General features: G+C 40.5%; 8 protein-coding genes across 9 annotated transcripts; 3 read left to right on the forward strand and 5 right to left on the reverse strand.

The window, feature by feature from the left end:
- Positions 1-12,279: 12,279 nt before the first annotated feature.
- LOC122667583 (monoacylglycerol lipase) lies at positions 12,280-18,189 on the forward strand. Its single transcript, XM_043863915.1, has 7 exons — positions 12,280-12,700; positions 15,609-15,647; positions 15,951-16,021; positions 16,976-17,040; positions 17,293-17,382; positions 17,457-17,549; positions 17,775-18,189. Exons 1-7 carry the CDS (start codon positions 12,336-12,338, stop codon positions 18,183-18,185), a joined length of 1,134 nt encoding a protein of 377 aa, XP_043719850.1. The 5' UTR covers positions 12,280-12,335; the 3' UTR covers positions 18,186-18,189.
- A 6,862-nt stretch (positions 18,190-25,051) lies between these two features.
- On the reverse strand, positions 25,052-25,671 carry LOC122667586 (lachrymatory-factor synthase-like). The gene has a single exon (XM_043863919.1). It carries the CDS (start codon positions 25,609-25,611, stop codon positions 25,057-25,059), a length of 555 nt encoding a protein of 184 aa, XP_043719854.1. The 5' UTR covers positions 25,612-25,671; the 3' UTR covers positions 25,052-25,056.
- Positions 25,672-31,671: 6,000 nt separating this feature from the next.
- Positions 31,672-43,465, reverse strand: LOC122668722 (dentin sialophosphoprotein-like). The gene is made up of 3 exons (XM_043865258.1): positions 43,363-43,465; positions 40,570-42,071; positions 31,672-31,691 (listed from the first exon to the last, which is right to left on the reverse strand). The coding sequence occupies exon 2, from the start codon at positions 42,057-42,059 to the stop codon at positions 40,572-40,574; it is 1,488 nt and encodes a 495-aa protein (XP_043721193.1). The 5' UTR covers positions 42,060-42,071; positions 43,363-43,465; the 3' UTR covers positions 31,672-31,691; positions 40,570-40,571.
- Positions 32,093-32,668, reverse strand: LOC122667587 (lachrymatory-factor synthase-like). The gene has a single exon (XM_043863920.1). The coding sequence runs from the start codon at positions 32,655-32,657 to the stop codon at positions 32,145-32,147; it is 513 nt and encodes a 170-aa protein (XP_043719855.1). The 5' UTR covers positions 32,658-32,668; the 3' UTR covers positions 32,093-32,144.
- Positions 43,466-45,667: 2,202 nt separating the features above from the next.
- Positions 45,668-65,752, forward strand: LOC122667585. 2 transcript variants are annotated; one of them, XM_043863917.1, is made up of 3 exons: positions 45,668-45,683; positions 61,237-61,908; positions 65,742-65,752. In XM_043863917.1, the coding sequence occupies exon 2, from the start codon at positions 61,248-61,250 to the stop codon at positions 61,893-61,895; it is 648 nt and encodes a 215-aa protein (XP_043719852.1). In that variant the 5' UTR covers positions 45,668-45,683; positions 61,237-61,247; the 3' UTR covers positions 61,896-61,908; positions 65,742-65,752. The 2 variants fall into 2 exon arrangements, with proteins under 2 accessions (XP_043719852.1, XP_043719853.1); XM_043863918.1 differs by lacking the exon at positions 45,668-45,683 and adding an exon at positions 61,176-61,184 and having other exon boundaries at positions 61,244-61,908.
- On the reverse strand, positions 47,332-50,854 carry LOC122667584 (methylecgonone reductase-like). The gene is made up of 4 exons (XM_043863916.1): positions 50,553-50,854; positions 50,209-50,449; positions 49,951-50,130; positions 47,332-47,608 (listed from the first exon to the last, which is right to left on the reverse strand). Exons 1-4 carry the CDS (start codon positions 50,852-50,854, stop codon positions 47,393-47,395), a joined length of 939 nt encoding a protein of 312 aa, XP_043719851.1. The 3' UTR covers positions 47,332-47,392.
- Positions 65,753-84,328: 18,576 nt separating the features above from the next.
- Positions 84,329-92,343, forward strand: LOC122668825 (glycine-rich RNA-binding protein blt801-like). The gene is made up of 6 exons (XM_043865365.1): positions 84,329-84,441; positions 85,069-85,213; positions 85,296-85,364; positions 89,524-89,630; positions 91,626-91,932; positions 92,065-92,343. Exons 2-6 carry the CDS (start codon positions 85,078-85,080, stop codon positions 92,301-92,303), a joined length of 858 nt encoding a protein of 285 aa, XP_043721300.1. The 5' UTR covers positions 84,329-84,441; positions 85,069-85,077; the 3' UTR covers positions 92,304-92,343.
- A 3,287-nt stretch (positions 92,344-95,630) lies between these two features.
- Positions 95,631-97,126, reverse strand: LOC122668826 (aquaporin TIP2-1). The gene is made up of 3 exons (XM_043865366.1): positions 96,936-97,126; positions 96,502-96,752; positions 95,631-96,149 (listed from the first exon to the last, which is right to left on the reverse strand). Exons 1-3 carry the CDS (start codon positions 97,060-97,062, stop codon positions 95,781-95,783), a joined length of 747 nt encoding a protein of 248 aa, XP_043721301.1. The 5' UTR covers positions 97,063-97,126; the 3' UTR covers positions 95,631-95,780.
- Between the last annotated feature and the right edge of the window lie 6,713 nt (positions 97,127-103,839).

Consider the following 103,839-nt stretch of genomic DNA (forward strand, 5'->3'; position numbering starts at 1 on the left):
TTGACGACACACAAATCTGATTTATTGCTGAAAAGTCATTCAATTCGTTCAAAATAGCCTTCACCACTAAAGCTGGACTTCGATGCACATTATCAAAATATCGTCGATTCCTCTCCATCCAGATTTGATATGGTACTAGAATAACCATAGCAATTCACAACTTTTTAAGAGGGATCACATTTGCTTTTCTCCTCCACCAAGAAAATAATTCTTGGATAGAAGGAAAACCGTATCAACGCTGATCAAAAAGCCTCAACACATGGACTAGATCTTTCCAGCATACTCACAATGAAGAAAAATGTGATTTAGCGATTCAACAGCTTTTAAAACAAAGATTGCATTGAGATACCAAGGGGACCGACCTTTTCATCCTCACTTTATCATCAGTAGGAAGACTTTCATGAGCCAATATCAAACCAAAGTTAGAAGATCTAGGATGGAGCCCTTTCAACCACACCATGCGAACCCACCCTTGAACTGAGTTTTTCTCCCACAGCCTTTCCCAAGTAGAGGAAATAAAAAAATTTCTTGACTCCATGAGGGACCAGATCCTTCTGTCTTTCCCGTTAACTGATGGAAGTTGGATGGCTAGAATTTTATTACCAACATCCTCCTGCACCATTGAGTTCATCACTGGAAGAACCCATTTCCCCTCATCAATAAAGTCAGCGACATTGGCCTTCAACTTATGAGTATCTGGAAAGTCATCTGGTAAAAAAGCTGAAATTTTTTAACCATTAAGCCAACAATCATGCTAGAAGCTAGTTGAAGATCCATCTCCGACAACCCATCTTTTAGAGACACATACAAAATCCCAAACTTTTCTTAAGCTTGGGAGGATGGAGGATGGAGGATGTTTTTGAGTTCACCTTGAGAGAACCATCCGTTGCCACAAAGCGACCAAGCAAGAAAGAGGCAAAAACTGATTGCTCATTTTTCATGAACCAATAGAATTTTGCCAAAAGAACCGGATTTAACTTCTTCAGACGTCAGATGCCTAGACAACCTTCTAGCTTTGGTATGCATAGAGAGCTCCATTTTACTGTGATAGCCTTCATGGAATTTGCACTCCAAATAAAGTTCCTGATCCATTTTTCCATTATCGCTACAGCGGAAGAAGGCCATAAATAAACGAAGAAATTGTGAAGCGGGATACTACACATGATCGTCTTCACCAGCTCCACCCTACTGGTCATGGACAAAAGACGCCCCTTCCATCCTGCAAGCCTAGCCTTGAACTTATCCATAAGAGGTAAGATATGTTCTTTTCTAACTCTTCCTCTAAAAGGTCCACCCCCAAGTATCTTGTAGGGAGAACACATTCTGGAATGCCCAATACTTCTTTAATTCTTCTTCGTTTAGCCTTGAACCATTGCACGAAATTCAGCCTCGGTGCTTGATCTAACCACCACATTTTGCTTCTTGCTGCTCCATGTGACTAGGTTGTCACCAACAAAAGTACAATACCCTGTAATAGACTTGCGATCAGAAGAGCCAGCCCAATCAAAATCCATATAGGCTTCAACTCGAAAGTGATCATGAGGAGATAGGAGAATTCACTTTCCTGGTGTTGACTTCAAGTATCAAAGAATGCAAAGAACAACCTCCATATGAGTAGAATAGAGATCATGCATGAACTGGTTTACTAGGCTCATAACAAAGGCAGTGTCTGATCGTGTGTGAGATAGGTAGATCAGCTTACCCACCAACCTTTGATAACGACCTTTGTCAACTGGTTCTCCATCACATTCCTTCAGCCTAGTGTTAGCCTCTAAAGGGGTTTCACTAGGATGACAACCCAGCAACCCTGTCTCTGATAAAAGGTCCAGGGTGTATTTTCTCTGGGAAAGATATATGCCTTTTGATGATCTGGCAACTTCAATCCCAAGAAAATACCTTAGCTGTCCTAGATCCTTGATATCAAACTCATGTCCGAGAAGCTCCTTGAGATGATTCATCTCTTCCCTATCATTTTCAGTCAAAACTATATCATCAACATATACAATAAGAATTGTAATCTTATTGCCATGGTGCTTGATGAATAAAGTATGATCATCATTGCTCTGTTTGAACCCCGTAGAGGTCATAGCCTTATGAAATCTGTCAAACCAAGTTCTAGGAGACTGTTTGAGACCATATAGAGCACGCTTCAACTTACATACTTTGCCACTGGTTGTGTCAGATGAGAACCCACGAGGAACCTCCATGTACATTTCTTCATCAAGCTCTCAATTAAGGAAAATATTCTTCACATCAAGTTGTTGTAGATCCCACCCTAGATTCACAACACAAGACAACAGAACTCTCATTGTATTTAGCTTGGCAACTTAGGCAAAGGTTTCCTGGTAATCAATCCCATAGGTTTGAGTGAACCTTTTAGCACAAGTCTTGCCTTATATCTGTCTATACTACCATCAACTTTCTGTTTGACCACAAACACCAACTTGCACCCAACTGGTTTCTTTCCTGGAGCAAGAACTACAATATCCCATGTGTTAATTTTCTTTAAAGCCTTCATTTCTTCTACCATGGATGCTTTCCACTTTGCATATGCAATAACCTACTGCCAGTTGTGTGGAATGCAAATAGAGGAAAGAGAAGAAACAAAGGTACGATAAGAAGTAGATAATACATCATAAGAAAAAACATGAGGATATGGGGTGTTGAGTGCAAGATCTAGTTACCTTACAGTGAGCAATAGGTAAATCAAGATCAAGAGAAGATTGAGGAGAAGAGGGATTACCAGTGGAGCTCGAATCTGGCTCAGGGGACTCCAACTGAACAAGTTAAGGTGCTGTTGTGGTGGAGATCTCAACTTCCTTTTTCTTTGACTACTTTCTATGAAAGACTTTGAGGTTGGGAACATCAATCAGCCTCAGCCTTTTAACCTGAGAAGTAGGTTCCCCCTGTCTTGAAATATCAGTGTCCACAACATTGTCACTGTGGATAGGCAAGGGTGAAGGAACACAAATAGGGAGAAAAGGTTCCTACACAGCCACATCTTCACTATTGCACTCCCCTTGAAGAGGTGGCGAGGAATAATAGGGGACTGATTCATGAAAGATAACATCCATACTCATCACAGTACAACGAACAGGAGGAAAGTAACACTTATAACCCTTCTGTGTGGAAGAATACCCAAGAAATACACACCATAAACCACGAGGTTCGAATTTTCCAGGGGAATATGTGTCACAAACATAACACACAAGTAGGAGATAGGAGATCGAGGCACCCAAAAAACGAGTAGGCATGCGGTTTATCAGATAAGTAGCAGTGAGGACAGCATTACTCTAGTAATGTGAAGGAACATGACGAGCAAACATGAGTGCACAAGCAACCTCCAAAAGATGGCGGTTCTTTCTTTCGGCCACCCCATTTTGGGCATGAGTATCAACAAACTGGTTTAGTGAATGATTCCATGATCAACTAGATACTGGCCCTCAGTGTATTCAGTACCATTATCATTCCTAAGAATTTTAATGGTAGCTTGATACTGGGTCTAAACCATTTTATGAAATAGTTGGACACAACGGAATACTTCACTCTTATGTTGCGTTGCATCATATAAACCCAAGTAATACGAGAATGGCAATCTATGAAAATAACAAACCAACGGTGACCAGAAATGGAAGTACGACGAGAGGGACCCCACACATTAGTATGAACTAAATGAAAAACAACACTGCTTATTTGATTAACTGGAGAATAAGTAGACCGAGTTTGTTTGGCCATAACACATGCCTGACAAAAAAACTCAGTTCAATTACATTCTTTAACAAGTTTAAGAAATAAAAGAGACAAGATCCCTAGCGGGGGATGGCCCTAGCGGCAATGCCATTGATACAAAGTAGCAGAAGAAGCTAAAGGAAGCTGAAGAGTAACTAAATGAAGCTGAGAAGGCAAGGTTGTTGATGTAGAAGCGCCCTCAAGCAAGTAGAGACCACCATGCACCCTACCCAATCCAATCGTCCTCCCATGCTCCAGATCCTGAAAAATACAATGATCAAGGAAAAAGGTTACTTTACAATTCAAATCTCGAGTTAGACTACTAATGGAGAGAAGATTAGTAGTAAAATTAGGAATATGCAGTACAAAAGAAAATGTAAGAGAAGGAGAGAAGCTTATGGAACCCTTCCCAGATATAGAGGAGAGAGATCCATCTGCTATTCAAACTTTGTGTTTTCCAAATGAAGAGGTATACTTGTGAAATAAGTTGGAAGAACCAGTCAATCAGTCATGTGCTCAATGGCACCGGAGTCAATGATCCACGGATTGGAAACAACCGATGCACAATGAATAAGTGGCCAATCTCCTAGTCGTGCACATCTGTCAAGGTTCCAGGTTTTGGTTCATGCATGGTTTCGACCAGGCTTGAAACCGAAATGTTTCGACCAGGCTCGAAACCAAAATGTTTTGACCAGTCTCGAAACGAAGATGTTTCAACTGAAACCTATATATTTTTTTCTACAAGTTTTGATGGTTGGTTTTGAGGGCCAATTAGATCCTGAAACTTCTAGGACACCCTATTTTAGGCCCTCTAAACATAGTGGAAACCTTAGATTTTAAAAACTCACACCCACTTAGGATCCTAGGTTGATAGTGTACATTTTATATATTCTACATGGCCTGCGCGCGTTACACAGCCTTGTCAACCCACCCAAATCAACATTGGACCATGTCATATAGGGGTAACCATATCTTCCAATAATGACATAATAATGCTAAAATCAGAATTATATTCCATGCCATGTACTAACTTGACTCTCATATTCAAAAACATAAATAAGAATATCTCATATCATGTTCATGTTTAAATTTCCAACACACATATGCATAGAGAAATCGAAACCAATTCAAGAATTATATCCATGCAATCATATGTATATCTCATAAAATCTTACATCTATCAATCATCATGCATCCCATAAAATCATACATCTCCAATCATTATACATCTCATAAAATGAAGTTATACATATATATAAGGGTAAAGTACACGTACCCCTTTAGAATGCACCCAATATTCCTCGTACCCCCCTAAGCAGCTCAATATTCCACGTACCACCCCTCAATATTCTGCATACCACCCCTGCTTTACCCCCTAATGCCATTTAAGTCCATACCATATGTTAAATGCTAAAAAATGACCAAACTACCCTTTCTTCTATCTTTTCTAAAATTTTGAAAAGACCTAATTGCCCTGACCTATTTGCTAAAATTTGAAAAAGACCAAAATACCCTCATCTTCCCCAAATCATAGTCTTCTTTTACAATTTAGATACCCAATATCACCACCACCACCACCCACCATCCACCATTAACACCATCACCACCGTACCCTACAAGAGATACAGGGAGATTGTTTCCAAACTTCCCACAACAGAACGTGGGTTCTTCCATGGCCACAAATGCACACCACGCAGCCTAAAGTGACCTAGAAGATGGCGTCAGGATGAGGGGTTCTGGGCAATAACTCGGCCAATAAGGGGAAATCTCCACTCATCTGCTAGGTTTTCTGTGTGTTCCTTTCAGACGTCTCCCTGTGATTCTTCTTCAAAATCGAAAACAAGTGAGGGCTGCAGGATGCAAGAAAACGAGAACCTAGAATGGAAATCTTTCTTGGATCTATTCCTAGATCTGAGAATGGGAATGTAAAACAAACAAACGTTTTTTTTTTACATATATTTCAGAATTTATTGACCCATTTCAAAAAACCCCCCAAAAAAACAGAAAAATCTCATAGAATCAAGACGTTTTGTCCATCTTCTCAACCTTTCTTCTTACTTCCGGTATAATTCCTAGAATGAAAATCAATAAACAGAGCTAACAAAGAAGCATTAAACACAGCATTAAAACACCAACCCCAAATCCCAGAACACCCAAACCCATTAAAATGGAACCAAAGCATCACCATTGAAACCCCAAAACTGAACACGAATTGAAAGATCTGAAAATCTGTTACCAATCTCTTCCATCTCGGTCGTCTCCCAAGTGAACGGAGCATATAATAACCATACATCACTGTATAGCTTGCTTCCAAGCTTGTAAGGCATAGTAAGCGTTCTTGAGTCTGGGATTCTCAAAGACTAGCCAAGGATCGACGGTGAGATTCTCTCCTTTGTCACCGAACTCGTCCCAGTAGTACAAAAGCTGCCTCTACCTCTACAAAAAATTGAAGAGAACTATGCTTCGGTACGATGGTGATGGTGTTAATGATGGGTGGTGGTGGTGATGGTGATGGTGTTGGTGGTGGTTGGTGGGGCTTCACGGTGGTGGTGGTGGTGGTGGGTATGTAAAATTAGATGATGATTTTGGGAAGATGAGGGCATTTTAGTCTTTTCAAATTTTAGCAAATAGGTTAGGGCAATTAGGTCTTTTCAAATTTTAGAAAAGATAGAAGAAAGGGTAGATTGGTCATTTTATAGCATTTAATACCTGGTGTAGACTTAAATGGCATTTGGGGTGTAAAACAGGGGTGGTACGTGGAATATTGAACCGTTTAGGGGGCTACGAGGAATGTTGGGTGCATTCTAGGGGAGTACGTGTACTTTACCCTATATATAATCATGTGAAAATGCCTTATCTTATCATAGAATAACTTAAGATCTATGTATCAAACTTAAAGATATTAAGAGGGAATTTCACTACCTATAATGCCAATTTCTCCTATATCACGTACCATGGTATTCCCAAATGTGAGAGGATGTAAGAATATAACCTATTCCACAGAATGTTTAGTACTAGGGCACAAATAATTCAAGTAAAACAACCTAAATATGCATTAGGAATCAATAGTCATTAAATTGTAAACCATATCATAAATCATGGATCATACATGGTTTGTTACTAAGAATCATAATATAGTGGAATCAACAATACAAGTAACAAGTCACCCCTATACCTATCCTAGAGTCCTAGTACTAAAACAAGTTCTCGTCGAGATCGAAACCACTAGAATTTTGTTACCGCTGCTGAATAAAGTGATATACCTCCAACTTTGAATCTTGCACAAATCTTTCAAAAACACAATAGTTCGTCACTTCCATTGTGGTCCTCTACTGCCCAAGTACTTGTTCCAACCTTCTACAACAACCATTTATCCAAGAAAGCACAAAAATTGGGGTTTTCAATCTCCTATGCCAAAACCATACAAAATGAGCGAAACAGGTCAAAATTTTGACCCATTTCACTAGAAGTGTGGAATTTATACTAAAGACGTTTGAATAGTTTCGACTGAAATATAGGTGAAACAAAACAAATGATCGAAATTTCGGTCGACACATTGCAATCCTTCAATATCGCAGGATTTTTCATTTCGACAGCCTGCGAAACCGAAATATTTCTGTTGATTTTGTAAATTTCGTAGAAATCTTGTACTAGCCATCTGTAATATCAAGTTTCTAAGATTGGGTTCAACAGTAGTGACAGGCCACAAAGCCCAACCAATGCAAATGGGCTGAACAAATAAAAGGATAATTCAGACAAGACCACAAACTCAGTCCCAATGCAACAACAAATGGGCTCAACATCAAAGGGTGATAAAATGCAAATGGGCTCTACAGACCCACAAACCCACTCCCACTCAACATCAATGGAGGGTTCCACTTATGCCACCGCTATCTTACCCAAAAAAAACCCAAAAGACTTATGCCACCATTACCCGAAAAAAAGAATAAACAGAATCATTCCTTCCACTCCCAACAGATCTAGAGTTCCCCCACTCATCCCGCCCGAACGAAGAAGAGATGGGTTCCTGTTGGTGGGCCAAGGCTGTCGCAGTCACCAGATTCCTCTCCTCTAGTTCTCTGTGGATTCAGATTCTTTATGGTGCGTTGTCAGTAGCAGACTGAGTTGCGTGCACAAAGATCGTCTTATCCCTGCCCAAACGTTTTGCCTAAGCAAAAGTAAAACGATCATTGCACACACGACCCAGTCTACACCGCACAGGCTGCTACGGGCAGCTGCAGCGTAGACGATCTGAATTGATCCTCTGTCACAGTGGCGACTTGAGCGCTCAAGGGTTTCACTCCCACACGTCTTCGACTTTCTCTCCTGCAATCCTCTTCTTTCTTTCATTTATTATTTTTTATTTATTCGTTATACACATGCATGATCCCATGCATGTCGCTGTATGTAAACAAAATACACCACCAAATGACTACATTAGAAAAAAGTATGAATTTTACATAAAAAATAAAAAATAAAGCCAATGAGGGATGTGACCACCCAGCTCTTGAAAACTTGACCTGTCAGCTTTGGCGGGGTCTTGACAACTATGAATAAATGGAACCCACGAAAATAAAGTATTAATTTCATACAGCCCTTAAAACCTCTACTTTTGGTTTTATATTCAGCTCACTACAATAATAAAACCCAAAAACTAAGGTCCAACTCAAATTATTACAAAAACCTGGTCCAAATTTAAACCAGGCCTGCATTTTTGTAAAACTCTGACTTTGTGATATAGGGAAAGATAGAACGGAAGATAACAAGGCTAAGAATCCACCTAAGCTCCACTTGGAATCCACGCGGTACACCACTGAATTCACAATAGCTTCTATAAGAGTTACACTTGCGACTCTAAGGTAATCATGAATTTTGTTTTTGAAATTGTTTCTTCTCTACTCTTGATCATGAACTATAAGTATTGACCCAATCCAAACTTTGCTACACATCTCGTTTATTTCAACACAAGCTTCAAAGTTGGATCAGCCTATCTGCATTTTTTGCACCACTTGGGTTAGGTCTCATTAAAATACATAGAGGAGCATATCAATGAGGTGCAATGGAATGATTCCTACATAGTAGAGCAATAAGGTAACTTCATCTGAATATGAGAGAGAGGAAGGGTGTTAGTGTACCCTCTCCTAGCAGCGTAGATAATGTTTTCCTTGAAAAAAATGTAAGGAGATTGCTGCCAGGTTGCGTGACTCCTGTACCAGCACAAGGGCCAATGAGAACGTGCAAGGAATTCAACACGGATAAGATTTTTCAGTTTACTAGGGTTGGGGTGCTCATATCACATTTTCTGTGTCTAGATGCAGCCGCGTAGGTGCCACGTAGCCTAACAATGTTCTTTTTTACTAAATAAATAAGAGAAAGAGATTGTCACAATGCTGGTGTGCAAATTGGATCGTAGTGATCTCTTTCCCAATAAAAAAAAAATAAATAAGAGTAATAAAAAATTATGATAATGGTGTTGTAAGAAATAGAAACTCTTTTTTTTTTTTTTTTTTTTTTTTCTTGGCACTTGGTACAGTGTGTAGTGTTAAAGCGCTTTTTTCCCCCTTCATTTCTATACAGAGAGAGACAGTCAAGTTTGAAAAAGTCTAAATTGTGAGCAAACATGAATTCCTGAATGGTTTAAATTTCTGTTAGGAAGACTAATTCTACCTGGAATCACGGTTAGAAGTAACTTGTCGTGGAGCAGTTGAAAACTTTGGTTGCTTCTTGTCACAGGTTGCTTGGCTCTCATACGATTTTGGCGTTGAAGCGATTCGGATTCATGGCTGTTCTCATTGATTTTTTCCGTCAAAATACAAGACTGTGTCTTACTTAAAGGGATTGTTCAATTAAAAGCACACGGGAATAGTGAGACTTTTTAACCTCTCTTGGCGGATTTACGAGTAGGCTTAGTTGGTTTGTGCCATTTTTTGTAGGCATACAGCAGGCGAAGGACATGAATGTAGAGAAATTTTTGGTGGAATGTGACCCACGGTCAGTGGTGTACTGCATTAGGAATGTTTCTATCCTTTGGTTATTTCAACAGAAATGGAGATCTCTCAAGAAGTATTTGGATGATTCCACGTCGTTTATAACTCATTGTTACCGTGAAGTTAATAATGTGGCAAATCAATTGGCCAAATACGCAGCGAAGTCTATGACATCAACAAGTTGGGATGGAGCGCCGAATTCTGTAACTTCAGATATTTTATGGGATGCTGAAATGAGGCCTAGATATATATTTTCATAGTGCTTTTTTGTTTGTCATTGGTTGAATTGTTGTTCTGCTAATGGCCATGTCGAAGGTGGAATGGTAATTTCAACAGATTGTATCCTCTCATTCTTTATTTTATTTTAATACTATTCATTTGCTGACCTTTAGCCAAAAAAAAAAAAGCTAAGATCAAACCCTTATTTTTAATCTTTCAATTTGATTGGTACCATTTGTCTCATATGCTATTGTACCAACGATTTTGATTGTTAGTTTAAAGGTCCATTTGGGAATGCTAACTTAGGAACATACCTTAAAATAATCTTAAGTTAAGAGGGTGGTGATGTTCATACTTATTATTTGAACACAAAACAAGAGGTAATATGAACTAGTTCCATGATTTGAGAAGGAAAAAAATGATAATGGGATGCAGATCTCATGTGAATGAAATTAATATCTTATTATTTTTTGGTAATGTAGTAGTATCTTATTATAATATTATTGATTACATGTAGCATGTGTTAGGGAATTTTATTTTTTGGTACTGCTTGGAACCGTTTAGGAATCGGAACCAACTCACCCATTAGTTAATGATCTTGGATCTCAGAATTGGAATCAATTAGCTTATTGATCTAGTTCTAGTCCTGACCCCTTATGGCCAGAACTGTTAAAGAACCAGGCCAATTGACACCCCTAATTATGACCATTGAATCTCATCCCTGTGAGTGAAGAGAACTTTCTCCAAGAAAATAAAATTTAGACGGAAATATACATATATATTTTTTTTCATTATTACTTTCCCTATATGCATGTCCAAAATGTGTTTCCCATTATTGCAGGAATTTCATTCAATCATCAAATTGTTATAAGATGCTATTATCACTGCACTCCCATGCATGGATTTAGTTCACAGCATCGGCGATGAAATTTGTCCTTGTCGAAATCAATACATATTGGCCGTGTTTGATCAAATCGGACTGTTATAGGATCAAAAACTTATTTTTCGTAAAACAACAACCAGATCTCTATGGTATCAATATCAATCATGAGCAAAACTAATACAAAATCTAATATTGATTCGTAAGACCATGCTCCCATGTGACATTGCCTTGAGTAATGGTTTTAAGAATCGAGAATCGTATCGATGAGTCGGCCATATCGAAATTGGTCATGATCGATCTCGATTTTGACCAATCAAATACAATCAATTCACACCCAAAATCTTAGAAATTTCTCTATTTTTGGATCTATGGACCGATTTTAGGGTTCGTGAAGATCTATTCAACATTTAAAACTATTGCGGCAGGAAAGTCTTCTGATGACGTGTACGACTTGCAAGGGGAGAAAAGACAAAGAAGAAGCCCGGAGCGGACTCCAAGGGGGGACTCTCCGATGCTAAAGTCAGTCCGGTGCACAGATGATTTGTTAGAGAAAGGGTACAGAGAGAGCAGTAAGTTGGTAAAAAATGAGCGTATTCTACCTGGGTCCCCTCCTCTTTTTATACTTGACATGATTATCGAGGTGGTTGGTGGCCTCCCTGTGTCCCACCTTCTGACACGTGCCATAGTGGGTTTGGTTACTTGCCTCAATGAGGGGGAGAAGTCTCCTAGTGGGAAACGAGACTCCATCCCAAGTGCTGTTAGAGGGAACGGTTTTCTGATTCGTGTTCTGTGCGGTTGCTTGACCCTCAAGCCAAGTTTGATTACACGTGTCGCACGATCTCTCTTGTTTATTATCGATTAGGATCTTACCACATGTCGACCGTTGAGTGGTCGGATGTTTTTTGGTGTATCAAAAACCTTGGATCATGGATGGTACTTTGTAGGAATATCCAGGTACTCTTTCTTTTTTCTTTTTTTCTTTTTGAAGTTTTTCTAAATCTTGGCCAACTTAGTATTAGACGACCTCAAATCGTATATGTCATCTGTGACGTATAACATTCGAAAGTCTGAAAAGCATCTGGATAGAACAGTTCCATTATCATCCAATCATCTACGCAAATTAACGAAAGAATCCTTCTTCTGAAATTAAATAGATTTTTTTTTAAGTATTATCTATTAAAATCACCCTTCATGCTGTCACATAATGCCACTTTAATTGGATTTCCCTATCCTTTAATGGTTTTTTTTTTTATGGCAACGCGTTGTGTGTTAATTGGTTGTTAGACATGAGAATGGATTGTTGCGTCAAAACGGACCACCAATCCCACCATTGACTTTACCCAAATAAATAAATGAATAAAAAACCCTCAGGTCCTCCACCGCAGTTTCTTCTTTGTAGCGGTTTTTAAAAAACTTCCTTTATTCCTCTTTCCTCCATTCACTATAAATACCTCGTGAAACTCGGGATTTCAGATTCTCTGGTTCTCTCTCTATCTCTCTCTCTTCCCTCAACGACGATGGAAGCGGTGCGGATGGAGGAACTGACCTCAGGTGCTAGTGGTCGTATAATTCCAGTTTTCAATTCTCTGAAGCGTGCCTTCATCTTCATTCAATCTACATTAGTTTGGTTTCTTCTTCTGTTGCCTCGGAACCTCTTGTGGGTCTACTCGTCACCCTCCCTTTCCTCTCCCGAGCGGATTGCGGTTTTCAAGAGGAGAGATGAAGAAGATGCATTGAGACGGAGAGTTTTGGCTGAGGGTCTGGAGATGATCTCCGGAACAGATGAGGGGAATGTTTGCCGCTGGAGTACGTCAATATTTTTCGGAGTCAGGAAGAACGCTTTGTTCTGTCGTTCTTGGATTCCCATCTCTGGAGAAATGAAGTAAGGTCAACAACATATCCGCCTCGCTTAATTTTCCCTGCGCTCTCTCTGTTTCTTTTGCTCTTCGTGCCTAAATTTTATCGTGTGTGGATGCTTTTCTTTTCCCGTCTCTTTTTTTATTTCCTTATTTTAGGGTTGTGGGTAGTTCTTCGTGATAAGAAAAGTTAAAGAATTGGGTTTCCAGTATAATGAGTTCGAGAAGAAAATTGGTTCTCTTTCTAATTTTAATTCGGTTTTAGCTGACTATGTCTTTATGAATTCTATTTAAGAATCATCTGTGTATACACAAGCTGAATGTTTTTTTACATTATCTTTTAGAGCTTGAGCTTCCTTTTTAGCATCGTTGGGTTGTTATAATATGATGGGAGCGGGGGCTAGTCACGCCCTCTCTCGGAAATAGAATTGCTCGTCCTCCAATAACTTCCATGTGGCAGTTCAGGTGAGGCTGAAATTATGTGTACAAGTGAACATTCACCTGTTAAGTTTCAGTCCAATCTGAGTTTGCCCAGTTTTACTTCATTCTGAGTTTACCAATTGGCAAAACAAGGTATTGATAAAATCAAGAACTACTAGCTGACTACAGTTGCTACATGTACATATATGGAAGGATGCATATAATAACAATCTAAAATTTTACATGAAGTGGTCAATTCATATCATTTCTAAACATCCAATGGTTAGAATTTCCGGATGACCTTCCACTTGGCAAAAAACACAGGGTGTGTTGATCTAGTTTTGGTCGAGGGCGTGCTGGAATCTTTTTGCCTATTGTTATTTTTCCTTTTTCAGCTGCTATTTACTGGAATGAATTACTCAATTTGGGTTGTACAGTGTCGTTATAGCACTATCATGCATCGTTTCTCTCTCGCTTTATTAGACTACAGTTCTGCATCTTGGTCAGAATTGTCCTAAGATTAATTTGTAGTACCAGGATTGCAATCCGGACACTATTCTAATGCCATTCAAACACTTAATTTTAAGGTCGCTTGCTCATATATAGGTACTAACTAGGTAACGGAGTTAAAGGTGCTCTGTCCTCAACTGAGGGAAAGTGGATAATATCCTATTTTGAGTGTATTAATGGCGGTGGATGGCTAATTGAGCTTCGGTGGTATTCTCTTTAGATGAATTTAACATTTACAGTGGTAGTTTGGAAAAACTGATTAGGTACAAATTTTGTGGGCAGCCGGGGGGGGGGGTGATTTCTACTAGTAAATGCTATATCTTGTTAATGATAATATGCATGGATATTGTCTCACTCCATATTCAGATGTTAGTCCCTCTACCATATTATCTTTTGTAGCTGGAGGTCTGTGTGGTGACATGTGAACCAAACAAATATGAGACGTTTTATCTATCCCTTTGAGTGTTTAAACTGTACTTGTTTTTTTCATTGCATCAATCCTCAAATTTTCTTCTCCAAGTGGTAGCCTTTCCTTGAGCCTACAAAGTCTTATGTTTTCTTACATGGGAATTAATCGTCCCATGGTGAACGTTGTATGCAAATTATCTACTTTTCGATTAACAAGACAGAAGATGAGATAAGGGCCAAATCGAGGCTATCCAGAGATGTTTATTACCAACTGTTTTAATATTATCTAACGTAAGAGGGATTATTTGATGGGGGGTTATCAGCAATGGCAAATTTTCTTTTTTTATTTATTTATTGGAAATAGAGTATATTTTTTTATTGGAGACAGGAAAAAGATTGATAACCAAGAGAAACTAAAGATTGTCATTTTTCTTTGGATCTTGTTCTATCATTGATAAGGAGGAACAATAAATGTGTTATATAGAATTAGAGTTTGGTTGGATGATGTGGAGAGGCACTGCTAGGGTATTATGTGGTCAATGCATGACATTAAAATTAATGGGGAAATGTCCTAAGATGACTATTGGATCAAGCTCTGTATTTCACAAGTCTGAATTTTTGCATCATATCATATATATTTATCAACCAAGATAAAAAAGAAAAAAAATTTATTTTCTTACCATCTTGATTCAGAATGAAGCTGAATCAGTAATCTTTTATAGACGCCCTATTTTTGTTGAATTCTTTGGTTTTTAGTGAAAGAAAGTTATCTATGCTATGAATGAGTAAAGTAGGTACTTTATATTTGCATCTGTTGCACTAGCCTTTCTTCAAGCCCTGCATTTTGTTCACAATTTTTTGCATCAGTTTTGGGTTGCTCTTGTGCATTTGCTTTCTCCTTTTGGACAATTTCTTTACATGCAATTAAGGGTACTTGTCAATATACTTGTTTCCCAAGGTGTCCTTGGAAGTACAGTTGACTTGCACTGTATCATTCTGTTGAAGTTTGATTATTATACAAGTGACCTGTTCCTTCTTGTCCCCCCCTCCCTTTGGATACATAAAGAACTTACTAAGTTTGAATGCATATAAAGCAAACAGCCACCCCTTTCTGAGGGGGCCAAGGAATGCTGCTACCCCACCAGCCCACCAATACTCATATCATTTCATTACCATGAAAAGGCCCGTTAATTTTGTTTATTCTGTATTCATCACAGCCTTCATATTTCTGATTATTCTGTATTTTTTCTTTTAATTCAAGTTCAGATACATAAAAATTTCAAAACGAAATTAGTGACCTCACTAGAATTTCTTTTTTTCTTTATTTTTTTTTTTGGCTTGGGAGGGGGGGAGGGTTGGGGGCTGTTTAATGGGTTGCTGTTTTAGCTTCCTTCTTGTCTTAGGATAAATTTACTTTCCTAGTAAAGTTATGGCACAACATGATTGACATTAGGACAAAAAGGGGTTTAGTCACTGGTTTGCCTCTGGAATCTCATGATCTCAAATTGTTAGTATGTATGGATCTAAATTTTGAGCTGTTACTTTGTTTAATGTTCCCCATATTTTTTTGCTAAGAATATTCTCTTTGTATTTCAGGGGCATCATAATCATTATTCATGGACTTAATGAACACAGGTAATGCTATGGTATTTCAACTTTATTGCCTACTTTGCTGAGCCTCTTTCCTCTTACTTGCTTCTTTTATCTTTCCTTTTCTTTTTATATTCCATCTTTTATTTGTCATTTCCAGTTTTTCACTTCTCATCTCTTTGCCCCATCTCTTCATTCCTCTTTTTCTGTGTTTAGACCTCAGTTTTTACTACTTTGTTTTGTTTGGATCCATGTAGCCGACCCCAGTAAGTTGGGACAAGGCTGAGTTTGTTGCTGGACAATTTATGATTAACAGCTTTCTGCTTCTTTTGTGATGTCTGTCTACAGTGGAAGATATGCTCATTTTGCTAGGCAACTAACCTCATGCAGTTTTGGGGTTTATGCAATGGACTGGGTAGGTGAGTGTCTTCAATCCTTGTGATTACTTTCTTTTAGTCTTAGTGTCTTCAAAGTTGTGGTATACTATGCATCAGACATAAGCACTAGGGCCTATTAACTAGGATCTTGTATATAACTCAAAAATGAGGGTGGACCTTGTGCAACGGTAAGGTTGGTCCATTGTTACCAAGTGGTCACGTGTTCAAGTCTGGAACAGCCTCTCTACAAAAGCAGGGGTAAGGCTGCGTACATTATGACCCTCCTCAGACACCACTGTGACAGGAGCCTCGTGCACTGGGTATGCCCTTTTTTCTGTATATAATTCAAAATGGAAGAATAGCGTAGAAAGCAAAAAAATTATTCAGAATTTGGAAAAGAATTAATAAAGTTAAAAAATTACTATCTCTTTCATGCAAACTAAATGTGCAAGATCTTAGCTATTCTGAAATGTGATATTGGGAAAGGATGACACATCTAATGTCATCAGATGGCTATAGAGGGGGGGGGGGGGTTGTTCTGTTGGAGGTTCTTCCATCTGATGGGCAAGTCATCTTGCTTCTTTCATAGACACTTTATTGCAATACAATCTGGTTCCACTTATGAGTTTGCAGATTGAATTGGCTAAACATGGAGATGAGAACCATATTTGTTCTGGGTTCAATTTGCCCGTTGTAGTATTACTGACATATTAGATTAAATGTTTGTTTTCTGATGTCTAGGTCTTGTATGGCCTATAAAAACTTGCAATGAGAACATATTTCTCATCATCAGATTTATTTTATTCTGGGAATTTGTTTTTTTCCTGCTTTTGTCAGACTTGCAGTTGAATACCTATTATGAGCTGTATATCTCAAAACATTTCCTTCCCACAGGAATTTATAATTTGTCTTAGTGCTTACCAATCATGGCAGTTTACTGGTTTGCCTTTTTGGGATCATCCTCTCCATTCGTTAACCTTTTGTAGTTCTTTATAGGTCACGGCGGGAGTGATGGATTGCATGGATATGTACCTTCACTTGATCATGTTGTTGCAGATGCTGTAAGTTTGTCCTCAATGTTCAATTTATTGTTCATACAACAATCCTAAACATTTACATAGAGATTGATGAAATCAGTTAGTTTAATGAGCAGCCACTGTTCTGGTAGTCTGTCCAGGCTGAGGCTGAGGATGTAGCTTATTTTTCAAGTCTATTCATACCTTATGGGGTATTCCATATGACCCTGTAAAATGGATATGTTATGTTCCTCAATTTCTTTTACCCTGAAGAGCTGTGTATTATATGTTCTCCAGGGAGCTTTCTTGGAGAAAGTTAAACTGGAGAATCCAGAAATTCCATGCTTTCTCTTTGGTCATTCTACGGGTGGTGCTGTGGTGTTGAAGGTAAGAAATTTACCTGTTCGAAGTTTTGGTGGATTTCTACTGTGTTTCTCATTGGTTAACCATGGTATTTCTAGGCTGCTTCTTATCCTCGCATCAAATGCATGCTGGAGGGAATAGTACTAACGTCACCGGCTTTGCGTGTTAAACCAGCACACCCAATCGTTGGGGTAATTTTCTTTCTATCTCACTTGTGATGACAAGTATAAATTAAAGCTAAGCCAAATATATTTTTTTTCATCTTTGGAGGGCAGGGCGGGGGGAGGGAGGGGGATTGGTATTCATGTTATTGTGTGGCCACTCAACAAGGATGAATTAAACCCAGTTATATTGACTTTACGCTATCCAATTCCTCGCATTTTTCTAAGATCCTTTTCTCAATTTCTTTAATGCAGGCTGTGGCACCTCTATTCTCTCTTGTTGCTCCCAGATTCCAATTCAAAGGTGCGAATAGGAGGGGAATTCCAGTGTCTAGGGATCCTGCTGCTATGGTGGCCAAGTACACAGACCCACTGGTATATACTGGACCCATAAGGGTCCGAACGGGTCATGAGATTCTCCGCATATCCTCGTACTTGCTGCGAAACATGAAGTCTGTCACTGTCCCATTCCTGGTACTCCATGGGACTGCTGACAGGGTCACTGATCCTCTCGCCTCGCAGGAACTCTACAATGTAGCAGCCTCAGAGTTCAAAGACATAATACTCTATGAAGGCTTCTTGCATGACCTACTTTTTGAACCTGAGCGCGAAGGGATAGCAGGTGACATAATCAACTGGATGGAGAAGCGATTACATTCCCGGTGAACATGCAAAGGGCAATAATGAATCACCGGTTAATTATTTTTACTGATTATAATATTTGCCTGAAAGGTTAATTCCAATTGGCAAAATCTGTTTGCAGGATTAGATTCCTGTTGTGTGTGTGTAGGAGTGAAAGTTTTGTACATACCATTGCAAAATGTTTAATGAAAGTGAAGCTACAAAATGTTTAATGATAGTGAATCGACATATCCTGTTGTGTGTACAACTGTCTATTGTCCTTGGTTGGAAAGAAACCATGGTTATTATAATGAATTTGAACAACTGTCTATTCACATTCTCATTTTCAGGAACATCAGTCATGAAACTTCCATTTACATTCTCATTTTCAAGATTATTATTATAAGATTTTTATTGTCATGAGAAGGAACATTCAGTTCCCATTCCATACTTAGATTTGTTCTATGTCCTATTCATATTCTAGGCATTTAGTTTTGATTCTACTTAGGTTGCTTCAAGTCCTATTAAATTCACATGTTTAATGTAAGCTTCCGCAGAAACTGCCTTTTTGATGAGATCAACTACTATACCACTCGTAGGTGTATAGGTTACTTCAATTTCACTATTTTCTTTTATATCTTGTATATAGTAAAACTGTATTTCTATATCTTTTCACTTTGAGCCGTTTGTACCATCGTGTATCAAGCTTATTGGTGCCTGATTATCACAGAAAAATTCCACTGGATCATTTACAAGATCTAGCCCAAATTCCATTAAGTGTCTTATCTAGAATGCATTAGTACCTTCTGTACTACAAGCAATGTACATAGCTCCATGTGTATGCCTCAAAACACACCCTTGTTTCTTACTACCCCAAGAAACAGCTGCATTTCTAAATATAAACACATGCTTAGAGGTGGACTTACAACCATTTCTGTCACCTCCGAAGTCAACGTCAGTAGCCATTTCTTACAACCCCAAGAAACAACTGCATCTCTAAATATAAACACATGCTTAGAGGTGGACTTACAACCATTTTTGCTAGCTCCAATTTCAATAGTTGAGCAAGTACCTCCCTTGAGCCCGCATGTTTATTTCCTGATGTAATATATACATAAGAAAATCATGAAGGTTACTTTAATTACAACTAAAAAGAGTATGATATGATTTACTCAAATACAAAATTAAACCCCCTGTAGAATTCCAGTAGTACAAAGTTATAGAATAGTATGACAAGAATGTACTTTAATAAAAATAAGGTGAAAAGAACACCACCTGGTCGAGTGGCCCACATGGCTCCAGTGCATAAACACTGAAGCTCACAAAAGTATTGTGTTGCCCCATAGAAAGGCAGAAACACCGCCTAGGACGATGTGTTCACATGCTCCTTGTTGCTGCCGAGATCCTCTTGCGGTACGGTTTAGGCCTGTACACAAGAGAACTAGAACCAATAGACAGAGCAGATGAGTTGCCCAAAGCTAACTCCATGAGGGGACTCTCCGATGCCTAAGTCAGATCTCTGGAATAAATAGTAGTTATCGGGGTCGGAGATGAAAAATAAGTAACAGAGCTCTGAAGCCAGCCTCCGATGGACAAAGAAGTTAAGATGGAGCAATGGAGCTCAAGGTTGGAGATGAGTTTAGTTCTGTTTCATTTCCTTATGTATGAGTCTGGTTTCCCTATTTATATGGCGTAGTTGGAAATGTCCTTCTTGTCCTTTGAATCACGTATTCCTTAGGTAGGCGGGAGATCAGAGCAGGAACCGTTAACCGAATTTGTTAGTAGCTGAGCTAGTGTTGTCAGTGATCGTTCTCTTTGTAGGCCACGTGTAAAGTTCCTTGCGCATGATTCTGGTATGAGGCTAGGGTTGGAGGTTCGATTGGGCCATGATTTGTACTTCATGAGTCGTGTTCTAACTTGGTTCATTACACATGTCATAGTGTTGTTGGAGGTCATATTCCATGTATATCATAAGCCCCCACTCCATCGAGTCTCATAGAGAGTCGATGGAGTAAAGTAGAAGTTTGACAAAATGGGGTGCCTCGAGGTATGTCGCTTTCTATCGACATATTATAAGACCCTCATTCCTTCAAGTCTCGTAGAGGGTCGAGGGAGTATAGCATAGAGGCGTAAATGACGTTGGTGATTTCTGGGTCATCGGTGTAGGTCAGATCCGAATCTTGTACCTGGCATGGAGTTGTTACTTTGTTGTCATTCACTAAGCATGGGTCTGACAAGGTCTTTCAGGAATCGATCAATTGCAATTCTGTGATCTCTATTGGGTTTGAGTTATGGAGTTTGGTGCTATCAAAAGGTCCTTCATTGCATTAACTAGTTGCGCTTTTGATTAGGTAGTTGTTTGGAAGCATCTGGTTTTGTTAGTAGTTAATGAAGGCATCTATTGGAGTCCCGAAGTGGGGCGCGTGGCACTCGTATGTTGGATTAGTCAATGGGTCAGAGCATCGATAATCATCATCGTTCGTTATGATGAACTTCGAGTTGGATCTCGCGGGAAGGATTCTTGATGAAACGTATATAAGCATGTCTTCTTCTTCTATGGGATTGTTTCTTCGATCGTATGTTACCTCTGTTAGTTTTCCATTCTGGTTTTTGAGTCTCTGTTCTTTTATGGAGCTATCTGAAGGATCTTTGTTTGTTTCACTGTGACTTGTGTAGTTTCTTCAAGAGATGGTGAGGAAGATTGTTTTGAGGGAGAGGCTTGCTAGAGGGGGTGATGTTGCGCCTGGTGGGTCGGATCAAGTATCTACCGGTGATAGGGGCTCTAGCAATTCTTTTAACCAAACGACTCTAGTAGAGCCGAGATTGACGCTGCAAAGTCCTGACAAAGGAGGCCCAAATCGACCAAGGGGCGGTCACACAATAAAGGTTAGGGATTTCTGTTGTAGGCTTAATGAAGAGGATTTGAAGATCATCAGGACTAAATATCACATTCTGTCATCTACCCGAACATCTTTGCCCAAAGCACATGAGCCGACTCTTTCGAGGAGGCATTGGGCCACTTTGTTTTTTGAAGACATGTACTCTTTTAGTTTGCGCTTTCGTATTCACAATTTCATAGTTGGGATTTTCTGCCGCAATGGGATTGCACTGGTTCAGTTGTCCCCCAATGCTTGGAAGTGCATAATTGGATTTGTTGTTACCAGTAAGCGAAGTGGGGTGGATTTATCCATCCCTGTGTTCTCCCATTCTTTCATGCTGAAGTCGACGGGAGAGGTGCTCAACTGGTATCATTTCGTCCATTCCAAGAAAGATGTGAAGATAGTCAATCTCCCTAATAGGGCATCTGATGGCTGGCAGAGCAAGTTCTTTTAAGTGGAAGATTGTTCTGGGTTCTCTTTGCCTCTTTGGAGTGGGGGAAGGGAATTTCGTTGAATTAGATGAATAGGGCCGATAACTTGATCAAAAGGATGAGAAAGCTTTAAAGGCCATTGTAAGTGTGGAGGTGACACCCCATGCTTCCTTGGCTGATGAGATGATGAAACTTTGTTCGAGGTTAGGATTTTCCAGGGTAAGTTCTTTATTTCTGTTATTCTCCTCTTTTTTCTTCAAGTCATGAATTTCGCGGAACCAGTACCAGCCTTTCCAAAGATTGCATCTTTTCGAGGACAACACACAGCCATGGTAGAGTCCGAGTTCACGTAAAAATCTGAAAACCCCATCTCAGTGCAAATTGTTGTTGTTCTGAGAAAATAGTTTCCTTCCTATGACTAAAGGAACAATGGAAAGTCTTTTTGATGCTGCACGAGGTTGGACTGTACTGAAAATGGTATCATTCATATGGGAGGACATTCAAAGTAAAGAAAAAAAAAGGGTAAATTACACATTACCCCCTGATTTTCAAACGAAACTCAAATCACCCCCTGGTTTTTAAAAAAACTCAAATCACCCCTTGGTTTAGACCCCAATATGACAAATTAGTCCCTACCGTTAGTTTTATGCTGTTAAGTGATGATGTCAGCCAGTTAAATAAATTTAAATCCCTAAACTACCCTTGACCAATGTTGAAGATGAAGGAAGGGTAGTATTGTAAATTTAATTCTGATGTTTAGTACAAGGATAAAATAGTCCTTTCACATCAATAACTAACAGTAGACTAACACCGTTACTGTAGAGGGGGTGATTTGAGTTTTTTCAAAAACCAGGAGGTGATCTAAGTTTCGTTTGAAAATCAGGGGGTGATGTGTAATTTACCCAAAAAATAATAATAATAAGAAAGATTCCATGTGTGAAGAAAAATGTACTCTTTCATGGAAAAGTGTTTCCCGTCAAAGGAGAGGTTCCCCCACTACGTGGCTCTAAAGAATCTCTCATGCTACACCAAGAGTGGCGCAAAGAATGAATATCCACATGGGCTCATCATACGATACAGACTACGAGAAAATAATAAAAGGGAGTGGTTTCCTATAGAAGAATCTGCACATTAAAACCAACCATAGGTTGGAAAATGCTATCATCCATATGGGCCTACATGCAACCGACATGGTTAGAATAGAAGAAAAAACATAACTAAATGGATTCCACTAAGGGGCGGTGCAGTCATTTCAGCCTTGTGTGTGAGCATAGTGGGGTGTGGGGTGTTGGCAGCACAGATCTTCTACGGGCACGCTGCCCTGTCCTGCCTGTGCTACGCAGACACAAGGTTGTGCGCAATGACCGCCTTATCCCCACTCTGACAAGGTGCTCGGGCAGGGGTAAGGCGGTCAATGCACGCCACCTTGTGTCTGTGTAGCACGGCAGGATAGGTAGCCTACATCGTAGAAGATCTGGATCGGTGTTGGTGGGGGGGAGCTTGACTGGGCAGCATTCTTTTCGTCTTACAAATATCCATATGAGAGGGTGGCGATACAATGACATTGCGGGCCGGGTAACTCTCTCTCGGACTTGGCTCCTGTCTAGCACCCTGCTCGGGCTGCACATGCAGTGTCGAGCAGGGGTGAGGCGGTCTTTCCACGCCTCACTCTGTCCGGCGTTGCACATGCAGCCCGAGCAGGGTGCTAGACAAGATCTTTTTGGCTCTCTCTCTCCCTAAAACGTACAAAACGTAATGAAACAAAAGTGCATCAGCAACATTAAGATGTTCTTGACGAGTCCGTCAAATTGTGTAAAGCTTATGGAATATGACAAACGCTCTGATGATTCCCAAGTTCTGAGCGAGAGTGTAGGTAAAATCATGCTGCTCCCTCTTCATCTTGCAAGTTGATAGAGAGAGACGATGGGTTTCCGTTGGGATGGAACCATCAACCATTAATAAGTCTAAATCATGGACCACAATCGCTGGGGCTCTGAATTCTTTATTTTTCTTTTTTGGTCTTAAAATCTGTTGAAAAGACCAGTGCATTGTTTAAGTTCACACTATCGGACCAGTATAGATCACCTTGGAAACCGGTACAATATCAATATGGATCGATCTGAATCGAAGATCGATCGATCGAACAGTTTTGCCTTTACTTTCTCTTAAAAATCAGGTTATTTGACAAGCTTACTCCTGGTCTACACTGTTTCAAAGATAGGGATCTACTAGATATCGAGATCAACCTGTGTGAATACCGATCTTTATCCCCTCCAGTTTCCTATCCGGCCCAATTCCCCAGTGCCCCTAACAAGGGGGTGCAATGACCAACCTACCCCTGTCCAAACAATCTGCCAGGGTGGGTTCCATCCCCCCCTATTAGAGGGATTGGGGATCGGCCCAGGCAGGGAATTGGAGGAGATAATTTTCCTTGTCAATACCGATAGATAAGGGTGTCAATTTTGGACCGGACCGAAACTATCCCGCTAGGAACTGGAACCGATCCACCCAATAGTTTATTGGTGTGGATTTGGTCTTAGTGACAGGTTATTGGTCCAGATCTGGTCTAGTCCCCAGAACCGTTAAGGAGCCGTTGGAACTGAAAGAAATGCATACACTTAAACTTGTTTTGCACCATTTTTTCTGTTTTAAAATGTTAAAAGATGATCTTTGCTATTTTAACATACAGTTAAAGTGACTTTTATTATACAGTTGTTGTGCAGTTGTTATTAGAACATGACCCAAGACTAAGCAAGACATTTGGCCCCTCAAATTCTAGTATTCTACCCCTCTCTTGCACATAGAGGACACACACCAATAGTTAATGAATTGTTTTTGAAAGATTCTAGTTTGCTTGAGATTTCGGATCATTGTCCGCTGCTGTACTCATTGTGCGGTGTTGCAGGTGCCATGTGTGCACAGCAAGCCCCACATGGCACACATGGCACCTGCAACGCCGCATGATGAGTACAGCAGCGGATAAAAATCCTGAGATTTCTAGTTCCAATGGGAAAAATGCTTTAAATTTAGCTATTCAACAAGGGCATGTTTGGACCCGATTAGGAACCAGAACTGGACCACCCATTAGTTAATGGTCCTGGATCTCAGATTTGAAACCGGTGACTTATTGGTCCGGATCTAGTCTTGACACCTTAGAGCTAGAACCGCTAGAGAACCAGACTGATAACCCAGAACCAGACCATTTGACACCCCTACCGATAGGGATCGCCCAATTCCAACCTTCAGTGTCGGACACCTCAAATTACCATCACCAATGCCCCGCCACTACACAACGCCTTAACTTCCCCAAAAATACTGATGAGAGAAACGACCCAAAGATAAGATCTTAAAGTCTCCACTTCATCACCACCACAAATTTTCACTGCAACTAACAGTTTTTAACACTCTTAGGGCATCTGAGCCTCCAAACTTTAATTTTATAGAAGATCTGAAAAACTTATAAACCATCATGCACACATGTGATAAACATTAGCAGCAGCATCAATCCATACATGAACCCACCTACACTATGATCCTGAATTGCTACTTTATTTACTGCAAATTGTATCAAAAACACACAAAATCAAGCTTGAGTTGAACTTATGCTCAGAGAGAGGTTGGAGTAGGGCAGAGAGCTTCTTCCATTCTCTGGGCCATGCCTTGGAGGATGGATTCGAAATTGGAGAGGAACCCCTCAAAAGTCAAGCTTTCAACAGGATCAGCAACGAATGACCACTCGATCTGACAACCTTCTTCTTTGGCCGACTTCGAGAGTTGAAGAACCTTCATGGTGGCCATGTAAGACTTCATCCCAATATTGTTTTCAGTGACCTCGTAACTCAACCAACGTTCTACAGGGTCGATGGCTACGAGTCTCTCCTTCGCCCACATCGTCGTCTCCATCTTCTTCTCTTCCGACTCCGACGCAGGGGCTGATGTTGTTGATATTGTTTTGGCGCAGTAGCGGATGCAGCCCGACTGCCCAGAGACACCCTCCAACGCCTTACAAGTGTCGATGCCAGGGAACCACTTGTGGAGGTTGAAGAAGTCCTCTAACAGAGGCCAAACTTGGTCTGCGGTTGCACCTTTTATCTCTGCGCAAAGCTTGCCTTCCCACTTCGACTGTTCTGATTGCGATGATTCCTCTGTTGCCATCGCCATATGTGATTGTGATCTATACACTGACAGAGGAACAGAGAGAGAGAGAGACCCCAAATACCGCCTAACTGGATTGAACTTGAAAACACAAGGTCACTGAATATATTCCATTTATAAAAAAAAGGGTGAAAGTCATCTATGGGCCACACTCTCATGAGTTTTTTTCTCTTCCCCATATGAAAAGATACTTCTGCCTATTGGTTTTAGGAGGAGAGAGCTAGACACATGGGAGTCCTGGAATAAGCCACACTCCCGGACAGAAAATTACTTTTCTTAAAAAAAATGTGAGAGAGGCTGCCTAGGTTTCTAGAGTCTGCACGAGTACTGTGTCCAATGGGAGTGCATGCTCAAGCATTGACTTAGGTTGAATTTCTAACTTTTCATGGGAGCAGAATGGTACTGTATCTACGCGCACAGCCAAACCAGTCATGCAACCCACTCTTTTTACATAAAAAAAATTTAGTAGTAAATACCTACTCCTATTAATTAAAATTGGGAGAGATTTTATGTGGGGATCCTACATATACAACGATGCAATAAGAGTGCATGCAAAAGCATCTAGGGGATGGGATTTCTATCTTTCATAGGAGTTGGGGTAGTCATTTTATCTTTCACTATATTTGGGGTGTAGCGATACGAATCCAGATCCTTTATGGTGGGCTACCCGTAGCGGCCTAAGCAGCATAGACTGAGCCGCACACGCAAAGACTGTCTTATCTCTGCCCAAATGCCTTGCTCGAATAGTAGGGTAAGACGATCATTATACCCTACGCAGCCCAGTCTCCACTAAAAATTTTAAAGTCAAATAAAAAAGAAATAAAGTGATAGGTCACTTTTCTAAGTATAAAATAAAGAGAAACATTGAGTCAAAACATCATATCATCTAAAGTAATGGTTGACGTTTACTTGTTATTTTTTAAGTCTTTCTTATTTAGAAAGGCAAGCACTATAGAACATAGAAACGCATCAATTCCTTCATAGAAAAATAGTAAATCAGGTACCATAAAAAAAAAAGGAGAATGTTCTGTATATCACTGAGCAGGCTGCGCCTAGGCACATGGGCAGCCTGTGCAAGGGGGCAGGGTGTTCATTGCACCCACCCCCATGTACTTGGGCACAACTTGCGTTACGGCATAGAGAACAATGCCCAAAAAAAATTTGTAAATTTGGAGGATTTTCTTTCCGTTTCCTTTTAGAAAGGAGTTTTTCTACCATAATAATTGGGAGAGGATGTCCCGGACGGCCAACATAGAAATACTTTTCTATGGTATAGAGAATGATGGTGGCAAAAATGGTGCTACTTCCGTTTCACTATTTCCACGTGGCTCGATTCCGTCAACGGGTTATGACACTAAATGTTGATAACTCCTTTGGAGGGTTACATATTTGAATTGGGAGAGAATGTCCTAGACGGCCAACATAGAATTACTTTTCTATGGTGTTGAGAACGATGGTGGCCAAAATGGTGCTACTCCGTTTCACTATTTCTACGTGGCTTGATTCCTTCAACCGGTTATTACACTAAATGCTCATAACTCCTTTGGAGGGGTTACATATTTGAATTCCAATCAAACCATGCATGCAACCAACAGTTGAAATATCTTTATTCTATTAACTCCTTTATGACACTAAATGCTCATAACTCCTTCGCAATGTTAAAATCGTGGGTACGATTCAGCGGAAGCGAATTGGAATCGTTGCAACCGATGAGAGAAACCATTCAAAACTTAAAACGAAATTTAGGATTTCGATCGTTACCTAAAACTCACAAGTGCAAAGCCTCCATGCGATCTTAGCCCTTTCACAATGAGTCTCACGCAGCCGTACAATATTGTATTCCCTTGAATGCAAACTCTTCCACAATCAATTTGGTTTTTGCCAAAACCCTAATGATAGACTGGTAAAGAAGAAAACTAGAGAAGAAGGAAAACCTCAGTAATATTATGAGTGTGTACCAAGGTTTTTTCTACCAAAAAAAAAGTGTACCAAGGTTTTCACATCATATCTATATATAATGCAAAACCCTAATACTAAGTGATGGGGTAATTATCAAATTACCCCATGTTTTTTCTAGTCGAAATCGAAATTCAATTCATAATCGAATTTCTCTTCCAACAATCTCCTCCATCCTAATATGAGATCTTATCTCGTATAAGGATCCATCACAAAAAGAATTTATGATTCAAGTGTTGTACATAAGAGTTGGACTTAAAGGAATGGATTAGGATCTCATTGGGATTCCACCTAGTATGCCATGTGCCTTAACTGAACTATATTCCAAACACAGGATTAACCAACACAAACGCTGCCAAGTAGGTGTAACAACTAATACCCAAAGAAAATAGTAAATACACGCATCAGTCCCCCATTCATCAGTATCGCATGGTTCAATATAGGGCATGTGTAACATACTATCAAATCACAAGAAAATGCCACCGGATCTGGGTTTGCGTCCAATCTGTCATAGACTATCTCTTTTTTTGATATTCTCCCAAGAGAATGGGCATGGATTCCTTGTTGGGCATCTCTTTCGACCACAACCAAACACTATGAATTCAGTGTACCGATATATAGTCAAACAACCATCAACCTTTGGTACACCAAAACGCATAGTGGGTGACTGCATCGATAAGGACCTCTCAGGTTCAAGGACTAATCGTGAACTACACAAGAGAATTTCATTTTTCCTTTTAAATTGACAGTATCACTACATGTGAAATTCTCAAGTGATCTAGTTCAATGTACACACTGTATATACACTCACACTTGCGCTTTGGAATCAACATTCTTAAGAACACACAGTGTGACCACCATATAAGACAAGGTGTCCAATCTCATCTCTAGTGGGGAACAATTTTAGATAACAAACCTATGGACAAATTGAGCTCAATATATGATCATGCTAATCAATATAAATTAAATACTTTAATTTGAGTAATCAAGTTTGTACATCAAAGCCAATCTCCTGTAAACCTAATGCCCATGTTCTTAACATGTTTCTCAAATACAATAGGTGATAAACCCTTTGTCAAGGGATCAAAAATATTATTTGTGAAGTCAACCTTAGCTATGGCTATATCACCACGTTGTATGATCTCACGAATCAAGTGATACTTCTGCTCCACGTGTTTGTTCTTCTGATGAGATCTAGGTTCCTTTGCTTGTGCTATAGCTCCCTTGTTATCACATAACAATGCAATGAGACACTTGAGTAGCTCAGGAACCACTCCTAGGTAGGTCAAGAATTTCTTGACCTAAACACATTCATTGGCTACTTCATTAGCTACAAGGTATTCAACTTTAGTTGTGGAGTCATTTGTTGACTTCTTCTATTTGGCACTCCTCCAAGGGATCATAAATATTATATGCAGAGTCAACCTTAGCTATGGCTATATCACCACGTTGTATGATCGCACGAATCAAATGATACTTCCGCTCTACGCGCTTGTTCCTCTGATGAGATCTAGGTTCCTTTGCTTATGCTATAGCTCCCCTGTTATCACATAATAATGCAATGGGACACTTGACTAGCTCAGGAATCACTCTTAGGTAGGTCAAGAATTTCTTGACCCAAACACCTTCTTTGGCTGCCTCACTAGCTGCAAAGTATTCAACTTCAATTGTGGAGTTGGCTGTTGACTTCTTCTATTTGGCACTCCTCCAAATTATGGCTCCACTACCCATCATAATATACTTCCTGTCATCTTTGTCAGTTGGAAATTTGAGTCTATATAACCTATAACTGACAGTTGATCACAACCATAAACTAGAAAGTAATTCTTGGTCCTTTTTAGATACTTGAGGACCCCTTTGACAACAGTCCAATGTTCTTGTGCTGGATTGGATTGATAGCGGCTCACAATCCCTATCACGTGACAAATGTCTGGCCTGGTGCACAACATGACATACATGAGACACCCTACAACAGAAGCATAAGGGATTTTGTTTATAGCCTCACTATCCTCATTAGATTGAGGACATTGTGGCTTAGAAAGACCGATTCCATGTCTGAGAAGAACGTTTCCTCTCTTGAAATCTTACATGTTGAACCTATTCAGCATTTTGTCAATATAAGTAGACTATGATAAGCCTAACATCCTATTCTTGCAATCTCTGACAAGCTTTATTCCTGTCATGTGATTGGACTAAACGTATCTGGGCATCTGGACCTCTCGGATTTAGAATCGAGCATCTATCCAGCCCTTCATTAGCACATCTGTGTGCCTCTATCCGTTGCTCAAAAAGATTTGATAAACAATCCTTTGGTTTTTTTTCGGTCTTTATTATTACATGCTACTTCATTTGGTCTATAAGAAACAAAGTTGTTAAGGGATTGGCCAAGGCTGGTTTTAAGAGATGTTTTTCGATGGCTTGATGAGTTACATATTCAACCCCCATCTCATACTATACATGCATCCTCACCATGCACACACTCATCTCATGAATTGAACCAAGATTCTAACTTTGAATTGCAATTTCTTGGCTTAATTTGTGTAGGCATCTATGACCCTGATCTAAGATAAATCAGCTGGGCTTGTTCAATTCTGATAGATGGTCAGGATGGTTTAACATCTGCTGGCAGACTAGCAACCACTGATGAGAAGGAGGCAGAACTTTACGGACTCTTGCAAAGGTGGAAACAAGCTGTGACGGCGAATATCCAACTCAAAGAAGTTTGGTGCTACAACAAAGATCTCTGTTCTTTATTTTATCCAAGTGATAAAATGTGTTTACCCTGGAACTTACTTAAACACTACTTTAGTGTAGCTGAGGCAACTGCAAACTTTTCTACCATTAGTTTTAAATGGTGTAGTAACAAAACCTTCTATAAATCAGTGTTGGGTTTGGCTAGGTCTAGGGTCAATAATAGTTGTACTCTTCCAAATTCCAATGATGTACAAAAAAAAAAAAAAAACTTAATAAAATAAGACATAGAGGATAACAAATGGCTAACAAGGTCGCACCAAGAATGATCAAACCTCAAGAATTAAAAAATTGCTCTAATAAAACCCCACTCAAGATGATTATAAGCTTTGGACATATCCAATATAATAGTCACATAAGTACATAACAAATCATGCTTTTATTATGAGTTAGAAATAAAAAATTTCTTGGGATAATGATATTATCAGAAATTTGTTGGCCTAGTATAAAATTAGCTTTAAACAGGGAAATAAAAGAATATAAAAGACCTTTCAACCTATAATCTAAGATTTTAGCAATAATCATATAAGAATAATTACATAAATTTAGGGATAAGACAGAGCATGGTGTGGTTAACCCCAAATGAACCTCATCCTTTTGGGGGATAAGACAGCATGGTGTGGTTAACCCCAAATGGAACACACTGAGTAGAGAAAAGATCGCCAACAAATCTACGACATCTCCCGACAACATTCCAAAACTTTTTGATACAAAATTTATCCGGAAACCGTCAATAGCTGGAGCCTTAAAAGGGCCCAGCGAGAGGACCACTCTCTTAATTTCTTCAATAGAAGGGGTTGAACACAAAGCTTGTGAAGATGCATGGTCATCAAGAATAGAGGAAAAAAGACATTCAACAAAAAAACAGAAAAAAAAAAAAGTCAAGAGGATTAGACCTTGTAAAGATACGGCTAAGATACATAGCCATGAAAAATTTAAACCATGACGTGGAACGGTTTTTAAGGATACATTTTGAATTGGGTAAATTATAGGTCACCCTCTGATTTTTAATCGAAACTCAGATCACCTCCTGATTTTTGAACAAAGTCAAATCACTTTCTGGTTTAGATCTTAAAATGACAAATTAGTCCTTAACGTTAGTTTTGTGCTGTTAAATGATGATGTCAATCAGTTAAATAAATTTAAATCCCTAAACTACCCTTGACCAATGTTGAAGATGAAGGAAGGATAGTATTGTAAATTTAATTCTAATGTTTTAGTACAAGGATAAAATAGTCCTTTTACACTAATAACTAACAGAAGACTAACACCATTACTGTAGAGGGGAGAATATTTGAGTTTTTTCAAAAACCAAGGGGTGATCTAAGTTTCGATTGAAAACCCAGGGGGTGACCTGAAATTTATCCTTTTGAATTTGATAAAAATATAAGAGAGTGGAGTTCTGGCTGTTCTGCCAAGCCTGGATTGGAATTCATCTTGTCATGGGTAAGGTGGTCTATTCACGCCTTATTGTGTCTGACACTGCACGTACAACCCGGGCAAGATGCTACAGAGGAGCCGAGTCCTTCTCATGGTTAAAGAAAATTTTAAGAAGTCTAAGAAATACTCTCAAAGAACCTTGCACAAATCAAGGGAAAAAACCCATATTTGGTAAACTATATTGAAGATATATTATTAAATTTGAGAAGTAGCTATTTTTCAAACCAACCCTCAACCTAATCAATGGTCAGCCGTCAGCGTACCAAGTCACAGGTGCACATGGCTGAAACGCACAAATCATGACAAGGGAGAGGGAGAAGGGAGGGGAGGAACAGGGGAGACAAACAAGAGAGTTTCTTCATTCTCAAGCTTTATTCAAACTGGTGTGCGCTTTATGCAAGAGTTTCCTCAACCTTCTTAGCCATCCTCTGAAGACCCAACTCGTATTTCGAAATCAGATCTTCCAGTTTCCATCCTTCCACTGGATCAAGAACGAACGACCACTCGATTTTTGTAGAACCATTTTCTTCATTCCCAGGCAAGACTCTGATCGTCGACACGTACGAGTTGAACCCGATGTTGCTGTCGACCATCTCGTAGCTCATTGTCCGTTTTGATGGATCGATGGCCACTAACTTCTCCTTGGACCAACTGTGAGTGACAGCACTGTTGCCGTTGTGGCCAGTGGATGGGATAGAAAAGCCCGCACAGTAACGAATGCAGCCTGGTTGTCCAGAGACGCCTTCGATTCCGTAGCAAATGGTGAGGCTTGGGAAGACTTTGTGGAGGTTAAAGAAGTCCTCTAAGAGTGGCCATACTTGTTCTGCTGTTGGCCCCTTTAACCCTGCACTTACCTTGCCTTCCCACTTTGGCTTTGCTTCCTGCGACTGCTCTTCATCTCCCATTGGAAACAGGGAGAGCGCCCGGGGATGAAAGCTGGAAGGACAGAGCCGGAGAGATGAGAACTACTTTAACTTTAAAAAGGGCCGAGTCTCAGTCACCCACTTTCACAAAGCACTCCAGAGATTTTTAATTAATTTATAGAGGGAGGTAAAGTCGGAAAAAATTTTGCTGCTACGCCCCTAACAGGAATGTTCCTGCTCCAAGGCTAGCAGCCAAGGAAATGGAATAATTCACTTCCCCCTTTGGGATCATAAATATTTTCTTAGGTTTTGATGTTTTCTAAAATACCCTTTAAGATTCCATTTCTTTGACTGTCACCATTGTTGCAGCAACATTCCTGCCACTAGTATAGCAGCAAAATTTCGCTCGGCAAAGGCAGTGTAAAGATAAGATTGACATGTATTACCACTTTTTAACTTTTTCGATTTCCCATTTGTAACGGTACAACTAAACCACATCTTTTTACCTCTCTCCGCTTTCCATTTATAAATTTACAAATAAACCGTCTCTTTTTCGGAAAAAATTTTGCTACTACACTTATTTCTGTTACAAGATTGGCAGCCAAGAAAATGGAATAATTCATTTTCCCTCTAGGTTCATAAATACCCTCTTAGGATTTAGTATTTTTTAAAATACCCTTTAAGATCCCATTTCCTTGGCTGCTAGCCTTATAGCAGGAACATTGTTGCTACTAGTGTAACGGCAAAATTTCGTCCCTCTTTTTACCTACTCTCTCAAGCTTTCCCATTTATTAAGGAAAAGGAAGACCAAAAAAGTAAACAAATAAAAGATAAGTTATATTATTATAGGCAGAATAAAGTGAAAAGTAACGATATGTAATTTTGGTAACAAATAATAAACGTGACAGAATGGTTTTGGGATGGGATTCTATCGGTAGCAATACACAATGGGTCTAAATTGGTTTGGGTTTAAGCCATGCGTTACCCTTAATCATTTATTTGGAAAAATGAAAGAGAAAAATACAAGTTATATTATTATGACCACAATAAATGGGAAGAATATTGAGATCTAATTTTGACAACAAATAATAAATTAGAACAAAATTGAGATCTAATTTAGCAACAAATAATAAATATGATGAGATAGTTTTGGGACTACCAACTCTCTCTATCTCACATATGAATGATGAATCTTTTCTTCTCACATGTATCTAATGATTCTAATCCTAAAATCTCTCCCCCTCTCTCATATGAATGATGAATCCCTTCTCTATCTCATACATATGAATGATCAGTCTCTTCACGTATCTAATCCTATTGTACCAAAAAGAAAAGACATATGTAATCCTAAAATCTCTCCCCATTCCACCAAGTCTCCTATTTCTTTATGGGTTTTCAGTTTACAAAATTGTTTACTCAATCTTTCATTTAACCAAATTGTCCAAAATAAATATGGGTATTATAAAAGGATCTGGATTGTCTATTGCACGGCTGCCCCAACTGCTTTGCTGTGCAGACACAGCAAGGTGTGAAATGACTGCCTTACCCCCACTTAGGCAAGGTGCTCGGGTAGGGGTAAGGTAGTCATTGCGTGCCTTGCTGTGTCTGCGTAGCAGGGCAGTTGGGCCAGCCGCACACAGCAGGAGACCCCAATCCATTATAAAACTACCCAAAAATAGTGTTTATACCAAGAGTCCAGGACACCTTAGGAATTGGACAATTTGTCCCGAGTCTCTCAAAACACTCTCTGCACTTTCCTCAACCTCCGCTTCCATTCTCTCCTCCTACTTCTTCAAATCCTTCTCCAGTGACCACCACCTCCGTCCAATTTCCTCCCTTAGTTGGTCTCTGCAAGGCAGGATTTTTCCCAATTCCTTTCTTCTCAAACTGAAACCCTCTCCCGATCATAAATCTATCCTATCATCCGAGTTTTCCTCATTCCGATAAAATTGACCTCACACCATGATTCTGCAGGCGATGGGAAACCTCATTGACCTGCAATCTTTTCATAAAATAAAAAAAGTAATTGATCGACAAGACAAAATTACAGATTTAAGCAATCTGCATAAAAAATCTATCTTAGAACAACATCCAACTTGCTTTATGTAACGGATAATTCAAATTTGAATTTAAAAGTTCAAAGTTTGAACATGTAAATAAATCACCACCTGTTAGGGTGTTACCTGAACAGAGATGGGAACGCAGCGGAAGAGGATCTCATACGGGTTTGGTTACTAACTTCATGAACTCGAATATTCTCCTTCATGATCTTCGAGTATCTTGTTAGGTTTCTCCACAGAGAACTTCTCACCTCAAATCCTTGGGAAGAGATGGAATCCCATAGAGAACACAAGTACTTGGAGAGTAAAGAGAGAGGGAAATTTTGGTTTCCAGTATGTTGGCCTTAGGATTAGAGGTCCTCTATATATAACCAAAACCCTAAGGTCCCCTCCCCTTTTTTAGGCTCACACTAGGAATCAAACACAAGAGGGGGGGAGAGATTCAGCCCCTTGTGGGCGCGCATGGACCGGGCCTAAGGCCAAAATCCGTTTTACATCTCCCACTTGCCCACAAGATCAACTATACATTCAAGTTTCTCTCAATTTGTATAACTCTTCATACAAGAAATGGGGTGTGCAACCTAATGAGATAATACGGGGTAGGAGTACTATGTCAAGCTTCCATCTAACCAACATAGCACATCACTCACAAATAATCTCGAAATACTCCACACGATCCAATTACACCAAACTCAGCACTCTCTATCCCTCATGATGAGCAGTGTTGGCTCTTTGTATTTTGTTGCGGGGTGTAAGGAATAGTCAGTTGCCCGGTGATACCTTTTTCATCACACAGTTCTTTAAACTAGCTAGACAAGTATTCATGTCCTTGATTAGTTCACAAAGTTTTAAGCTCTTGCCTTGTTGATTCTCAAACTCTGCTACAAAGCGTTTGAAGTAATCTAATGCCTCGTAGCGGTGAGTGATCAAATAAACATAACCGTTTCATGAATAATCATCAATCAAGGTGAGGAAGTAAGAAGCACCATGGCATGCCTTCACATTCATTGGTCCCCAGATGTTCGAATGGACAAGCTCTAGGGCCTGCGTTGCTCGAATTATCTTTCTAAAAGGCTTCTGATGAGCCTTACCGAAAAATAAGGCTCACATGTGGACAGGTTGACTTTAGCGAGTGGGCCAAAAAGACCCTCTCTGGCTAGTCTGATCATCCTATCACGACCTATGTGCCCTAGTTTAGCATGTCAACAGACTCTGAATCTTTATCACTATCAATAATAAGAAATGAAGAAGAAACAACATGATTTACTAACTATAATTTAATTAAACCATTATCAAACAAACATTGTCCAAATAAACCATCATTTAAGTGTAACTGCATCAAAACACCATAAAAAATAGATGAATATCCTAAAGATAAAAGTGTTGTCACCAAAAATAGATTATGCTGGACTTCTGGTACATATAACACATCATGAAGAAGTTAGGTGTGCCCAGTGCGCAAACTGATATGAACCAACTCCACAAACTGCTTCACTTGTGTCATTTTACATGTAGATATTTTTGGTGCCATCCAAAACTTTCCTGTAATCTATAAATCCTCCTTGATCATGAGCTATGTGTCTTGTTACTACTGTATCCAGAATCCAGTCAAATTGGGTGTGGGCAACCAAAACATGTGTACTTACAAAAGTACAAAGAGAGTGGGATAGAAATGGTACCTGTTTTGGCTCAATGCAATCATGAGCGAAGTGCCCCATCTTCTGGCAGTTATAGCATTTAACCTTGAACAAATCTCTATTGCCGCCACGCTTGCCTCGTTTGTGCTTGGTGGCCTTGTCTCCACTTGGTGCATTGTTCCAAGCTTGTCTCTGATTTTCAGTTTTCCTTTGTCTCTTGTGATTAGATCCAGAAGTCTTACACTGCCCCGCTTGGGCAACAAAGGCTTGTGTTTGGGTCATCTCTAGGCCCTCCACCTCTAGTTCCACATTAGCGGCAATGTCATTGAAAGTTTTGACACTGTCGTTGTGTGTGAGAACTATTTTCATTTGGGCCCAGGAATCAGGTAACGTCCTAATAATGGCTTCACTTATTGTTCATCGGTAAGGTTTACCCCAACATCATCTAATTTTTTATCATGTCCTTCACAACCTTAAAGTGTTCAGTCATGGTGTGCTTAGGGTCTTTTCGGTACATCTCAAACTTCAGTGTCATGGCCCTCAACCTTGTAGTTGATGTACCCCCACAATCTAACTTGACATGGTCCCACATGGACTTGGCAGTCTCACATTTCTCATATGTGCCTATGAGATCGCTATGCATGCAGCTTAGAATAATAAAGCATGCACTACAATCCCTTTTAAATCAAGCATCATAGGCCTCTTTTTCTTGACGGTGTCAGGCAGTGGTACCCTCATCGGGTTTTGTCATTTTAGTATCCAGGTATTCAAGGCATTCTTGGTCATTTAGCAAGAATTTAATCTTGCGATGCCACATGTCATAGTTGGTGCCATCTAACTTATTGCCTTTATTAAGGTCAACAACAACGGTCTTGGTGGCCATCACTACATATCAGAATGTGCAAGGTGGACATTTAGTACACATTTAAAAAATTTGTTCTAGAATCCCTGATTAAAATTAATGGTTTCCTACTCCACATGGTAAGACCAAAAATTTCGCTAACCTCATAATCAAATCTCATAGGTGTGTGGATTTCGAGACGTATGATTTTAATTGATTTCGAACAAATAAATAAGGAGAAATTGACATTTCCAAATCATATAAAATTATGCCATACACCCAGTGCACAAGGATTACACTAAAGGAACCCAATTTGGTACTTAAAGTGACACATCGAGTTAGTATAAGAATATGATATGTAGTGTGGTGGCAATCCCTTTACATGGCTTCTCAAAATATAATTTAAATTACATTCCTTTCAATTACATCACATAAAAATCCTACTCCACTACTAGGGTGCGCCACACTTTGTATCATGTTCGAATACTAACTCTAACGCGCATCCATAAAAAATGTGTCCCTTACATAAGTACCAAAATTTTTCATTCCATTGAATATAAAAAAACATAGGTTACATAGGATGGGGTTTGACCTCTTACCTATATGGTACGAGTCAAACAAAGTCAATACCGCCATAGGAGGGTAAAATTGTTAATTTAAATTTGCAAACACATTAAAACAAATTTAAAAATAGGAGGCCCCTCTCTTTGAAAGTAATCTGGGTTTCTACCTCCAAATCTCATTTTTCGAGCACTTTCTGTATCAGTGTTATCTCAATACCCCAACCTCACCTCTTTATGTGGATAGTCCCTTGATAAGTCCCCTAATGTCTCAAATCCGCAAAAGTGAGAATTTTCCCAAACTTAGTTTAGAAGTGTGTGCGTGACCCACTTCTAAACCCAACCCTTCTTAGGAGGTATAGTCCTTCAAGAGCGATAAATAATAGTCCTTCCCCCTCCACCTAAGACGGGGTTCTGCCTGAATTTCGTCGAGAAAATGCTCCCAATAATCCGAAGCTCTGAGGGAATTTCAACAAAGTTCTCTCAATGCACCGAGGGTCTACCCGAATTTCGTCAACAAAAGTTCATTTGATAAAATGAGGCTCTGCCCAAATTTCATCGACAAAGATCGTCTAATAGAGACGATACTCCGCCAGAATTTCAACGCAAAAGTTCTTCCCTTTCCGACCCTTATTGAAAGTCGTATCTAGGTACGTTCACCTCCTCACATCATTTTTGAATTTAGCATAATGTAAGCCATTAAAGTAGCCTCCTTATTGCACAAATTAACATTTTTAAGGTGTTTTATGAAGTTTCCATGAATATATGTCCATCATGCATCATAACTGCACATAGAATGTCATTTCTGTCCTTAGAGGGCATTTTTTGTAATTTATCAATTACAGGCCTTTAACATCATTCTAGTAATACTATTTGGTATGTTTTGTCATCTTAAGTTGATTAACATTACTTTTGATGCCTGAAACACCCCTGAGTGTCTGTTTTGATACTTTTTACCATTTTGCCCTTGGGGGCATTTCAACCATTTAGCGGCAAAAATTGGTTTAGGACCCCGGAGGGACTCCTACCACTTATGCTACATGTTTAACATTAATAAATATGCTTTTAGGCATAATATAGCATTTTCACGCATTTTCTACATTTCTGCCCCTAGGGGCATTTTGATAATTTTCTATTATTTTATGCTTGTTTGCATTTTAGATATTTATAATATCTTGCATGCATGTTTTTAAGTATTTAGTCATGTTTTAATCAATGGTGATGTTTAAATATGACTTTGTTTCTGTATTTTTGTTCTCTAGGGGCATTTTGGTAATTTTTCCATTTTATGATTGTTTATATTTTAGATAGTTTTGATATCTTGCATACATTTTATTAACTTTTTAGTCATGTTTTAATCAGTGGTGATGTTTGAATGTGACTTTATGTATTTACTTTGACCCCCAATCAATCTAGGTCGTTAAAGTAACTTCTTGTAATGTGTTTGCATTTAACTGATGTAGGACTTGTATCATGATGGTATATTAACCTCGCATGTTGTTACAGGAAACTTTATTTGAGAGCATCTAGCACAAAGACCGGTTCATCCAGGCGACGAGGGATGCATAAAACATTCCCTTCTCCGTAACATGAACTCTTAACTATACTCTAGCTAGATCAAACGGAATCAATCGTAGCCCTATCCATTAACCAGGATTTGAGCTACCTTTTCAGGGTTTTAGGCCCTTCACAATCGAGGTGGTGACTCCCTTCCTTTTATTTTAAATCGTGCATCCCCAGCACCCCAGATAGACATGACACAATCACTGTCACAACGTCAACCATTGAGTCGCAAATAGGGAACGATGTCCAAAGAGAGGGGACACCCGCAAGGTGTTGCCCCATCACGGCCGCACATGGTACCTACAACATCACTTCCGGTGGACACCCTAGCATAAGGTAAAAAATATAAAATTATAAGATCCATGCGAAAGGGTCAGAAAAATATCTCCTGCGATTCCTTGACCTGTATAGTTCCCCTAATGCCTCTAATAAGAGGGGGGTAGACCCCACCGGGGCAAAGTGTTCGGTCAGGGGTGGAATGGTCATTGCGGCCCCCTTGTTAGGGAACTGCAGGAACTGTACCGGGCAGGGAATTGCAGGGGATAAAGATCCGAAAGGGTCTAGCTAAAGTTTTTACAATGCTGGTTGCTTATGTGATGCACCAATCCTCCTGCTTTATAAATATAAATGTGAAAATTGGGCTTAGTCCAGACCTGAATCCGAGGCCCCAAACCTAACCCAGCATGGCCCAAACCTAGGTTGGAATTTCTCAAGTCTAATCCCTATCTTGGACTCAAGACGGCGCAGCCCAAGTTGGAACTTTTGGTGACTCTCTCTCTCTCTCTCCTAATTATTTCAATCTCCATGTCTCCATCTTTATGCCTGTTAGTAATTATTTATTTTTTCAAAAATAAAAATTTTGTTTACCAATTCGATCCCTATCCTTAAATCCCTTACATTAGTACCACCAAAAAAAAGAAAAAATCTTTGCTATATTACCTGAAACCAACACATGACTAGAAGGTGAAGGGGCCAACAAGAACACAGAGCTAGTCCAAGTGCTAACAATTATTGTTAAATAGCAGAAATAGCCAATGCTGTGGAAATGTCCTTCCACACAGTTGGTATGGGTTCCCTGCCTTAATCTAATTTACAATATAAGTTTAAGAAGGCATTAGTTGGGCATCAGGTAATTTACTGAGTAAAACAGAAATTCTAATCCCTTGATTAGGAATAAATATGCTACTTGGAGAATTAAACAAAAAGGAAAATACGAAAGAATGGCAATACTACACTTCTCATAGGACGAATAGAAGATGGACATATAGCATTTAGTACAAGGGATGAATAGAACATTATTCCTTTCTGTCCGCTGCATTTTCAGCTTGTGGAAGAGTCTTTATAATTGTAGCTACTTCATTTTCTGGTTGAGAAAAACTAGGACTTTCTGAACTAATGCTAGCATCCTGAGTGCTTTCTGATGACCCCTTGATGCTTGATACATCAGAGTTATCACCAGATTGAGAACTGTTTTTGACATTAACATTAGACTCGGTTTTGCTACCTTCAAGTGTCTTGTTACTTACAGTTTCCACCTCAGCAAAAGTGCTGCTTTCTTGAGATTTAACTTCGCCTTGTTTGGTAACCAAGTTGTCAGTTGACATCCCTCTGTCAGTCTGCTCATCAGCTTGAGATGAATTGGAAGATTCATCAGCTGTCTTGATTGTGATTTCCTCAAGTTGGGTCTGATTCTCCAAACTTGAAATGGTTTCATGATCCCGATTTGTAGCCTTTGCCTGTTCATCACTTGTAGTTCCATTACCATGGGTGTTTAGAAGATCATGGCCATCTTGTGGAATCCCATTTTCATCATGAAAGCCTTGGAGCCCATCTCCCATCTCGCTTTGACCAGGAACAGTAATGTTCTCAATTTCACTATGTTGCAGAGCAATATCCTCTGCATTTCCTTTAAAGTCCTTACCTTCATCATTATTCTTAGCTGAACCCACTGCTTCAGCTCTTTCTATTACCGCAGTATCAGGATTTTCTTTCTCACTGTTCTCTGGTTCCTCATTTTGTCTTTCTAGCTTTTCTCTGTCCTCTTGCTCTACATGGCCTGTGAAGCTTTCTTTTGAATCTTCATGCCCCTTGTTCAGTTGTTCTTCTGCCCCCTTATCTGAACCCACAGCTTCATCTCTGTCTATTACTTCAGTATCAGGATTACCTTTCTCACCGTTCTTTGATTCCTCATTTTGCCGTTCTAGCTTTTCTCTGTCCTCTTGTTCTACATTGTTTATGAAACCTTCCTTTGAATCTTCATGTCCCTTGTTCAGGGGTTCTTTCCCATTATCTGAACTCACTGCTTCATCCCCATCTCTTACCTGAGTAGCTAGATTATTATCCTCACTTCTAAGCGATTCCCTATCTTGAGTTCCTAGTTCCTTCACATTGACTTTCTCATCGTTGGTAATTTTCTCTTGCAAATCTTCATGCCCATTGACGAAGGACTCTTCTTGGACCTTCTCTTCAAGATTCCTATCTAACTCATCATCTCCACCACCTCCATCTTCTTTTCTTTCACCTTCTCCTACAGGATTCACTTCACCAGAGTCTGTGTCAACCCCTTCACTAGATCCTGCATCCCCTTTACGTCCCAAAACCATGCTTCCATGCTCACTGCTGACCTTCTTCTGCTCACCACCATATTCCTTCGGTTTATTGTGTGTGTGTGTTAACTGGTAGAGTAACCAGAGAGAAACTGCTAAAAGTAAAATGACCTGAAATGTCTGCTTAACCTTAAACCCTTTGGGTCTCTGGTTCCGGCCACTGGATTGGTAAAACATCACTTTGTACCACTGCTCAGCCAAAACAATAGAGAAAATTAGAGCACACACTGGAAAATGGAAAGGTGGGAAACGACATCAAAGCACATTCAAACTCTAGATCATAGAGTTCTAACATTGTCAATCCACCACAAAAATGCAAATGAAAATGTCAAATAATAATGATGACGAAAACTAACTACTACTACAATATGACTATCATTCTTTTCATTCTCAAACAACAGAGAAGGGATGGGATCCAGTGAAGTATCTCCCTGTGCTGCGACCTGTACCAGTCAGGAGAGAGCATAAAATAGCAGAAGACCACCATCCATTGGTTGTCACATACGCGCAATACTGAGTAACACTACAGAGTATTAGTTCCTGACAGACAGAGGGAAGGGAGCAGAAAAATCACCTTTTAAGATCTTCTTATGGTTGCTTAAATGTTCCACAGAGACAGAAGTAGGGATGATGAGGACAGCCACACATATGTTTTAAACAATAAGCTTTCAATGATTGAAAATGAAAATTATACATGGAAAATGCAATGACACTGGTTACTCTTAAGGATGAAGTGACATGATTCCAGCTACATTACAAAATGTAATAAGTCATGAGTTAACTAGCAAAGAAAGAAGTGAATCAGCACCATAATTGAGGTTTATCGGCAGGCTAGTTGAAGAAGGGATACCCTATAATAAAGTTTAAAAATTTCACTTCACAGTTACTACAGATTTGAATATTCCAACAAATAACTCAGCAAGTTGAGAATGAAGCAATCAGGAATGTATTTTAGGTTTATCAGCAAGTTAATTGAAAGAAGAGAGATCCTTGAATAAAATTTTGGCTAAAGTTCTTCAAGAATCTAGTATCACTAGTTCTCTTATGACAGTTCCTTTTAATTGGAAGAAATAGCCAAAAAAAAAAACAAATCTAGCTCCTCGCAGACATTGTTCTCTTTCATTATTTTCCTTTCTAAACTCCATCATAGAAACAGATCCTGAAGCTTTGGTTTGGTTACAAGAAACAATAAAAAGGAATCACAATCAATGATCTCTAACATAAATGAAACGAATCCCCGCAAGATAGCCAAAGGTTTTCAGGATAAACAATGAGATAACCAAAGAACTTAGAAAGAAAACATAAATTGAACATGAGTAGATGAGACTCGCATGAAAGGGAATCCTGCATTGCGAGTTAAAAGTCACAAAAAAGATAATCAATCAAGAGGGGGTAATCAGTAATCTCAGAGTTTCCTTCCAACAAATAACGAAATCCAATTTGAGAATACGAAATCAGAAGAAGAGAAACCCTAGATTACCTTTCTGTTGAACGATTCCGAAGGGAGCGGTCAAGGGAGGAGGTAAAAGAGAACTTCAGAGTTCAGATCGTGCGAGCAAGATTGGAAGTGAGTATTGACAGGTGGAGAATGGAGAAGCAGATGGATTTATCGTGTATTATTTTGAATTATAAAAGTCTTCAGCTCTGAATTTATTTTTTCGAAAGCCATAGTCGCCTTTCTTTGCCGAAGAAGCAAAATGTTAGCGTTCGGAAGGGGGATATAGTTGGGAAACACAAAAGAGGCAGTTATTTTTCAATTTCTAATTCCCAAAGTAACCCTGCTCTTCCCAACAAATTTCCTTCTTTTTGGGCTAACCGATTTAGTTTGACCTACGCGAGAGCGTGACGAACCACGCTCTACTAGATCGAGCGGTCCAGCCTCACATAAGCACATCCTCCGTGGCCCCCCTCCTCAGTATTCCACTTAAAAAGTCAACGTAGATATGCATGCACAGCTAGATCCCCCTCGCTGGACGGTGGATCTGCATCTTTTCATTGGTGGGCCCTACCTTATGGTATGTTATTAAGGAAAAGGATATCATGAACATAGTTATCATACGATGGTTAAAAAAACCACTGATCGTAAAAGAGAAATAGGTGTTACGAGTTTTAAACGTGTAGATTTCAAATAAATGGGATAAAAAAAACCGACAATATATGCTCATACAAATTAAAGATTATTACATGAATACATGCATTTAACGTTCAAAATAACTATACTATTCAACATGCTCTTGAAGTGATGCCTTTTTAGTTGGAGTTTGGAGTCATCGCTTTAAAACCTTTTCAGTAGATGCATCAATTTGTAACTCAATTTTTGGGTCCATGCATTGAACCTAAGTTAACGGTGATATCATGAGAAATATAATCATTCGAGTCAACTTTATGTGGGCGAAGGAATTAGGTGGATTAGAATTCATGAGAGATAGATATGGTTAGTTAAGTAAGTCATTATATTTGATAAATCGAAGGTCTTAAAAAATAGCGAAAAAGTGAACATGTTTTAAACGCGTTTAAGACATTATTCCTATATTATTGAGAAATAAATGTCAAAATGCATTTAAAAAGGTAGGAAATGGGAACATCATTTTAAACATGTTTATGTTAACAGGGATCATGAACCTGCAATGGCAAGAAATCTTTGTGGAAACTGTAATGAAATGATTTTGGGGTATAAAGATTGGAAAGAAACACTTTAGTTTCTTTTTACCAATAGTGAAGAGAGAATCTCTTCATCTGCATGTGTGATCTCTTCAAATCCACCTTATCTTATGGAGATTAACATGTCTGATCTTTTGATTGGAGAGGAGAAGAGCATTTCCAAACCATGAATAATAAGAGGTGAGTGATAATGATGAAATCAAAGTCCAATCATCACATCACCATTGATAAAGAGATTTTTCCACCCTAATGAAGAAAATTTAATCCATAAAAATTGCACCCTACACTTTTCATCATGTTCGCTTTGATGAGACATTTTTCCCTTTTCTGTCTTCCTTGCAAACTACCACCCCCTTCCTGCCCTCTCATTCCTTGGGCAGCAACTCCTCTTTAGGTTCCTGCCCCACCTCCTCCCTTACCAAGATCACCCCTCCCTACTAGTGTGCCATCATCCGGACTTCACCCTGAGAGTCCCACTATTACTACCCCACCCTCCCCAATTCCTCTTGACTAGCAACTTAACCCAACATCCACTCCCTCTCCCCCTAACCGAACCCAAGCTCTTATTGTTCTTTATAATAACCCTCTTCCTTCCTAGGCCGTGGTTCTCCCTACCCCCCATCCCATGCAGCTTCACCTACGCAAACCACCCCATGCCCTCACCATCACGGCTGCTCCTATGACCAAACCCACTTGCATCTCTCAAGCCCACAAAATTCAAGAGTGGAGATTTGCAATGACTGATGAGTTCAATGCATTGATTAGGAATGGTACATGGTCTCTTGTTCCCCGTCTTACTCACATGAATTTGGTTGGTTGTAAGTGGGTTTATCGGATAAAACGTAAGGTCAATGGTTCACTTGAGCGCTACAAGGCTCGCCTAGTGGCTAAAGGTTTCCATCAGTAGAAAGGGATTGACTTCATAGAGACGTTCAGTCCAGTTGTTAACAGCAATTCGCACCATACTCGCCCTTGCAATTAGTCAGGGTTGGCCCGTTCGGCAATTTGACGTGCATAATGCCTTTCTTCATGGGCATCTTTATGAGGTGGTATTCATGGTTCAGCCACCTGGCATTGAAGATCGTCAGCATCCCTACCCATGTCTGTCGTCTCCACCGTTCTCTCTACGGTCTCAGACAAGTACCACGGGCTTGGTTCCACCGTCTGTCTTAGTTTCTATTCAGCTATGGTTTTCAGGCTTCCGAAACCTATCTCTCTTTATTCATCTATCGGTCGAGTATGCACCTTATTTATGTGTTTGTATATGTTGATGATATTCTGGTTACTAGTTCTGACAGTTCTCAGGTGACCCGTCTCCTGCACCACCTTGCAACTGAGTTCTCCATCAAAGACTTGGGACCTTTACATTTTTTTCTTGGCATTGAAGCGTTCCCACACTCTCAGGGTCTTCTTTTATCACAATCTCGGTACATTGAGGATCTCCTATCCCGTACTGGTATGAGTAATTGCAAGCCAATTCAAACTCCGATGGTTACCACTCTCAAATACACGGCTGCAGGGGGTGCCCCAGCTTCGGATCCGACCTAGTACCACTCCATCGTTGGCACCCTTCAGTATGTTACACTTACGCGCCCCGATGTTGCCTTTGCCGTCAACCGTGCTTGTCAACACATGCACTCTCCCATAGAGGATCGTTGGTCCATGGTGAAATGCAATTTGCGTTACCTTAAAAGCACTGTCTCTGATGGTCTTCTACTGAGTAAGAATTCGGGTACCACTATTCAGGCTTTCACTGACGTCGATTAGGCTGGTAGTGGCAATGATCAAAAGTCCACTGGTGGCTATGCAATTTTTCTTGGCAATAGTCTCATCTCTTGGTCTTCTCGCAACCAAAAGACAGTTGTTCTACAGAGTCTGAATACAAAGCTCTTGCGAATGCTACTGCTGAATTGATCTGGTTAGAGTCTCTCTTCCAAGAACTTACATTCCCGCTCCATACTTCGCCCATTCTTTGGTGTGACAACATCGTCACCACTTACCTTTCTGCCAATCCGGTCTTCCACGCTCACATAAAGCATGTTGAGATAGACTTTCACTTTGTTCGTGACCGGGTTGCGAAGCAAAAGCTTCATGTTCAGTTCATCTCCAATAATGATCAGATCGCCGATGTCCATATTAAAGCTCTCCCTATGACCCGTTATTAGTTTATGCATGACAAGTTGAAGCTTCGGTGTCCCAACCCTTCAACTTGAGGGGGTGTATTGACACATATAGCCTTTATCCTTCACACTTGCCGTTATCACATGTAACTAGGACTCTCAACACTTACCGATATCACACGTGAGTCTTTTAGACTCTCTATACTTCTGTAAGACATTGAGATCCTCTCTAACACTTGTAACCGACCCACTAGGGTTCTGTATCTTATATATACTCAAGATAATACAAACATCATTAAGGTTGAATGAATAATAGAACATTGAACAACAACAAGCTAAAACGAATATTTCTTTAAGTTTAATGACTTAGTTTATGATCGATGATTGATCATATTATTGCTACACGTGAAAATTGATTACAGTTTGGTCTAACTGAAATGAACTAAAATGAAGCACACAACATGTAACTATAATCTGATCGGACAGGATCCTGAACTAGATCGGCCAGCATTTGAACGCTTCTTTCACTGCCCGCCTCAGCTCTGCTATTACATTCTATACCTGCAAAAGTTAAAAAAAAAAACAAAAAAAAACATTTAGCTAAAAGGGTATTAAAGAAGTTATAGTCATTGAGAAAAGCTGTGTTTTTTAGAGAAAGTGGATTGTTCTGTGACTGTAAAACTGAATAGGCAGTAGAAATCTTACTTAGAGGGAGGGGGGTTAGACCTCCTAATCCCAAAGTTCCTCCAATGACTTGTAAGGCCCGTTTGGCGAAACAAACATCTCTCCTGCAGATCCTCTTTTCTGTGGAATCTGGCTTATCTTATCTAGTTCTTCCTGGGTAAGTTCCCAATCAAAGATTTGGAGATTTTCTTTCATTCTCTCCTCGTTGAAGCTCTTCACAATTGGAGTTGCTCCTTGCTGATTTATCCACCTCAGTGAAACCTGTCAAAATAACTAATTAATGCCATTTTATAAAATAGCACATCTTTCAATACCTGTTTAAGCCTCATTCCTTTCATAACATACGCATTTGCAATTGTCTAGTTTAAGATTTGTGCGCTTGTTTTCCCTTTAACCTTGGCAATTTCTTTGAGCAACTTTGGTGTTGGGATTTCTAGGCTCATGTGGTCAGGAGAGGATGGCCAAACCTAGGTTGAGGCCTTGAGTTGAGCTTGGCCTGGCCTAGCCGGACCATGTCATATATGCAAGATTAGAGCATTTATTAAATATAAAAATTTACATTTAGGGAAGAAGATCGCTTCCAGGCCATGTGGTCCTTGTACAAGCACGGAGGTCAATGAGCAAACGTAGGGGCATCACTGAGGGTGGGATTTTTCATTTCTAGGTTTGGGTTTGTCATTTCGTGTGGTCCTGTGTCTAGAGGCAGACTGTAAGGGACTTTTTCCCTTACAGTTATTTAATATTCATAAATGATTTAAGGGTAAGAGATCGTAGCTTGGTCGTGTCGCCCCTACACCAACGAGAGGGCAAATGAGAGTGTACACAGGGCACCAACATGGATGGGATTTTTTATTTCACAATAGGAAGGGCGGTAAATTCAGGTGCTCTTGTGTCTGAGCGCAGAAACCACACGACCAAGCAACATTAAAAAGGACATACCCAGTGCACAAGGCTCCCGCGTTTAGCAAGGCCTGGGGAAGGTCAAATGTATGCAACCTTAACCTTGTTTCTAGAGAGGTTGTTTCCAAGACTTTTTTTTTTGGATTAAGAGCTTGTATAATAGGTGGGAAATTAGGGGATGGGGATAGGCCCCAAGGTGGTTTGAACTCATGACCTCTTATTTGAGGAGTTGGTCTTTTGCCAACTGAGCTGACCTCTTGGGGTGCTGTTTCCAAGACTTGAACCTGTGATCAAGCATTCAGCAAGTGAGCACTTGACCAACAACCAAGCAACATTCTTTTTCTTTAATATATTAAATATGGGAACAACTTCTTGTCACCAAAGTGGTGAACTAAGAAGTTCTAACCTTCTTTTAATTTTTTTAATGCCTACTAACTCTCTTATAATTGCCTCATGTCTTATTCCCAAAAGAAAATTAATGTAGTATTTAATGCATGTTTTAAAAAGAATTCTCAATATGCATCCCAGCTAGGTTACAACATCAAGAAAATCTGGTGCTCGAACATGGAAATCCCTCCTTTGCTTCAAGACCCAACTTCAGTGGTACGGCCATGGAGATTACTTCCCCTTTTGTCTCAAGCAGACGATGGAACCAGAGGCATTCCAATCAATTGTCCTTAGAACATATGTATATTTCTAGTTGTGCAAAATTTTTGACGAAATATGTAGCGGTCCACGAAGAACAAGTTGTTCTTCAACACAATATTGTACAGGCTCTCTTATCTTTCCAGTTATATATTTTTTTCTCATCATTAAAAAAAAAAAAAGAATACTCAATAAGTTGAAAGTTATTTAATAAAGATTTTCTGTGTAATGAAAAGATTAACTCTCATTTGAAAACAAAAAAAGTGTTATTACTTTTTTTTTTGTTTTAGTGAAAATAAAAAATTGTTATACTAGGAGTTAGGTTAAAATCTTGTTGTAACCAAGATTGGTTACAACAAGATTTTTCCATTTTATTATTTTTGGTAGAAACTAGGAACATTTCCATTAAATATATACATATTTGGTTTAAAATTTATTTGTTTAACTAGGTAAAAACTAACATGAAAATTAAAAAAACAGGACCAAGCTTAACAGGCCCTAAGCCTAGCAGGACCGGGCATAGACTGAGATATCCCAATCCAACCTTCGACCGAGCTGGGCTTGGGATGAGCCTAGGAACCCAAGCTTGGGCCTTGCTTTCCAGAAACATGACCCAGCCCAAGCCAGCCCATTTGTGCTTTTAATCTTAAGAAACTTCCTCTGTATATTTTGGGATGAACATTACTAATCACCAGGGTATAGGATAGGCAATTTGGATCCTCAACTGCCGAGCTGCCCGGCAGGTCCGTGCTGTCAAGACACGGCGATGTGCGCAATGACCGCCTTACCCCTACTCGAGCAGGGGTAAGGCAGTCATTGCGGGCCTCACCGTGTCTTGGCAGCACAGTCCTGCCGGGCAGCTAGGCAGTCACCCCAGAGTTTTCCTTAATTTTAACAATTTGGATCGTCTATGGCACAGCTGCGCGTCCTGCCTGTGCTGCGCAGACACAGGGCCGCACTCAAAGACCGCCTTACACCTGCCCAAACGCCTTGCCTGAGTGGGGGTAAGGCAGGATGGGCAGCTGTGCTGTAGTCGATCTGGATCCTAATTTTAATACCTGGGCAACGCTCTTCCCCTTGGTCACTGCGATTTCTTCAAGGATTGGATTCTTCATGACTGCGAAAGAGCCCCAATGAGCTCCATTTGCCCCCAAAGGAGACCAAGCACTTACATGAATCCCGTTTTCATCGCATAACTTCTTCAGCTTTTTCTGCTGCCATGTAGGATTCATTTCCACCTGATCTTAACAATTTCAGTTTTAGAGGTTCTTATTTATCAAAAAATAAAAAAAAAATCTCTTTAATGGATTTCATACCTGATTCACGGCTGGAGGGATGGTGGAATTAGTTAGAAGAAGTGAGAGGTTCTTGCACGAGAAGTTGCTGACACCAATGGACTTAGCTAGGCCAAGCCTACAACACTCTTCCATGGCTTCCCATGTCCCTTTTATATCAATGGGAAGGATATCCTCCTTAGGGAAAGGCTTCACAGCTCCTTGTTTCAACCTCACAGGGCAGTGTATGAGATATAGATCCACATAATCTAGACCAAGTTTCCTGTGGCATTCAACATTAAACAAATCCTGATAATTTAGAAAATAGAGAGAGATAATAACTTGTGTGTTCTAAAATGAAAAAAAATATCTGTAGAGATAATAACTTGAGTGTTTCTTTGAGTGCTGGGAGGACAAGATCATGGTCTGCATCTGAGCACCATAGCTTCGAAGTAACGAAAACATCGCTACGATCATCGATCAACCCTCTTTCCAGTGCTTGGGTTATGGCTTGGCCGACGAACTCTTCGGTCTTGTAGATGGAAGCAGTATCGAAATGCCGGTAACCAAGCTCAATAGCATTGACTATAGTAGAAGTGAGATTTGCAGGGATAGGGTCACAGCCTGTTCCGAAGCCTATCAATGGCATTCTATGGCCAGAGTTCAGGACCACCTCTGGGATCATCATTTCCTTTCTGTTTTTTTTTTTTTTTTTTTTTTAATAGAGTATGAGAGTTATTTTAAGGCTCAGAGCTTTTTCTTCTGGACATAAATGTTACCGTTTATATATATATATATATATAACAAGATATAAAGTCAAAGTCGTCGAGGATTTTTGAATTTGAAGCCTCCAGTTATGGGAAGATGAGGTTTTTGAATTTGAATTCTCCTCCACTTACGTTGAGGTTTTGTAAACTTTCCTTATGTACAATTAATATGTTCAATAAACCTTAAATCAAAAAGAGATTTACAAGTACATGGATTCAATTACAAAGAAGAGAGTGTTATCTTTGTAACAAACTTTGAATGGAAAAAAGAGAGATAATAAGGTTTGACTTAGTCTCTTCCTTTTCTCTATTTCAAATTTGAAATGCATGCACTTGCGGTAATATCTAAGAAAGAGTTTTACATTCCAGGTATAGGAAGGTTACCTAGTTCCTAGATGGCAAGGATTGACTAAAGGAAGATGGTTTGACCAAGGTTAGATGCTCAACTATGGTTATTTGGGTAAATATTTTAAGGGTAATTTATACATACCACCCCTGAGGTGTAATAAAAGTATAATTATACCCCCAGTTTTGGATAAATCTGCGTATCCCTCGAGGTTCACAAACGTTAACATATACACTTATTCCATCAGTTTATGACTATCAACGTTAAAATATTACGTGAATTGATAAATTTGCCTTAGCAAAAAAAAAAAAAACCATTTATAGGGTTTATTGAGATTCCATGATTGAAACCCAAATCACCCGAGAAGATTGAAGTTTCGTTTATAGGGTTTATTGAGATTCACTCCTTTAGTCTCTGTTTTTAGGTATTTCTAATATGTCACAACCATGTCTGTAGAGAATCCAAATCGGTCTGTAATGGCCCGTGCTAACGATATTATCGCAATTAGGGAAGATCGGGCAGAGTAAGGTTAAACGGTACTGGCCTGAAAGCCTTCTATTTCTCTGTTGGAATCTCTAACTTACCGTGGTAGACTTCTACATTTTATGCTTTCATCTAGGTCTTTTACCTTTTTTGCTTGATTGTCCCATTATTGGACTTCTCTCTTTATTGTACAACCGTTACCCCTCCACAGCTATGTGTCTTTCGTTGACGCTCCATCTGCCAAAGCTCCATGAGATGTACAGTGGAGAATTTAGAGACATGCCTGAGCCACTGAAATTGCTCGGGTGTGTGCCGGATCCATTGCAAGAAAGGAGCAATGATGCCTACAAGGATACCTGCAACTCATCTTTCCCAATCGATTTGGGGAAGATGAGTTGCAGGTTTTTTTTGTTTGTAAGGGCAATTTTGTCAGTTCATGTCATATTTTTGACATTCTTAATCATAAACTAACGGAATGGGTGTACGTGTTAACGTTTGTGAACCTCAGGGGGTATGCAAAATTATCCAAAACTAGGGGGTATAATTATACTTTCGTTAAACTTCAGGGGTGGTATGTGTAAATTACCCATATTTTAATTGAGACTAAGGTAGGCCAATTTTTATCTGCTCTATTTCTGATTTTGACATCCTCCCTTTTTGTCCATTTCCCCGTTAAATTGTCGATACATGACATGTTTAAATTGGATTTTTATCTACTCTATTTCTGACATCTGCCAGTTTTTCAATTTTCTACCTTGAATGATCGACATGTGGAGTAAGAAAATCGGGTTGCTCATCCTTTTATGGATTTCTGGTTGACATATGTTATGGAAGAAGAGATTTTGATCTTAGATTGACTAAGATTCAAGAGTTTTTGGTAAAATTTTTCCCTAACTACTCAAACTAGGGTTTTGGGAGAGGAGAGCACGAAATATAGAAAGTTTGGAATGAAGGAATGAGCCTGCGAGGAAAAATATCACCTCAATTTGTCTGCCCGTCAATTTTCTCAATTCCCTGTAATAGAGTGTGGTGGGCCCCACCCCGGGCAGTGTGTTTAGGCAGGGGATAGGGTGGTCATTTCTTCCCTTCTATTAGATGGAATTGAGGAAATTGAGGAAATTGAGGGGATAAAGATCCGAACCTGCGAATGGTGTTTAAAAAGAGATTTTCCACCCACCGGTCGACCAGTAGAGTAAAAACTCTGATTTCTAGGATTTTGACTTAGAAATTTATTATTTGGCCTTCAAGGGAATGAATATTTAGTAATAACTCATCTCTTCTTTGTCTTCAATTTGATTCTTCTTTGAGCTTCTACAAATTGTTAGTATAATGGTCTGTTTGTTTTGGTATATGTTTGTCATCATCAAAACTTATAAAGAAGGAATAGGTAAATATGTATTTTCCAACAACTGCAGGTGAATGTGGTCATGGATGGGAGAGTTATTTAGAGACGGAGATTGATAGTGATCCTAACCATCTTGGTGTGGGCTCCGAGGGAGGTGATCCCTCTTACGCAGGTGATTTGGGTGTCAGTTCGGGATGAGCCCTGAGTGATGAGACTTATTTCATTTTGAGATGTAGAAATTCTTTTTTAGTAGATAGGTTCTACTACCCCCCCCCCTTTTGTACAACGTAACCAGGGTTCCTTTGTAAATATAACCCCAATGAAAATATGTAAATACAATGGAAAACAAGATGAAGTGTGGAAACAAAAATAATAGTCATGTAAATATTTGAATCTATATAGATAACTTTTTGCTTTCTGTTGCACTCAGTATATCTTCTTACTTATCTTTATGATTGTGTGGTTTGTGAGTTATATAAACTGCTTCTAGATCCTAGAGGTTTAGTGGATGTTGCCAGACATCAGGGTCACTTGCCCAATCCTCCTAGGGGTGGTTTGTGGATGATACATCCAATATTCACCGAACCAATCAGCGGCTGCCACGTGTCACAGGGCGACCCGCTCCAGAACCAAGGGGAACGAACCGGGGTCCCACCACCCGGGCGCGGCCTCACCCAGGCGCGGCCACCACTAGGGCGCGGCCTCACCTAGGCGTGGCCACACCCAGGCGGCCTCTCACCCAGGTGCGGCCCCACCGAGACGCGGCCACACCCAGGCGCGGCCTCACCCAGCCGCGGCCACCACTCAGGCGCGGCCTCACCAAGGCGTGGCCACACCCAGGCGCGGCCTGCACCCAGGCACGGCATCGTGGGCACAGACGTGAGGTGCATGAACATCGGGGCTACTCACCTATGACCCGATCGTATCGCTACAGACTCATGTCACCACCAGGACTCTAGGCCACCGCTTAGAAGTCACGTCACCCAGACGGATTCAAGCACCAATGACGTTATCACCACACGCGGGTATCTATCCACCAAGGATCTTGATACCACCAAGACACTCCCTCCCGCGGGGAGATGGTCAATCAGGATAGAGCCCCGTTACCCAGGGTCTCTATCCACTCAACGGCACAATCGCCATCAAACTGGGACTCTCCACACCGCCATACACTACTATAAAAGGCAAGGTACACAACCCCATCAAGGGAGATCTAAACTCATATTGAATAATCACTATTCATCTATTTGCTCAGGAGATCTAACTTTGGCATCAGAGAGCCCCAGGCCGAAACCACACCGGTTCTCTCTGTTGACCCCTTGGTCCACTTGCAGGTGACGGCACTCACAGGACCGCTCGACGATTTCTTGACGCAACAGATTGGCGCCATCTGTGGGAACGACGCTAGCCATTACAGCTACTAGCTCGCTTCCATATTCATTCAATGGCAAGAAGGAAGACTACCACCACCAACAACGGAGCAAGGAATGGATCACCACCCCCAGAGTGCTCTCACCGCAGAGCTAATGACCAGGACCATGTCCCTCTGGAGGAAGAGATCCCCCTTAATGACCAGTTTATGGTCGACGAGCCCAACAATGACGAGGCAGACGATGTGGTGGTGGAGGTGATACCTGACCCTAATGCTCCAGCCACTGTGGGTCAGATCAACGACCTACAACGATAGATCCTCGATGAACAATGACTCTTTCGAGAATACTTGACACAACGTGCAATGTCCCACCGTCAAAGGACTTCGCCATCAGCAAGGGTGGAGTCCGTACCTCGACAAGAGTCAAACCCTAGGAGATCATCTCCCAGGGACGTGAGATCAGAGAGACTTGCGCAACGGGCAACCCCCACTCTGCAGCGGGGGGAGCCTTTGCAGCATCCCAGGAGAACAAGAGACCTCTCGCCACGATCAGAACGTGGGAGGACGCCAACACCCAAGGCGAGGGTGTCTAGCCCACAGAGATCGGTCCGGAGGTCTATGTTCGACGAACGACCTGAAGAAGGTCACATACCACGATGAAGCCGGACCTACAGAGAGGAAAGCCCCTCACCTTCACGACAGGGTTCATCACGGCGTGACCATTCACCATCCCACCAACACTCAAGGTGGGAGGAGACATCTAGGAGAGAGCGTGAACGGGGTCACAGTGAACGTCCAGCCAGGCGTGAGGGACAGACACAGGACGAGGAGCTCGATCGAAGACTCCACGACCTGGATGAGAAGCTGGAAGGGCTGAAGAAGCAGACCAAAGGCGAGACACATTCCATACCTGGACAACACCCATTCTCGACAGAGATCATGTCAGCCCCGCTACCTTCCAGGTTTCGACTACCCACCTTTGAACTTTACAGTGATACCACTGACCCTAATGACCACATCAACTACTTTAATGGCATGATGACGCTGTATGGTGGGTCGGACGTGGTCTCCTGTCAGGCATTCCCTGCATCCCTCAAGGGAGCAACCACATCATGGTTCTTCAGGCTACGACCGAGATCTATATGCTCCTTCGCAGAGCTATGTGAATAGTTCATCACCCGCTTCCAAAGCAGTGTCAAGCAGAAGAAGACCACCGTCAATCTACTGAACGTGGTACAAAACCCTGGGGAATCTCTCAGGGAATACGTTACCAGGTTCACCAAGGAGTCCCTGGAGGTTAGAGACTTGGATGACCAGACACAACATGCAGCTCTAGCAGGAGGCATTAGGGATCTGGACTTGATCAAGGATCTGGCACGTCATGAGACCAGGACTATGAAAGAGCTCCTGGAGCGGTGCAACGAGTTTGCAAATATGGCCGAGGTATTATAAGCTAGAACGAAAATAATCGAGGCCAAGCCACAGGACAACAAGAGGTCAGCACCTGATGACTGCAAAGAGGGTAAGAGGTCGAGGATAGAGCGTCGACAAGAGAAGAGCAATCGCCCATCTAGGAGGACAAACCGTCTCCCAGAGAGAAGTGAGAGGGCAAGCCCCCCTGAGTTCACACCACTGAACACCACCAGGTCCCAGATACTCATGCAGATCCAAGACCGTGACCTACTCCATTGGCCACGACCCATGCTAGCAGGACCAGAGAAGCAAAACCCTAACAAATATTGTCTCTTCCACAAAGAGAATGGGCACGACACAGAGGAGTGCTATCAATTGAAGAGAGAGATAGAACAACTGGTAAGAACAGGAAGCTTGAACAAGTATGTGAAGGGGAGACATGACAACCGCTCAGGCCAAGGAGATAGAGGTCGCAACGGAGACAGAGTGGAACCGAGATGAGAAGAAAGAAGAACAAATCAAGTGAGAGACCGCCCAGAAGAGCGGAGAGATGCAACAGAACCTAGTGGCACCAAGGGACCTCCTATCCTCACCATACTTGGAGGACCGGGGCAAGAGTCCACCAGAAAAGCTAAAGCCCATGCCAAGTTCGTGGGAGTGGCAGAGAAGCCAAGCAAGATAGCCAAGACCGAGGCGATGATCTCCTTCTCGGATGAAGACCTGGAAGGACTAAACTTCCCACATGAAGATGCCCTGGTAGTACAGGTGGAGGTAGCCAACCGACCTGTACACAGGGTACTGATAGACACAGGGGCATCTGTTGACGTACTCTCCTTGGACGCCTATCGACAATTCGGGTTCGGGGATGATCAGCTCAAACCAGAGCCCACGTACCTCCATGGATTCTTAGGTGTCACTGCCTCCATCAGAGGTACCACAGAACTACTCGTCACCTTCGGGGTACACCCTCAACAAGTGACTATCATGGTGAATTTCATGGTAGTCAAGTCCGTGGTGTCCTTTAACAGCCTCCTAGGGCGACCATCTCTGACAGCCCTTAGAGGAGTCATATCGCCACTTCACCTGAAGATGAAGTTCCCCACCGAGAATGGGGTAGGCGAAGTCCGAGGAGATCAGAAGAAAGCAAGGGAGTGCTATGCCACCTTCATGAAAAAGAACAATGGTAACACCCGTGGAATGGCACTCTGCCTAGAGAGCATGGTCAGTGATCAGAGAAATGAACTAATAGAGAGAAGGGGAAGGCCAGTGGAAGATCTCATCCCATGGCCCCTCAGCCGGGAAGACCCCTCCAAGGTCGTTCAAGTCGGCTCGCTGCCAAGCAAGGAACAGAAAGAAGGGCTTGGACACCTCCTCCAAGCGAACATGGATGTCTTCGCATGGTCCACCTTCGACATGCCGGGAATACCACATTCCATAGCGGAACACCGACTACATGTCGACCCAACCAGGAACCCCGTTCAACAGAAGCGGCATAACTTCGCCCTCAACCGACAAGCAGCAATCAAGGAGGAGGTCGAGAAGTTAAGCCAATCAGGGTTCATCAGAAAGGAGAAATTCCCAACCTGGCTCGCAAACGTGGTCATGGTACCAAAGCCAAGTGGGAAGTGGAGGATGTGCGTCGACTACACCGACCAGAACAAGGCCTGCCCAAAAGATGAGTACCCACTGCCCAGGATCGACCTACTGATTGACGCCGCCGCTAGCCATGAGATGCTGAGTTTCATGGATGCCTACTCCGGATACAACCAGATCCTCATGCATGAGGGTGATGAGTCCTACAACGCATTCCGGACGGACAAAGAGAACTACTGCTACAACATCATGCCGTTCGGGTTGAAGAATGCAGGGGCCACCTATCAGAGGATGGTCAACAAGATGTTCGAGGAGCAGATCGGGCGCAACATGGAGGTATATGTGGATGACATGCTCGTGAATAGTCCGTAGTGGGCATCGGGGGATCGTGGCAAAAAAGAAGCGATCCCTCCAATACTTCACGTTGCTAGTGATCCCCGTGAGAAGCTCCACAGAGGCATGGGGCCCCTTGAGCACGCGGCGAGCAAAGTGATAACATCCATGGTTCCCCTTCTTCAACAGATAAAAGTGGGAGAACAAGGGAACAGTGGCGGCATGCCCCAGGCAGGCGAAAAAGACATAGAAACCCAAGATCACCCTCCAAGAGTTGGGCAACACCTGCCCAGGGGTGAGGTGCCAATGCTCTAACACCAACTCGATAAAGCGAGGGATAGGAAGGCGAAGGCCCTGGAGAAAAAATGAACGGTAGAGACAGATCTCATCCACACTGTGAGAGAAGGCATACTCGCCAGGCCCAGGAGTACGCAACATGACCTCAGCGGGAATATGGAACTCCTCACAGAGGGAGACCAAGTCAGAAGGTGACAAGATGCTAGCAACAGGGCCCAACCTATCAGCAGGACCGGCGGCTGAGGATGCCACCCCAGAGGACCGACGATCCCTACTGGGACCGGAGACACTAGAAGGTCCCACACCTCCATCAATAGCACTAGGGGAGGGTATAGAGGATGGAGTACCCACAAAAGAAGGCGATCCTGGGGAATGCTCCTCTGAAGATCCAACCCCGACTGAAGCAGGGCCAAGGTCACCCGGAACGACATGAAGGACAAGAAAGGAATGGACTACTTACTCGAGAAAGCGATCTCCCAGAAGCTAGCAAGAAAAAATGAAATGAAGGCCACCTGCAAAGTATAAACAGCAGATCCATCACAGACAAGAAGAAGAAAAGTGAAGAAGCGTGAGGGTCCATCACACCCACGCCACGGCCACCATAGGCGCGGCCTCACACCCACAGGCGACAGCCACCCGGGGGCTGCAACCAGGTGGCCTCACGCCCCATAGGCGCGGTCACCCAGGCGCTGCCTCACGCCCCATAAGAGCGGCGATCCCGGCCTCGCGCCCGCAGGCGCGGCCTCACCTAGGCGCCGCCCTATAAAAAATAAAAATAAAAAAAAAAAGAAAAGAAAGAAAAGGGATCGAACTTACCTCAGGGAGAAAGCGATCGCACGGGGAGGCAAGCACACAACGACGATGCCACACCACTAGCACGATCAAGTGAGAGAGACCACTAGAGGCAAAGCACTCAAGCCAAGCACCACTCAAGCCCTCCCAGCAAACAAGACACCAAGTGAGCACAAAGCAAACACAAGGACCCAAAATCAAGCAAAAATGGATACTAGTCTAGGTGACCCAAAGACAAACACATGGTGGGCACCAAAAAGAGGACAAAAGACAAAAAGCAAGAAAGAGAAATGAGAAGTGAAAGAAGAGAAAGTGAAGGAGAGGGACATATGTCTACAAAAAACAAAAGATGAAAAAGTGCAGGAGGAAAGGTTTGAACCCCCAACCTCTCCTACCTCATTACTAGATTTATAGGCAAGCCCCGCAAAGAAAGTCTATTCGCAGCGGACCCCTCACTATGTAAAGGCATCTACTCTCTTGGACATCCTATCCCAAGAGAGTGGGGGGCAAATGATACATCCAATATTCACCGGACCAATCAGCGGCCCGCTCCAGAACCAAGGGGAACGAACCGGGGTCCCACCACCCGGGCGCGGCCAGCACCCAGGCGGCCTCTCACCCAGGCGCGGCCCCACCCAGGAGCGGCCACACCCAGGCGCGACCACCACTCAGGCGCGGCCTCACCAAGGCGTGGCCACACCCAGGCGTGGCCTCTCACCCAGGCGCGGCCTGCACCCAAGCACGGCATTGTGGGCACAGACTTGAGGTGCACGAACATCGGGGCTACTCACCTATGACCCGATCGTATCGCTACAGACTCATGTCAACACCAGGACTCTAGGCCACCGCGTAGAAGTCACGTCACCCAGACGGATTCAAGCACCAATGACGTTATCACCACACGCGGGTATCTATCCACCAAGGATCTTGATACCACCAGGACACTCCCTCTCGCGGGGAGATGGTCAATCAGGATAGAGCCCCGTTACCCAAGGCCTCTATCCACTCAACGGCACAATCGCCATCAAACTGGGACTCTCCACACCTCCATACATTACTATATAAGGCGAGGTACACAACCCCATCAAGGGACATCTAAACTCATATTGAATAATCACTATTCATCTATTTGCTCAGGAGATCTAACTTTGGCATCGGAGAGCCCTAGGCCGAAACCACACCGGTTCTCTCTGTTGACCCCTTGGTCCACTTGCAGGTGACGGCACTCGCAGGACCGCCCGACGATTTCTTGACGCAACAGTGGATGTGACAGAAAAAGATGATTTACGCTATGTTTCTCCAAGAATTCCTCACGCCTTACACTATGTTTCTCCAAGGAAGAAGAAGAAGAGGCCTTGTGTGCCACACAAGGAAGAAGAGGCGTTGTGTGTTTCTCCAAAGAAGGAAACGAATTAGGGCTCACTTTTGATATGTTTTATATTTTGAAGGACAATTTCCAAATATGCCCCTCGTAACTTAAAACGGACATGTTTTTCTCCATTTTTTATAAAAAATGATACAATCAAGTGAGAAAAATACCTTTGGTGTATTGCAAATGTGTGCTAAAAGTGTGCCAAGTGCCTAGTTCGTTTCAAAAAAATTATAAAACGAACTAGACTTGCCTGGTTGCGCAACCCCTACTCACTAAGGCGCCCGAATGAGATCTTGGGCCATCTAATAAAAGTAGGAATTTTCATTTTAGGGGGTAAAATGTCTAGGCTCAGGAACCACCCAGCGAAACAACCCCCTTTTTTTTTGTCCAAAGAATTGGAGTGGCCCAGGTTTTGAAACCCGGTCTGGTTTCAAAAGTTTGAATGTGACCAAATTGGTAAAGGGTATCTATGGATCTATTCCTTTTGAGTTTTAGATGAAAAAGAGTATTTCTTTGTCCAATGTGGAACAGTGGAAGATGCACAGCAACACGATTAACACATTGGAGGTTTTCTGATATCCACACGATTAAATATACTTCTTGTGTCACAAAAAGATCTAAATATCTTTAAAGATATTTTTGATAAAGAAATTAATAAGAAAACCCAACCCTTTGCCCGAGCAGGGGTAAGGCGGTCAAAACACACTGCCTTGAGCCTGATATTGCACATGCAATCCGATTACCCGGATGCACAGGATCTTTTTCGAACCACCTTTACTTTCTAACCCTCATTAAGTAATTTAAAAAAATTAAATATTCATTCCCTTGAAGGCCCTTATAACCCCCTCACCCCTCTCCATCCAAGCAACCAAAACCTGCTTCGCATAATCAATCTCTCTCTCTCTCAAATCTTAACCGTTTTCTATCCGTGAGAACAACAAAGTATACCTAAAGAAGAAGAAGAAGAGATGGAACCGAATCCACCTGCAACAGTAACGAAGAAACTATGGAACTATGTACGCATAGTGTTCTTCATGATGAGGAAAGGAATCTCGAAGCGCAAACTGATGATGGATCTTCACCTGATGATGAAACGTGGCAAGATTGCAGGGAAGGCAATCGGTAACCTTATGTTCCACCACCACTCCAACTCCAACTGCCGATCGCCTGATTCGAATCTTTCCTTCGTCGCACCTCATGATTACGAGTTTAGCTGCAGCAACAGCCCCGCCTACCCTTCCTTTTCTTCTTCATTTTACTTCCCCTTCCACATCAGCAAGCGTAAGGCCTCTCAGAACCACTCTCAGTCTCCCCATTACTTCTCATGTCTACACCCGACGGCCACCGACGACGACGACTTAACGGCCGTCAATGCGGTGCAAAAAGTGCTGGAGATGTTGAACGTCCATGACATAACGGATGCGTCTCCCATACCGTCATCGTTTCCTGGGTTCGGAAAGAGTCCGATGGTGAGGCAGTTGAGGATAACGGACTCTCCGTTTCCGTTAACGAATGCTGACGAGGATAGCCACGTAGACAAGGCAGCAGAGGAGTTCATTCAGAAGTTCTATAACAACCTGAGGCTACAAAATAGTATGGCCGAGAAAAAACCTTAAAAAAAAAAGAGTCGTCGGAGCTCCGAGCTGTGGCGATGGTTTCTTCAGGCGAGAGTTGTGATTTATAGATTCTGCGTTGTTTGGCTTTCGCTTCAGTCTCTTTCGTTCTTTGTTTCTAATGTTATAGTTCGTTGGAAACAATAAATGTTTGATGTGAATTTATGTTTTTCTTCTTTTCTTACTTTCTTTCTTTCTTTCTTTCTTTTGTGAATAGGAAAAAAAAGAAAAGAAATGCTCTATAAATAATTAAGAATTACGGTTTTGATATTTGAGAACTTTGAAACTAAAAAGTCGTTTCTGCTCAAAACTCTCTGTATTCGCTTTGTGAGGCACTGAGGAGTGTAACGTTTCAGTTGGTGGGTTCTATGGTGAAGTTCTCAGTTCTGGCAGGGTAAAAGTATTGAAGCCAAATTGGGAAGGACAGATGGTAGATTTGAAAAGAAGTCATATGGTTGTAACTTGTATTTCACTGAATTACCTTTCCAATGTAACTGGAAGTGTGCCGTTTCAATATCAAATGAGAAAGTTATCAATAATTTTGGTATCGTGATACAGAAACGAAGCAAATTGGGAGAGTTTATGAAATTTGGAGGTGGTCTCTGGAAAATTTTCCTACAATTAGCTCGTCACGAGCTTGGTGGCAAAATCTGTGCTAAAAAATTCATTATATTGAAAGAAATATGCCTTAGATTCCGTTTCAGTCTTGCTTATTTGCCAGGAGTACCAAGTAATGAGACACATCATCTAGTAGCTGTTGGGGAGGCTATTGTTAAATCACGTTTAGGTGCGGGTTCGGCCAATGGAATAGATTTCGTCGTTCAAGCTGTGGTTTGTTGTGCACCATCTGCTGCTTATCAGATACTATTCTCATAACTTCATATTGTAAACAAATTGGGGGTTTTTTATGATGATAACTACTGCAAAATTGTCTGCTCCATTTTCTATCCAGTCCAGTTCCCCAAGTCTGTCTAATACGAGGTGGAGTGTGGATCCCATTCAGGCAATGTGTCCGAACAGGGGTAGAGTGGTCATTTCCAACCCCCTATTAGAGGGACATGAAGAAATGGAGCAGATAAGGATCCATAATTACTTAACTATGTTGGCTGTTATATCTTCGAAGACTGTTGGGTATGAGATGCTTGAGGTCTAGCGAGTCCTTTTGTGTTTTGTGTATGTAAGCCCTTGAGTGTTTGATGTTTAGGAATCCACTAGATGATTCTGGTTTTGGAGCTCCTTCTTCTATACCTTCTTTCTCTTCTTCTCAATAAGTGATGTTATACAATCTTAAAAAAAATTAAGAGAAAAAGTATTCTAAAAGGCAGTGTGGCCGTTGTGCAAAGAAATAGAGAGGGACAAAATAATAGTCCTGCACCCATGAAGAACAATAATGTCCGCCCTATTAATGCCACCACACACGCTCCCATTGATCATCGCATCAGTGTAGCCTTTTCGAAAACCTCACCAAACAAATAAATAAATAACTTTTGATGATTTAAATTCATGTTTTTTCTTTCAGTTTGAGTTACATGCTTTACCTATTTCACTGTTAAAGTAGTCAAAAGATTATTTTTCACATAAACTATGAAGAATGGACCAAAGAAAGCACTTTATTCAATTATAATTAGTTGTACTTTGTAAAGCCTGTGTCACGGGTGTCATCCCTAGACCTACGGACCAAATCCCACGTTCACAACAAATTAAAGTTTTCATCTTCAGCTGGAAAGAGATCTTCCACAGAGCAATCATATTTTCCACATGTGAAGCACCTAAAAAATATCAGATCTCAAAGCATCTTGTGCTAATACATGAAAACTATAAAGTGCTGGAAGTATATGGGATTGAGTTACATGAAAACTATAAAGTGCTTGAAGTATATGGGATTGAGTTCCCTGTTCAACTGCACAGCTGCCCGACAGGACCTTACTGCCAAGACACAGTAAGGTGGTAAATTACCTATCGCCTTACCTCTGCCTAAGCGCTTTGCCCGAGTGGGGGTAAGACGGTCCTTGTTGTGTCTTGGCAGTAGGGTCTTACCGGACAGCTCGGCAGTAGAAGATCCAAATTTCAAAAAAAGATGGACATCCTCTTTGCATACTATTGAACAGATCTGAATATTGTTTATTGCCAGATTAGAAATAAAATCCTTCATAGATATATTGTTTGTCGACAAACTAGTAAAAATAGACATCTTGCCTCTTCGTGGGATCTTCTCTTTGTTTCTCCCCTTAGTTTTGTTGTAACATCAGCTTTTCTTTGCTGGTCGTTTCTGTTCCCCCTCCCCTTCCCCTTGTTTTTTGGTGTATCCTTATTTTTTGTTGGTTGTTTTGCCCCCGAGTAATCTTGGTTCTTCTCTTTTGTGTCTGTGTAGTTTTGTTAGGGTCTATGTCCTTGCATAGCCCCTTTGGTTCTTGAGCTGTTTTATTTTTCTATAAATACGATTTTTCATTTACTCGAAAAAAAAAAAAAAAAAAAAAAAAACACAAGAAGACATTAGTATACGCCTTAGTTAGTAAGTTCGGGAACGGCAATTGAACGGGAACGGATACTTATGGCAATTAAACGGACTAGACGATAATAATACTTTTCAAAAATCCGGCTTCATAAAACGCACACGGTAATGATATGGTACGTATTTAATACGGGTATAATACGGCATAGACGGCAATAATACTTTAAAAAAAACGGACATATATTCATTATATAACATGCATTCATCACCTAATAAACAAAATAATATCATGATTTTATGAACTAAAATAAACACAATAATATAATATGCTATATAACATCTCTAAGATTATCATTTAACATACCAAAATATCAATAATCTACAAGAAATGAATGTTGATTGTCTGAAAATGAGATGAGCAAGTTGATTACCTTATCATTAAATCATTCTTCCAACATTACATTTCTTTCTATCTACAATGAGATAACCATATATTTTTAACCAGATGTATTCTTGTGAAGGGGGATGAGTTCCCACTAATTAACCAACACGTACAAGACAAGAGGGAGAGTTCCAGATATGGATCTCCACTGTACACATTAACTACAAGAGACAGAAAAACAAGAATAAAATAGAATAGAGATTGAGCCATTCTCGCCAATATCACACCAGATTCATTTGCTTCACTACCACCATCAAAGTTCAAAAGACCAGAGAAACAAGAGGAGAGTACAAGACTTAAGTGCCGCTTTGTTGAACGGAGATGGGGAGGATGACTGGAGAAGGAGGGCGGCTACTGTTGCGGCAACAGTGTTGCCTGCGGTTGGATGTTCAATGCAAATCGAAAGGGACGAAAGGGAAAGTGAAATCGTTTTCCTAAATTCTAATCTTTTGGGTATTTTTTTTTTAAAAAAAAACCATATAATATGTGTATTATACGAGTATAATACTCGATCGATTAAAAAACACGTTTTTTTATAAAAATATGGGAAAATATGGGAAAATATGGGGATGGGAGTAGTATACATTTAAAAATTCGGGTACGTGTATAATATACATATTATACGCGTATTTACTAACTAAGGTATACGCTACATAGCCTGGCAGCGCTCTTTCACCTTATATTACAATCAGAAGATAAATTAAGGACCAATGATCTTATTGGATTATTGTATGAGAAGATCTATGCTAATACAAGGAAAGATTTTTTCTCTTAAGTTCTTATTACGAAACAAAATCAAGTGCCAATCTTTACAATTTACTAACAAGTCATTTACAACGATTTATATTAATTTCACGATGTCTTCATACACATAAAACCTTTACCAATCGTTTTCTATAAAACAAATATTTTGTGGATATTCATTCTTTAACCTCTTCTTTCGTTCTTTTCGAAGGAGAGCTGAGAGTTTGGCCCACTAAAAGTTAACTTGTACTCACGGTTCAACTATTGTTTGTTTTCTCAAAAGATATCGGTTGTGCATGTTTAAAGTCTAAACACCACAATGAAAGCTTTATTTAGAAAGTTTAATTTTTTTTATGGCTAATCAAAAATTAAAAAAAGAAAAAGAAAAATATTTAATAGAAACCATTTTATTTAATATGTCGATTGGACCTAGCTTAGATTGTCCATATGACATTTCCACCCGTTGCTTATAAAGCCATGCACATTTTCTCATCTAGATTTTTTATTTTATTTGCAAGTGCTTTGGGGATCTGAGGCTATTCTAGTCATGCATCGATGTGATAATTCGCTATGTGGCTTAGTATTCTAAGGATTAGGAGTTAATTACAATTTGATAATTTGAGTATTTTTAGTCATTTAATTTTTCTTGGATCGTTATTGGACTGGCAGAATCGTTCCGATCAGATCAGTATTATTCTAGGGTGATCTCATATCAGTGTATCAGTAACGATTGTTATTGGTGAAGTTTGATTTCGGTTCAGAAAGTAGGTCCGTGGATCTTCGGAGGACCGTTTCAGCCTCGAAACGATCTCAGATGACCCTTGAAACTATATATATATTTCGACATTTGTTTAGTTTTAATCCGACCCTGACTAGTTGGTCACTTTAGAATTTTAAGGGTATTTTTGTACTTTCTGAATTAAGACCGATCCCTTGTCCAATATAATATGTATTTCGACATATGTTTAGCTTAGAAGAAAACGATGGGAAGGGATGACTAATTCAAACATGTTGCTTTCTAAACTTTTAGACTCTCGCATGCCTCAACTGTGATATTTAACAAATCTTACATAATTTTTACCTCCTATTCTTCTTACCGTTGATCAAAACCAAAATTTCAAATAAAGGGTTATGACACTTTCCTTCGCTTCAAAGGTTTCTATGGCGAATGACGACCGTTCGTCCAATAATGGATGCCAATATATCTCCCACCCAACTCCACTAAACCAAACAAAAAAGGAAAGTTTGGTTAACTGTCGTCAAGGTCTTTAGGGCCTGCAGGTAAACATAAAACTACTGCTTTAACAGAGAAAGAAGTAGCAATAAGCAATTATTTTCTTATTCATTGACAGACATTCCGCCATTGTGGAATCAAAACCAAAAGGATGGATTCATGGACCCATAACCCATTGTACGTGCTTACAATGCATGCATGGTCATACATGCTTTTTCTTTTGTTTTTTTTTTGTTTGGTGTTTTTTTTTGGTTTTTTTGTTTTTTTTTGTTTTCTTTTTTTGTCTAGTAGGTCAGAAATGCTTGTTAGCGTAGAGCTCTTAGAGAAGAAAAGGTAGCTAGCAATAAAAACGACCTGAAGAACAGAGTGGGTGGTGGAAGTGTTTCAATTATTGAAAAGTCTCTCTCATGCACTACAGAAGCCGAGGAAGAAGAGGAGCTGAGGAACTCTCCCTCTTTCAAAAGTTGATATAAGTTTGATATTTATCTCGTGTAAGATTGGTATGGGTGTCAACCGGTCGGGTCCGATCGGTTTAGTTTGGGCCTAATCTGTCCTACCAATTTAAAACTAGGCATCATTTTTTGTTTGTTATGGTAATCGGGCCTTGTCTGCCAGTGTTATACCTAAAATATAACCACCTAATAGGATCGTACCCCATCATCGGGGTTTGACGACCCGAGGTCTGATGAATCATACCTGAGATCCCGATCCATAAATAGAAAACCAAGTACGGCTTCAAGAGCCACGCAATCATCCATTACCATATGAAAATTATTAAAAAAGAAGTTGGAAGAAAGGAAAGAAAGGATCTCGCTCCCAAAGAGATCTCTCTCAGAAATATTCTCACAAAGAATGGAAACTACCATACGAGGATTCTCGCAAGAACCGCCTATTCCCTGGCTAAACGTTATATTTACTTAGGTATATCCCCTTACAAAGCATCTTCACTATTCTCAATTGTTGCTCAAAGAGATCTAACTTAGGCATCGGAGAATCCCCTGCTGGTAAAAATTGGCTCTCTGGTGTCCATCTTGTTCTCTTGTGCAGGTCTGAACCCAAGAGGACTCTTAGTGGAGATTTCTTGATGCAACACCAAGCATAAATATAGTTCTTTTTAGTCGGTTATTGGTTTATAATCAGGTTCAAGGTAATCGGGTTTTAAATGGGCTAATTAACTAACTGATCTATATATATATGATTCTTAAAAGGACTATTAACAGACTATAATCAGGCTAAATGGGTTAATCATATTATAAATGATTGATCCCGTTTGGACGACCATCAGGCCACTGCATGCCTTGCACCGAGAATGTTCAATTATTAATTGGTCGATGCTTGAACCTAACCCTAACCCATTTAGTAATTAATCGGACCAGTCTTAAGCTTCAACCAATCGATTAAAGTCAGGATATTGGTACGGGCCAACTTTTGACACCCTAATTATATAGGTGTGGGGGTCAATTTCTATTTTCCTCCTTATATGTATCATGTATGATTATTTAATGCAAAACATCCCACTAGTGCCCCACGTAACCATCTTACACGCCTAAAACAAGGAGGTCAAATCCACTGGCGATTGTGGGTTAACTTTAACTCTAAGTTCATTTTTTCGAATCTAACTCCTCTCAGGTCCCTGTCCGATCAGGTTCGTAGGTTCCTATCATAAGGGGCCGGAAATAACGACCTCACCCCCTGTCCGAACACACTGCCCGGGTAGGGTGAGTTTGTCATTTTCACTCTCCCTATGAGAGGAACCTACGAACCTGACTAGATAGGGAACCTGAGAGGAGAAAAATTCCATTTTTTCTGCTCGATTTGTAAGCTCGAGAGAAGATCAAAGCCCCTCAACTGCTCTACAAATGAAGAATTTAACAAAGACTGCCCCCATGTATGTGGCAAATTATGGACCATCAGATCTAGATCTAGTTAGCGATTGCTTGTATAAAGACGCATATTGGTCCAAATTAGAATTAATGCATGGTTTCAGAGTTTTAAAGTACAAAGTAATCAAAAAGCCTTCGTTTAAGGGAGAAAAAAAATAAAAAGGGGTCTTGTAGAGTAATAAAATCTTGCTTTCTTTTGCTTGAACTTTATATTGCACGTTAAAGAGACACCTTTTAGGGTTCAGACCCACCCACTTGACTGGAAGCTTCAGGAGATCTTTGAGTGGGCAGGGTTTTAATATTTAGAGCATTAGTGGCAAATGGGCTTTCTTCAAAACTTGAAATGTTGGATCAAAGTGAAAAAGGGTAAGGAGGTGTCCTTTTTCTCAGCTTTCTAAGTCACTAATTGACAAGGGAAGATAAAGAAGCTAAGCGCTTAGTACTTTACATACGAATCCTCCATTTTTCAGGTAAAATGGACTACAAGCTGCCTGATGGTTGTGGCACAATGACATGTTAGTATATCCTATGGAAGATGTATTAATCAACATTATAAATACTAAAATATAATAATACTGAGAAACTTTCAGGGGCTTTCACAAGTATATATGTTTTTCTGGTGAATAAAATATATTAAGGAAAAAAATGAAAAGGGCAAGTCCCTCAACATAGGTCACCCGACAAACCTACAAAAACAAACACGAGCGGGTGGCCTACACCAAAATCTCTTACTGAAGTTCGAAGCTCAATAAAACTAACAACAAAACAAAATTAACCAAACTAAAGAAGCCTAGGTGTCACGCCCCTATTCCAGACAATGAATATAATATAATATAAAGGATGACTAGGACGACACGTGTCATTCCATTAAGCTGTCAGGATCACTGACACAGTGTCCCAACGCACAGTCATAACCAATATTAAAGCAATATAATATCAGAGTGCGGAAAGAAAATATTACATTCCAAAGATCAGTAGTTTTGCGGAAGCGTATAAAAATAAACAGTTACAAAATGTTTAAAGGCTAAATGATAAATATTGTAATTAATACATTTCCCATGACCATCTAATAATTATCAACAAGGATATAACAATAAATATTTATACATGAGCTTAAGCCCCAAAATAATCAAAAAGGGATCAAGTTCCAAATATCCTCAGGGCCCGTAGGCACAATCATCACAAGGACACCCGTCGCCATGTTCCTCTAACACAGCTTCCGGCTCCTCCATACCAATATCATCGTATCCCGAGGGCTGGACTTCGAGTCCTGCGAGATAACCACCATCTGCATCATAATCTAAAACGTGTGTGCACGAGGGGGTTAGATCCACTGAGCCAGTGAGGGGATGGGGATGCACAAACACACAATTCACATAGTCCAATGATGCAAGCACATGTTAATTCGATTTTTTTACCTATCACACAGACTAAGTCAAAGGTATATGCTACTGTGACAACTTGGGAGGCACTGTGGGTCACTTCGATTATCACCACAATGAAACCTCAATTGTCACTCAGGGGCTTACGCAGATCGAAGCCACTAAAATCACCCAATGGCAGACCCCGATAACCATCACTACCATGACTGGCTCTCTCTCACACCACAGAATCCGGGCTCTGATTATCCAACACCTAAACCCATGTTGATAAGAGTCATAGCATAAGGGTACAAAAGTCCTAGCCGCAGATATACTACATGCAAGTCCTATCGTCCCGAGAGATATTCCGGGTGCATCAACGTCCCATTCCATCTAGTACCTAGGTACCAGCACGGCACGGCGCATACAGTTCAATATGACATTCAATCAAAGGTATTATATATATAATCCAGGGGTTCTGGCACCGGCACTCACCTGCACCGTAACCCAATAAAAGAATGGAAAGCAACCACAACATCACCATATCAATCAATATTTAAAAGTATGCAAGATGCACAATCATGCTTAATAAAGTATACTAATAACATGGTAAATGTACAATTAATAATAGCAAGCCCAAACAACAACCAAACCCACTCACAATATATGTTATGCCCCGATGTTATAAGTTGTCGCGGCGATTAAGTAACACGTCACAAGATAGGAGTTTTAAACCTAAACAAAGAGTAAGAATAGAGTTAAATAAGTAAAGGAAAGGATCCCCCAAAGGTATCCCATAAACCTTTTAAGTATAAGGTTTCAGAGACAGGGTGGTTTTACGGGTGGTCTCATGCCCAATTCCTGAAACCGCATGTAAATCCTAGCTTACCAAGGGCTCAGGAAAGTCTCTGCCAAGTGCAGTTTTATGAGTGGTTTTTCTCAGAACATGAAACCGCACGTAAAACCTCTCTAACCAGTGGCTTATACAGAGAGTGGTTTCAAGGGTGGTTTCTCGTAGGTTTTGAAACCGCATGTAAAACCGCATGTCTCCATAGCCCAAATTCAAAGGGTTAATCACCAAGGGTTCTATTTTCAAGTGGTTTGAAGGCAAGGGAACACCAAGGGAGCTTCCTCCTAGGTCCATTAGGGTTCTAAGACCTCATTAGGTCCATGTAACCCCAAGGATTCAAGAAGAAAAAGCAAGGAGAACCTAAGCTAAGGCATAATAGGGTAAAAACCCTAGGTCTTTCAAATGGAGTGAGGTTGTGAGCCTTAAAGCTAACAATGGAATGAAATAACTCCATAATAGCTTAGCACAAAGGTTCCAATCGATCCTTGGGTTCCAAGTGGAACCCTAGGTGAAACCTTTCCCATTTCCCAAACCCTAAAACCCAAAATAGAAGAAGAGAGGTGGGATTTAATGGCTTACCTACCCCCAATATAGAAGAGCTCCACGTTGAGGGCTCCAAGAGGTGAGGCTTCAAGCCTCCAGCCAAGTTTCTCCACCCTTCTTCCTCTTTCTCTCCTCTACATTTTAGGGTAGATGGGAGTGATAAATGGCCAATGAATGCCCCCTTAGTTCTATTTAAGGTAAGTGAGAGGCTTTTGGTTGGGTAAGAAATAGAATAAAACCCATTCTTGGGTCAAATAAACTTAAATGGGCCACTAAACCAAATGGGTCATTTAAGCTAAATGGGTTATTTAAGTCAAATGGATCATTTAACCTAAATGGGTCATTTAAGCTAAATGGATCGATCCATTGGTTCTAAATAGAAAAGAAGTTTATTAAAGGGGTGGAGTCCACATAATATGGGGTCATAAATCCCTCACCCAATTCCCAAGGTGAGTGGGACCCACAAATAAAATATTCCCTACACAAATAAAATAGCCTGGACGGTTCAAACCTTGACCCACACTTCGAGGACATCGAAGGAAAGGATAAATAAATACATTAAGGGCTAGAACTTACTTCTCTATTATCACGGTGCGTCACCCATGACCCCGAATAGTTTCATCCACAGGCAAACCCGTACTATGGTCAATAATTTTGTAGTTGGATGTGACCACCAGCGAGAACAGCTCACCAACATACGTGGCAGCGGTAACTACACGTCACTAGAAAGAAATAATAAATAATTAAAATCCCGGGTGCGGGTGTAACATCCCCCCCCCCCACCTTACAAGAAATTTCATCCCCGAAATTTGAGGTAACTAGGGTCTCAAGGGATAAAGGCTGTTGGATAACAACATCCCAAATTACCCACATCTTAAACTAAGTTAAGGGTCGGGTCAAGACGAGGCGGTGCCTATTTGACACAACAGGTCAAGTTCCACAATTCTCTTTTTCTTATAGGGTCATATTACCACAGGGGTGTGGTTCATAATAACCCTAGGAAAATAGGGTTCCAACTACTAAGTTAAGTCTCAAGGAACAGAGGTTGCCTAGACCTTCCAGATCAGGTGATACTACTCTAGCCTTCACTACTCTGGTCATTCTTGGGTTACAGGATTTAACCTGTCCATTTCCCAACATAGGGTTTAAATTCTAATGGCTTTCACATCTGGTTGTCTCATTACCTAACCCAACTTTAGAATGATTTGGAGCATTGATGGAATCTCCTATTGTTCACTCCTAGTACGGAGGGAACGCATTTGGTGATCCATTACCCCATTCATATCTGTCGTTGGAGAAGGTCTTGTTACATCCTTCAGTTTCAGCTTTCACAACCTTTAAACCTATTACACAATTATCCCACAGGGAAGAGTCCACATCAGTCCTCTTTCAAGAATCAACAACCTTCTAATAGTTTTTGGTCCAAATCAACTCTTTAAATAGGTCTCAATAAATTAACCTACCAAGTCATTAAATTCATTATTCATTACCTTAAAGTTTGGTCAACCAAAGTCAAGGCTCCAACTAGTTGCATAGCAAGGTCGAGATAAGGTCATACTTGTAGTACCATAAATTACATAGGTTGCCGACCTTTAGGACAGCATCAGATGCAAGCACGGTTGTAGGCAGGGCCTTGCATCCACCCTTGCATTCGATCACGGCATGATACAAATTTTGAAGGTGTTTTTTAACCCAATTTGTCCCACTTGGATCTTTAAGTCCTAAAGACAAGGGAAGGGTGTCCTAAGGTCCACTAGGGCCTGGTTATATCGTTAAATTCATTGGGCTTAGAGAACTCAAGGGATTGAACTCTCAAAGGTCATGTTCTAGGGTTTCGAGTAATGAAACCCAAACTCCTAGTTACACAAGTCCAAGGTTTTATGGGATATCTATATATATTTATATATTTTATTTTCACACCAATACATAGGCATAAATTTAATAATTACATTCATATCCCTATGGACATATCTGTCATCTAGGTCAATCTACAAGAACAAGAAGTTCTCAGGTACGGTTCGCTAAGTCCTTTTTGGAAGGTCAAATCACGGTGTAGGACTCCCTCTATGAGTCTAAACAAGGTTGGATGAACCAAGTAAAGTTCAAATAGAGTCGCCACTAGCTTGAGATGTTATGACTGACTTCCAAATACACGAGACCTTTATGGCTCAGTCAAATAAGCCAGCCTAAACCAGCTTATTACCTCCCTTCCTTTCTTAATATCTATTTACAGGTTTAGATTCTATGCACCCCATTAAGGGTCTCTATCCGCATAGGTTTAGGTTTCCTACCCATAAGGTTTAGGTTCTTAAGTTCACGGGCTAAGGATCTTCATCCTCAAGGGTAACTCTTCTCCTTTTATGTAAGAGAGGAGTCATAGCGGTCACCAATGCCTGCTATTTCTTATTAGCTGGCCCAGTCGGGTACAAGTCCTAATCTCTTTTTAATTTTATGGTATTAACTAGATTTAGGTGGTCCCCGCAAATGGGTCACACAACAGGGGTGTCCGATCTAAGGTATAGGTACATAATCATCACATATAGGTGTGGTCAAAAGGTCTCCAAAAATATATGGGCTTAATCCTAAAAGGAAATGGCGGACTCACGAGTGGTGTCAGTACTCTGGGTCCGTTCATGGCTCCTCCACGAAAATAGGGAGAGCGGGCTAATAGGTAGATGTGGAATGCAAATCCGTTCGTTCGTCCGATCTCAGAAGTCTCAATGGCCGAGAGGGTTTAATTCGAACGGATCTACGGACGGACACATGAGTGTGGATCCGTTCGTTGACCCGCATAGTTTTAAAAAGACAATTTCAAGTTTTGTGCGGAGCGAATTCACGAGCAGAGTCACGACAAGTAGATCCGTTCGTTCGTTCGTTCGTTCATTCGTTCGTAGAATTTTAACCAAACAGAACCGCGCGTTTTTAAAATTCACTTTTGGCTCTAAAGAGAGGGACATAACCGCAGGAAAAAGGGCTCTACAGGGATTTTCATTCAAGCTTCCTTGCACTCCCTTGGGTGGAAATCTCAAGCCTCAAAGTTCAACTCTCATTTATTCAAGATATGTCTTTCTTCCCATTTCTACTTTCTCTATTCTTCTTGGATTGGGATGAATCACCTCAAGTTGTGATCATGTCTTGATTTTGCTTGTAATCCCATGGCCATGTACACCAAGTCCATGCCAAACTGATTGGGACTAGGATTTTTGGGTGTAAATCAAGCCCTATTTGATCGATGGCACTTAGTTGTTGGATCCTTGTTTGATTATTGCATCTTTTATAAATTTTCAAGTCTTTGCAAGTATTTTAGAGATTGTTGCTATGTTTGTTATGTCTAGTTGAATTTTATTTGGATTATGTTCAGGTTTTGGTTGTGGTAAAATCCTCAATTCACAATATTTTGGGAAAACTCTTCAAGTTTAAGTTTAATTCTTTTGCATGCCATAAAATCTCATAGAAAATTATCACATTGTCTTATCTTTAAGCATATTCTCTTGTATACATGATTGTTGATAAAATCCTTGGAATCTTTCCTTTTTTCCTCAGATAAATAATTTTTGTCTCTTGTTGGGGTATTTTTAGCCAATAACTTGCTCGTTTGGTATTGGTTGGGATGTAAAGTAACCAAAAGCACATGTTGTTCACATTGATCTCATTATTCACATCCATGCACTAGGTATCTCACACGGATTTTTTATGTGCATTGATCTTATTCATTTCTGTTCACTCCAAACATCTTCCTATGGTTATCATGTCTCATTTTCCCTTATATGCTCTTGTCACAATACAGTTTTTCATATCTTGTAGATATTTCACTTCTATAATTTTATTTGCCAATCATATCTCATTTATCCCAATTGGCGCCCATTGGTTGCCCTTCTTTGGTGATGTCTTGTGTGTAGGAAAACGATCATGGTTCCTAAAATAAAGAGGGACCTTACCATAGTACCAGTCATTACCATAGCCTACAATGTGAGACGGTTCACATCAGAAAAGACCGAGGGGATCTTCCGAGAACATTTATTCAACAAAAGATCCTAGTAAGGAGAGATGTGACAGAGGAGGAACTGCTGGCATACAAGGTGGGTGCCAGGTTCGATAGGTTGAGGTGAAGTAGCGTGATGATCCAGCCAGAACTCTATTATCCCACACTGGTTTGGGAATTTTACTCAAATTTGGTGCTGGTTAAGGAGGATGATGAGTTCCAAGTTGACCTCCTATGTGAAGGGAGTAGACATTGGCTTTACAGCAGCGGAGTTGGGGGCTCTCCTTGATATATATCCTCAGAGGGTGCGAGGGTATACTATCCTCCAGGCAATCATTAAGATAAGTGTTTATAACCAGACGAGAAGCGGAGTTTGATAGGTTCGAGGAGAACGAAGATCTTTCTAAGTTCCCTCCGAAATTTAGGCGCACATCTGAGATCTTACAGGACTAGGTCCATATACCAAGTCATTTCCAGCAATTCTGGTAGAGTTACCGACAAGTCCTAGGAATGGCACTCCCAAGTGACACGGGTGCCATAGGTTCACTCTAGAGCACTCAGGACCACTCCCAGTACTTCCAGTACGGTCACTAATGAGTTCTAAGAATAGTACTCCCAAAGGGACGCGTGGGGCCGATGCTCAAACTCGATCGACTCACCTAAGTGATGCTCAAGGTCAGGCAAGATTCAAGAATCAGCTCTCATGAGGATGCTCAGGGCCGATACCGAAATCTTCATCTGAAACTCCTGAGTGGTACTCAGGCATAGGCAAGATCCAAGCCTCTCTCCCAAGGATCGCTTAGGGCTGAGATCGAAATCTCCATCTAACACTTTCGAGTGGTACTCAGGGTCGAACAAGGCCAAGGATAGGCATGCCCAAGGGTATTCGGGGCCAATTTCAGTACTACAGAACATGAATCTGTATTAAGATTATGACAGTGTAGGGGAGCAAGTTCAGTACGGGGATGGAAGAGGGGCCAGAAATGAGGAGGATGACAGTGATGATGACCTCGAGTTTATAGGGTCCGGGCCATCGGCAGTAGGAACTTCAGGTGTAACAGAGGGTGGAGGTGGAAGTGACATTTTGATGGCTACTAAGCGACTGAACCTGGGAGTAGTGGATGGGTTCGATGAGGTCACGAAGCAACTCTCCGACTAGACTCGGCGCCTAGAGGGTATCGAGAGAGGGGTAGATGACATCAATACCTTTCTTGGTCGCGGTGGTGGCGGTGGTGCAAACTACTAGCCTAGTTTTCTCTCAACAAATTTGAAGTTATCTCGGAACAGTTCTTCTAGTTTCTTGTCTTAGGATGGATATTAGTAGAGCTCTTTTACTTTTCCTTTAGTTTTCCCTTTTCACTTTTTTTATTTTTTATTTTTTATTTTTTTTTTTTAAATCAGTTTGTTTGGAACAATTGGGAACCTTTAGAAATGGTGGACTTGTATATTTAATCTGAGATGGACAGAATCAAATGTTTTGAGTTGAAACAAATGAGATCTTGCATTTTGAGTGGAAAAAGGCACAGTTATGCCCAAACAAAGAATCTGAAACAATTATGGTGGTTAGATTGGTATCTTTTGATTAAGCAGGATGGATTCATATTTTTTTTATTTTTTGGAATGGACGAAATCATGAATGTTAAAATGGGAAGGATATGGTTGCCTCCCAGGAAGATTTGAAACAATTGGATATTTGTAATTAATCTTATATATATCTCTATGTATTTGCTTAATTCTCTCCTGTTTAAATCATTGTTGATAATTGTGATGGGTTATGATTGATTCATTATTGTTTATAAATTATAACATATAATTGTTCATCTATAACCTACTTAAGACTCAACCAGGCAATTACATAGTTGTAGCTTAACAGCCTATGGTTTCAGTCCAAAGTTTCATGTTGCCTATTATCTTTCAAGTTCTTGTTTCACCACAATCAGTCTTCTCCTATATCTGCATACAATCATTTATGTTCTTGAAGATTTTTAGTTTAGAACCTAATTATGGAGAGTAAATCAAGAGTCCGCGAGACTGTGGTCGGTGCAGAGCATCATTGCTCTGATACCACTCTGTCACGCCCCTATTGCAGACAATGAATATAATATAATATAAGGGGTGACTAGGACGACGCATGTCATCCTATTAAGCTGTCAGGATCACTGACACAGTGTCCCAACGCAGAGTCATAACCAATATTAAAGCAATATAATATCAGAGAGCGAAAAGGGAATATTACATGTTTGAGTTTAAAAATTACCGCAAGCGTACAGGTCAATCATAGCTACGGGTCGAACACGAGGAGATATGCGCCACTCTATTTAACTAACTTAAAAGTAATGCAAAGTGAACCAAATTAAAGTGTTAAATTAAACTAATTAAACTAATGAAAATAATGAAAATTAATGCATCCTAACTCATAAGCATCTAACAAAATTAAGGGATTAAATTGGCGTCCTAACACATGAACATCTAACCTATCAAACTAACGTAAATTGGAAGGAATAACAAAAACGTAGCCACACTTCGTAATCACATAAAAAGAAATAAGGGAATAAAAGTGCATCCACATACCACAACCATATAAAAAAAATAAAAGAAATAGAGGGAGAAGAAGAAAAAGATAGAGAGAGACAGAGGAGAGGGAGAATGAGATTAAGGGTTTAGAGAATGAGATACCTTGATGTGCTTGAATACTTGAATAAACTCACCATGGCTTCCTCTTCTAAATCTCCATGTCTTATCATCAACATAGGAACTTAAACTAGGAAGCTTTAAACTAAAACTATTACAACCATTAAACTAGACTTATGAAATCAAAACTAAAAACTTGAAATCAAAACTAAGAACTTAAGCCAAAAATAGGAAAAGAAGAGAAAATTTCACTAAGTGAATGAACTAAAAATTACACTAAAAAATTGAATTAAAATTGAACTAGAAACTAACTAAAAACTAAACTAAAAAAACTAATTTCTTACAACCCAAAGGGCAAGGGGTATTTATAGGGGGAAGAGAAGAGAAGAGAGAAGAGGGAAGTGTAGGAGAAATATTCCCTAAGAAAAGAGAATATTCTCTTCTCCTTCCTCTTTACAATGCCTTGAATCCTAAGAAAAAGGAAAAAATAGAAAAAGAAGAAGAGAAAATTGTTTACATGAACTTCTATTTCTAGAAAAGTAAACTTCAATTATAACAAGTGCTTCCTTTTCTTTGTAGATATCTTCTCCAAGCAATAAAATCAAAGATGCTTTGACTTTTCAAATTTCCATCGGTGAGAGAATATCTTTCAAAATAAATCTATCCCAAGTAGAATTTCAGAAGTGCCCTTGAGAAGTTGGAGGAGAGAGAGAGTAAGGGTGATGACTAGGATTCCTTCAAGAATAAATAAAATATTCATTCTGTCCTTCAGGAAACGTGGAGCATGGGGTGTTTATATAAGCCTCACCATTATGTTCCTTGTAAAAAATCACCCAAAATAGATCCAAATTTCGTCCAATTTGGAGTTCGGGAGCCGAAGATATCTCAAGTTGAAGTTGGACTGTCCAGAGCCCTCCAAATGGAATCTTTCGGGTACAGGAAATATAACTTCTGGTTATTGCGTTAAGACCCCTAGAATCCGAACTTTCGCTTCACTTTGTCTCCGACCGACTGTCAATAATTATAAATAAACCCCTACAGACCATTTTCGCGCTTCGTTACGAAAACGGCCGTAACTTCTTCGTTTCAACTCGGAATCATGTACCATTTGAACCGTTGCGAAGCTGACTCGATGGGCTACGCATCCAAGCCATTAACACCTCTAAACTGTTTAAAAACATTTCCTTAACATCATCTCCTCCATTTTCACAAGAAATCACCTAAAACCTGAAAAGCAAAAGAAAGCAGCGAGTAACTCTGTCCAGTGTGGTAAAATGTATGCTTTATGCCCTAAGATTTCACACATAAATGTTCTCATCATTACATTCCAAAGATCAGTAGTTTTGCGGAAGCATATAAAAGTAAATAGTTATAACCATCTAATAAATATCAACAAGGGTATAACAATAAATGTTTATACATGGGCTTAAGCCCCAAAATAATCGAAAAGGGATCAAGTTCCAAATATCCTCAGGGCCCGTAGGCGCAATCATCACAAGGACACCCGTCGCCATGTTCCTCTAACACAGCTTTCGGCTCCTCCGTACCAATATCATTGTATCCCGAGAGCTGGACTTCGAGTCCCGCGAGATAACCACCATCTGCATCAAAATCTAAAAAGTATGCGCACGAGGGGGTTAGCTCCACTGAGCCAGTGAGGGGATGGGGATGCACAAATACACAATTCACATAGTCCAATGATGCATGCACATGTTAATTCCATTTTTCCACCTATCACACAGACTAAGTCAAAGGTATATGCTACTGTGACAACTCGGGAGACACTGTGGGTCACTTCGATTATCACCACAATGAAACCTCAATTGTCACTCGGGGGCCTATGCCGGTCGAAGCCACCAAAACCACCCAGTGGAAGACCCCGATAACCATCACTACCATCACTGGCTCTCTCTCACACCATAGAATCCGGGCTCTGGTTATCCAACACCTAAATCCCTATTGGTAAGGGTCGTAGCATAAGGGTACAAAAATCCTAGCCGCAGATATACTACATGCAAGTCCTATCGTCCCGAGAGGTATTCCTGGTGCATCAATGTCCCATTCCATCTAGTACCCGGTTACCATCACGGCACGACGCATACAGTTCAATATGACATTCAATCAAATGTATTATATATATATACTTCGGGGGTTCCGACACCGACACTCACCGGCACCGTAACCCAATAAAAGAATGAAAAGCAACCACAACATCATCATATCAATCAATATTTAAAAGTATGCAAGATGCACAATCATGCTTAATAAAGTATACTAATAATATGGTACGTGTACAATTAATAATAGCAAGCCCAAACAACAACCAAACCCACTCACAATATATGTTATGCCCTAATGTTACAAGCTGTCGTCGTGATTAAGTAACACGTCAAAAGATGGAAGTTTTAAACCTAAACAAAGAGTAAGACTAGGGTTAAATAAGTTAAGGAAAGGATCCTCCAAAGGTATCCCATAAACCTTTTAAGTACAAGGTTTCAGAGACAGGGTGGTTTTACGGGTGGTCTCATGCCCAATTCCTGAAACCGCATGTAAATCCTAGCTTTCCAGGGGCTCAGGAAAGTCTCTACCAAGTGCAGTTTTATGAGTGGTTTTTCTCAGAACATGAAACTGCACGTAAAATCTCTCTAACCAGGGGCTTATACAGAGGGTAGTTTCAAGGGTGGTTTCTCGTAGGTCTTGAAACCGCATGTAAAACTGCATGTCTCCATAACCAGAATTCAAAGGGTTAATCACCAAGGATTCCATTTTCAAGTGGTTTGAAGGCAAGAGAACATCAAGGGAGCTTCCTCCTAGGTCCATTAGGGTTCTAAGACCTCATTAGGGCTATGTAACCCCAAGGATTCAAGAAGGGAAAGCAAGAAGAACCTAATCTAAGGTATAATATGGTAGAAATCCTAGGTCTTTCAAATGGAGTGAGGTTGTGAGCCTTAAAGCTAACAATGGAGTGAAATAACTCCACAATAGCTTAACACAAAGGTTCCAATCGATCCTTGGGTTCCAAGTGGAACTCTAGGTGAAACCTTTCCCATTTCCCAAACCCTAAAACCCAAAATAGAAGAAGAAAGGTGGAATTTAATGGCTTACCTACCCCCAATATAGAAGAGCTCCACGTTGAGGGCTCCAAGAGGTGAGGCTTCAAGCCTCCTACAAAGCTTCTCCACCCTTCTTCCTCCTTTTCTCCTTCCTCTTTCTCTCTTCTACGTTTTAGGGTAGATGGGAGTGATAAATGGCCAATGAATGCCCCCTTAGTTCTATTTAAGGTAAGTGAGAGGCTTTTGGTTGGGTAAGAAATAGAATAAAACCCATTCTTGGGTCAAATAAACCAAATGGGTCACTAAATCAAATGGGTCATTTAAGTCAAATGGATCATTTAAGCTAAATGGGTCATTTAAGCTAAATGGATCGATCCATTGGTTCTAAATAGGAAAGAAGTTTATTAAAGGGATGGGGTCCACATAATATGAGGTCATAAATCCCTCACCCGATTCCCAAGGTGAGTGGGACCCACAAATAAAATATTTTCTACACAAATAAAATAGCTAGGTCAGTTCAGATCTTGACCCGCATTTCGAGGACATCGAAGGGAAGGGTAAATAAATACATTAAGGGCTAGAACTTACTTCTTTTTGTCAAGGTGCGTCACCCATGACACCGAATAGTTTCCTCCACAGGCAAACCCGTACTGTGGTCAATAATTTTGTAGCTGGGTTTGACCACCAGCGATAACAGCTCACCAACATATGTGGCAGCGATAATTACACGTCAGTAGAAAGAAATAATAAATAATTAAAATTTCAAGTGCGGGTGTAACACTAGGGGTTACCCTTTATCCTCTTATCTCTTTTTTCTTTGTGCTGAGCTTCTATCTACAAAGCTTGCTATAGCTCTACACGAGAGAAAAATTAAAGGGACTCAACTTAACAGAGGTGGTGAGAGGATTTTCCATATGGCCTTTGCAGATGATTTGATTTTGTTTGGAGATGCTTCGATGACTGAAGCAAGAGTTGTTAATGAAGTTCTGGAATCTTATTGTAAGTTTTCAGGTCAGGCAATTAACTTGAATAAATCAAGAGCTCAGTTCAGTCTGAATGTGGAGTCCTCTATCAAAAGACAGCTCAGAGATTATTTTCAGATCATCCCTACTTCAGCACTAGACATCTATTTGGGTATTCCGTACACAGGAGGCAAACTGGCAAAGAATCTCTGCAACAATCTCATCAATAGAGTTAATTCCAAGCTTTAGCCTTTGAAATCCCAATTCCTTAGCCCGGCAGGTAAGCTTGTCCTTGTCCATTCCACTTTATCCTCTATGCCCCTTTACACCATGTAAAAGCTTTGGATTCTGCAAGTTGATCCTTTTTTCGATCAAGCTGTAACCGTTCTCTTGTTCCTACCATTTCTTAGAATACCATCTGTCTTCACAAGAGGTGTGGAGGTTTGAATATTAAACTGCCCGCTTCAATGAATCAAGCTCTTCTTGCTAAAAAGGGTTGGGAACTCCTTCACTCTCCCCGTTCTTTCTGGTTTACTCTCATGAAAGCAAAATATTTCCCCTCTACATCCTTTCTCCATGCAATGTGTCCAGCTAAATCATCTTGGGGCTGGAAGTCAGTCTGTTCCACTAGAGATCTTCTTCATAAGGAAATTTTCTTTCAAGTTGGAAACGGTCGCCTCATCAATCCCTGGTTAGATCACTGGATTCCTAACCATCCTCCTCTCGCTGCTCCCTTCCCTCTGCCGCTCAATGCTCCTAATTCAGTGGATTATTTCATTGATCCCCAATCTTGGTCTTGGCATAGAGAGGAGGTTTTTCGATGGTGGCCTCCTGACATAGCATTTATTATCCTCTCAATCCCTCTTCCTATTTTTCCCCAAGACGATCGCTTTGTCTGGGGACCCACCTCTAATGGTGAGTTCACTGTTGCCTCAGCTTACAACCTTGCTATCACTGGTTGTTCCCCTCCCTCAAATCCTCTATGGCTTAAGGTTTGGTACCTCCCTACTACCCCAAAAATCCAACATCTTATTTGGAAGATGCTGCATAAAAAGCTTCCCCTTCCTGATCTTTTAAACTCTAGAGGTTCCAACCTTGACCCTCTATGCAACATTTGCCACCACTCGAATCAATATGCAAACCATTTATTTTTAGAATGCCCGATTATTAATGACTTGTGGAGACAGGTTGGTTTCCATGACATTTTTTCCACTCACAACTTGACTGCTAGAGTCATTTCTATAATCAATTCTCAACATGCGAGCAGTGGAGATGAAAGGATTCAGGTATCCTTTTTCTGCAGTGTGATTTGGCATATTTTGAACAACTACTGGGACATGACCTTTAGGCAAGGTAGGTTCAGCTACAACGCAATTATCCTCAGAGCTATGGCATCGGCTAGGGATCAAGTTCCAGGTTTCATTCAACCAAGAGTCCCTAGTCGTCGCCTGGTTAAGTAGTTACCTATCAAAACAAAAAAAAAATAAAAAATAAAAAAAAAACAAAGGAGCCCCTAGTCGTTGCCTGGTTAAGTGGATTCCTTCCCCAAGCAATTTTGTAAAATTCAACGTGGATGGGGCTAGCCTTGGTAATCCAGGGAAGGCAACAATAGGTGGTGTTTGTAGATCTCCTAATGCATCTTCATTACATGTTTCTCTATTGAGATTGGTTGGAACTATGCTTTAGTCAGGGAAGCTCTGGCCATAAAGTTCGCCCTCTCTATGGCATCAAGCATGAATGTCAAGAACCTGATCATTGAAGGAGATAATCTTCTGGTTATTAACATTCTCAACAAGTCTACAAAATCAATCCCTTGGAGAATCTCTGCCATTATTTGAGACTGTTGGTAGTTCTCCCTCAAGTTTGACAGAGTTATCTTCTTGCATGCACTTCGCGCTTGCTGATCGTCTTGCCTCTCAGGGTTCCCATTTACATCATCATATTGCATGGCATGATTCCCCTCCTTTTTTTATTTTTCTTCTTTTGTATGCGGTTTCCTCAAGAACTTTGTTCCTTCGTTAATAAATTTTAGGGCTGATGTTCTCTGTGCTGCGCTAGCCTCCACCCAGACACATGGGCCTGCCATTCAGGGGGCAGGGTGATCATTTCACCCATGTGTCTGGCACAGCCCGCGCCCCTGGCACCGAATACATTCTCCCTAAATTTTATTACCCAAAAAAGAAAACTTCAAGGAAAACTCGGTCCAAATAAATTCGACAAAGTTCGTTAACTCACTCCCTTTATCCAACGGTCGGGGAAGTCAAATTGAGTCTTGAACGGCGCAGAATAATTCACACAGGTAATAAATACCCCTGCTGGCATTTCGTAAACCCTCTTCTGATCAAAACTTAGAAAGGGTTTAAGAAAGGAGAAGGGGTTTAGCAGCATTACACCTCGAGGAACCTCTTCAAGGTATGTCCTCCGTTACGGTCCTCTCATGACTCATTGAGCATCTTTGAAACCGAAGAAGCTCTTCATTTCATTTTCAGTTTCTTTAAACTCTTTCGTTTCGTAAGTACACCTTCCCCTCTCTGCCAACTGAGTTTGCACCTCTCATGGATCCTCTGTATTCAAGTTCTGGGTAAATTAGTTTGCAGTTTTGACTTTCGTTGGGATTTTTTGAACTACTCTTGGATCCGCCGTATTCAAGTTCTAGGTTTAATTAGTTTGCAGTTGACTTTCATTGCGATTTTTAAACTACTATTTGTTGCTTTTGATGATGCTTTTAGGGTTTGTTTTTTTCCCCTGAAGCTTTTACCTTTCAGCTGACAGACACCTCCACAGGCGAAATGAGTTTCTTATGAGTGATGGTGTTTATTGGGTTTCAATCTTTGGGTTTACTTAGTTGGTTCTGCCATTGATCTTGGCATATTTAGAGCTGGGTGGGTGATGCTAAATCGCTGCATCAGTCTTTTCTACATCGTTGTGGCACTGAGCCACTACTTTGGGATTTAGGGGGAGACTACATTGTTCTTCATAAGATTTTCAACTTTTATTTGAATAGAAGGTATGATGGTTGACTTTTGTTCATTTATCCAGGTTCTAACCATGGCTTTCATTAGTAAAGTGGGAAATCTACTTAAGCAGAATCTAAGCAGATATGCCAAGTCAGAATTGTCAGCATCCAGTCCTTCTATTTTCCAAGCCATAAGATGCATGTCATCATCAAAAGTCTTTGTTGGAGGTGCGTACAATCAACCTTTTTGGTTGCAGTTTTATTCCTTTTTTATGATTCTTGTTTCTTGTTCTTATTTTATTGCTTCCAGGCCTTTCATATAACACAGATGACCAAAACTTGAGAGAAGCATTCACCGCTTATGGAGAGGTCATTGAAGGTTCGTTTCTTTTAACCTCCCTCAGCACCTCTAAAAGTATTGCAAGTATTCTAGAGTTTTAGCTTACTAATTGGTAGAGGCTTGTGTATTGTATTTATAACTTGTTTACAAGTTAAGTATAAGAGTTCTGTACGTTGGGAACTCTTATCCTCAACAGTTAGTGATTACAAAGGTGAGTTGGATAGTCTTATCTCAAGAGTTAGAGATTAATCCAATGACTGATTCTCTTGAGTCACGTGTTGGCTTAGTCTTTCATCCCCCCACAAACTATTGGGCGGTAGCCACAGTAGTTTGGCACAATGGTGCTTGAAGAGTGGTGTTGGAAGGCCTTTTGTGAAGATGTCAGCTAGTTGCTCTTGAGAGCGCACAAAGTGAACTTTTAGTTTGTTGTTGACCACTAAGTCCCTCACAAAGTGGTAATCAACCTCAATGTGCTTTGTTCTGGCGTGAAGGATTGGATTTGCAGCCATTTGAGTGGCAGAGAGACTATCACAACAGACTAGCATTGGTGTTTGGACATCCCTATGAAGATCTCGCAAGAGATAAGATAACCACAGTAGCTCAGACACAGTGACCGCCAATGCCTTGTACTCAGCCTCTGCACTTGATCGTGAGACAGTTGGTTGTTTCTTGGAACCCCATGAAATAAGATTGGTTCCCAAGAATGTGCAAAAACCAGTTGTCGAACGACGTGTATCGGGACATCCAGCCCAATCTGCATCAGTGTAGGCACCCAATAGGTTCAAGGAACTTGATTTAATGGTAATTCCAGCCCCTAGTGTTGACTTAAGGTAACGTAAGATACGCTTAACAGCCACTAGATGATCTGATGTGGGGCGGTGCATATATTGGCACACTTGGTTGATAGCATATGAGATATCAGGACGGGTCATAGTCATGTATTGTAGAGCACCAACAATCTGACGATACTCGTGAGGATCTGATAATGGTTCACCTTGGTAAGATGATAGTTTGTTGCCAGTGGCAACAGGACTATTGATCGGCCGGCAAGTTGTCATTCCGGTGCGCTGCAACAAGTCTAGCGCATACTTAGTTTGAGTGAGGAGCATGCCTTGTGAATTGCGCTTGGCCTCTATACCTAAGAAATAATGGAGATCTCCAAGATCAGACATAGCAAAGTTGTTACCCAGCCGAGTGATAGTAGTGTTTAATAGGGTTGTATTATCACCAGTGAAAATTATGTCGTCCACGTAGAGGAGTAATACTAGCATTCCAGTAGGACCCTTGTACGTAAACATAGAGGTATCGGCCAAGCTTTGTTTGAAGCCCTCTTGAAAAAGGTAGCTACTGAACTTGGTATACCAAGCACGTGGTGCTTGTCGTAGGCCATAAAGTGCCTTATTAAGGCGGCAGACATATGTCGGAGCCGAGGGATCAACATATCCTTGAGGCTGATGCATGTACACAGCTTCACTTAAGTTGCCAAGTAAGAATGCATTCTTGACGTCGAGTTGTCGTATAGACCAGCCAAGTGAGACAGCAATGGATAATACAAGGCGAATTGTTGCTGGTTTGACAACCGGGCTGAAAGTGTCGGTGAAGTCGATTCCAGGTTGTTGATGGAATCCTTTTGCAACCAAGCGGGCTTTATATCTCTCAATGGAGCCATCACTCTTAGTCTTAACCCGATAGACCCATTTGCAACCAACTATGTTCATGCCTTGGGATGGGGGGACCAATTTCCATGTGTGATTTTTCAGAAGTGCTTCATACTCAGTATCCATAGCAACAACCCAGACTGGGTGCTTAGAGGCCTCTCTGTATGTGGTAGGTTCATGGAGTGCGGAGGTATTTTGGGCTATAAGAGCAGTGGGAATAGGATGTCGAATGTGAAGAAGAGACATAGGGATTTTAGGTCGACGGGTTCCGGTTTGACTGCGGGTTAGCATAGTATGGGTAGGTAGAAGCGGTTGTGGTGGTGGTAGTTAGGGTTGTGATGGTGGTATTGGCGGTGGAGTGGTGGGTGTATTTGACTGAGTGGATTGTGATGGGGAGGCAGATTGGTTTGAAGTAGATGTAGTAGTAGGTGTTGGATTATGAGGGAGTGGTAGGGATGGACTTGGTAGGGTGAGAATGATTGATTTAGGGAAATGTGTTGTGGTGGAGATGGAATCTGGTACAGCCTTTTGAAATGGAAAAATAGTTTCATTGAACCGCACATGTCGTGAGGTATAGAGACGACCAGTGCTTGTATCTAAGCATTTATATCCTTTGTGATAAAGGCTATACCCTAAAAATACGCATGAGAGTGACTTGGGTGATAACTTGTCTTCTCTATAAGGGCGTAAGTTTGGAAAACACTGGCAGCCAAACACCCGTAATGCATTGTAATCTGGTTTAGTTCCAAAGAGGACTTCATGAGGAGATTTGCCCTGTAAAACCGGTGTAGGTAACCGATTTATGAGATACACTGCTGTTGTAAATGCTTCCAACCAATACTTCTTTGGCATGTGAGCTTGATATAGTAGGGAAAGACCCATTTCTGTTATGTGTCTGTGTTTTCGCTCGGAAACTCCATTTTGCTCCGGTGTATGGGGACAAGATATCCGAGGAACAATGCCGCAGTCTTCAATATATTTTTGAAAAGGGCCACGAGTGCGTTCAAATGCACCATCACTCTGAAAATATTTGATTGTTGTGTTGTGAATATTTTCTGCCATACTTTTGAAGTGCTGAAAACAGTGAAGTGCTCCGGATTTGTAACGCAATGGATAGAACCAAGTAAATCGACTAAAATCATCAATAAAAATGATATAAGAATTGAATCCACTAATAGATAAATGGGCAGTAGGCCCCCAAATGTCACAATGAACAAGTTCTAATGGTGTCGATGTTTGCCGAGTGGACAAAGAAAAAGGAAGCTTGTGATGTTTGCCCATTTGACAAGGAGCACAAACATATTTATTCTTCAGCTTGGGAATGGCAAGAAATGGAGCAGCAACATGTACTTGGTGAAGAATGGTGGTGGATGGGTGTCCTAGACGTTGATGCCACACTGCAGTTGGTTCTTCAGTACTGAAGTAGGCCATTGATGCTTTTGCAGTGAGTGGCCAAGTGTACAGATTACCCTTGAGAGGACCCTTCAGCAAAAGTTTTCCTGTTAGCACATCCTTTACACACAACCCTTCAGCAAAAGTTTTCATCAATGGCAGCTAAAGAGTCAGCAAGAGACTTCACTTTGTGTAGATACTCTGTGATTGTTGAAGACCCTCTGCTAATGCTGTGAAGTTCACTTCGAAGATGAGATTTCCGGACTGTAGATTGCTGCTGGAATAGCTCTGCAAGAGCATCCCATACTTGCTTGGCAGAGTGAAGTCCGAGTATATGAGAAGATAGGGATTCACTAAGTGTAGCGTTGATGCAGGCATGCACAAAGTGATCCGTTTTCCGCCAAGCAAGGAATTCTGGATTTGCAGAAGGTGTATTGTTGGTTGATGATCCATCAGTAGGTTGTAGGTGTTGATTTGGTGCTGGTGTAAAGCCATCGACATGACCCAGAAGGTCACAGGAGATGAAGATGGACTCGAGCTGTTCCTTCCAAAGGAGGTAGTTGTTTCCATCGAGTTTGACGGCAACTAGGTTTGATAGGTTGGTAATGGGGAAAGGGGAGGAGGTAGCCGTGTTTGACATTTTGAAATCAAAGGCTCGGATACCATAAAAGTATTGCAAGTATTCTAGAGTTTTAGCTTACTAATTGGTAGAGGCTTGTGTATTGTATTTATAACTTGTTTACAAGTTAAGTATAAGAGTTCTGTACGTTGGGAACTCTTATCCTCAACAGTTAGTGATTACAAAGGTGAGTTGGATAGTCTTATCTCAAGAGTTAGAGATTAATCCAATGACTGATTCTCTTGAGTCACGTGTTGACTTAGTCTTTCAACCTCCCCCAAATTTATTACTGCCAACCCCCCGCCCCCACCCCCCATAAGAACTAAAGGGGTATTAGAGTTCAAATTGGTAGCAGAAGAATATATTTGGAAGAAATGTGGAGTGGAGCTTTTCATCCTGAGTTTGTCACAAAGCCAATAACATCTGCTTTATATGTCCAAATGTCTGTTTATATTTCCGTTTTTAGTATGGTTTGCTTTACTATGTTTTCCTTTGGCAATTGATTTTGGCAACATAATATTTCATGCAGCGAGAGTGATCATGGACCGCGAAACAGGTAGATCCCGAGGCTTTGGCTTTGTTAGTTACACATCTACCGAGGAGGCTTCTAGTGCCATTCAGGCTTTGGATGGGCAGGTAATAGTAGTGACTCGTATTATAGTCTTCATTTGTAACAGGGATGTATGTAAGGTCAATTATGTGAGATGTTGCAATTGTGTGAGGATGTGTTGCCATGGCCACATTAAATAAATTTCATAGCAGATTATAGGTATTAGGCGCTAAATAACAAGATGTAATTAACATGATAACCAGACACAGTGCCATAGTTGTCGAGGTGTTGCCAAAGTGGTTCCTAATGCTCAAGGTGTGACTCAAGGCATTTGGTTGTCCTAAGTATCAATTTGACCTGGCAAGGAGAAGAAAGAAAGAAAGAGAGAATTCAAAGAAAAACTTAATAAGAAGAGGAGGAAGAGGAGGGAGGGAGGGAGGGGGGGGGGGGGAAGGTCATAGCTGGATCATCAGTGCTACCATTGTCATCATCTCCCTGAATCTGAATCCTAAAGCTGTTTGGCTTGGGTGGAGGGGCTTTACATTTGTTAGGACACTTAAATTTTTGTATTTTACACACTTAAGCCCTTTTGGACCTTGAGGATTGTGAAATATGTTTAAATCTTTCTATAAATTTCTTAACAAATAATGGCTCACAATATAGTGTTTGCCTTCTCCTGTTGGGAGCTTGATGCAAGAAGTGAGTATCCCACTTACTCCCGCCAGAAGAGGAAAATGAACCAGTCCTTTATTGGCCATGTTTCCTCATAGTGTCTCCCTATCAGCAGGGCCTAAGTCTAGGCCAGTTCGTGGACTTAGTTCAGCCCATCTTATGGGCCTAGTGTTAATTGCTCGTTTATTTAAAATTGTTTAGTTTATGTTAAACTCTCTCACTTTACGTGGGATGTTTCCTTTCGGAGTTTGTTTTCGTATTTGGGTTGTGGTTGCTATTAGGAAGTAGGACTCTCCATTCCTAGTCAGATTAGAAGTGTGTTTTAGGTTTTCTTTAAAACAACTGTTTGTAATATCCTTGCCCACGATATTTGATGCATGGAATGATATTTTTTTTTCCGTAGCTGTGCCTACAACTATGGTGCGCAAGCTTATTTTCTGCTCTCTGTTTTTTCATTTTGTTTTCCAGGTTTGATCTCTCCCATAATCCTATCCTATTTTCCTTTTACTACTCTAAGGGTCTCTTATTCTTCTATTATTTTTTTCTTTGTTTCTAAGGATGGCGGAATGTCTGTTTTCTAGCCTAGTTTCAGTTTATTTGTTTGCTTGCAATTTCTTCATAATAAGGCTGATCCTTTCCAGGTTTGATGTTTGAGATTTAATTACGGATCTCTCTGAAACTATAAGACTTATTCCTGGTTTCAAGTCTGAAATTACAAATTTAAATTCATGATCTGTTATCTGAAATTTCTGCAACTGACCCATCGATTCATTCCTAGTGTCGTTATAAATCTAAGGCGATTCTGTTGGTCAAGTCCTATTCTGATTTGGTTGAGTTTAATGAAGTCGTAGTTCACTTGATGAATCTTTTCTACCTTGGCTACTTTCATGGTTCTGTTGGAATCATGAAGAAGAAGGGCAATTCTCCTATTTGATTCTGAAGGCCCTATACTTTCAAATTTAATTGCAGTTTGACCCAATTATTTGTTCCCTTCACTTTTAAGGGCCTGAGCTGCGATCCTAATTTAGGGTATGGAACTTGTGTTTGCATCAGAGTTGCTTAGTCACCATGATGCCTGGTCATCACCTGGTTTGCTTTGGCACTGCAGGAACTATGCATCTTACTACATTAAAATCTTACTACATAAACACATGTTGATCATGTGCCTCCTTTTATTGTTTTCCTTCACAGATGGAAGTTTACTACATGCTAATTGGTTTATTTTACTGTAAAATATGTGAACTAGTTAGTGTCAGACTTAAGGGGTTTTAAAACTTACCTCTCATCTACGAGAGGCCTATTTGTGCACCTAAAGTTGGATTTCTTATATACTCTTAAACACGTAGTCTTATTTTGTTTGGACTTAGCCTCCCCCAAAAATCTATTGACCGACAATGCATTTTCCACAGGATCTTGATGGCCGAAGGGTAAAAGTGAACTATGCGACAGATAGGGCAGGAGGGTTCCACAGTGGTGGATATGGAGGTGGAGGCGGTGGCTATGGTGGTGGTGGCTATGGTGGTGGAGGTGCATATGGTGGTGATAACAGCTATGAGAGTGGAGGGGGCAGCAGTTATGGAGGCGGAGGCAGTGGTTATGGTGGTGCTGGCAACTATAGCAGTGGTAGGGATTATGGTGCCACAAGTGATGGTGGAAGTGGCTTTGGTGGTAGAAATGTTGCTGGGTTTGGAGGCAGCGCCAATGGTGGAAGCTATGATATTGCAGGTGGTGGTGGTGGTGGTGGTGGTGATAATTTTGTTAGTCATGCTTCCTCTATGGGTGGAGATGGTAGCTATGCAACTGGCTCTTATGGTGGCAGCGCCAGTGGTGGAGGCTATGATGTTGCAGGTGGTGGTGGTGGTGGTGGTAGTGATAATTTTGTTAGTCGTGCTTCCTCTATGGGTGGAGATGGTAGCCATGCAACTGGCTCTTATGGTGGCAGCTCAGGTATGGCTTTTGGTTATGATCAGTATGGTAGCAATCCAGGCAACAATGCAGGTGCTGCAAAGGGTTCTGTGCAGGACTATCCAGAAGGGAATTACATGGACAACGATGAGCCCCGTCATTATGCTAACAAGAGCGGCTGATGGATTGAACATCCTCAGACCTCCACTAATGGGAAATTTCTTGTAGAGTCTGAGCTAGGTGTGGAACTGATATGAAGAGCAGAAACAACAAATTGGTGGATGGAGTGCGCTGCTTCATTCTTCAGCCCGGTGGAGAACTGTTTTGGTCTCTGTTTTTGATTGCCTTGATTTTTCTGTTCTGTTCTCTGGTAGTCGCTTTTTCCCCCCGCATTAATTTCCTTTTTCTCTTTATTTTGTTTTTCTTTGATTTTGTTTTCAGAAAAGAACATGGTTTGTATTTCTATCGAAAGAATATTGTCAAATAATTGTCCTCCTCAATGTTGTGCAATCTGGGAGATTGGAAGTCTAGTGATCCCAGTCTAGCCAATGTTTTGGTCGATCGCACCGACCCACATTCTTAGTAAACAACCAACTCGACCAAGGAAACCCTTCTCATCGTCTATGCGATGGATGTTAATAACGAGAGTAAGTTTATTGTGGATAAACTTAGAACATATCCTACTGTAGTTGTCGTTGCGGTGATGGTGGTTGGTTTTTTGTCTTCTGTTGTTTGCTTTGATATCAGCGCAAACCTTGGATTTGACAATGAAGAGATTGGATTTATGTGTCCTTTAAACCCGATCTGGTTTAAATTGAACCAAGTGTTTGAAAAGGTTTAATATTATCAATTTCTCATACGATATAATTTTGTTGAGTTGTTTATGTCCTTAAACTTTAAGTTGGAGTTACAACTTACGATTAGGGTTTGGACTAGGCATCCTTATCATATGGTCGTTACATTGGGTATACTTAGGCATGTTGATGTTAAGGTACGAATGTGAGCACACGTGTGTGTTGGTGAAAATCTTACCGTGTCAATTCTTGTATGTATTACTGTTAGTAGTAGGCAAGGGATAAACATAAGTCACCAAAACCTTGTACCTAAGAGAGCCTTGTCATTGTTAAATGTAAATGCATACTTTAATATATCAATGTTGAGGTTTTGCGGTTCTGTTATACCATATAATGACCACCTAATAGATCCACGACACGTAACACCATGGAGGACAGTTAAAGAAGGTCGATGGGTAAGACTTATCCGCCCGAAGACCCATGACGGTTACGATGGATATGTCGAGTAAGAGCTATGTGTCTAAAGATCCATAGCTAAAAAGTCCAAGTATCACCCCATGGAAGCAAGAAGAAGCTGGCACGCCAATCAGTTCAATCAACCCGTCAGCGACAATCCTATATACTCCACGACATCACCTCTCACTAGGGGTAGCTGTATTACAGAAGGCTTAAGCACACCAACGGCCACCAAAAACAGTAATCCAGTGGACAATACCACTCTACAAAAGAAGATACCATTCTCCAAAAGAAAATACCACTCTCCAACTCTCGATCACATTTATGAGCTTCCCACGGTGCTCATAAGAAAAGGGAACTCTGTTCTATAGGGGATCTCATCCCAATGAAGGACTCTCCATATCAGAAATAGATAAACACTCCACCTCCTAATCAGAGGAAGGCTTCTCCATTGCACTCTTAACATTGCAGAGATTACTATGTTTCTCAAGCGTTCAGCATAACTGGTGCATTACACTAACCATTATTGAGATATGATATTGATATTATTGTTTTAGCTTAGAGAGATTACAAGATTGTGAATATATAGGTGAAGGTGAGAGGAATCCACAAATTGAAAACTTAATCACCATTACCATGTTGAAAGAGATATGATTGAGAGAAATTATAGGGATTAAGAGAGATTATAGAGATTACAAGGATTGCATACTTGATACTCGAGCAATGACAATAATGAAAAACTGTAAGATGGAAGGCTGTTATAACTGTTAACCATCAAGATGTGAAAGATTCTTGACCATAAATTTTACATGGTTTGGTGAAATTAGCATAGGTTCAATCTCTACTCAACTTTTCAATCATGTCACATTGTCACTTATATCATGCTAATGTAATCTTCTTACTTGTGATTTCCAATGTTCATTCTTTTTCCTCTTTCTTGGAAAAAGGTTTTTTCCAATTCTTCTAAAGTAATAAATAATTTTGAATGCATTACCCTTGGACATGTGAAATCAGATTGGATTAAAATCAGAGCAAGCACAGATGATGGCAAGGACATGTGAGTCAAAGTTTTTGTTTTATGTGACATGTCCACTAAGTTTGATTACTAATGGGTGTCGGTTCAACCGGGTTATATAGGAGTTTGTTTCTTTTGTTTGGATTTTATTTGTTGATTTTTCTTTACCATTATAGTCGTTAGCAAGTAGAGTTTGAGTTCACTTTTATTTCAGTTTTAGAGTTAGTTTGCCTTAACTAATTACTGTTTTACTGGGATTACGGGATTTTTGAACGTGGGATAACATCATTTTATTTATCTTTGTTGGTCTTTATATCTTTCTTCCGAACTACTACTATATATAGGCAGAAGGCACTCTCAAATATTATTTGACCCAATTTTAATTATCAATTCTGCCCATTTTGGGAAAATTTCAGAGTTGCAATTCTGGCTCCAATTCTCAGAATTGGTGAATTGTGTTTGGATGCACTATTTGCATCTTCAATTCTGGCTCCAATTCTCAGGTACACGGATCTTGTTTTTTCATTCAATTTTATTAAGAATTATTTTGTTCTCAACCCAAAGTTATTCAGATCTTTTCTCATAACTTCTTAAAGGCACTTTTGGTCTACCCCTTGGTCATTTAACTCCTCTTATCTGGTCATATCACTCTCCTATCTAGTACAGTCTATTTTTGCCATCAATCTGAAACATTTTCTGTGTGTAATACTTGGTTATTATGAACATCTTCCTCCAATCTCTATTTCTTGTTGGATAGATTGGAGGGAACGATTACAACTACCCATTTCCGTAGGAACCGTTGGGTGTTAGAACTGTAGGCTCCGTTTGGTTGCAAAGGGAATTAAAGGGAAGGGAAGTAAAATTTTAATACTTAAAACAGAAACTTTTTTAATCATTACCCCATGTGACATCATGTGACAATATATTTAACTCCAAATAATTTCATATTTGATTAATAAATTTCACTTTACTTTTGCACTCATTTCCCTTGATTTAAAATGTAAAATAAATATTACATATAAAATGTATCTTTATTAGATATGATAAGAAATTTAAGTAATTTATATAATCATATTAAGTAATGATTATAAAATTTTTTTTTTTTAGGTTTTCTTTCCTTCCCTCTTTAATTCCCTTTGCAACCCAACGGAGCCGGCATAGGTGATAAAAATCCCCCACCCCCTCCAAAAGTAAAAAATATTGATATCAAGTAGGGCCCCCACAACCCACAAATCAGAAGAAGATGAACCGAAAAGAGAGACATTTCATAATAAAGGTCACTACTGCACATAACCCAAACACACATACATGAAAGCCGTGCAAAGAAGAGACATAGCCACAAAGGTGTGGGCAACCAAGAATTTCATTACTGTGGCGGTTTCATGAAAATCAATTTAGAAGTCGCTGGAGAGAGGAGAATGGTTAATGTTCATGAAGATGTTGCCATAGATAAGCCCAGCGAGGCCTCCACCGATGAGGGGGCCAACCCAGTAGATCCAGTTGCCGGTGAAGTTGCCGCTAGCAACAGCAGGGCCAAAGGAGCGAGCAGGGTTCATGGAACCACCAGAGAAGGGCCCAGCTGCCAAGATGTTGGCACCCACGATTAAACCAATTGCAATAGGAGCAATGGTTCCTAAGGAACCCTTCTTCGGGTCTGCAGCAGTTGCGTACACTGTGTAGACCAAAGCGAAAGTTATCACAATCTCCATAACAACTCCTTCAATTGCTCCAACTCCAGCAGCCAAAGAGTGGATTGGAATTGCCTGAAAATGAAATTAACATTAATATATAATCGACTCAACTAACGTTAGTATGTATGATGCACGAAATAACTATTCGTAAGGCCATACGGCGAAAAATCTATCTCTAGTCCATTGTTGCTACCGCCTGCCCCTACCGCCTGCCCCTACTGCCGTGGGCGTCTCACGTACAAATAAGTCGGAATGTACCACCTTACCCCTCTTGCCCAAACGAAAGTAAGGTGGTACTTTCTGCCGTGCTTGTTTATGGCGATTACTTAGCTATAATTAATACTTTCACAATAAATAAGAAAAAAATTTCTCGCCATAATTATTAATCATTAGAGGGCTTACTTGTATATGGTTTTAATCTTACCATGCCTCCTGTGACTGTCTTAAGGAGGAAACAAGCGACGATGGAACCAACGAGCTGGGCAATCCAGTATAAGATTCCAGTGAGGACGGTGATCTGGCCACCAAGAGCCAACCCAAAAGTCACGGCCGGGTTTACATGCCCACCGGAGATGTTAGCACCGACGGAGACTGCAACAAAGAGGGCAAACCCATGGCAAACAGCCACAGCAACAAGTCCCGCTGGATCCAGTGCCGCATTGGATGTCAACTTGTCTGCATTAACGCACCAACAAAGCATTTCAATTCTAACATCAATTACATTCATAAGCATTAAGAGATGAAGTAATAAGCTAAGACCAGGGTTTCAAAAATCGTTGAATTTGTAGCAGAATCGGTCAGAATCGATTCCGATTTCTGCAGTTTTTGAATCGGACTGTGATGGCATGAGATACTAACTGTAAGCTATTACTGATCCAACTCCCGCAAAGACAAAGAGTAGGGTAGAGATGAATTCAGCGAGGTAGGCCTTGATGGAACCAAGGCTGAAGGAGTCGTCGAAGCGCCCAAATGCGATTCCAGCCATCCTTGTGTGAGTAAGAAGGAGTGGAAGCAAATCTTTAGCTAGTAAACACTAAAGGGAAAGGATAAGATGAGAAATGACAACAGCCAATAGAAACTTAAATACATGAATAAACATATCCAATTATGTTCTTCTTACAATCCTAGCTGTCACCATCATGCTTTGATGGAAATGTCTCGAAGTCCATTAATGATTTAGCCATGTGAAGTATCGCAAGCTAAGAAGATGGAGAGGAAAGAAAGAGGTTTTTAAGAGGGGCCCATGCGTGAGTGGAATAATGATATAAGACATAGAGAAAAGCTGATCGATGGACCCATGACCTCATTTGGGCCACAAAGTGGACCGACCATTTTCATAAAGAGCTAAGCGTCTAAGTCATTTATTAATTCAGTGGATAGCATTTGCTAGTTATGTGATTTATGTCTAATTTGTATTGTTTTCACGTTCTGTTGAAGGTCAGAAAATGGGGACAACACCCAGCGATGGATAGAGAGGAATCTTCGGTGGATTTTTTTTCTTTTTTTTTTTGAGAAATTTACTGTTTCCTCTCCTGTACTTTGCCCTAATTAAATTTTCCTCCGTATGGTTTTTAATTATTATTCTTCCACTCCCCAATGGTGTATAATTTATTTCAATTAAACCTAATCCGTTAGTGTCCGTCTATTAAGTCATGACGTGGCAAAAAAGAAAAAATTTTAATCCCAAATAATCTTGGGTGCATGTAACACCCAAAATACCCTTCTTCTTCCTTAAACCCCACCCCTCTGCAATCCCTCCCCCCATCACCGCCACTCCTTACATTGAATCAATCTTTGTATAACCATCTACTCGTCCTTACCAGCACTAGAAGAAGTTGTTGTAGCTGCTGCAATGGCAACCACAACAGCAGCAACTCTAGCAACTGAAACTGTCGAATGGAGTTGGGCGTTGTGCGCTCGGGGTTTCTTTTTTATTCTTCTAACTCCTATCCTTCAACAACCTCCCAACTATCTTTCCTGCTCCACCGCCAGCACCACCACCGTCGCTACCGTCGCCTCCTCCACCTCCTCTGTTTTGAGTGTTGACAGTGTTGTTTAAGTGGCAGAGCTGCAAGCACAATCGAATAAATCTTAAATTAACAAATCATGTAATTGTACCACAAAATAGGAATTTTGGGAATCGAATCGATTAAATCTTAATATATTTTTTCTGTAACAAGCCCTCCTCAAACCTTTCCCTGCAACTCTTCTCCACTCTTCTTCTTCCTGCAACTCTATCCCCACCCTCTCTTCCTTTTTTATCTCTACCCTTTTACAAAATTTTTATATTCCTTCCCTTTAGGGGGGACCCAAGAGCTTCGGTTCTCAAAATAAGGATTCTTGAATTTAAGCTTAAGCGATGGATTGGGGTCCTTTGGCAATGAATCAGAAACAATGGAGCTGACAGCAGAGATATTCTGGCTCTCATCACCTCTATTAGGTGTGCCCTCAGCCTGCTTCCATCTTGGACCTTCATCACCTCTTACTGTAATACCTTTACAGGTTCTACAGCTGCGATAGTTCCTTCACTGCTCCTTTTCCCCAATAAAACACAGGTTCTAATGGTACCCATAGACTCATATCCCTCTGCAATTTTACCTCTGCCAGCAATGAATTTTAATTCACAAACATCAAATTTAACTTTTCCCAACTTGCGCAGGGGTTATCGGAGGTTGCAGCGGTGGTGGGGTTGGTGGGATGCAATAATGAAGGGTGTGATGGGTGTAACGATGATTGAAGAAGATAAAGAAGAAAGAAGAAGTGGTGGGGCGACCTTTTATATTAACCCAAATTATAACTAACACCAAGCTAGTGTAAAATAGTCTTTTCCAAACTATAAGGGTAACACTATCAGCCAGATGGGGTTTGAGTGTAATAATTAAAAATAAAGAGGAGAAAATTTTATTAAGGACAAAGTACAGGGGAAAAAACAGTAAATTGCTCTTTCTTTTTTTTTTTTTAGGTGGGGGGGGAGGTTGTGGCGTGAGGGGGGTGGGGGAAATAGAGGACTTGAACTATGTTCTTTTGGTAGAATTATCTTTTGTTTTTATTCTGGAACTGAGTTCTTTGGCTTCAGATTAACGTTTGGTAAACTTGTTCCAGAAGTAGTTCCAAAACATAAAAAAAATAGCAATGGCGTTCGGTAAAACCTGTTCCACAACAATTTCAGAAATACCATCATAAAACAAAAATTGATCTAAATGCCCTTAATTGTTGGCTTCTAACATAAGGAGAGGTTTCTTTGAGCAAGTAATACTCTAAACCCTCTCATATTCTTTTTTAAATCATTTTTTCTCTCTCTTAATAAAAAATAATAATAATACATGTGAGAGGATGCGGAGTATGACTTAGGCTTAGAGAACCTTTCCCTTTAATATAATATTGAACATAGAAACTCAACAACAACTTTATCCCAACCAAAGGGATTAGCTCTATTGGCAGCAACAGAAGCGGTAAAGCACTAGATACATGACAAAAATTATAAAAGTAGGATCTCAACGAATACATGTGATAATAAATCAAGCACTAAGATAAGTAGGTTACCTAAAACGCACTAATGACATGTTCCTAATAAAAGAATGCAGTACAAGAGTATGATCACCAAACCTTTGCTCCGACTTCAATGTTAGACACCAAGCTTGAGGAAGAAGAAGACTCTCTTTTTCTCTCTTAAGAACTCTCTCTCAACTGTTGAGAATAATTATGTGCAACAACTAGGGTTTGAACCAAGCCTCCCTTTAAATAGAAAAACCTTAATTAGGAGATTACAAATCAATGGTTAAGATCATATCATGTGGTGTGATCCTGAAGGGTAGCCCTTTAAGTTATCCATATTTGTATGAAAAGAAATCTCTATACTTTAAGTTTTTCTTAATTGCACAAAAGGATATTTCTACAAAATGCATAACCTGAAAACCTTCATAAGATAGAAAATTCATTACCCTTTTTTTCTATACTACCAACATCCACAATGCATTCTCACAAGTATGCAATTAATGTCCCGCCAAAATTGTAAGTGCATTATATAATCAATTGCGAGTATTAGGACCAATTATCAACCAAAATTATTTGAAACTTTTTTTTGGCTAAAGATTAGATTGTATTAATATAAGATAGAAAGAATGTACAAAAGCACCTCAACCTAGACAACCCCAGATGAGGAATAGAATAAATCAAAAAAGATCTATCTCCCCCACCTTCAGCAATGCCGTCAGCAGAGGAGCTGAATCCTAACAAACCTCAACAAAAACGGAATCTAAATTTCCCAGTTGCATCCCAAGAAAGTGCATCTTGCACCGACAAAAGCAGTTGAAAATCTATACTTGAAAAACCCTGCTTTGTTGCCTCTTTTGCCAAAAAAATCTCCAATTGGATTAGCTTGACGAAAGCAATGAGTTATCTTCCAAGAGATGGAAGACAAGAATGGTAGAATGTACATCCAATTCTGTCTAACCATGGACATTCTTGCTTTTGCACTGAAATGTCCACTGCAGTCGAGTCACATTCAACCCAAAGCTTTTGGATCCCCGCCTCCATCGCCTGCACAACACAATTTATAAAGGCCCTGAACTTCGCTTTAAAGTTTGTCGCTATACCCAGAAAAATAGAGAAATAAGAGACCATTGTCCTAGTTTGATCCCAAAACACTCCTCCTGCACTAGCACGCCCTGGGTTTCCAATGGAGCAACCATCAATGTTTAGGTTTATCGACTCACTCAACCTCAAGAATCCTAGGAGACTTAGGAGGAGGAACACTAATTCCAATTCTGCTTACAGCCACCTAGTCAGACGTAGACTTTATAGTATCCTTGAATCCACCTCTCAATTCTCGGATCAAATCCAAGATATGACTACAGACCAATCCCGAAGGGCGCTCCACACCATCGTACCTTCTAGCATTCCGTTCCCACCAAACATAGTAAGGGATTAACACCAACCCCACCATCCAAGCCCCTTTCACACCCATCAGCCGACCTTTCCCTAACCACCAATTTCGCAAACTATCTAATGAGATGTGAGATTGCCAAGATAAAAAAAAATATTCAGTGCTTGGACGTTCAACTAATCGAGTGTGAAACCTTATTGAGAAACACCCCCATTCACGCATATAAATGATACAACGAGCATCCGGTGCATAGTCAGTCTTGTCGGTAGACATCAACCATTGGATCACCACAATTGCATGAAACATAAATGCAATAGTAAGTGTTTAATGACCCCGATCCAAGGACCAGGTGGGGCCGATGACACCATAATCCAGTTGGGACTGCATAGGAAAATACTCATTCTAAACATGCAATTAAATCAAACTATAAGATTTAAACGAACAGTAAGCGGATGACATACGATCTACTTAAAACATGGTATTGATGGCTCTACAGTCTACATTATCCTACTCTCCAAAGAAAGGAACAAAACATTAAAACATTTACAATCATTAGGGTTTGTGATCTTCCTCCAAAAGAATATTTACATCAAAGAAATAGTTTTACACACATAAAAGTACTCCTCAGTCCTTTCAACAATGGCATACCTTTTCCCTTGTCCCTAGCTTCCAGTCTCATCTGTAAAAATGGTAATCAGTAGAGTAACGAGCTGAAGCCCAACAAGTATAACATTACAAATCATGCTAATATATTATATGACATATGAGGTTTCAATTTCAATCATGGGCATGATCATGGCCCATTAATTTAATAATTCTTTCTTAAATAAGTCATTTATCATTTCATACATCCATTCATTCTTCTCTATCGTTTCTCATTTCATTTCAGTCATTAGCCTCAGCATTCCTTATGTTTGGTATGCCTTCAATCCATACCACCAAAGTGGCTTCAGTCGATACCATCAAAGTGGCTTTAGTCGATACCACTGAAGTGACTCAATTCGCATAAGGCCTAGTATACCTCACAGATTTGCATATTGGCCATTGAAATTCCTTTCATTATCTTCCATAATTTGAGTCTCATATTTTATTCATTTCATTCATGGTGTATCAATCATATTCTATCATTATTTATAGCAATCAGTCATCTTTTCATTTCATATACCATAATAGGCTAACAATAAATCATGGTTATCCATATCAACATTTCATACTACTAATCATCATCGTTTGCATCTAGCATTATCATATATATTTTAGGGCAATAACCATCAATTAGTAATATTTACTCACATCAATACACTCGATCCAATATTGGTCACAAAAACTTGAGCACTCTAAGACTTCAAGTCAAACATCACCTTTTGCACAATATCACCCAAAAATGGATCATAAACCTTTAGAAAGTCAAATCCCCGAGTCCTATGAGGTCCAACCCCTTAAAATGGGCAAAACAGATAGAAACAAGGTCTACCGGACTCGCTGGTTCCTACTGAGTTGCATGTCGGGCTCACCGGATGTCAACCCGGTCCTCTTTTGCCAACAAACAGTGCTATAGGATTGTATGCCGGACTCACCGGTTCCTACCGGATTGCATGTCAGATTCGCAGGTTAGCGGCAACTCTTCTAACATTCTTTGATCTTTCGAGGGGATTTTGACTTATTTCTGAGAAGATTTGGGAAAAACCTATTTCACATGAAACGTAGATATGGAAGTCTTCTTTCACCAAAAACAAGAATCACTCAATTAATATTAGAAACGAGTGAGATATGACATAATGAATGCATAAAGGTCAGTCTGGCTAGAAATGAAAATACAGCTAGAACGGATTCAGTCTTGGGGTTTCAACACCCAGATCAGAAATATACTAATCAAAAGCCCAAAACACAATCATACCAACATTCTAAACATCAAGGGAAAACTACATTTACCACCCCTGTAGTTTGAGTCTACTACGTCTACCACCCTTGTAAATTAATCTATTTCAAAAACCTCCCTATATTTTGGAAAAACCTTACAACCATACTTGGAATAAGTAATATTATTTTTTAACCCCTAAAGCATCATCTTCTCTAAATGAAATAAAAAACGAGGTTAAATGTATGTTGCTACATAAACCGAATTGGCAACTTGCTCCAATAGATCAGATTCAATGGATGAGCAGGAAAAAAAATGGTGTTGCTACTTCAGTTGCTCTCTCAGTGCAACAACAACAACAACTTTGATTCTGGCTAGTCTTTATTCGTTCTTATAACCCTTCCAAAAACAAGGTTAAATGTATGTTCCCTTTAGTAAGAAATTATTTAAAGGGCTCGGGTCCTCATTACATGATCAGAAGGGTTAAGATTCTCTATTTTTTGGTTTAATGATCTTAATTACTTTCAAGCTGTAGAGTCTTATTATTTTCTCAACTAATTTATACGGTCAGGCCTCTCAAGTGCCAACTTCCAATCTGAAATTTGGGATTTTAACCGAAATAAACTTTTTTGGGATTATTTTCTAAAGCTTAGAGATGGGATGGGATGGTGACTCATGATCATTCTCTTACATTAAGAAGAAGCAAAGAAGAAGAAGTAGTGACGAAGTAGAAGTTACCTATTGGATCAAGGGGTGGTCGTCGCCGGAGCAGGAGCTAGTCGTTGTCGGAGCAGGTGGTCGCCTTGCCTGAGCAGGAGGTGCTCTGAAATCCTTCTCGCTCCAGGTAGTAGGTATGCAACGGTAACAAGGGGTGAGGTCAGTTTATTAATAGAGAATAGGGAAGGGCAAAATTGACTTTTCAAATTAATAGGGAATATGGAACGGTAAAACTGTCTTTTCAATTTAAAACTAACAGAGTTAGCACTCAGTGGTATAAATGTAATTAATTAATTTATAGG

The sequence above is a fragment of the Telopea speciosissima genome, chromosome 7 (assembly GCF_018873765.1).
Source record: "Telopea speciosissima isolate NSW1024214 ecotype Mountain lineage chromosome 7, Tspe_v1, whole genome shotgun sequence".
NCBI lineage: Eukaryota > Viridiplantae > Streptophyta > Magnoliopsida > Proteales > Proteaceae > Telopea > Telopea speciosissima.

Bases quoted from the DNA above. Each gene is read 5' to 3' on its own strand.
- LOC122667584 (XM_043863916.1), bottom strand. From the start codon at position 50,854: ATGATGATCCCAGAGGTGGTCCTGAACTCTGGCCATAGAATGCCATTG. The intron at 50,450-50,552 runs GTTATTATCTCT...TGAATGCCACAG, and splicing joins GCACTCAAAGAAACACTCAA to GAAACTTGGTCTAGATTATG. The intron at 50,131-50,208 runs GTATGAAATCCA...TGTTAAGATCAG, and splicing joins TCCCTCCAGCCGTGAATCAG to GTGGAAATGAATCCTACATG.
- LOC122667583 (XM_043863915.1), top strand. From the start codon at position 12,336: ATGGAAGCGGTGCGGATGGAGGAACTGACCTCAGGTGCTAGTGGTCGT. The intron at 15,648-15,950 runs GTAATGCTATGG...GTCTGTCTACAG, and splicing joins CATGGACTTAATGAACACAG to TGGAAGATATGCTCATTTTG. The intron at 16,022-16,975 runs GTGAGTGTCTTC...AGTTCTTTATAG, and splicing joins TTATGCAATGGACTGGGTAG to GTCACGGCGGGAGTGATGGA.
- LOC122668825 (XM_043865365.1), top strand. From the start codon at position 85,078: ATGGCTTTCATTAGTAAAGTGGGAAATCTACTTAAGCAGAATCTAAGC. The intron at 85,214-85,295 runs GTGCGTACAATC...TATTGCTTCCAG, and splicing joins ATCAAAAGTCTTTGTTGGAG to GCCTTTCATATAACACAGAT. The intron at 91,933-92,064 runs ATATTGCAGGTG...ATGATGTTGCAG, and splicing joins CGCCAATGGTGGAAGCTATG to GTGGTGGTGGTGGTGGTGGT.
- LOC122667586 (XM_043863919.1), bottom strand. From the start codon at position 25,611: ATGGCGATGGCAACAGAGGAATCATCGCAATCAGAACAGTCGAAGTGG.
- LOC122668826 (XM_043865366.1), bottom strand. From the start codon at position 97,062: ATGGCTGGAATCGCATTTGGGCGCTTCGACGACTCCTTCAGCCTTGGT. The intron at 96,753-96,935 runs GTTAGTATCTCA...GCGTTAATGCAG, and splicing joins TGGATCAGTAATAGCTTACA to ACAAGTTGACATCCAATGCG. The intron at 96,150-96,501 runs GTAAGATTAAAA...TTTCATTTTCAG, and splicing joins AGACAGTCACAGGAGGCATG to GCAATTCCAATCCACTCTTT.
- LOC122667587 (XM_043863920.1), bottom strand. From the start codon at position 32,657: ATGGGAGATGAAGAGCAGTCGCAGGAAGCAAAGCCAAAGTGGGAAGGC.
- LOC122667585 (XM_043863917.1), top strand. From the start codon at position 61,248: ATGGAACCGAATCCACCTGCAACAGTAACGAAGAAACTATGGAACTAT.
- LOC122668722 (XM_043865258.1), bottom strand. From the start codon at position 42,059: ATGTTTTACCAATCCAGTGGCCGGAACCAGAGACCCAAAGGGTTTAAG.